The sequence below is a fragment of the Atractosteus spatula genome, chromosome 7 (genome assembly GCF_055471065.1).
Source record: "Atractosteus spatula isolate fAtrSpa1 chromosome 7, fAtrSpa1.hap1, whole genome shotgun sequence".
NCBI lineage: Eukaryota > Metazoa > Chordata > Actinopteri > Semionotiformes > Lepisosteidae > Atractosteus > Atractosteus spatula.
In genome coordinates this window covers 21,761,731-21,905,909 of record NC_142712.1, presented here as the reverse complement: position 1 = coordinate 21,905,909, position 144,179 = coordinate 21,761,731, and the positions used below count along the sequence as shown (strand labels likewise).

General features: G+C 37.8%; 2 protein-coding genes across 3 annotated transcripts; both read right to left on the bottom strand.

Moving 5' to 3' along the window:
- Positions 1–41,831: 41,831 nt before the first annotated feature.
- lipib (lipase, member Ib) lies at positions 41,832–68,423 on the bottom strand. 2 transcript variants are annotated; one of them, XM_088921089.1, is made up of 11 exons: positions 68,141–68,423; positions 58,724–58,794; positions 54,319–54,695; positions 52,027–52,135; positions 50,416–50,517; positions 48,553–48,642; positions 47,563–47,730; positions 45,988–46,077; positions 45,215–45,323; positions 44,547–44,720; positions 41,832–42,662 (listed from the first exon to the last, which is right to left on the bottom strand). In XM_088921089.1, the coding sequence occupies exons 2-11, from the start codon at positions 58,773–58,775 to the stop codon at positions 42,575–42,577; spliced, it is 1,359 nt and encodes a 452-aa protein (XP_088777215.1). In that variant the 5' UTR covers positions 58,776–58,794; positions 68,141–68,423; the 3' UTR covers positions 41,832–42,574. The 2 variants fall into 2 exon arrangements, with proteins under 2 accessions (XP_088777215.1, XP_088777216.1); XM_088921090.1 differs by lacking the exon at positions 45,988–46,077 and having other exon boundaries at positions 68,141–68,212.
- A 225-nt stretch (positions 68,424–68,648) lies between these two features.
- On the bottom strand, positions 68,649–87,861 carry LOC148830731 (stomatin-like). Its single transcript, XM_088920719.1, has 7 exons — positions 87,595–87,861; positions 86,182–86,285; positions 84,711–84,783; positions 82,692–82,774; positions 74,328–74,531; positions 71,172–71,306; positions 68,649–69,747 (listed from the first exon to the last, which is right to left on the bottom strand). The coding sequence occupies exons 1-7, from the start codon at positions 87,689–87,691 to the stop codon at positions 69,556–69,558; spliced, it is 888 nt and encodes a 295-aa protein (XP_088776845.1). The 5' UTR covers positions 87,692–87,861; the 3' UTR covers positions 68,649–69,555.
- Positions 87,862–144,179: the final 56,318 nt, after the last annotated feature.

Sequence of the window (144,179 nt, the reverse complement as noted above, 5' to 3'; positions counted from 1 at the left end):
AAGAATATTCAATCTAGTTACCAAGAATACTCCAGAAGCTTCTGTGTTGCAGGAGGACCCTTCTCTTGGATATGATGTCAAACTATTCACATTGTGGACTTTTAAGTCCTCATGGCTAGAGCTGAGGTGTGAATCACTTTGGAATTTCCACAGCCACTCCAAGCCAACAAACCTATCCTGCTTAATTTTGGTTCTATCTTTCTAACCTCCTCATTCTATGTACAGTATACACACTGTCATTGACAGTAAAGCAAATACAAACCTGTAAGATTGTCTCTATATCTTCTTCTTGTCAGTAAAGATGCAGTGAGTGCAAGTCTGTCACTTGGAATTAAATAATATGACCTTGTACTCTACACAAAAGCTGTTTCACTACATTAATACATATTTTACTGTCTGTGACACTCATTACCACAATTACCACAATTCTTATGATGATTTTCATGACTTAGGATCTTTTTATGAAATGTCTTTAGCAATAAAATCATTAAATATTGTTAAATGTGTTTTTCATTGGTGACTTCATGTATCTTTTAAAAGTCTCTTTTCTATCAATCTCTATTAATCTAAATTATGACCACCACTGGGGAAGTGTGTGTATGTTCACAGGTCTGTATATAGATTTAAATATTCTTTTTAGTACTACAACAGTTAAAAAACATTTAAGGATAAAGAAAATATATTTGGGACAATACTTGAAGCTTCTAACTTATGAAAGGAAGTGGTTGACTTGCTAAATAAATATTTTACTAAGGAAGAACAGAAAAAAATAAAGTGTATCAAATAATATTAGCAAAGAAAATGTACTGTACAGTGCTTCCAGTACAGAAAGCACTCAAGTTACATAAATCCCCAGAGCCTGAAGATATTTTGACAATTATTAAAATGATCCTAAGGACATGTCCTAAGGACCAGTTAATGTGCTTTTGTAAAAAGCAGTTTTCACCTGAAAAACTTAGTGTTCCTCAAACAAGCAACAAAAAAAAATAATGCACATGTAGCCCCTTACGAGGTAGGGGGTTCAGATGTCGGGAATAGCTCCTCACGCAAGGCAGGTACTGTAGTTAGATCCTTGCTACCAGCTTGCTGTCCTCCCATCTTCTAAATATCTCTAGAAACCCTCCTATGGGTTTTTTTTTAATTTTTAGGTAAAACCTGTAAACCTGAAGCAATAAGGTTTTTAATGGTCCGTAGTTTTATTTGTAGTGATGCCACTGTTTTGTTGTTTAAAGTTCAAGTGTTTATATTTGTTTTAAAAGGTATAAAAAATGTACTTGGGGCTGCAGGATGTCAGAGACAACTATGGGACTTTAATATCTGAATATGTTTAGTCACTTCAGTAGGTGAAATGTGTCCCTGTGTTAAGTGTATTGTGATAATAATGTTAGAAATTATAGTGTTATGTCATGTTTAAATGTGTTGTAGCATATTAAAAGTTTCAAACAGGGGAAATAACATGTACTGTATGAGGTGGGTAATTAGATACTCGCTACCAGCTTTTTGCATTCCCAGTTTGTAAATGCAGTATCTCTGGAAACTCTCCCATGTTTTTTTTTTTTTAGAAATTTAACTTTTAAAATGGAATCCTGTGTGAATTCCTTCTGCATTTACCAGTGACAAGAGATGATCAACCATGAAGATGCCAGAACCGGAAGTGACCTGCAAGACATCACCACATCCAGACAGAACAGGAACTGTGAAGTAGATACAGTACCATCAGGAAGTTGCTCAGTGCGTTTGTGGGAGTTGTAGTTCGTAAGCCAACGCTACGTCTGTGAGCAACTATTGCCAGTTTTACTGACCTGCAGCCTTTAACATAGGGCTACACATACAGAACATATGAAATGCTTTGTTTAGGTTCTCTGAAGGCTTTACATAAATTTCCCCATTAAAGATAAATTCTCACATGAATATGTATGTTAGGATAAATACTGTAGTAAAAAAACGTAACAAGAAAACATGAACCAGAACCAGATAGAAACTACTGTACTGAGAACAGTTTGTAGTATTTTATCAAAAGATCTGTGAGAATCTGGAACCAGCCCTGTTCACGAAGCTACAGTAATGCTCAGTTCCTTTGGGAAACAGCGGCAGGAGACCCGTGGTTCAATTAGCTACTTACTACCAAATTGGCTTCATGGTCCGAATGACCTCCTCTCATTTTTAACTTTTCAATGGCTAGTAAGCAAAAGTGCTGATTGATTTAGTCTAATCCCCATTGGCTAATTTAAGTGTTACTCCAGTAAACCACAGTCAATCAATTATGATCATTCAAATAAAACTACTTCCACATCCATCCATTTTCTAACCACTTCTTCAGTGTTTACACAGTTTACCATTACACAGTTCAGTGTAATGGGGGAGCTGAAGCCTGTCCTGGCACACAACAGGTGCAAGGCAGGATGCCAGTCCACCGGAAGACAGACACAAACATGCACACACTCACACCATGGCCAATTTTCCCAGAAACCAATTAACCCACGTCTTTGTATGTCTCTGGACTGTGGGAGAAAATCAAAGCACTTCAAAATGTTTAAAATCCAAAATTCATACAGTATGTCACATATAGTACAGGAGAAAAAAATAACAGAGCAATTATTTATTAAAAATTATTAAAGATTCAGCTGTGCAAAGGTACAATTCAAAAAAATCCAGGACAAAAAGTCTTGAGAGCTGACTACCTGTCAGACATGTACTATATTTTTCTAAAAACATAGAGCGATACATTTTTTTATGTTCAGTATATTTTTTTCAATGTCAATTATGACTTTCAATGAGATTTAACTTGAGGAACTTGTGAGACTGGTTACAAATAGGAGTTGTGTAATGAGGGAATGACATTTTGAAAGGTACTGTATATTCAAGAATTTTGAATACTTTGTTCAAGTCCCTTTGTCTTTGTCTGAGCTAAGGATGAGCTAGCTTTGACGCAGCAACTGGTTACATCATCAGTCAACCTTGTCTCCTGTACTTTCCCTTAGTGCATTAGACTCTGTTAAAGTTGCGTTCTCTTGCTTTGACCCGTGTCCATGATCTTGGACTGTGGACCCTGGTTTCCTAACCTGCCACAACACTCCACCTTAGCATAGCTCCCTGAACAGTTTCCCTCAGGGAACACAATCTGCTCAGCCCAGACTTCCTTTGACTCAGCTGTTTTTTTTTCCCAAATTTTGAGTTTTCCCTAAGCTTCAAGATCAGATGCTAGCCCCACCTAAGCACATCATAACAATTATGCATTATTCATTATAGTTAACATGCATTATAGTTTAAAGAACATTTCAAAACACCCCTTTGTACTTCTAAGGTCTATTACTGACTGTATGTGCAGTTGGAAAAACATGCAATTGAAAGCATCTGCATTTTCCTGGTGACTATGCACCCACTTGCAAATGTCCAGTATTGTGTTTTGCAATACTTGTGTCTATAGTTCATCATATACACCTTTTTCCAGAAAGGAAATAGTGAATTATACAGTGAATAGGAGGGGATATGTAGTTAGAATTCTGTTAATGATTTAATCTTCTTGTAGTGTACTGTGCTGTGCAGATACTGTACTTAACCACTATGGCACAATCTCAGATTACACTGTCACGGGTACTGAAGTACGGTCAAGCTATGGCTGATGTCAGTGGTTCTTTCTGACAACCACTTGTTAAGCAAATGGAATACAGTACATGCAATGGCAGACCTGAAAAAAAACAGTGGAATCCATTTACTGATTATTTCATGTTGGTGTCTGCCACTTCCACTTTAAAGCATTTTGTATCAGGTGCTACTGTTGTACTCCTTTCGTTCATGGTTTTCCTTATTTACGCAGAAACAGAACAGTTAACCATGTTGGTTAAAGTTAACACTAAACTCTGATTGATATATATATATTGTAGTACAAACCTAAAATTATTTTAACATTATTGATATGTTAAAGAAAAAAAAATATTCCTTATGAGGAATGCAATCAATGACTTGATTGGAAATTGTGTTGAATTATCTACTTCACTGATACACATTCACTGTCCTTCACTGTAAAATTTTCCCTGAGTTATTGTGATCAACTTTTTGAAGATTATAATCAATGTAAATCAAAGATTATTAAATGAGAAGCTTGATTTCTTCTTACCTAACCTAAACTATATTAATAACAAAGTTGTTATAATAGTAAAATTAGAATAGTAGAAATTGCCAATACTGTATGAGTATATTATTGGAATAATATTTATAAGACACAAATATTGTATCTCTATAATGTGTCTATGAAGTCACAGTCACACTTCACTATGACTATGACTATGAAGTCACACTTGTACACAGTATTGTACTGTATTTAATTGCTTTTGCACAGTACATTGAGCATGGTTGTTCTGTTATGCTGCTCCCCTGTCTCAATACAAGTATTTAAAATTTCTGCTCTCTTGTTATACAGTGACTGTGAAATTCTGTCTCAGTCCCCTATATCTACAACTGTGGAAAAATGCATTTACAGGAAATGTATGTATCTACAGAGAAATCTAATGGTTAAAAACCTGAAATGTTAGTGGTGAAAATGAGAAATTTACTACATTTTTACAGAGAAGGTCACAAACACATTCTTTTTAATCATTTCAATTCAATATACTGTACCAGGGTCATGGACGATCTATTTGGGATCTATTTCCAGAACTCTATCAGTTAAATCCTAGAGAAACCTAGATGTGAATGACAAAACAATGTAGATTATCCTCCTAATCTGTTTGTAAAACAGAAGTTGCAGAACCCTCTTAGGATTCAGTTTACTGCTGATCCAAGCATATCCACAGTAAACTGCAGTTCACTAAGTGCCATTATTCACACATGGGTTTCACAAGGTTGTACAGGAAAATCAATAGCCTTTACTTACAAATCTCCCATTTGCTTCCCTTTTTAAAACACCTTCAGCTGGGATATAAAAGAGCAGAAAATTAAGTGTTGCTATTGGATTTTGGTAATAAATGAAACAAAGACATGATTACATGTCTCAGTAAGCAGAAAAGATTTGAAAAAATCTTAGATTCTGTTTGTGGGAATAAACATACAGGTAACACAGCTATCTTATCGATTTATGTTTCTTCTGTTTTATTACATGATAAAACTTTTTGTTACCTTTTAAGGGTTAATGGCCACTAATGTCTTTAAAGGTACAATGTACTGTATAGTATATGGTGGCAAGCTGAAAAATCCTTAAATATGCACTTGAGAAGATAGGGTAAGTGTCAGATAAGTGAACTATCTAGCACAAGAAAAGAAACAAAACCTAATAATTAAGAATGTGTATTTCCCAACAAGCTGATGTTTTTCATCAAGTAGATAAGGCTGCTATCAGCAAAAAATAGGAATATGATTCAGAAAAGACATACAGTACAGAATATAATACACAAACTATATACAGAACCAAAACTAAGGCAGATAGAATAAACAGAGAAAGAAGGTCGCATGGTGGTTATCACCACTATCTCACAGCTCTGGGTCCTGGGTTGGATTCCAGCTAAGGACACCTGTCTATTTTTTTTTCATTTTTTGGGGAAGGCATTATTTCTAGTCCAACCAGTACTGCTTATTGACTAAAGAGGTCGTTCTGATAAGATGAAAAATACTCCCACACACTACAACATTCAAAACTCCCATTCAACACAAAAAAATAAGATGCCAACACAACATAGATATCATTCTCCTATACATTCTCCTATGCCATGCTCCTATGTGTCTGCAGAGACAGTTGAAATGTGCAGACCTTGTTTTGCCTTTTTGATCAAACAATTCTGATAAGTGCAAAGGCATGCAGCTCATTCTTCAAACCAAGGTATATTATTTCCTAACAGGCCTTCAACTTCAGTTCCACAGTGTTTGTCCTTCTATCAAAAAAAAGAGAAATATCTTTGAAAGCTTTGTTATGCCATAAAGTTCAGGATGGTAAATGTCTCCGTCCATCCATCAAAACAACATTTCAATTTGATTGAATTGTGGTACATTGTTTACATACTGTAGTTAAATAATGTTATTTCTCTAATGCCCATGGAACCACTGATATCATTGTTATTGAGGCATGTAAACAATTGTTGCACAGATTAAAATCTGAACTAGCAGTAATTGTGGCACATTAAAAAGGTGAGATTAAATGAAATCTGATATTGAAGGACATCTCTAAATGGTCAGCATGTCTACTGTTATAAATTATTTTAGCAACACAACATTAATTTCCTGAAATACACCTACGGTATATTTTATCGATCATTAGCCAAGCTTTAACAGATCATTACAAAGATGCACATATGAGTGTATTAATTTCTTCCCATTTTCAAAGAATGCTAGCTCAGATTTCCAACAAGGAATATGCATTGTTGGAAAAAATACATATTTACCTCAGTGCTGGGGCCCTGGTTTCAGTTCTATCTGTATGTAGTTTTTATGTTCTTCTCATGTCCATGTGAGTTTCCTCAGGGTACTCAGGTATCCTCCCACACTCCAAAGACATACTGGTAGGTTATTTGGCTTCTGAGAGAATTGGCCCTGGTGTGAGTGTGTGTGTTTTAGGTGTGTGAACTCTGAAATGAACTGGTGGCCCATCCCAAAAAAAGCATAAGCAAGTATGCAAGAAACATAAGGAAAAAGTAATGCTTTATTCCATGCTGAAAACAGAAGAAAAAAAAACAATGTTTTGGCTTTGGAGCCTTCTTCAGGTGTGAGAAAGAGAGGAAAGGCATCACCTGTAAATATATATCCAATACCCCACATATTCAAGGCTCCTCTGGACAATTCCGAATCACTCAGATGACATCTTGTACCTTCAGCAACCTTATTTACTGCATCTCTTGCAGAAAATACCCAGCTATCTACATTGGGGAAACAGGAAAAAGACTGGGAGACCGCTTCAGGGAACATGTCAGGGCTATGAGGATCAAAGATCTCTCTAAGCCCATAGTTTCTCATTTCACCTCTAATGGCCATGATCACACTGATCTCTGTCTGTGTTCTCTGTGTCTGAGAGGGGTTTCTCAACTCCTATTGCAGAAAGACATCCGAAACCAAAATTATCCTGAAACTAGGATCACACCTTCCCCCTTTTCTCAATGACAGACTCGTTTTCTTCTAATCCTCTCTGTTCATTTGCTGGTTTTGACTTCACACCTCTCTTCCCCTCTCTCGACTTTGCACCACTGAGTGCCCACTCTTCCTCTCCCCTGCTCCCACCTCCTCTCCACTCTCAGCTTTTGTTCTCCCATGCTATATCAGCTACTGACTTTTCTCTATTTCTCACACCTGAAGGAGGCTCCACAGCCGAAGTGTGTGTTTCTTTTCTTCTTTTTTCAGCATGGAATAAACCTTACTTGTTCCTTTGCAGCCTACGCATGCTGATGCAGCTACCTACTTGAACTGCAAGAAACATAATATTTATAGATATAGATAGGAGAAAGCGGATAAGGTGAGGATTTGACTACCTGTTGAACATTTGTTTTTTTATCATATTAATACTCCTAAATTGTTAGGTACTGTAATCCTGTGATTCTACAGTATAATAATTTCACAGATACAATGATGTCCCACTTCCAAATACATTTAGCTGGTGATTAAGTGTATAAAGTAATAGCACTTTAAAACAGCCCCTTAAATCTGCATTGCTAACCTCTGTGCTTGGTTTTCCAAAGCCTTCTGTTCTGGTAGTACTCTTTGTGTTACTTACTGTATGCTTGTTCTCTTTGAACATTAAAATAAAAGTTGGCTCTGTGGCCGCATTTCCTGTTTGGGAAATTATTATCAGAGGTGTAAAAGTCAATTGTGTCAGCATTAACTTTAAACATAGCAGAATGTTCCTTCATCAGCACGTTGTGAGAATAAGCAACATCTTGGAAGATTAATTGCCTACGTGCTAAGCTGGTGCATAAACATTAATTAGCCAGCACTGGCAAAGTACAGCTCAGTATTTATTGTGGTGTGTTGCCACAGAAGTTGCAAGTCTGCTGGGAGGTACTCATGGGGTTTCTCTGCCCCCTAACTACAAGTGGAAACCATCTAACAGTTTAGAGTACATCTTATTGGCATGTGGAAATGTCTTCTGTTACAGGCAGAAAACAAGTTGTGTGAATTTAGTTGTATGACTGCATCTATTCTCCAAGTTTCAGGTTATGAGTTAGGAGTTCAGCTTCCTCAAGAATGTCCTCTCTACAACCACAGTTTACATTTATTATGCTAGCATGAACAGTGATTTAGGAAATTCATTGTATTACAAAACTTCAGCATAAAAAAATATTTGTAGATGCTTAAGATGAAGACCTGCAGGACAGTGTACAGTATATTCATTTTAAATATCCACAGTTAATCGTGCTGCCATGTTATTTTGACAAATTACTTCCAATTTTTATGGATTGTAATTTACCTCTGAGTCATGCTGAATTTTGTAGTGCCATCCAGGATTATATAAAACAGCAATAACTGAAATGTTAAACTTAATAAACACATTATGATGTTTTGCTTTACAAGCTGTTTTTTAAATGATCAGTAAAAAGAGTGCAAATCTTAAGTGCTCAGTAGCTGAATGCCTAAGTGAGATACCAGATTAATGTGTAATGTGCAATACAATATTCAAAATTTCATAAACAAAATACTAATTGATGTAAAAATAATTATATATATAAAATATATAATTCAGAAAGAAGTTATCTATTCAATCAACATTCTTAAAAATTCAGATATTTCATTATGTATGTTTTTAAAAATGTCAAATTCTAGTATGTCAAGTACTGTATGTTCTATTTCTACCCAATTGATCCCAGTTCAGTTCTACCCAACTGAACTGTTCCCTTTTGTAACCACCTTCAATCAGTGACAAAAATATGGTTATAGATTATAGATTTATTGTAATGTAATGCTTAGAATTATATGTGGCTAAAACATTTGTTTCATTTTCTTTCCGTATGCACATAACTGTAGATGTTACAAGATGAAACTTAAATCATGTTGTGCAAATGGAAACAAAAGGACTTCAGATGTACTGTATGTTCATCTGTTAAACCAATGAACTAAATTCTTTTGCAAGAAAATAATGCTCAGAAAATATACTGTACATTACCTTACAAAACTATTTATACCCTTCCTATAATGTCCTATTTTGTGAAATTATAAAAAAGATTCATAAACTTCTTAAAAATAAAAATTTAATCTTAGCCCAAATGCTCAAATTGAAGACTTCTAAGAATAAGATATTGTAAGCTACAATAAATGTCAGCAAAACCTAAAGGAAAAAAATGAAATATCTGGGTTTCATGAATATTCAGATCAGTAAACTCAATATTAAATGGAGGCACATTTGGAAGCAATTACAGTCACAAGGTTTTTGGGGTTAATCTCTACAGACTTTAAATGCTGGCTTACTGCAGTTTTGTCTATTCTTCTGGGCAGGGTTGGTCAAACTCTCTCACTTTGCGTAGGCATCTCTTATGGACAACAGTTTTCAAGTATTTTCAGAGATTCTAAATTGGATATAAGTCAGAAATTTGACTGGGCCACTGAAGCACATCCACTTTTTTATTCTTAAAACACTCCAACATTGTTTTTGCCTTGTACTTTACATCATTGTCCTGCTATAAGGTGATGTTTGTCCCAGACTTTGGTCTGAAGCATGTTTCCCTCTAATATTACCCAGTACTTTCTCCTTCTATGTTCCTATCAGTCTTGACAAGTTCCAATTTTGTTGTGTCTGACCACAAAACATTTTTCCACTTTTAGGTATCCATATTAAGTACCACTTTAAAGGTTTGCAGGATTTTAGATGTATTTTTTTCATTTCCATACCATACAAACATTCTTTATGGATCTGGGATATTGCCCGCCCACGGACATTTTTTCCTATCTCGGGAAAGAAAGTGATGTCACTCTTTCAAAGTTTCAAATTTTTGGTCTCACAGTTGCATCTCTAAAAGTTTTTTTTTTCTTTTTTGCCTAGCTTCTCTGTTTGGAGAGACAGCCTGATCTAAGCAATGTCTGTCTGTCTCCTACATCTCAATGATTAATTTAATCATGCTCAATGGATATTAAGGGGATACAGTATGTTGAAATGTGTTATAACTTTCCTCTGGACTGTGCCTTTACACAACTTTATCCCTGAGTTGTTTTCAAATATGCTTTGTCTCCATGGTTAAATCTTACTTTGAAATTCAATACTTGACTAAGGGTTTTAAAGAGGTACTGTACGTGTATTTATTAATACATGTACAGTAGTGGTAAGAACCACAATTTTGCACACAGAGTAATAAGCTAATTGTGTGGCTCATTAAAGTAATTTTGTGCAACTAATTTAATTGAGGTTTGCCAAAGAAAAAGGCTTGAATATTTATTTAATGATGACCTTTTCATTTTTTTATATTGATCTTCCTTTTTTTCTTCCTTTTTAACTTGACCACTTCAGAGTGTCATGAATGCAAGCTTTCAAGCATCAAATTGTGAAGACAGTGCAGGATCTGAATATTTTGAAAGGCACTGCATTATTATTTTAATAACAAGCTTTACAATAACATACTCATTGTATCACACAGTGCAAGTGAGATCATTTTCTACATCTGATATGAAACTCTAACTAAAAAACATAAATTGACAATAGAGGCCAGCACACAAGGGATGGGAGAAACGCTGTTATTGCCAGGAACACTGCCATGGGCATTACATGTGGTTTAATGCAACTGACATCCCATTAAAGAAAATCACGACATGGAACAGTAGTAAAAAACACTGTTGAATAAAACCTGGAACTAAAGTTTGGCTTGTCTGTGAATAACACTGCAAGTTCAGTCAGAAGTAAAATAGAAATTTCATATCCATCAAGGTTATAACCATTCTTTTAACTTGATATTTACATTCACTACTCACAATACTAGTAACTACTAAATAAATGTGTTTAAATAACAGGAAAAGTTTCAGAAAGTGATGACCAATTTGATTCAATTTTTCCATCACATCTATATTTAGTTGAGGGTAATTATTTTGATGCAAGTTCAAGATGCAATAGTGGAATAAAACTTGGGACTAAAGTGTGACTTGTCTGCACATGACATTGAACGTTCAATCAGAAATAAAATAGTAATTTGGCTCGGATTAAACTAGGAAGCAAAAACTCATTAGGCAAAGCAAATCTGTTTGTAACTAATCAGTGCCAATAAAATGAACAGCAACTGTTAGAAAAAAGAGGATATAACATAGAGCTAAATTCTTCATTTTATTCTTTTGTTTCTTTCAATATCATACAGGCGTGAAGGTAACACTTGTGAATTCATTAATATTTCAGAAAATACAAAAAAAAATAAATGAATTATTGGAGTGTTTGAGCAGATGTGAGTCTTCTAAACTTTCCAGTTAAAGGAATGAACCTGTGGCGAACACAGTGCATCCGTTCGGTACTGATGCCATTCCCACTGCCTTGTTGGCAGTCTTTGCACTAACAAACCCTTCAGCAGAGACAGATAGGAAGCTTCAAAAGTGCCAGGCTATTGCATTCCTGTCTGGTTCAGCACCTTGACAGAGTGAGTTGCATCTGCTGAGACAGGAGACTCTGATAAATGGAAGTCCAGTGGCCTGTACCTTTTGATCACATTGGCCTTTTGGAAATTTATATTTTTGTCATTTTGCTGCAAAGGCATTCTCCATTAAAAGTAATTAATAATACAAGGAAGAACAGGACAGTCAGTGCTTTAGTTCTCTTTTCCTGCTACACCATTGGTCATTTTATTGGCAGGTAGCCCAGAAAAGACTGACTGGAAAGAGTGTGCTGTAATATTCACTTATTACTCAGAATTCCTGCCCTTATCAGACCAATACAGTATTGGTACACACAAATACTCATCCTACAGTATGTCCAGTAAACACATTCTACAAACATAAATGTACAAGCATTGCAATATTTTCACAATAAGCTTAAAAAAATTACATTAGAAAGTTAATCAGACACTTTGTTCCATCAACAAGTAACTGGACAAAAGACTGAACAAAATCCAATTTAATTATCAAACAATGTTTCTTTCACAGTCCTTTACAAGATCTATGTCTTTGCAATGCACAAATAAAGTGACAAGATGTTATGTAGGAAAATTGCTTTAGAACAGCTGACGTACAGTAGCGATTGATTTGTAAAACATCTTGCATGTTACTTGCAGAAAACATTTGCTTGCATGCCTTATTCAAAACAGACTGAATACTTGATTTTCTGAGTGTTTAATGAAGTAGTGAGTACCATTTATGATACTAGATTTTTTAGTGGAATTAACAGGTGCTAGAAAACCCAAAACAGAACTTTTAGTGCAAATGTAATATCCTTGAATATGGTTAATGTGCTTAAATTCTGCAAACAAACCCACGACTAGAGCAAGAAACACTTTAAAAAGGTACATCTTATCTCTTAAACTACACCAAAGTGTTACATTACAGGCAGCTTCACTTTCAACAACAGATGTGTCATCAACAGGAGATCCCAATTCCAGTTGTCATGCCTCATGCTGTTTGATTGCTGTTCTAATTTATTTTCACTACATGGTCACAAAAAGTTTAAGGGAAGATACAAATGTCATTCTGAGCTGCTACATTATAAAAGTTACCTGCTGATAAAGCCCTTTCTGTCCTCTACAACACTGACAGGGACATGACTACTTGATGGCTTTTTGAATTATAGGATAAGGCAGGAATGCTGCTTAAACCTACCTGCTATAAATCTCTCTTCTAAGCTTTATCTTTTTAAGGAATCAAAACATCCTTCTGTTTTACCTCTACCTAAGTGCTTGAAAAGAGATGTGTCAGGGCACTAAACAGTTTTAGCACAAAGGGCAAGCACCCCTAAAAACTGTCTATTACTGGTAGCACTTAATGATGGAGATTAATGTCAAAAGGCTGTATCAGTATACAAGCTGTCTTTTTCCTCATTGAATAGTCTACTTTACCTCACACTTAATGAAAATCAAAGAAGGTCCCTCACTCACCTCTGTCTCACCCCCTCATAAAGCCAGATGAGATTTATCTGCCTGTGCACTCCTAGCGTAATCCAAGTGAAGAGAGAGTAGAGTCCTGTTTCAATTGATCGTACTGGGAGCTGCTCTTCAGCCACAACTGGCAGTTCACTCTTTCCCGGCGAGTAAAAGCACAGCCCCTCAGCTCACACAGCGAGAGATTGCCTGGATAATGGAGATTGTCATAGGTTGCATTTGAGGTAATCCAATACATATAACAGACTGCAAGCACTCTGCTTCAGAGTAAAAGCCTCTGTCATTTCAACAGACTCAATTAAACTGGTTTTACTCATTTGAAGTGATGCTTAATTTTTTTCATACTCTTGCAAAGTACTGTAACTGCTTCTCTGTTCTTGTCAGTAGTCCAAACAGCACATTTTAGCATAATTGTTTCAACGATAGCTTTTTAATTAAACAAATGGATTGAACAGCCTACAAGAGACTAATATTTCATGATAAAAGTCTTTTGGATTTGTCAGAGAGGGCATATTAGGAGATAATAAGAAATTAAAAGTAGCTCCACAACAGTAAAAGATAAATAAAAGAGCATTCCAGATCTGTGTTTTGTAGCACTGTATTCTCAATGAAGTGGACTATTTTTATGAAGCAGTCTTTCTTGAGGTGGCTTACTGTTCCCGATTCCTGATTCCTGTGATCTTCACATTCATCGCATTACAATGTATAGGAAATGATACCAATTAATTATAAGCAGTGTATGATTCTGCAGTTTGAACCAGGTGAAGTTTAAGTTGAGTTGCTAAGAAGTTTCCTGATGTTTTCTGTCCCCAGAGAGGCTGTATAAAGACTTAAAATATCAGCAGACATATTTCTGCTGCTGGTCTACAGATGTGGTAAATTTCCTGGATTTAATACAAGAAAACTCTAAAACTCGTTAGCAATTTCTGAGTACAATACCAAAAGAAATGAACTGCTATATATGAGTTTTGAATCAAATTTGATAGTTACTGTGCCAAATCTAATTCACTTTACTTGCTAAAGACCAATAAGTAAATAATAATTATAAACAGGAATAAGGAAGGTACATTCTAAAAAAATCAGTTTAAATAATGTATTGCCTTCACAAAAAAGAGGATTTAATAACTTGTATTGATGTCTCTTGCTTTGTGCACATCAGCAACTTGCTTACACAATACTGATATGATCAGTCTGGGAGATTCATTAGCAGAAGGAAAGCTGGACTGTGTGACTGGTCTACAGGACTGCATCATTCCTGGCCTAGATTCTTAATGGAACACTTTGTAGATTTTGGATGTTAATAGCAAATACACATTCAAAGGGGCTGATGGTTAGGGATGTTTTAACAATGACTGAATTGCAGTGCCTTTACATTCATCAAATTACATCTATGCACTGAACAGATGGTGTGAGCTGGGGAACAAGTTTCTCTAAGAATACTAACTTCTTTAGACAGACCATTACTAGCATAAACGCGTCAAAATGTTTCCCAGAGAATTTCGTAGCACATGTTGAATCTGTTCTTACTGATAAGAACCATGTACTTATCTAATGATTGTAACAAAAACTCAACACAAATTTAAAAATCCTTTAAACCTATTGGTTAAAACTCATCATTGAAACATCAGAGCAAAATCTCAAACTTATATTATAAGAAAGTGGGCTTGCACTCACATTAGTAACCTCTTCATTTCTTATTTATATTTTTGCCCAGGGATTCCACAGTGAGTGAGAATCACAAGCAGAACAAATACATATCTGTGCCTCTGTTTTCCCTTCATAAAAAAGTGAACCTGCATATTTATCTGTCCTCATTTACTATTATATTCATGCTAATAAACCTGCCCATTTTCTGTCACTTTCACTAGCTTCCATCTTTTTGTCAGGTTAGTGAATGTGTTGCCATACAGTATAAAGTAGAAAGCTGTTTTTCTTGTACAATGAATGTTAATCATTTTTGTAAACTTTACTCATGCAAATGAAAATATGGAAAGCAAGCACCTTACCAGAATTTGAAACAAGTGTGCATTTCTTTATTAAATTACAGTGATTTGTTATAAATTATTTAAACATACATCAAACAACTGATAAAGGTTTGAGGAGTACATAATGACTATTTCAGACACTGACAGACTATTAGAGTAATACTCATTAACATGCAGCAGGGACTTGGAATAGAAGTTGCCTCAGTTCTGGTGGCTAGGTGTCACGGAAGCCAGGTAGGTCTCCCGTGAAGGGTGGAGTTTAGACCCTATGCAAGGCGGTGATTCAGAAAAAAGGACCATAGACTGGGTTCAGGGAAGACACACGGGGTTTATTGGTGCTCACAGTGAAGTAGGGAGGTTCATGCAGACATGTGGGTAAAATCTGTAGGCAAACATATCCAGGGAAGTCAGGAAGCAGTCCATAAGTCCATCAGGAGACGCAGAAAAACAGGAATGATGAGACAACAAGAATCCAGGAAATACGGGGCTCTCTTCCAAGGCTCAGTGGGTCAGGGAGCAGTAACAGGCCTGTGCCCTCAGGCACAGACGTGGGGCGACCTGGTACTAGGTGGGCCATCAAGCTACCATGTACCAAAGCTGAGCCCCAAAGGCAGGAAGGAGTAAACTAAAATAGGGAAACTTAAACAAGGCACACCAGGAAATAATGCAAGAAATTAAAAGAACTAACGTGAGGAGGTTGGAGCGCTCTCTGGAGGAGAGGATGGTGACCGTGATACTAGGATTCAGTGACTTTTAACTGCATACAGTAGGTCAGTCAAGGTAAGCATATTCTGTTAGTAAGTCATTTTGAATAACTAGCACTAGATAACATAGAAAGGAACCTTTGATTTTATAAAATGATGTACAGTATGCTATGCTTCCTTCAGTTACATCAAGAAGTGACATTGTTGATGAAAGAGTCTCTGTGTTTAGATTTTAATAGGCCACAGCCAAACCAAAGTAATGTCATTTTTCTCTCTCTTTTGTGATGTTTCCCTGCACTGTGGTCATTCCTGAGTTATGGTTTCTTCACTAAAAGAAATACTTCAGTATCAACCATTTCATATTAACTATATTGCAGCTTGAAGAAGTGACTTCATTAGAGCTTTTATTTTAAGAAACACCAGGATAGAACATCTGCTTGAACATTATATTGTTAAAAAAACACAAAAATGTTTTAAACTTTTTTCTTAATTTGAAATCATCAGCTACTAACTTTTTATACCTTTTCATTTATATTATTAAAAGCAGACTTGATTGTAATTGTTGATCTTAATTTTCTGATACAACCCTGATATTAATTTGGGAAAACTGATGGTGCTCCAAAACATTCACCTCTTCACACTGTTAGAGCTTCACTGGACGTTGATTAAAATAACACATCTCTCACTGACTGCACTTAAAAAGCTCAGGAACCCCTTAAGTCACACACGTACTGTATCATTCACAATTAACTGATGACATGGCCTGCACTTCAAGTGCACTATTCTGGTTGATCTAAACAAAAGGAAACTGGTTTAACTAAACAATGTTTCATATCATTGACCCAGGACTTCATCACTGTAGCACCATGCAGCCAGCCTGTCATCAATCTTTACAAGTGTCTTGTAGTGACTAGACACTCCTTCCCTGACCTTCTGACTTGGTAATCCCCATTGACTGGTCTGTTGTTCGCAACAATTTGATGTCATTCTGCACTTCTGCACTACACTCTGATGCATCACTAAAGAGAACGTCTGCTGGAGAGTCCACCTGAGGTGACTTAATCTGGCCTCCAAAATACTAATGGCAGAAAGTTATTGCTCATTTGACAAGTGGGGCATATTGTTTGCTTTCTGTGTTTTGTTTTATTGATCTTCATCAGGCTTGACATTCCTCAGGTTAAGACACTTCATCATATGTGATTTTAAAGATGCTTTTATGTTTATGCAGCAGCAGCAAATCTGGGGCATTCGCAGATGGTCATGGTATTGGCTTGTTTGCACTTTTTTCCCACAGAAACAATTCATGCATTAGTCTAGTGTAATGGTGGGGATCAGTGAATTCTACTCTCTTGAGTAATTGCCTGAAAAACAGTTTGTAGGAAATGTCTCTGCTAATGCACTTAAAATAGACACTGTAACACCTAATATCTGTTCCTGGAATGAAGTATGAGGTTATATCCCACATAAAAATGAGATACTTCCAAATGGTTTTCTTTTCATGGACTATTTGTCTGCAAGCTTTTGAAGGTGTGACAGGAGAGTTACTATATTATATCTGGGTCCTCCGCATCACCCTATCCTGCATGATTCATGATAAGTCTGGTCTATTTCACTTAGTTCATAAAAAACATGTATTGTATGTCACAGCCATGGCATGATTTAATAGATACTGTAAATGACCACATGGCAAGAGTTCACTATATTTCTCTATGTATCCTGTAATAGTCCATCAGTGTATGCTCAAAGTCACATATTTTAGTGCATTTTACTGCCAGTTTTAATACATGTTAAAACTACACCAAATGCTAAACCTCTGCTTATTTCATTAAGCTATGTATCATTAGCAATAATTCTACTTACAGCTAACTATTATTAGTATGTGCATTAATAATAAGATAAACAGTGATGTCAGTGGAGTATCTGTGAAATCTATCTGTTTAAAGTTTCAAGCATTATTGAGATGCACAGTAATCAAACTAGCATGTAAAACTAATAATAAATGTGTTCAAATAATGTGAACTGTGTACTAGGTCATTTGACTTCATTATGGTGTGTTAAACATCTGTGAAAACTGTACAGATTGTTGAATCACAAAGATTAGATCTAATTAATACTTTCTAGCAGCTTTATATTTTCAAAGGTCCTGTACATTTTGATGGTCCCTCCCAATATCCAAAAAACACAGGCAAGATGCAAAGCTGAGATATTTTAATAAAATTAGCATCTATTTTTTTAATTAGAGAATAATTCATTACTTGAACACTGGTACTATAAGCAATGCAACAGATCTTAAAGTTATTGCTTATATAACCTTTAATAGAAACACTAATCCATTGATATGCTGTGGGGTACCTTAGGAGCATGACCATACATAATATTTGAGAAACTTATAAAAATCTCCAGACAGTTCTACACCAGCATACAAAGCACCCCAATGTCAAATCCTAAATCTGGTTTCTGTCAGATTTATAGTTATTTTATTTTATCACCATAAATGTATTGATCTGTATTGACAGCAGATTTGTGACACTGTCTGAGGATTTCAAGGTCAGACTAACTACAGAATCAGTCTGGTAGCACAACTAAATAAAACAAATATTCAGTCAGGTTTTACCTATCAAATCTTAGATTTACAGCACCAGCATTCAGGATTCACCAGTTAATTTTTCAAAGGAAAAGTCTTTGGACTGAGAGACTGTTTATGATCCAGGAAACCTAGCTCTGTGAACTGTCTGTAAATTAAAAGTAACAGCATAATCTAAAAACACTATGGCATGCATTCAACTGTATTGGTGTGAATTAACAGGTCAGTACAATCAACAAAGTTGCTGGTGGAACAATGGTTTGTTGCAAATGTAAAAAGGTCATAATAACATATACTGATGGAAAAAAGAAGCACAACATTTTCTGGAATGGCAATACTATAGTTATAGCTTATTTACTTTCAGAAAAGGTTGTCAATCTGTTTTAAGCCCTCTGACCAGCTATACAGCTTGCACAGTAAGGCATTGCAACTTGCCAATTACACCTTGTCAGGTGCACTTTTACCCAACGAGGTCCAGGTGTAACAATACCTGATCAGGTCACCTTTAAAAAGGCCTTAATTCCAAGCTTAGGTCACTGCAAGAAAAATGCCACATTTAGTCAGTTTTCTGTGCATTCCATAATGCCTCAAATGTAACCAGAAGCAAGGGAGAGTGCCATTGGTATGTTGCTGGCAGGCATGTCATGTGCCAGTGTTGCCAGACACTATGGAGTAAGTTGCTCCACTGTTTCCCAACTGCAGAGAAGGTTTCAGCACACTGGCAGGACAGACGGCCATCCAAGAATCGGTCACCCCCGAGTGACCACACCAGAGCAGGACTGACACATCAGACTGGTCCATCTGAGATATTGTTTCAGATTTTTCACCCGTACTGCTGCTCAAACTGCCGGCTGGACAGGACAGTGAGGCTCCGTACTGCTGGCCTTAGAGAAGAGCGACCTGTCAGAGGCCCTCTGCTCACACCTCCTAGACATCACACCCAACTGGCCTGGGCCAGACAGAGGCTGCGATGGACTCGTCAGCAGTGGCATCAGGTCCTCTTCAAGGACAAGTCACTCTTCAGCCTGTTCGACGAAGATGAGAGGGCCAAAGCATGGAGGAGGAGATGTTGCGTTTCTTTTTTCCATCAGTATATTTTACATTGTAGAGTCCACTTCATCTAACAAACATCTACATTTAAAAAGTTTAGAAACTGTACTAGAGATTAATTCCTATAAATACAAAAGCACTCACCTCATTCCAGTCTCTCCCTTGCCATTAATGCCTGCCTTCTTGTCTGAGAGCAGCTACAGCCAAAAACATATCTGGGGAGCTAGTACAAATTTTCTCTAGAGTGGGAATTCCTAAGGAGATCTAAACCAATCAAGGAACTCCTTTTATGTCAAAAGTCATGAGGGACTTAAGTAAGCTTTGGGGTATTCATCAGATCAGAACCTCGGTATATCACCCACAAACAGACGGACTAGTGGAGCACTTTAATAAGACCCTGAAAAGCATGCTGAGGAAGGCCATGCAAAAGGACGGCAAAAATTGGGATCAACTGCTCCCTTATCTAATGTTTGCTATTGGAGAAAACCGCAGGCCTCACGCAAGAAAACACAACGTTTCGGCCGTGGAGCCTTCTTTACCTCACACCTGAAGAAGGCTCCACGGCCTAAACTTTGTTTTCTTTCTTCTTTTTTTCAGCATGGAATGAACCTATTACTTGTTCCTTTAAATTATTTATTGACAGGATGAAAGCTCTTCCCAGATAGATACACTGGAATTCAATATATTGTAACGTAAAGTTTCAAAATGCAGTTCTGTTTCTTTTACTCTTTCATGGACTCCGGACAACGATTCATTCAGTTCAATTCGAAAAACTTGTCAGTGCTTCCTGTCTATCCAACACTTAACCTTCAGGTCTCTTGAGGTGTGTCACTTCCTCTGGTTTATTGTGTTTCTTATATGTCTTTGCTTGTCTGTTAAATTTTGTAACAATATTTTGATTTTATTTGTGGTAACTTATTTACATAGGAATAGCTAGCTATATTTATCTATTTATAATTTAATTATTCATTAATTTATACTGTGACAGGCTGTGAAGGAGTCTTCATTCCTGAGTATATCATGCAGCTGAGATGTCCCTTGGAGGGTTCTGTAGGAAGTAGCCATTTTGGCACATCTGGGAAACAAGGGCAGTTACTGAGCTAAATGGTGACCAACAGTGCAGTAACTGCATACTGTCCACCTGCAGGCAGGTATAATGAGGCCTAGTTGCTTTATAAACCCAGTGAAACAGAACAGGACTGTCTTTCTTGGGAAAAGGCAAAGGGGGAAAACAAAAGCTACAGTATGCAAGTACAAAAGTTAGATGAACAGAACCTACTAAAAAAGTGTTTGTAAATGTGTTTTGTAGCAGTTCTGTTACATTTCTGGATTTCAGGACTGTGCTGAGGAGTTAGGTTTTTGCTTTGATTTTAGTATTTGATTTTTCTATTAGTATTTGATTTTAGTATTTTAGTTTTGTTTTGAGTTTAGTATAAACAATCTGAATATGAAACTATCTCGAATATACTGTAGATGCATTTTTTGTCCAAGAAGAGAAATTTGCTTTTACAGACAGGTAAAAGACATAAAAGAATACACAGTACATTTAACACAACCCATTTACAAATACGATACATACTGTACATGTAGGATGAGAAAGAAAATAAATACACACTATATAAATATACTGTAGTAAGATATATGTCAATTACCCAAGTTAATCAGGTTAATAGATGTGGGAATAAAGGGTAACTTGGTTCTATTGCATTTGAAACTAGGTAGTCTAAATCAACACCCAAATTGAAAAAGCTCAAAGGGGTGGTCATGAAAGTCACTGATTATATTGGCAATACCTTGCATTCCTTAATATTATTCAGCCATCTCACACAGACCTTAAGCTGAGGCTTAATTGTAGCCTTTTTGTACAAGACAAAGATCTTCACTAAAAAATACAGTACCTCTATGCCTTTGCACGTCATTTATATACCAAACACATTTGAATTAATACCCATGTGAGCATACATTTCCAGAACCAATACCAATAATTAAATAATTGACACCCAGTGTGGCTATTTACAATAACGAGTTGGTATGGGGATGGCATGGTGGAATAGTTGTTAGCATTGTTGCCTCATAGTGGTGGGGCACTGGTTTCCATTCTGGACGTTGGGTGCTATCTACATGGACTTTGTATGTTTTTCCTTGTTTGTTCGGGTGTCTTCCGGGTACTCTGGTTTCTTCCCACAGTACAAAGATATACTAGCAGGTAGTTGCCTTCTGGGAACATTGGCTCTGGTGTGAGTGTGTGCATGTTTGCATCTGTGTGTCCTGTTCAGGGTATACCCTGCCTTGTGCCCACTGCTTTCCGGGACAAACTCTTCCCCACACCCCCGATTTGGAAGCAGTTATAAAATGGATACATGGAGGTTGTATGGTGGCCCCTAGTGGCAGATTATTGGTGACCGCGGCCCCATCTTAAGCCTAATCATATTTCCATCCTGGCAACAGCACAGAAACAGTATATTTTTCAATTAATAAGACACATTTATTGAAATATTTTAGGAATCTAACTAGGATAGTAAGACGTTCTGTAGAATATTTGTATTAAATTTCAATCATATTTCCAAACTTCAACAGCACTACAAATCTCTTATGTCAGACCTTCTTAGAAACTTAATAGGCATATCCAGCCATTTTATCTAATCATCTAATTTATATTGGTATGTCCAGATTGATAATGCTTCTTCATACTTTTCCACTGTAAAATTGGAGTGGATCAACTTTCATTCTTGGCCCTGTACTGATTGTGCTCTACTTGCTCACTTTAGGCATCAATATTCATAAACATAATGTGGACCTCCACTGCAATGCTCATATCTCTGAAACCTAGTGCCACTGCATCAATGACTTTCCCATCTTGGTGATGTCAAAAAATTTCTTAAAATCTTCAAGGCTTCAAGTCCATCAAAACTACTCATTACAAAAAGGGAGTACAGTACATGTTCATTATCAGATGGCATTTTTCACTGTTAGTCTGCCTGACTACATCATTATTTCATTAACGTTCATTAGGTTCATTAGTTTCATTAGGTACTCAGTACATCACTAATAAAAAAAACATCAGTCTAAAATATAGATATAATCTTCATCCTGATCTGACATTTGAAAATTACATAAAACATTTTTCCATTCTTTCACCTTACTGACATTGCCAAATTAAAACATTTCATTTTAATGTAAGATGCAGAAGAAAATTATACAGTATCTGCAATACATCCAGTCTAGCCTTTTTTACCACTACTGTTATGAAGCCCAAACTGAACCCTGTACAAACATCACTTAATAGAAAACACTACAGCTGCAGTACTTATCAGGCCTAAGATACATGAACACAACTGTAGTATTGGCTTTTCCCCATTGGGAATACCTAAAGTATACCTAAAGTATCAAGTCCGAGAAGGGCTTGCATTTTCCTGCCTGAGTGGGTTTCAAAATCTGCATATTCTAGCAAAACAACTCTGCCAGTTGTCAAATCCTTATTTTCACTGGCTTACAATTCAGGCTAAAACTTCACTTCTTTGGAATTGCATAAACTTAGATACCCATACTTCTCTTGCTGCCAGTGTACAGTATAAATTGCTATACATATAAATATATATTCATATTTATACTGTATAAATACAGTATATATTAAATTGCTATGCAAAATATATATAGTATAAATTGCTATGCAAATACTGTAGATTGCAGCTCTCTGTCTTTTCTACATTATCTCACACAATCCAGAAACAAATTAGCCTATTTTTATCTTGTAAGGCCTTCAATATCTCAACTTGATAGAAACCCTGCACCAAATATAAACCAAGCCTTACCTGATAAGGAGCAGGCCTGACACTGTGGACCTGAAACCCTTAAACCCCAGCCTGCCCCTTCTTCAGCAGCCCCAGACACAGATTCTGTCTTTCCAATGGGGACATAAGTTCTCAGTTCTAAGAACCAGGGAACCATACTTAGAATTCAGACTGACTACTAAAAACTTACTGAGCTTTCTTCACCAACTCATCAGCCTACAGTTAGCACAGTGAATTTTTGTGAATTGTTATGAGCAAGGTGTTGATGGGCTTGTATTTTCACATTCTACATCATTATTGTATTCTGCAGGTTGCTTTGTATTTAGTTAGAAGGCAGCTCATCTCTTGTATGACACCTGAAGAAGGCTCCACGCCTGAAACGTTGTGTTTTCTTTCTTCTTTTTTTTCAGCATGGAATAAACCTATTACTTGTTCCTATACAATAACATTGTATATATGTAATGTTATTGTATATCTACTGAGAATACAACATTTGTATTGATGTTCAAAAGCCCGCAATGGTTACAAGTCAGTTACACAATACATCCTAAGCATCTCAAGGTGCTGTATCTAATAGCATTATTAAATGACAGATTTCTAGACCTTTTATTTTTATTAAATTATAAAGAAGATTGTCACAAAATATTAGAAAGCATTGACAGGTATCACATTAGTCATTAGTGTCAAGAAGATTAACAATTTAAAAAAATAATATTCAATCTTCCCTAAATTTTATTTTAATTTTGTGTTATTCAAATGGTTCAATGGTTCACCCTGCAGTATTTATTATTTAACAAATAACATGTGCAGCTGAAGTCTTCCATTAAACAGTGTGTTGTTCTGAAATCTATGACAAAACATTGAAATATAGTTATTGTCACACACAGTTAACTGAAGGATTTGCAGACTGTCTTTTATTATTTCTGTCTAGATTTCAGTGTGATTGACAGTGCATGCAAACTTGAAGCTGCAGTAAGTCAAACAGGAGCTGTGGCTGTAAAATTTGCAGATGGAACTGATCACAAAGGTATTAAAGACACTGTTCCAGAACAGTGCATACATACAGCAACTGCTTCATGTTTGTTAAAACTGAACATAAAGATGATGCCTCAAAATTATTATTGGCTTACGAAGACATATATAGTATATGAAGTTTACTTTCAAGTACAAGTACATATACTGTAAGCAACAATCATGAAAGCACAACAAGAATAAATTAATAAAATGGTAATGAGGTTAGGAAAGCTGTACAGTATGTGCAATACAATGCTGCTTTAAGTAAGATGAAATAGCAAGAATACATTAAATAGTGTGGATGAAAAACAATAGTCAAAACAAGCTATTATTACATATTCTTACAGTGGATAAATACGGTATACCACATTGCCAGTTTAAAAGTATAGAGACCTTTCAGTCTGAGAAGACAGAAGAATAGCTGACAAGGACAGTTGGTAGAAGACTGGATGCTATTGAAAACAGGCATGCCCGGTACAGGTGTTAAAGGTGCTAAAGAGAAGATTGAGAGTGGGGGAGGACAGAGATCCAAGGCTGAGAAAGATTTAGGTTTTCTCAATTTCCTTTCTTCTGTATCTTGGTGCTAACAGAGTGGAACATAGACCCAGAGATGGACAGGGGACAAACTAGCAGATTGAAACAGGAATGGACATACAGTACTGAGCCCAGGAATGAAATAAGAGCACAGAGGAGAGTGGAAGCAGCAGAGTCCACAATAAGTTTTGGAAAGTAGTTAAGAGGTAGAAGCAAGGTGTAGGAATACAGTGAGTGAAAGCTATAATGGAAAATAGCATAGGGCATTAGTTGAAGATGGAGAAATGGGCATGATTGAGAGTAAAAGATGAAGCAGCGATTTGAGTAGTCAAAGGGTGACTGAGGTCCTGGAGAAGATACGTCTGACAGCCAGCTTAAGTGAGTGAGGGGAAATGAAGAGGGAGGAAATGAAAGAATGCAGTAGAGAAAGTGGTTGTCCAACTGAATCAGTTGTGATTGGAGAGAGTATTGTAGAATTCACCTATCAAGAACAATGAGGCAGAGATAGATAGAATTCTTGAAAGGAAGAAATTGTGTTCATGAAGACATTGCTAAGAGGGACAGGGTAACTACAGAGAACAATAATAAGAAATAAAGTAATGGAATTCACTTCAACCGTGAAGGTTACAAACAAAAAGAGGCTGTTTGGCCAATCCACCACATTTGCTATTTAATAAACAGTTCATCCAAGGATCTCGTCAAGACATTTCTTGAAAGAAACCAAGGTATCAGCTTCAGAAACATGGCTTTGTACGTATCTTGTTCCATACTCCTGCGACTCTTTCAATAAAGAAGTATCTCCTGTTCTTGAGGCCTGGAGAAGGCACCACAGCCAAAACGTTATGTCTCTTTGCTTTTCAGCATAGAATAAACCTTTACTTGTTCCTTTGCAGTCTACGCATGCTAATGCAGCTACATACGTGAACATCTCCTGTTCTTGGTTTTAAATCCAGTTTCTTGTAGATTACACTTGTGACCTCTCATTTGTGTTTTACTGTTTATTCTGAAGAATTGCACTGGGTGACTGGGTCAAGTGTCCTGTAGTGGGGCAGCATGGTTGTCACGATCGCTAACCCCTCCTCTTAAGGGCGCTCCAGCCCTTCCTTGTTCCCTCCCATTGTCTGCACCTGTTCCCTATTCCCGCTCCCCCTTAAAAGCCAGACGCGGACCTCACTCCTGGTTCCTCATTGATTTCCGCATCGTGAGAGCCCGGGGTCCTGCTACGTCTGGCTCCATTATGGTTTTAACTTTCTGTTCCTGATCCCCTGACCCGGCTCATGGTTTTAACCCCTGGATGGATCTCCTGGCTTTGGACTCTTCTCTCCCATTTGGATTCCCCGTTTGGACTTTGGCTTTGTTTGTTCGCCCGGACTCACTTCCCCAGGACACCAGCTCACCTTGGACACGCCCCCCTGTATCCTGACCCTTTCCTGCATGACTTTCTCACTCGTGTATCTTCACTATTCTGGATCGCGTCGTCCGCATAGGGCCCGGAAGGAACTGCTGCGTGACAATGGTGTTACAGTGGTTAGCATTGCTGACACATAGTGTTAGGATTCTAGGTTCAGTTTCTGGGGTGCTATCTGTGTGGAATTCTCCCCACGTTTGCATGAGTTTACTCCCAAAGTCCAATGACATGCTGGTATTTTAAATGGCTGTGTTTAACCTTGGCCCTGGTATGAGTGTCTGCGTGTTTGTGTCTTTACATATAAAGACATAAAGCCATAGCCTGTGATGGACTGGCGTTCTGTCCATGATGGATTCTGCCTTGCACCCACATCTTCCCGGGATAGGCTCTGTGTCACCATGACCTCGAATTGGATAAGCTGTTATTGAAAATTATGTTATGAAAACAATGTGTATGAAATTCATGTCATGGATGGATGTATCTGGTTTATTCTTTTCTGGACTTATTCCATAACAACAATATTTTTTTTTCCTGTAATGTGGTGACCACATACAGAATTTAGATAATTGATATACATTAGGAAGAAGCAATGGTCAGAGTCCTAGAATCCTATTGTACTCCACTAATAACACATGGCTCAAATTTAGGTGTTCACCCTTTATTTATACTGATTTCCATTTGCCAAATCTCCATAGAAACATATGAGAAACAAAAGAAAATTATTCCGTGTCTTTTACTGCTATAAAGTCATTTAGGCAAGACCTACATTTTCTAAATTAATTTGGACTTTCCCCTAGAATAACATTTGCATATAGGTAATCATCTGATTTAGGTCTAATTGTTCTCATGGTCTTACATGTAATTTATTCTATTATTGTCTCTTATCTATAATGATGGTTCATTTTTTTTCAAACTGTTTATGGACAGATTAGTATACAAATCTATACTGACATACAGTAAGTACAGTAAGTGTCTGTTGAAAGTTGTCAATGGCCTTGGCATAGCATCTTTCTTTTCCTTAAGTACAATTGGTAGAATTCATTGGCATCCTGATTAATTGAGAGATTCTAGTATCATTTTGTGTCACATCTATGCTAATAGAATCTGATAATTACATGCTTAAAAGCTATTAAATATAAAAGAGGAAAGAAAAGACAAGACAGAGACCACAGAACAAGAGAGCAGCAATCTAATATCAAAATCTTGTCCAGAAAAAAATTCATGACGTTGTGAATTTGTCTGGAGGCATGCACGTCTTTGTAACAGCAAGGACATCCAGAGAAAGAAGGGAAGAAAAAGCAGAGATTAAATCTATTTTATTTAAAGCTACCTGGGAGGCCCAATGAGAACCTCAAAAGATACAATGGATGGGGGAAGGGAGAAATGTAAACTGCCTGGCACTGGTTCTTGCTATTGGTGCTGCACACAGTTCCAGTAAAAATAACTGGACAGGTTAAACCACCTTTGTGAGGCTGAAATGGGCAGGGATATACCTATGAGCAATTGCTACCTTCTTACAACAAGAAGCTCTCAGAGCAACCAATTCACTAAAGAAGCAAGGCTACAAGCCACTGAATACAGGATTCATTAGAAATGGGTCATACAGTAGGTGAAAAAGCAGGCCAGATTTCAAAGTAATATCTCATTTTAATGAAATCTGTGGTTTTACTTTTTGACACTTTAATTTCAGTGTTTTAAAATGTTTTGCTAATCTAGATAAACCACAGTTTAAGATCTCCAGTTTTCCCAATAAGAAAATGAGTTTATTACAATCCAAGATACAGTAGAAGTGTTAAAACACACAGGTGCTGGTATATGTAAAACAGAAATGAAGACCAAAACCATTAGTGTAGCACAGACCATTTTTACAACTATTATCTCTATCTTTCAATTTAAAATCATAAGAGAATACTGCAATTACAGGCTTGTGCTGCAGCAGCTGCAATTCCACTGGCTAGTTCATTCTTTCTATTTAGGGGTATATTGAAATAAGACCCACTTCAAAACATCATGCTCCTAAATTATTGAAATTGTAAGAACATTCAAATGAGGCTAACTTAGCCTGAACCCTAAGTGTAGACATTATTCACACCACTTAAGACAAACAACCACAATGTTTTCCCAGAGAGTTTCAACTTAATTAACCTTTATTAGAAATAGGATAGAAATCCACATCCTTATTAGGGCAGAATTAAGGCTTAAGGCTCTGCAAGTACCATTAGTGGGTACATTAGTGGTGTAGTTGTTAGCATTGCTGCTTCAAACTACTAGGCCCTGGGTTCAATTCTGGACCTACAACACTACCTGCGTGGCTTTTCTTTGTCCCCATGGGCTTCTTCCAGGTGCTTCCTCCCACAGAACAAAGACATACTGGTTGGTTAATTGGCCTCTGGGAAAATTGGCCCTGATGTGATTGTGTTCTTTTCTGTCTGTGTGTGCTCTGCAATGACGTGGCATCCCAACTAGGTTGTATCATGCTTTCTGCCCATTGCTTGCTGGAATAGGCTCTGGCTCCCCCACAACCCTGTATTGGGTTAAGTTGTTACAAAATGGATAAATGGAAGTACCAGTAGTGAGGTAACAAGATGAGGAAATTGAGTTTAATGGTACAGCAGGTTTTGTTTAGTACTGTACATATATTACTGTATATTTAACATATAACAGCCTATACAAACTAAGTTTTGTTTATAGACTCCCATTAAGAAATAAGAAGGCTGTGAAACCATATATTTTATGTAGCACTTTAAACTCACCTTCAGCTTTGAAAGGTACAGCTCTGTAAGCAAATGCAAAAGATTGAAAGTAAGATTTGCTTTTGGACATCTCTAGACTTCATTAGCAGATAAAAAAACACCCTAAATCACTACGCTCAGAGCAGTAGCTCCATATCCCACAGTACACAAAGGAGATCGTTACTAACTGTGCACACACAGCCATACTGTAGGCTTGCATTATGTCCTGCAATTCTCTGGAGTCAAGGTTACAGAGCTGTGTGACTGTGCAGAAGGACCTGCTGAATCCAATCAACTTGGTGCCACAAGCAAATTAACATGCTTCACCTGATTAATTAAAACTACCTGCTTGTGAATGTCGCCAGATGTGTCACGCCTGGCTGAAACCCACCTGGTGTGCACTGATAAGCAGTTTCATCCGCACAGTCACAAAGCTCATCCACTCAGTCTCTTCTGCTGGGAAGGCGAGAGCAGCCCATGGGTAAGAGGCTTAATGTGCAGTGCACATCATCTGAGAAATTGTTACAAATTCCTAATTTCTTCTCTCCACTCCCTTGTGAAGACAACTCTTCATTCCTGACTTTCGTTCAGGAAAAAAAAAACATGCCCTTGCCCTGCCCTTGGTTTCTATCCTTCTGGACACAAATTAACTTGCTAATTCTTCTACTAGACTATATAGAGAGTAAATAATAATATATTGCATCTGAGAAATCAGATCAGTGAAGTCTCCACATTTCAAAAGTCTGCTATCTGATTTGAGTTTGCTGAAGAGCTTTTTATTTCATTTGGAAGAGATATGTTGTCATTCAAAGGCTGGCCATAAAATCTACTTTAACTGTATTTTTCCTTAAACCTAGAGAAATGTTTCAAAAACCTCTGAACCACAAAAAGCATATGTAGTTTTATACTTAATTTAGTATGTAATGCACATTGTAAAATTCAGTAACAAACTGACACCTTTGTTTATTTATTGTGTCACATCTAAAGGATTGCATTACAATGACAAATTCCCCTGGGGTGTTGTACAGCAACAATTTTACTGCCAAATGGGCTAGATGTGCTATGTTCACACCAAATGCTTAAGCACACAGCTCATCAGATAGAGAAAATATGAATGAAATAAACTACAGAGGATTTTGGTAATGTACAGTAAGTAAGAGCATTGAAATAGGATACTGAATAGCAATTCAAATGAAATATTAAGTTACAAAATTGGGAGTTTTTCCCCACATGCAGCAGTGAATTCACAAAATACATTAAACTTGAATGTACCTTAACTAATGAACAGGAGAATTAAGACTTACTTTTCTCCTAAATCAGAGTTGCGCATTGTGGCATTAAGCAGGGGTGTGTTCAGTATAAAGGAGGAGCCCTGGATGAAGGGCGATGAATTACTTTAGTAGCCACAGCTGTACTGGCTGCTTGAGGAAGAGTCACAGCTGAGAAAGTGCTTTAAAAACTGAACACCCCCCGAAGGGATGAGCAGGGCAAACACCCAGAAGGGGTGGAACTTCCACCGGCAGTCCTGGAGGGGATTGTACCCGGGCGTATTCTTTTTTTATTTTGTTTTGGCTTTGTGCTCCCTGCTCTTCCAGACTGGACCCTATTAAATAGGATAAGTCCAGTCTGGTTACCGCTGTGCTAAACTGTTCTATTTTCCCAAGCTGGGCCCCTTTAAATAGGGTAAGCCTATCCTGGATGTCTCAGTTCACATTTTTCTTTTCCCTTTTTGTTCTTGTTTTTTTCCCTTTCTTGTGTTATTTTTGGTTCTCTCTAACCTCACACCCTCAGTCGGGGCGTCGGCTCCTCCCACTCCCACATTCTTATGGCATCTATTCAATCTTAAACCTACTTTGAACCAAACACACTCATTTATTCACAAGTCCTGTGTGAGAATGCAAATATTCTAAACAGATTTACGATACAAAATGGTGACTTATTTCACAGCAATAAGCTGGAGGTCTCTAGTGGCATTGTGTGGTATAAAGACACTATAGTCCTTTCTGCCACTAGCCTTACACACTGCTTACTGACGTTTTAAATTGGTCAGTTAAGCAAATAGTGATTTGATAATGGTCATTAAGATCCCTGTATCACCAAACGCATGTAGACACACTAGTCATCAAGACCTGAATTATGTAGATCATCCGAATAGCACAGATCATCTTTCCATATTTTCATTTGGTTTCAGCATAAGTATACATACAGTAGGAACAGGTAAAGGTTTATTTTATGCTGAAAGGAAAAGAAAAAAGACACAACGTTTTGGCTGTGGAGCCTTCTTCAGATGTGTGACGTACAGTATCTACCTACTTAAACTTCTTCAACCCTTAAATATACAGTACATATATGAATTGTTCTTTTTATACTACCTACTGTAGCATATACATTGCTGTGCAAGTGTACTGCACACGATTGACTGAGGAGCAACTATTAAAGCTTTTTAAACACATACAGTATATTAATTAGTGGTTCCATTCCTCACCCCAGCCATTGCTGTAGCTGTAGCTGTATGCCCAGAATAAAGGGGTAAGTAGATATTTGCACAACCAAAGTGGTAAAGTCCTAGAAATCATCCATATCTGAGTACAGACCAGATAGTTGGACTGGTCACCAAGTTAGCATGAGGTATACAAAAGAGACAGAAAAGAGCAGGTGGTACTTACAGAAGAAGGCGAGAAGTGACAGGAAAAGAGAGTAAGTACTGTATGCTACAACCTGCAATGCCCCTGATTTCTGCGTTGTTTCATGCAAGGAAGTTCCTTCCATTATATCTAGTCTATATCCCTGGGACAGACTTTATTTAGAGAAAGGACTACATTATCATAATAATAGAACAATACAAGTATTTTAAATACACCAAGTTACTCATGTTTATTTGGATGCATTTTTATTTGGGGGAGAAAAGGGGTAATTGAACACTTTTTACTTTTGCACTACTGGAAAAATGTGTTGTATTACTTTATCTCAAATGCATTATTCTTTTCAATTTCCAAAATATTAATTCTATTTTTTTTAGCTGCAGTTGAACCTTTGTGTATCTTATCTTTGAATCTTGGGCCTTTTACATAGCATGAAGAGTGCTTATTTCTTGTGATTTTTCTTTTCTGTTTCTCAATTAAACCATTTAGGTACTGTAATATTTGCCTCGTCTTGGATTTAATTGTGGGATGAATTTGTTTTGAGGCCTCTAGTATTTGTGAAGTACAGTATTACATATATTCTTCTTACTGTATATTCATTTTGTATACAATCACTTTGTATACTATTACAAGTTTAGTACTGTACCTGTAAGTTTTGACCCATATTCTTTTTTATGAAATTATAAACACTAATTATTGTCATATTTAAGGGAGAGCATATTTACATAAAAAGACCATTATGGTCACTATTCCCAAGTGGATCCATCATGATTTTTCTTTTAATTACAGACTGGTTGCTTGAAAACATCTTGTAAACCTAATCTGTCCTAGGTATTTTTACAAACTGGATTAGGAAGCAAACATTAAATACAGTATATCCATTTCAGTTTCTATTCCCTTTCAGTTTCCCAATTCATATTCATTAAGCCGAAATCCCCTGGTGATAAAAACATCACCATAGCTACAAACCTCACTAAACATTATATAGAGAGCTACTTGTGTATATATAGACGGACAGGTACATACTGTATATACAGAGTATTGTGTGTAGATTTTTGCAGAGACAAATGTATATTTTGTAAGACATATTGCAGCTTGTGCATGTCCAGGTCAGAATGTTTAGAATTCAGAAGTGAGAGATGCTGGGGTTGGCATGTTGTATGAGTCTCAACTTTCGTAGGATGCCACAGGAGGCAGTGCCTTAAGGAAACAGGCTTGGTCTCAGGCGGAAGGAGTCTTAGCAACTGTCTCCTGCCAGTAAGGCCCCTCCCACAGGGTCTGCAAATGAGGGTGTCCCTCTATGTCTTGTGTTTTAAGATAAATTTAGTATTTTAAGATACTATGGGATTGATTTACCGATTTATGCTCACTCAAGAGGCTGTGGGCTAGACCTTTACTGCTTTACAGGCAATCATACAGGAGAATGTCAATTTATCCTGAATTGTATCTTTAATGAGCTTATAGTGAATGAAATTGACAAATAGTGTGACATGACAGTTTCTATATACCTGTATATTATCAGTTGTATACCATTGAAGTATTTATCTCCTCAGTGATGCAGGGATAAAAATCTAGGGATTACAGTGAAGAAGGAACAATATAGTTCTCTCCCTCAGCCTGTCTGTACATGGCATATTCTCATCATCCTTTGTAGAACAGCCCATAATAAGTCATAGCTAACACATTGCCATACCCATTGCTATGTACATTTATTCTGGTGCAATAATGCTTAATTTAATACAGCCAGAATACAAATACGAATACTTATGATGGAACCCCTGCTGTCTGAGATTTTTATATCAATAGCCTCATGAGTGACTGCACTTGGAGGAATGGACAAGTCATATTTACCTGCTGCTGATATATTGTAGATACTGTAACCTTGGTTTGCTTAGCCCAACACAAAAAGCCTTAAAAATCCTACTAAAATTTGTCCTTCAGGTGTGCCACTGAATATGATTCATACAGTATGTTATCTTGAAAAAGGCTGTACTTTGTATAACCACCAGATGGAAGCATTACACAAATTTACACTTGGTCATGTACAATAAGGGTTGTTATGCTCTAATTCTGTTTGTTTGGTCGATTGTATGTGAATATTGTTTTTGTCTAGTAATATTCCTTAATAATAGTTACAGCAAAACATCCTAGAAAAAAATAATCTTTTGTAATTATCCCAAAATATATTCAGGATTTTATATTTAATTCAAACTCTCTGGGTTAACTGGCTAAATGCCCTTCCCATAGAATGCTCATTTAAAAAGGAAATGGCAGGTGAGTTATAAATGATAATAATTCACACAATTATACTGTAACTGATTATTTTCTTGTCTTCAAAAACATATCCTTATGTTTTCTGTGAAAACATATTCAAGCATATTTCTAGTGCTTTTGACTTATACTGTTTATTTTTTGTGTAAATATTTCAGAGAAAAAAGTACATTTTGTAAGACATATTGCAGTGGTTGCATGTCCAAGTCAGATTGTTCAGAAGTCGGAGATGCTGGGATTGGGCAGGTTGCATGACTTGTGCAGGATGCCACAATACCTTAAGGAAAAAAATGCTTGGTTTTCCGGTGCCAGGAGTCTTAGTAGCTGTCTCTGCCAGTAAGCCCCTCCCTCAAAAGGTCTATAAATGAGTGTATCCCCGAATCGGCTGGTTGTTGGAATAGGGGGACTGCCTGCTGGGGTGACCTCCGTAACAGTCATTAAGTATTAGTTGCAATGCCAGTGTAGCGGCAGGGCTTATTAAAGTACAGGAACTAAGTTTGCTGCTCCCTTGCCAGTCTTTCTCTCCTTCATCTCAGTGGTGCTTGATACAGAGAGGCCATTCCATTTGGTTCACACTTAAGGTGTTTTTCTAGCTGATAGAGTGTCCTGATAAGGAACAACTCCCAATGCTGAGATTCCCCAGCAACTCTAACAAATGGTCATCTCTGGCGCCTCAAAGTCTGGGAGATTCTGGGAGAGTCTCATCCCAAGTTGTTTACAACTTTAAGGTCAGAGTGCATTGTTACTCATCATCAGCCAATCGGGAACTGGTAGGGCAGGTTAACCCCACGTGGGTCTCGAATGCCGATGGAACTTTCAACCAATGAACGATCGCAGTTCCTCCAGGTAAAACTCAGCGCGCCTCCTGGACATTCTCAGACTCAGAGCTCCTCCTGAACATCCTCAGACTCAGCCCAGACCACCACATAACGGCCAGTGTGTCCGAATGCAGGACTTTCCTTTGTTCTAAGAGTCGAGAAAGGAGGTAGCCAGTGCGTAACTAGAGGATCCACCTGAGGTTAGCCCTTGTGAACCCACTGGGAACGCTCACCTGATCAACGAGTAAACTACGGTCGGAACTGTGGACAGCTGAATACAAGTGTTCAGAACTAGCGCTTCATCAGGAACGAACCAGTTTTCTTCATGCCTAAAGAGCGTGACCTGCTGGGACCCACAGTCACTTTTCTCCTGTGCACAAACTCTGCCAGTTTCAGCCAACACTAACTAGCCGGTCTTCAGAGAGCATCAGCAGTGCATCGCAGCAGAAATCTCTCCCTCCTTCTCCCACGTTGCAAGCCGCAACAGCACTGCCTGGCACAGAGCCAGAAAGTGGCGATTGGACATAGCAACAAGCTTGCCACTGCTTCTTTGTGTCAGCGGGAGATCTGAATCCACACAGATCAGATGAGTATTCAACATTCTGCATTACAGCTCGAGAATTCAATTGTTACCTCAACCTGAGTTGATATAAATTTAATTCCCATGAGTGATACACTTGCTTTTGAGTATCTAGTGTAGAAGTTGTAATCCAAGTTCATTTACGAAACGGTCTAAATGAATGATATACCAAATGTATGTCCCTCTTGGTATTTGTAACTCTTCATTATTGAATATATGCCTTTTGTATTCTGCTAACCCTCACAATAAGATCTGTTATGTTTATATGCACATTTGATGTATTAATAAATGTATTCTCGTGTATTAGTATCCGTGTGTGTGCATTGTTTGAGTTATCCCGCAAGGTTGATTCTAATAGCCATTAGAAGAATAATTTTGTGACTTACTGCTACAATTAATAATTGTCCCAGTTAAGCACAAACCCCTACATTTACTGGTGTCTCGTGAGAGGATGCCTACACCAGTCTTAGTTGCTGTATAAAAAATCTGGTTAAGGACTTAAACATTCATCAGAATAATTTTTATAGAACTATCTAGTGTAATATTTGGTGTAATATTTCTGTATAGCATTGTGGTGCAGTGGTTAGCATCACTACCTTGCAGCACTGAGGCCCTGGTTCATCCCCAGACCTGCAGTGCTATTTGTGGAGTTTGTGTGGTTTTCTTCTGGGCACTCCTTCCATACTCCAAAGACATACTGGTATGTTATTTGACTTCTAAGAAATTTGGCCCTAGTGTGGGTTTTTGTGTGTTTGTGTCTGTGTGCCCTGCTATTGACTGGTGTCTTGTCCAGAGTATACCCTGCCTTGTGCCTATTGCTTTCCAGGATACGCTCTGGCTCCCACGCAATCCTCAATCGGAACAGTTAGAAAATGGATGGATATTAATATTTCTTATTAATACATTAGTGCATGATAGAGAAATCTATTGTACAATGTAAATATTATTCTGTACTCCAAAAAACCTAGGGGTTTTTAACGAAGCATTCAGACGTAGCTAACAGAGTGTACACTTGTTTCAGCTTATCATATTTAATAAATGTACCTGTATTTTATTTAGCAACATGACTGTTACTGCTAAAGAAAATGTGCCTAAAGTTCCCACTGTCATTTAGACCACATGTTAGAAATCATATGTTAGAAATCCTACAAAAGTCTTGGCAAGGGTGTCTGCTTTAAATACATTTTTCAATCTAGGCTAAGAAAAACCCATTGGCACTTGTTGGCTTTGATACCAGTACTATCCTTTAGTATTCACGTGTCCAGCATTAGATTATTAATGGGCCCCTAATAGCCTCAACACCATGCAATCTTTTATTTGATGGCCTGTTCTGCAGCAATATAATTTAATAGGGTTTTCTCAAGGTGGAATAATATACAATATATACTGTACTGAATATGTTAGTGGGAAGCAATAGGAACTACTGTGAATTGCTCAATTGATTATTTTACTATCAGCTGTCTAAATCTTTTGTACCCAAAGCAGTGTTTAATATTTATTAGTAAGGCACTGCTTTTTCATTTCTTCCCACTCACCTTTCCTGGCTTCATGACTGCAACTTAAATACATGCCATTACTCAGAAAAGGCATCTCAGGATTTTTGGCAATTCTTGGGAAAACTGTGCCGCTTTTTCTGATTGAGGCAGTGTTTTCCATATGCCTCCCATACAATGCTTTAAAAACAAATTTATCTCTTCCTTCCTGAACAATGGCTTACCAACATGTGGTGCAAAATACATAGAAATTAGCCTTGAACCTGGAATGTGAAGTATTACTAAAAAATGCTGAATCAGATCAAACTATTGATTTGACTTAAATGCATTATCAATACCAAAAGAAAATATAACAGGAATGTTTTGCTGTAATTTTTTAAAAAATTATTATTACTAAACATGAACCCATAATTGCTTGTTTCCTTGTATCCTTTTCCAGCACAAATACCTGGTCTCACAAAGGACAGTTCACTCCACTCTGCCACACCCTTATATACCCTGAGCACATGAATTTATCTTAATTAACTAAATTATCTAAATTAAATTTTTCTTTTTCACCACAAAATGGGAAAAAGGGGTTATAGACTATGCATTTATTAGACTTACAGTAGAATTACTTCATATCAATGGTTTTTAAATCAGGGCAGATGGGAAAGTAGATCACTTTTTGAGAATGTTGTGTTATTTTTACTGGCCTCCAGTTCCAAATTTCTGGGTTTCTGGTTTTAAGAGAAATTCCTCCTTATGTTTTCTCACTTCTAGTGCCTCTATAGTTACATTAAACTATGCAACAATCAAAATAACACTCATGCCAATGCCTCTACGTAAGTAGGTACTGTAGGTTCCTTTTCAGGCCATAAAAGCCCATCAGGAATGGGTGGCAAGGGCCATGCTCCAGCCAGCCTATTACCCCCCAGACGGATTAACCCCCAATACTCACTTGGAAAGCAGGCTGAGTGGACCTGGGAGCAATCTGAAAGGAATTAGAGCAAACTAAATCACTTGCCCCTACCTGGGATTAAACCCAGGACCTTCTGGTCAGGAGCTAGACACCCTTGCCATCTGAACTACCATGGCTCCGGAATGCCTCTACCTGTATGTACATTGTCAAAAATCAGCTTTTTCAAGGAAAAAAGGAAGTATATTTAATTCATTTGTAAATAAATAAGTCCAGTTTTCTACCTTAAGAAACACAGTAAGAAAAGGATAATTTAACCAATGATATCCCTACACGGCCATGAAGTATGCATGTCATTTTCATGCAATTAGCCAGTTTCATTCTGCTGATGTGTAATCATGCTGGAGTCACTGCAGTCTGAAAACTATGCTGAAAGATCAAACAGATCTGGTCCAGGGCCAGCGTAGTGATCTGGCTTGTCCTCACAGAACTACAGATTGCTGGAGCTGATTATCTCATTTTCTGGGCATTTTCTTTCACAGACAGGTCATCACAAATCATACTGAAAAGACCAGGCCTTCAGTCATGCTATTGGCATCCATGTCATCTTCAGTGTTTAAGCAGGACTCAAGCTCTTATCCAAGCTGTTCTTGTCTAAATGAAAACAAAGTCTCTTGAAAGGCTTTTTATACAGATTCTCAAATATTTTTTGTACATAGCATTTCTATAAAATTGTATGACTTGATATCCTAGTGAGCAAAACCATTCAGTCAACAAACCTCTAATGTAAATGACTATGTGCCTACTACCTTAGACTGCTTTGATATGCATCAGTACATTTGTTTACAGATTCTAAATCAATATCTTTCAAGAAAATAAGGAATAAGATAGAAAACAGTTTTTGATTATCTAATACAGTATATACATAAAATTAATAAATGTTGTGTTTTCTGCAATGCTAAAGAGTTTACTTCTCTGAATGTAAGAAGCCAATCTGATTGTACACGGTGTTCACACTAAGGGCAGCAACAGCACATACAGTATGTCCAGTAACTCACAACTAACAACCCTCTGAAGCTACTGTAAGTTGGTGTGAGCCTGGTCAGTACCTTGGTGGGAGACCTCCTGGGAAAGCTAAGGTTGATGCTGGAAATGGTGTTAATAGGGCCATTAGGTACAGTAGGTCTCGGATGAGACCTATAACTGAGGTCCTGACTCTCTGTGGTCATTAAAAATCCCAGGGCGTTTCTTGAATAGAGTAGGGGGTGTTACCCTGGCATCCTGGCCAAATTTCCCATTGGCCTTTACAATCATGGCCTCTTAATAATCCCCATCTATTCTCCTCCTCAAAGATAGCTCTGAAACTCTTATTTCCGTTGTAGTTTTCTCACTCTAATGAGGCTTGAGTTGAGGCCTAAAATAGAAGGATCTCATCTGCACCACTACTTGCACACCTAGAAATAAAGGAAATGAAAAACGTAACAAAAAGTACTGTATATCAGAAAGCTTTTATAAGAGGAAGACCACTAAGAAAACTATGCAAGCAGGCAGACACTGAGAAGGAGGATGGATAATAAATCCTGATTAATTGAACATCCAGAGAATTAAAACAGAAAAGACAGAGAGGCCATAGAACAGAGCATTTAAATTAAAAAAAGTATTGCAGACTAGCAGGATGGTTGCTGAAAAAGTGACATAGCATGAAAATTAAAGTTGTAGAGTCTTGTATTAGTTGTACTGTATGTACAGTATTAGCTACTCACCATTTGTGAGACTTTGGTGTTTGCAGTTAAAAGAACTGAAGAATAGTTTGGCTGCTGTAAGAAAGTGGCTGCGAGTATCACAGTGTTTGTCAAAGGCACTGTAGAAAAGATGACTAAGTCACTTGCAAGACAGGGTAAAATAGCAACTGCTAAGTATGTTAAGATCTGAGCGAAAGAGGAAGTCAGTAGGGTGGTTGGTTCAATTCCCAGGGTGCTATCTACATGGATTTTCAGTTCTGTCCCCTTATAATAATAATAAGCTTGAAATGATTTGAACCACCAAGATATCTTGATTCACAGTGTCGAAAGCAACACTGAGATCAAGAAGAATGAGGATAGAAAGAGAACCAGAATCATAAGTTATTAGAAGTTCTTGTTCCCTTGTTCTTGTGGGTTTCCTCTGGGTGCTCCAGTTTCCTCCCACAGTCCAAAGACAATGTTAAATGGCTTCTGAGAATTTTGGCCCTGGTGTGAGTGTGTCTGTGTCTGCCTTGCAATGTACTGGCATTCTGGCCAGGCTATATCCTGTCTTGTGCCAATTGCTTGCTGGGATAAACCATTAATTTTTTTCCCCACATTGTAACAACTGAAAATCAGCTTTAATATTAAAAAAATACTTTGCCGCAAAAATCATTCTGATAGTTTTATTTAGACAAACATTTTAAAACAAATCATCGAAAAGGTCTATATGTCTATATAGGTCTATATGTCCAAGAGGGATCAAACATTTATTATTTCCCTTATTTCACTGTCTAAATAATTTACTAACATCATTTACTAACTATCCTGCTAGAATAATGGAAAATTACTAACTGCAACTTAAGTGTGAGCTGGCTACGCGCCTGGGATGTGACGGCAGAGCCAGCTTCGGGCAGCCTGACCAGAACTGAGAGTGCCTGATATCTGCTTAAGCCATGATTAACAAAATCAAGTAGTACATAATGTCTGCTTAAACGATAATTAAAGCAACCCAGGAATATTCTTACAATTCTTACAGTTTATCACGTACCAAGGTTAGCAGCCTTGGCTTTACGCCATATATGGCACGGAATTGTGCTGAAACTGTTCTGGGTGGGTTTTCTGTTTGTGATTTTATATAAAAAGCGTCCTTTTGTATCAATGAGTCGAGTCAGTGCTTCATCGGCTTTGGCTCTTGTATACGGGATACGTAATAAAGGAAACGCCTGCTTCATACACACAAGGATTGCATCCTCTTCAGAAGGTGACTTTCTGATATCCTTTGGGAGAGAGCTCCAGAGCTTTGAGGCATAACAGGAGATGGCCCTGTCCCCCATAGAGTGTAGAAGGGCATGGGGGACAGTTACGAGACCAGAATTAGAAGAGCAAAGGTTGCGAGATGGGGAGTAGGGCGATAATAGCTGACAGGTACTGAGGTGTCAAGCCATGCAGAGCCTTATAGGTGAGCATGAGGATTTTGAAGTCGACACAAAACGTGACAGGAAGCCAGTGCAAGGACTCCAGGATAGGAGTAATGTGATCACTTACACTAGACCTGGTCAGGATTCTGGCTGCTGAATTCTGGACATACTGCAGTTTGTTCAATGTGGATTTAGATACCCCAGCAAGTTGTGCATTACAGCAGTCAATTCGGGAGAACAAAAATGTGTTGATCAGCTTTTTAGCCACAGTTAGTGATAATATAGGGCGTAGTCTAGCGATATTTCTGAGGTGAAAGAAAGATGTTTTGACAATATTCTTTACATGTGGGTTGAATGTCAAGCCTGAATCAAATATCTCCTCAAGGTTTTTCAATTTAGACTGAAGCTCAAGTACAGTCCCATCCACAGATAGGATTACAGCATTGGCTTTACAGTTGATGGGGGGTGCCAATAAGCATGACTTCAGTCTTGTCACTGTTAAGACGAAGGACATTTTGAATCATCCAAGTTTTTACAGAATGTCAGAGATGCAATTACTGTAAATAGAATAGAGACAGCCAAATTAGTATCAGGTTTGGTATAGATGTATATTTGAGTATCATCAGCATAGAAATGATAGTTCATGGCCATGTGATCTTAAAAGCTGACCAAGTGGAAACATGTAAATGCTGAAAAGTAAGGGGCCCAGTATTGAGCCCTGAGGAACACCAGACATAGCAAGACCAATTTCAGACCTAAATCCACCAAGAGCAACAAAGTGACAGCAATTGGTGAGGTACTGTAAGACTTGAACCATTTTAGAGCAGTGTCCGAAACTCCAAACACAGTCTCAAGACAAGAAAGTAAGATGTCATGGTTAACAGTGTCGAAAGCAGCACTGAGATCAAGAAGAATGAGGATAATAGAGAACCAGAATCATAAGCTATTAGAAGTTCTTGTTCCCTTGTTCTAGTGGGTTTCCTCTGGGTGCTCCAGTTTCCTCCCACAGTCCAAAGACAATGTTAATTGGCTTCAGAGAAATTTGACCCCGGTGTGAGTGTGTCTGTGTTTGCCCTGCAATGTACTGGCATTCTGTCCAGGGTATATCCTGTCTTGTGCCAGTCGCTTGCTGGGATAAACCATTAATTTTTTTCCCCACATTGTAACAACTGCAAATCTGCTTTAATATAAAAAAAATACTTTACCTGCAAAAATCATTCTGATAGTTTTATTTAGACAAACATTTTAAAACAAATCACAGAAAAGGTCTATATGTCCAGGCACAAATGGAGAGCAAATGTTCAGAGGAGTCCTGGAGAACAAAATAAATTAAAGCTGTTATTTCAACATTTTCATGCCAAATATAACCAGAGAAACTTCATTTTGTAAAAACGGACTTTCATACTTTGCAGTTGGTAATATGATCAAACTGTTGCTTAATCAAGTTTTCAGGACATATTCATTTTATCACATCAGTTTTGGAATTAAGGTTATGTACTGTAGGTATTAGCTTTTTCTATTGCAACAGCTCAATGATGTTTCTACTGTACATTACATTTTTGCCAAAGTATTATCACGAAAATAAAATACGTCTTAAGGATTTTTTAAAACAACATGAAAATGTATTTGCATTTATAAATATTAAGAAAATAAGTTCTTTTTTAAATTTTACAACTAATTTGTTACTTTCACTATTTCGTCTTTCAACAAAAATACATCACTTTGAGAACTGAAATAAATATCATTGCATGAACTGTGAGTTTTAAAATCATATTTTGACACAATAAATTTATATTGTTTAGAATTTTTTTCATTACAAAAATAAAATCATATTTCAAATAAAAAAACAAAACAAAAGCTACAATACAGTATATACAGTTTGAAGTATTCCCCGGAATATATGTTTCCTCTTAAATACATCTATCATGTTCAAGGCTATGCAGCAAGATTTTCCCGATCTTTAAAACTGCATGTCCTGACAAGGAATGGGTCTGAATGACACTTCAGAGTTTTCCTCCAGAATAAGATCATATCTGCACAGGGGCATGCTGAAATGAAAAGAAAACACAATTAGATAGTAAATGTAGTCTATTTACACTGACTGTAATAAACCCATAGATACAAAACTTTAATATGTCCATATATAATTGATGTTCACTATAATAGTAGGGCGAGAAAAAAAATACCTTTTTGGAATGACAGATAACCAAAAACTCCAAATGACACAAAGGAAACACACATTAACAAAAGTAAGAAAAGAAATGTGATGCACACTAAAGTGAGAACAGGAAAGTAAGCACTCTATTTTCCTTCTCCAGGAGCACTGTGTATTGCCCTCCGTACTCACAAAAATCAGATTAGTTTTCCCAACAGAGTGCTCTGTTGTGGTCCCTTTAGTTTGTTTCACACACCTTTTGCTTTGACGTGAATCAAAGATTAACACCATGTCCAATGAACAGAATTGTCCAAGACAAGAAGATGGTGGCACAAGACAATGTTATTTTCAAGAACATGATGTAGTATAGTTTATTTTTAACTAATTTGTCCTTGCTCATGGAGACAACCTTGGTTAGATTTGCCTTTGTATGCAGAACAAAATCTACCTTTAATTTATTTTTCTTTTCTATCAGATATCATGACCTAACATATAGTGCAGAAATGGGAGCAACTGAATCTTAAACAATAGTTAACAAAAACCAGTAATGATTGGACTTCTGTTTGGAGAAATGTCCAAAATGATTATATGTTTCAATTTATTCTCATAATCGCTGAATGCGTGGAGTGGGAGATTTATATTTATATTTATACTGAAAGACACAAATAAGTGTCTGTCACAGTTTTATTGTAAATTCCAGCAACATAACAGGGTTACTAACAACATGTTAGCATTTACTCCATCTATCCCATTTGATTTCTAGTAGCTGATTAATTTGAGGATCTCATTCAAACATTTGTTGCCAGATCAATTTTAACAATATATTGTAGCTCGGTAGCTTGTTTCATAAAACTAACACTTTGAGCTTTCTCTTTTAAAGCTTGTGCCCTTTGATTTGTGTTTCAGTGTTAATTTTGAAGATAGCTGGGTTGCTTTATCAGTACCAGAATCAGATTCAAAACAGAGAGACATTACAAAGCAGTGTGATACACCACATACCATTCTACTGTAATAAGACTGACCTGTAATGAATAATAAATATAATAGTTTTGCTTTAAAGCTTGTGGCAGGAATAAAGACTTCAGTTTCATTTTAGGTGTAATTGTGGTCATTCAAATGTAGAGTCTAAAATACAATTCTCTATATTTTTAGGGAAGTGAAAATATCAGACTTTAGGGCTGAACGTCTTGTTTCCTGAGATGTTAAGTAATGCGGGGGCTTGCAAGGAATGTCTTTTTTAGAGAACATACTGCCATTTAATTATCTGTTATCGCCTATGTTTGTGAAAACAGTTTGAAGTTGTAGCTGTTTCTGCTTTTCTGGATTGGCATCTATGACCACAGAATTTTGAAAAGAAAGAAAAGAAACTTGTTCTAATAAGACAGAGTTCTGCCAAAGTTCTTTCCAGGCAGGTACTGTATACAGTACTGTATATGCATTTCTACAAACAAAAATGATACAAGTAATGGCTAATAAATTATTTAAAGATTGATAAAATAAATATGCTCTACTCTAAAGCTGTACAAAATTAAATATACTAGGAAAACTCCTCTGCTAGTGTATAAGGGGACATATACTGTAGAACCAATCAGAGAAATATTAGGAGCTGAAGAGCCACTAAAAAAGTTCTGTTTTATGGCAACAGTCATGAGTGTGGTGGTTAAACAGGCAGCTGATTCTAACCAGTGACTCAATTCAGAAGTCCATTTTGCCATCCCATTATAAGAATGTGTATCATTATGAGCATGACAATATTATCAATTAAATAATTAATTACCGGTTACTCTTTTCCAAACGTCTGAGTTTGAACCTGATGACTCTTAGCTTGTATCTTGGTCCAATCATGTTTCCAGTGGAGAACTTCAAAGAGATCTTTTGAATATTCTCGTAGTCTTCATCAAACTGTGCTAGCAGGCGTGTCTCTGTGTACTGCTCAAACTTTGCTGCTTTACTGAAAGACAAATTAAAATATTTCCACATGATCAAAACAAACTGCCCCCCACTGTTTTCATTAGAAAGTGTAATAAAAATTATTTCTTGAAATAAAATTATAAGTTTATTAAACATTAAGATGTACTGTAAAGATTGCTTAAAATCACCTGGTTAGTTCTTAGTTCCTCTCTACAGTATATATTAAAATATACAGAATTTAAATAAATGTGTATTAATCTTAAATGTTTGATTTATTATTAAGATAAGTGAAAACTACAAGAAATTGTGTTAAAACTGTGAAAAGGGGACACTTTTTTTAAACAAAAGAGTTTTAGAGTCTGGATAAATCAATCGTTTTGTATATGCTGACACCCAGGCTTCATTCAAGGAATAGTCATCTGAGATCCTCAGTTCAACATGGACGGATGAAACTTGACTGGTATAGTGATAATAGGGCCACCAAAAATGGCTTCACACGTTAACCTGATACTCAACTGCAGTACTGGAACTTACTGGTCTATTTTGGCCTCTGTGACATTTCTGCCGCTGAATAATTTTATTGTGACGAATCCCCACCGTGTGTTTTGGTTCCATGTAACAATATCCACAAGGTAATTATGCTCTTGAAATAGAAAACATAATTTTCAGTCAATTGTAAGATATAGAGTATGATGCAACATGAACACCTAGAGAGACAATACAAGGGAATTTCCCTCAGAGTAGATTTTTTTTTTAATTTGCTGAAAGATTTTGTAAAAGTACAAATCTGCTGGAGAATACTGTAAATGAGTGTTAAAAACAAATGCAAATCTAACATATTTTCACATCAAACAAAGTATATATTTATAATACAAGACATAAGGGATATTAGGTAACATCAATTTAGTAAAGGGAACTGATTACAAATTTCGCACTGGAGCAAAATGCCTTGAAAGTTCTGCCATTTATTAGCAGTATTAGCAGTTTAGTCAGAAATTAGGCTGTAAACTTGTATTAAAAAACTTTAGAAGAGACAGCTTATGATATATAATATATCATATAATATATAAAGCTTCATATGTGGAATTGTTGGAAAATGTCCACATGAAGTAGAAACTTTTTTAGACATAAAGTCTAAACAAGTGAGCAGATCAATTAAAAGCATCAATCAACACTGGTGATTAAGAGATCATCTGGAATGTAAACCAGCAAAGATAGCAATCCTACAGGAGCTGGGGTGGGAACATACTACAGGGAAGGGAAGTTGAAAAAATCAATGTAAAAATAGTCAAAATGATTTCACTTACTACAAAATGGATCTTTTGCCGTTGTAGAAAAATATGTTTTTGTTTGGCCAAGTTTTAAAAGAACATCTTTCCACTTATTTACATAATAGCCTGAAAAAGGAACAAACCACAAGTATATGAATATGTTTACACACCTACCTTCAGCATTCTAGAACTGATGTATACTACTAGCCTATCATTTAATGCAGAAATATAAAACAAAACAAAGTAGCAATGTAGTATTATAAAAATGCTCTATTATAATTGGTGTAGTTGTCTTCATTACCAGGTTTAAAATAACTACAGACATTTATTCTCTTAGTATCCTGATCCATCAATTTTTAGTAAGAGCTTCATCATTGGTGGGTCCAAGTGAACCAGAGTCCTAGCCAGAGGGTAAAAGGTGGGACTATAGCCGGGTGGGACATGCAGACTCCACACAGAAGGTGCCCTAGCCTACAATTGAACCCAGGGATAGGCAGAGCTAACCACCATGTCCATCTATCTCTTTTTAGTATCTATATTGTTCTTAAAAATAGAAGACACAGTTAAACAATTTAATTATATGTGTTTTTAACACTGAAAATAAAAGATTTGGAATAAACATTATAGAGTGAAAAATTGCTAGACATTTTAGGAATAATCATTATTCTAATATTAACCTGCTTATAACTTGCTTATAACTTGTATCCTTTGCAGTTTCCAATTCAAGGAATGATTTGAGAGATAATTTGATCATTAATTACCCAAATATCACTGTTAAATTACAGTTTAAAATACAAATACTTATACAGAATCACCAGGTTTTCTGAGGAACAGGAGCATATTCAACCAGTTTGTTTTGTTCCCTACACATTAACTGGAGCTTTGTGATCCTAGATGGTAGAAAACAACCTACAGGTATATGACAAGAGAGCAGAACCTTCATGGTGTCTTTTGAAACAATTAGACTGAATGTTACTGAATGGGATGGTAAAGTAGCATCCCACGGAACTCCATACAGTAGCCGCGAAGGGAGAAGCAGAGTCTGAGACAGGACTAAGTAAAATAGGAAACCCTGGGCAAGTAAGTTTCCCTCAAGATCCTGAAACATGTATGGACCTGTACGATGTCACCAAGAGTGCAAGCATTTCTTAGTAACTAAGGTTGGCAGTTAAAGGGATGGGATTTCGTCATCATGAAGAAATGAATCCAATTTGTGAAAGCTTATTGATTCCTGGGTGGGACTGTCAAGAAAACCAATGTTTTTCCTCCAAATCTCCAGAAGTATTTGCAAAGATTGGCCTTATTTGAAGGGAATTGCTTTGCTCTTAGCAACACTTTAATTAAGGAGTAACTTTAGTTAAGTTACTTTAACTAAAGAGCAAGGCATGTTTGCACTGAGGTATAAGCAGCAGCACATGGTGTGTATCTAATGTGAATCTAGTTATTTTAGCAGTAGTGCACACAGGTACTTACTGTGGAAACAGAAGAATAATTGTAAGTATGTTTGTGGTGTCTATATATTGTACCTCTACCACTACTGTATACAATACTGTGAAAAATCTGAAAAAAATGTGTTTATTAGGAGGTATTCAGTTACAGAATACATCTTACCAAAGAGTGGACAGGGTGCAGGATGAAAATCCTTACAATCCAAACATTTTCCGTCAAGAAAATCCGAATATGATGAACAGGGGTAAGCAGTTATATCACATGTCTTATTTAGTGAGCTCATAAATAGGAAGACTGATCTCTGATGGTCACACACAAAGTATTTTTTACCTGAAACAAAAAAAATATCAAAAGTAGAACATTTGAATATAATTTTTATTAAATATTCCCTCCCTGTGGGTGAACAACCCAATGATACATTAGGAACTAACGTGTTGTCGCTTGACTGGCAATAATGAACTGACAAAAAGGTAGTAGGATTGCTTACAGTTTGTGTGTGGGTTCTGAAGTGCCTTATAAGTAGAAGAAGAAAAAAAGATTTACAGAGCTGCTAAGGAAATTAATTAAATTTAAGAGAAAAACAAAATTGCAAACTTCGTTGTTCTAAATAACCTGGCTTGTCAACTATATTCTAGCTCAAATATTTTGCAGTGCTCTGCTGACACAGTTTGCTGAATTCCACCTGATTCCATAGGCATGTATTTCCTGAGGATCACATACAATGAGTCATACAATGCAAGCATGCTTCTGTCAAAACAAAGTAAGACGCATGACAGGTCACTTGATATTGAGGAATATTATCACAGAGCTTCTAACATTTTGGAGTCACTTTAAACATTATCTTTAAATGGTTATATCAGAGCAGCCTTTAGTTTTCTCGAATGTATGATCTTAATATAATTGATAGATGATTTTTTTTGCTTTTTCAAAGGATCAATTTTGTTTAAATAGACTCATTTTTAAATGGATAAATTATCGCCAATTCAGACGGGATTCTTTTATTCTGTTGGGAATTTTGCAAGGTCTTATGAATGTGAAATTGTTCCTTTACAAGCTGTAACAGGAAAGGCCACAAGTTCAGAATCCTCAAATCACACACTTGTCTTTACGGGAATAAAGTACAATAACCAGTTCTCCAGAAAAAAAGCTCACCAGAAAAAATAGTTTTGGGGCAGCCAGGCTGGTCTGCTCCTCCGTTGGCATAGAAGTCGATATGACCCAAAGGAAGTCTGAATCCTAGAGCTGAAGGTTAGAAACAAAATTGTGTTAAGATTCCCTGGAAAAGCAAAAGGTAAACAAAAACATAATGGAAAGAGTAATAGATTGGATGTGTCTTGCTTGAAAATAGACTGTAGATAGTATATGATTTGATATTGATATTGTATTCAGCACATGTACAGTAGTTCTTTTGGTTGATGGTAGCTAATTAGTGCAGCAGTTTCATAAAAGAAGTCAAGGTATTGGCCTCCACATTTGTTCCATATTTCCACAACACTGCTGTTTTTTTTTTATTTGGCACTTCAGTGTACAGTACCTTCAGCTTTTGTGTTACACTGCTGATTCAGAAAATGTCCTCTGGGTTGATGAGCGCACAGAGGATAACACTATTAATGTATGCCTACCTCCTTTCATCTCCTTTGTATCTCCATTGTATAATTTTATTTACTTTTTTTCTACTGTATTTATATGTCTTTTGTTTTTATTTTATGTATAAATAGGGTGGCGCGATGGTGCAGTGGTTGGCATATCTCACAGCTCTCGGGCTAAGGTTTCAATTCCAGATCTTGGTAATGTCTGTGTGGAGTTTGTACTGTAAGTTCATGTTTGAGTGGGTTTCCTCCGGATGCTCCATTTTCCTCCCACAATCCGAAAACATACTGGTAGGTTAATTGTCTAATTAGGAGTACATATGTGCGTGTCTGTGTTTGTGCCTGTGTGTCTGCTTTGTATGTCTGTTTGTGCCTTCCAGGGTATATCCTGCTTTGCACTCCATGCTTGCCAGGATAGACAATGGCTTCCCTGTGACCCTCAATTGGAACAAGTAGTTAGAAAATGAAAGAATGGATTATGTACAAATATGTTGTTGAAGGTGAAACCCCACCGTTCTCACTTTTGTAGCCTTGTTTTAACTCTGTGTTTATGATAATACAGTAGGTCATAATACGTTGGTCATGATATCAAGTGAATCTAAGGCAGGCATGAGTTTACTTGGAAAGGATGTTTTTCAAGAGAGAATCTTAAAATTTGTTGCAGTGATGCAAAGAGAAAAGTACAGTGAAGTTTGTTTTTCAAATCATTGTGGCTTCCTCCCACAGACACTATAAAACAGGGTTAGCTCATGTCCTGCATGACTTAGTGCAAATGGGGAAAGAATGACTATATAAAAATATAATAAAAATATATTTTATTTCTCTTAGCAACTATTTTGTGCTTGCATTTACACTGTTCAATACATTGTTTTAATAAATCCAGCCTGTTTTTACAGCAAAGGTGAATGATTATAGAGTGGTTGACCAAAATTATTAAAAAGCAAGGAAGAACTCAAAATACAACAAAATACACCATAGCTGCTAGCAATCTATCCCTAAAAGAGATCAAGAGATCAAGATCCAAACAAGATTAGAGTTGTTTAATCACATATGGGCATTTTAATCGATAAGGAAAAGGTTCATAGCAATGTAATTAGTAAGTCAAAGATAAAATAAAAAGAGAGTAATGTAAAATGAGATCTGTCATGGTAAAGTTACAATGGTGAAGGTGCCTATTCTATCACTGCAGATGGATGTTCGCAAATATGAGCAGCTGCTGGATGTGTGGTGCACAGCTACAGAAATGTGTAGTAACACAGTGCTCACACAACCCAGCATTACAGTGTTTTCAGACCAGCCTAAGGTTGTATTAACACAGTGCTTATACAACCTAGTGTTACATTCTTTTTAAAGAAACAGCAGGATGTATTAATATGTCCCTAATACAACTATTATTACACCCTATCTTGTATAACCAGATCCATACCATCCATGTCGGTGTGTAAGACATCAACAAACTCTGCGTCACTGCTGTCCAGTCTCTCCTCTGGGGGCTTCCCAGTGAATAATGGGCCGGCAGGGTCAAGCCCTGAGGAAGGACAAAAAGGAACATTATAAAGGAATGGCATTTACAGCATGAAGGATGATAATGTAACAAATAGAGGTTATGAAAGTAGTGAATATAAAAAAATGACCAAGGGGGTTAATAAATAAAATAATCATAATCATTGTAAATAATATGCCAAAAATAACCCATTAGTATAATTAGAGGCACCTGAGTTCTTGTTCTCTGGGTCTCACCTGCACAGCTTTGGTGAAAAAATAAGAAGTCAGGCAAACTAGGCTAAACAAATGTTTATTAACAATTTGTAGTGCACACAACAATGACAACACACAACATAAACACGCAACATACAAGTTACACTATATACAAATAAGACATTCCAGCAGCCTACATCCCACAAAAAACCAGACTGCTTCTGGATATTCAAATCCTAAAAAACACCTACACAGGCCAACAACTTGAATAAATAAGCCTTCTAAACTACAGTAAACAGTATCCGACCTACAATTAAATCTCTCTCTAGATAAATCTGAATGCTACAAAGTGAATGAGAAACATATCTCCCTATTCTAAAAATGCATCGGCAACCAGGAGAGGCCATTTTTCAAATAATTGAATGGGTCTTTATGGATGATCTGGATGTGGCATGCACTTTCTTCTCTCTCCTTGTGTCTTTCTGTCTCTTCCTGTGACCTTCATCTATCTGCTCCTTCTTTCCCCATGTCCCACCTCTGTGTTCTTCTCTCTCTCTCTATCTGCTTGTTTTGTCCTCTCTCCTTCTACTGTTGATGACTCTTAATCATTTACCCATGACTTTGGTCAAGATAAAACAGACATTTCCTTTGAATGTGTCTCATACGCAGGACAACTAAATTAACACTTTAATTCCTTTCTTGCTTCTTGGCAGCTTCCAAGAACTTCAGATGTTGACCCTAGACAGGTGTTAACCAGTTTTATCTAGATTCATAAGATTCCTCAACAACCACTTCCAAATACTGTACATACTGTAGAGTACACTATTGATCAAAAATGTGAACTGGTTAAAAATCATTTTAAATTACCATACCATCAGAATTTATTTGCTCTTTCTTGCCACTGAGGTAAAATTATTTCATTGTGAAATAATGAAAGTAATACAATGGAATTCAAATATCATTTCATTAATTGAACAGTTTTAGTTTTCATTTAATTTTGTCAGTAAATGTGCTATAGTGTTAACAACAAAGAAGGAAATGGTGAAGAGGGTGAGAAGCTTTTTAGGCAGCTGAACAAGTTACATGTTTACCTCCTCACTGACACTACATTGAGAGATGAGACTGTTTTCGTTAGTACCAGTTGCACTGTGATGTGTGAAAATATTAATTTAATACAAAGACATTTTGCAGCAAGCATCAATCTTTCATGCTTAGGAAATGTGTTTTCACTTGCCTGCACCACTACTTATTCCCTTGCTAAGAGCTCTTTCAGGAGTTCTCTCTTGTTCAGTAGGTTTTGGAAAAGGAAATGAAGCTATCCACCCCTTGTGAATCTTACCAGTGATTCTTCCAATTTTTCCATTCAACATGCTCCCCACAAATCCAGACAGATGAGCTCCCAGACTGACTCCAATCATGTGAATGGAGCTCAGCGATGCTCCATTCTCCTAAATCAACAGGACAATAGACACACAAGGGAAAGGCTGTGTCAATCATTGTCAATTCAGTCTTTGACCACAAAGATGCATGGTTCTGCTGGAAAAGGGACAGTTCTCAGAGAGCCTTTAATGTTCTACATTTTGCACTTATGCAGCACACTGGGTGAGAAACATACCAGTTTCCAAGAATTTGAAATAAATGAGTAACTTGTGTCAAATATGTACAGTAACTTTACCATCCTTGCATCCATAATTAGTGTTAGTAGCTGGAAACTAAATTGTAAAAGTTACTTAAAGTAAGTTCTTATGTAATTAGGTCTAATCTACACTAGCCATAGTTTTGACATGTTTTTTTCCACACATCTGATGTGCCCATTGTAGTCTATGCTGCAATATACACTGGCAGCATGCACAGTGCATCTCAGCACATAAGCCCCTGAATCTTGATCTGTATGCTTCAAATCTATTTTCATGCTTTTATGCTTGTAAAGAGGAGCATAAAAAGGCATAAATCAGATGCAGTGTAAAGATCTTCATCATATCAACTCAATTGGAAGTGCTAATGCCTCACTAACATCATCACCCCACACTGTAGGCAAATACTGTACATACAGTATTAGGCAGCTTGCAGGAGTGCTGCCCATCCCAATTGCCCAATTTCCATAGAGCTGTCATTTGCAAGCCTGTGGCTGAAACGAATGACCAGCTCATGAGGTCATGCACCAAGTTAACAATGAGGTATCAAACCACATCTGGGATCTTGTTTTTTTTCCAGTGAAAAGTTATTGTAAAACTTATTGTTGAGGACAAAGAGCTCTACACCCCCACCAGTCCTTCATACAGTGACAACAGAAAACAGCGATATGGAATACATTGCTGATGCACAGGCTGAGTACTGTGTCCAAATACGATTCCGTTAATAGAACTGTATCATCAGTTGTATAGAAATTGCATAAATGTTGTCAAAAATGTGGTTTTGTCAATATCCGTGCTATCATGTTGACAAGAAAGAAAAGAAGAAGTACTAAGGGAGCTTGTGTTACTCTGCATGACAGGCTTAGGAGCAGGCAACACTTCAGACACAGAACTAGTGTAGATCAGCAGCTGCAAGCAGAATGGACACAATGGAAACCAAGTCATGTTCTTTAGAGAAGAATATACCATTAACAGCTTGGGTGATACAGTATGTGCATCATTTGTTTTCTCTTGCATATAGTACTCCTAAATCCTTAATACAGTATATACTGTAGAACTTGTGAAAAAGGTCATATGAAACAGATATTGTATAATCAGTATAAAAAATGTGGATATAATACAGAGAAGTATCACTGGGAGTGTAGAGTATAATCTGACATGTAAGTCTTCCTCAGTGATTCATTACTCTTCATGCCCTTGTCATACATCACAAATCAGTGAATCTTCCTATACTTTTAATGTCCAATTTTTTAGAAACTGGAATATGGCTGGGCTGAGAATGTTAAGATTCAGAAGTGTCATTGATAAACATACATTTATCCATCCATCCATTTTCTAACCGCTTCTTCCAATTCAGGGACGCAGGGGAGCCAGAGCTCAACCCGGCAAGCAACAGGTGCTAGATAGGGTAGACCCTGGACAGGATGCCAGTCTGTCGCAGGTCAGACAGACACAAACAGACACTCACCAGTATGTTTTGGACTATGGGAGGAAACCAGAGAATCTGGAGGAAACCCATGTGAACATTGGAAGAACATACAAACTCTATGCAGATAGCACCCCAGGTCCAAAATCGATCCCAGGATCCCAGCACTGCAAAGCAGTAATGCTAACCACTGCACCACAGTGCTGCCCTTATATACTGTAGTTATATTAAATATAATTATTCTTCATGTTCTGTATTTAATTGAATGCAGATTACACTTTACGAAACCATAGAGGTTAATATGGCACAATTGCATCATGTTTTGTTAATATTAAGAATTATTCAATGAAAGTTTTAATCATTGAGAATGACTTGATACTTAATTTAAAAGCCACAGTTATCTTTGAGATTGACAATACATCCACATGGCCTGATTCCAAACAACTTCAGAAATCAGTGACAAGAGGAATACAGGTTGTAGTCCAATAATGGTACTGTATGTAATAAGACAAGAATTAAATTTCACACTTTTAGAAGCAGATACAAAATAGAAGCATAGATTTGCCCTTACCTTCATCAGCCTAACAAATTCTGTCAGATTCTCTGCAGCTTTCTTTGTGTTGGTCACAGCTGTAAAGTAGTTGAGATTTGCAGCCCCTCTATTCCAGTCCACTACAATCACGTTCATGTTATCTGAGTTCAGTAGCAATTCGATTGTTTTATTTACCCAGACTGGAGGGGCACCAGTGGGCCTGTATCCATGGATCACAAAAGTGGTATTTCTTGACAAATCAAAGGATTTAGAGTGGGAAATGTTTGTATGACTAAGTTCCTCTCCACAAAGCTGTGTTTCTTTGGTGTACAGCAAGAGTCTCACGTGCAGTTTGGTCCCTATAAAAGAGTCGTGGAAATCCAAGTCTGTGATGGTGTCACACTGCATGTCCTTGTCTACAAATGGAAAAAATACAATGGCAATATTAATCAATGAACGGTAATCATTGTTATTTTATCATTACAGTATGTACTTCATCATATCAATCAATAACAAAAGAGTACACTATGAGGCTACTGTATATACTGTACACTAGGGTGAGCACATATCCTTTGAAGTAGTGCAGTCCTCATTCTTTTAAAAAGAAATTCACAGACACAACCCTTCAAAGTCAACAAAAACATTGCATGTCATTTAGAACTATGAATGGCATTTCTAGGTGTAAAACAAACTATTAACACAACTCTAATTTCATTTACCCTGTAATACAATGGTGTAAATTAATATTAAGCAAGTTTTTTTTTAAATTTATATAACCATTGAGTGGACTGTATTGTTGAAATACTGTCCACTTATATTTTATCTGGTTTTCTTTTTTTCCTAAATGCAACATGGTGCAGGAAGAGATTATCTAGTTTCACATTTATGAAAACAGTTTCTCACCCATGTGTCATGTGTTACATTCACAGAGCTGACAGTTTAGGTTCCAGTTTTAGGTTTTGGGTAAAGGAAATGTTTTTTTTCACACCTCATTCTGGTGAAGTCTCAAAACATCAAAACACCTTGGCTAGATATATTTATGAGTAGATTAACAGAAACCCTTCATTATGAATGAGCAGTAAACTTGCTTAGCATTTATTTATGTTTTCCACGATTGTACCATATTTTTCTCTGCATTTAACTTACTTTTTCCATTTTCTTATTTTACAAAATAATTTTAATGATTCACTGTGATTTCATACACTTTATGTACTCTTACATTGGCATACACCAGTAAATGTATGTAAAAATATGTAAAGTGACATAATTTGTAAAGTAAAACATCTCCTATCTGTCATGGTGAGTCCCTGGTTTAAAATTTTCATCTCAAAGAACTGGATATTTTAGAGGAATCATCATGCAGGTTCAGTATGTATAACCCTAGATGATAACCACTACTCATGAAAGATGCTGACATATCTTAAACACACATTCTTTAAAATAAATTTGCTGTGCTGAAGGTATGTGCAGGATGCTTTAGGTCATTTGTGTTAAAAACACCCTACTTCAAGGGTTCTGTTTCCAACACACAGCCTCTCCTCAACTTCCTTGCCCTTATTTCTGACTTAATCAATTGATGATGAACAGACACAACTGGGAATGGGAATGACACAGTATGAGTGAGTGTGTCCTTCCTCCAATTGATTACATTTCAGTCAAGACACCTGAATGAGGACAGTTCTGAAGTCTCATAAATTGGTACAGTGCTTTTACCCATTACACATTTCCTTTTACCTCTTATGAGTTGAAAACAAATTTACAAATATACAACAAATAGAAAACTGAAGTCAATTAGCCTGTGTTTAAGAATCAACTTGAGCAAAATCCAGAAGACACAGTACATCCCCAGGACTGAGTTTGGGAAGCACTGTTTCAGGTGTTCCACTGCAAAGTACAGTACATACCTATTCACAAGGATCCACAGTGGAATCAGAGGTTCATCCTTAAGGGGCTTATTGTTCTGCAGCTCATGTCATTGCATAATAGGTCTTAGCAGTAGGCTTAGTTGTTTGCTTAAGGCTAATAGCAGGTAATTGTAGTGATAATCTTGCTGCTGGCTAGTATCAAATACCCTTCACACAAGAATACCAATGATGTAATACAAATGAGTGCCATTGGAATATAAACCCAAAACATTCTGAACTCCAAACAGTTAAGGTTTTCTTTAATACTCATAATCTGCGTGAAACGTTTTTAGACGTTGATGATTTATGATACAGTATGTGCATATTGTGCAAATTGTGTAAATGCAACAAATACATCAAGGATGTAACAAAATTATCAAGCAATTTTAGAATATAAAGATGTTAATGTTCTAAAAACCAGCCATCAAATCCCATGAAACTCCAGTCTTGATGGGGTGTAGGTACTCTGTGAGTGTTAGGATTATAGTCCCATGTGAAATAAATATTTTAATTTAATATAATCTATTAATCTACGTAGGTCTTGATAAACACAAACATTGATAATAATGAATGTCCTGACAGCCGTAGTGTTAGTAAGCAAACACTAATTTGTCTCATTAGAATCAATTATACATCCACCCATGTTCTAACTTCTTTATCAATAGGGGGTACATGGGAGCCATATCCTATCCTGGCAAGCAACAGATGCAAGAAATAATACACCCTGGCCTGTCCATCACAGAGCAGACATAGGCACAACGCTACCAGTATGTCTTTGGACTATGAGCAGATAGTACCCAAGATCCAGAATTGGCCCAGGGCTCCAACACTGTGAGACAGCAATGCTAACCACTGTACCACTATGCCACCAATAAAGTTGTGTGATGGAAAGTGAATCCAGAGAATAGCTTTGTGTAATTAAGACATGGTAAATTACATCTGTGTTTTAATTTGGATGTTTTTGTTCCTGGGATATTTTTATATCTGATATTATTTATTTTTGTTTACATTGTGAATGAACAAACAACAACAAAATATACAGTACAAAACAAAATACAGAAGGAAATATGCTGTTACTTTTTCTACCCTCATATAAACCGTGGCTTGAATAAAAAAAGAACATTTTCTTCCAGATACAACTTCAGCATTTCAACTCTGAAACAATTAATTAATTATATAACAAAGTTATGAACTTTAAAAAGTACATTCTAGATTTGTAGAAAATAGGATCCGTAGTTTAGAATGATTACATAGATAGAAAAGAATGACTACTGATAAATAGAATGATTTTGGTTTTGCCTATAACATACATTTGTAACATTCATATATTTTTCCCTAACCAAGGATTTACTTATTGGACCACAATAACATGGATTTATTAGAGATGGATAATGCAGAAGTAGAAGTCCTTCAATTTTAATTTTATATTTTTTTAGAAAGCACATTTCTGTTGGAATATCATTTTCATAAAATATTTATAAAAAAACAATATAAATATATATGATATATATATATATGATATGATATATGAAGACAAGTTAATAGTGAAACTAAATGTCCATATCCCTTTTCTTTGTTTTTCTTAACTTATATTTAGAAGCTGTAAGGTTATTATGCTTTCCAATGCGCATTGCTCCTTATAGTCTCTATTCTTGGAATTCCCCTTGTTCCTTTTAAACAGATTCCAGACACAATAATCCGTGATTTGCATCCTAGTTCCTGTGTCAACATCTAACATTTGTTCCCTTCCTCGATACACTTACTAGTGCAGTGGAAGGAATGCTGTGTGCACAATTTAGAGCACATATTTTTTTCTTTGATATCAAACCTTCAAGGCTGTTCTGTTAAGATCAGCTTGTTGATGTTATGAGAAAAGGATGACATTTAAACAAAACAGTCATGAGCTCTAAAGGTATTTTGTGTGCCTTAATTGGTCCACACATTCAAAATTGGATCATGCTTCTAAATTAAGAAGTTGTGTTGATCCACACTGCATATAGCAGTTCTCTCAATGATGTGAAATTTGATGTGATTAAATTGTGTTATACTTCAGGATTGCATTAAATTAACTCTTTTCTAAACCAACTCAAGACTAATTTTTTTAGTTTTGTCTCAGCCTGGTCTAGGTTGTTACACATTCTGGATGTTTCACTGTTATTATCCTTTTTCATTCACTCATACATTCTTAACCTCTGATCCCTTTATATAAGAAAGAGGCTACTACATGGAAAACCACTGAAAGTTTGCAGTGAAAATTGGATTTAACATTTTAGCTTCTGTATTATGTTTTCTTCAAAAATCAGTAGCAGCCATAACACATGGGAAAAAAGATCAAACATATTTTTATAGAACTAGAAAATATACAGAACAACAAAAACAATTCGAATACCTACTGTATCTATTCTCTTCTAAATTACTTTTTTTGTTGTTTTTTACTTGTGTTGCTCTTTTTGTAGAACTTCGAAAATATCCAAATTCGACACACTTTGTTAAACACAAAACTCAAACATAAAATAAGTTACAAAATAAATGAGATTTACCTTCACAGAAGACAAAAGTGCCGCAGAACACCAATATCCACCACTGGAACATCTTGCCTTGTGGTGGAAACCTAAACAAACAGAGAGGCTTTCAGCACTAAAGCACAGCCTGCAAGCACGCAGTGACCCAGTGAACACTCATCAATGTGTAGTTAAGTGCCAAGCAGAACCTGAGGTCTCAGAAAGCTGTTCAGGACAAGCTGCTTCTGAGGATGAGGGTAAAAGGATTATTGCAAGTTAATTCGAGTTGAAAGTATCTCCAGAATGTGATTCCTCCAGCTTGAAAAAATGGAACAATAAACACAGACCTACAGTATGTGAATGCTTTACATTTATGATAATGTGTAAGAAGTTGTACTTTGCTTTTGGTAATGTATTAAAGCTATTATAAGGATCCAGTGGTAGGGCTAGTCTGGAGTTCTGGGTGTTATTTTTACTTTGACACTTTAATGAAGTTGTACAGAACAAGCATTAGGGTGTAACCTGATTGGCCTTACACAGCAGTATCGACCACTTTTATGTGTGAGCAGCCAATACATTCAAAGCTTTTGAATTTGAAATAATAATACATAATTTAAATCACAACATGACTGTTGTATAATTTCCAGACTGTGCTTGAAATCTCCTGAACCTACAAAAAGCCCAGGAAAATACAAATAAAGAAACAATACCTATAGCAATATTTTTTTTTCTCCACTATATATTTTCAGAATTATCCATCAGCAAAGTGTCCCAGCAAAGCATTGTCCATATTACAAAAATAATGATTATTTACTATTAGCCAAAGTTTAGAGTGTGTCACCATCTGCATACTTTGTTTAATGTATCTTTATTATACAAATGTGTCAAATCTTTGTATTATTTTTATAAATGTTTAAATTGTCTGGAACTCTTCTAATCAAAATAGCATCTCAAAAACCTAATGCCTGAGGGAAGAATGCAGTATTACTGTATGTAGTCAGACTTTGGCTGATTGCTGTAAAATAATTACTCAAAAAACTTGTTTTGCAGCATTATTATTTTCTGGTTTTAAATTATTTTTATATATTATTTTGAATGTTCTACTCTGTTTGGTGGCCTAAATGTCTGCTGCATGGCATATTTCACTGAATAATTTCAAACTCAGATTTTGCGGTTTTGGATCTTGGTTATTTTTCAAGGAGTGTCCCAAAAGTCAGTCTTCCTTCCCACATCAATGCCATGTAAAAGAGTTTAAAATATCCATTACAATTCAGCGAGTTTGGCATACGTTCTGCTAATGCAGGGGCCGGGAACCTCATAAAATATAGGTCTTCTGCTTCAACTGAACTATTAATAGCACTTGGGAATTGTCTGTGGCTTTCTAAAATATATGTCATTTCAGTGAATTGCATATTATTTTCACAGGATAATTCTAAACAGAAAAATAAGAAAAACGCCAAGATAGATGCTGCTTCTATTCATGAAAGCAGTAAGATTCTGACAGAAATTAAACAAAAAAATCAATACAGTATATGAATACACGAATACTGTACATGCATCATTGTGTTAACAGGATTCTTGCACCATTTAAAGTTTTATCTCAGTAAAGTAATGCACAACCAAGTAATGTGAGATGTATTGACAGGACCTTTTACATATTGAATTTCATGAACTTGTGAGCTCTGCACACAAGGAAAAAGGGCAATAATACAGTATTTTGTAACATTGTGTGTTTGAAGTTGTGGGAGCTGCAGTAGGATATGTAGTGTTTGGTCTAAAACAAAGCACACAGTTGTTCAGGAAGTAAGGAAAACGCAAGGAAAAAGTAAGTACCTGTGTCAAACAGAACATAATCCATCCATCCATTTTGTTAGTGCTATATCGATTAAAGGGGAACTGCAACACTATTTTTATATTTTGGGGTTAGACAGAATGTGCATTGATGAGTGCATTTCACAATGAAAGTAACATGTAAAACCTCAAATTTACTTCACAAAAAAAGACTAAATTTCCAGGTATTACATAGTAAACAAGCAAGGTTGTGAATACATCTTTTTAAATATAATAATAAAAATTCCTTACACTTACACTTTTCTGGTCTATCTACTCAAAGCACTTTACAGGTAATGGGGACTCCCCTCCACCACCAGTGTGCAGCATCCACCTTGATGATGCAACGGCTGCCAATATGAGCACACCGCACATCAGCTATCACTGGAGAAGAGAACAGAGTGATGAGGCCAATTCATAGATGGGGATAATTAGGAGGCCATGATTGGTAAGGGCCAATGGGAAATTTGGCCAGGACTCCAGGGTTACACTCCTACTCTTTTCGAGAAATGCTCTGTGATTTTTAATAACCACAGAGAGTCAGGACCTCAGTTTTACGTTTCATCCAAAGGAGGGCGCCTTTTTACAGTATAGTGTCCCTGTCACTATACTGAGGCATTAGGACCACACACTGACTGCTAGGTGAGCGCCCCCTGCTGGCCCCACTAACACCTCTTCCAGCAACAACCTTAGTTTTTCCCAGGAGGTCTCCCATCCAGATACTGACAAGGCTCACACCTACTTAGTTTCAGTGGGTTGCCAGTTGTGAGATGTACTGTAGGGTGATATGGCTACTGGCCAAATATTGCTATTGACACAAGACGGTTTTGCTGAAAATACTATTTACTTGTTTCTCACTCTGCATGATCTGAGAAATTGGAACAGCAGTTCTCCTTTACAGATATGAGGAAAGATACACCATGACAGGATTACAGTCCTTTGCAGGGTACATGCTGACACAAACGTGCATACACTCACACCAGGACCAATTCCTGGCTGTGGAGCCTTCTACCATTCAGATCCATGGTGCTGGGAACAGGATGTGGAGGCTTGGAGTGTTGCTGCACTTTTAGCACAGATTTGTTTTTATTTTAGGGGTTCTATTGAACTTAGAGAGGGGAACTCGTGGTGACCTTTTTTTTAAGGTGGTATTTTAAAAACACATATGTGCTCGGCACATTGGTTCAATGGTTAACATTGCTAACTAGAAATGCTATGGCCCTGGGTTCAGTTCTGCACCTGTGATGCTATCTGTGTGGAGTTTGTTTGCAGTGTCTCCACATATTCACGTGAGTTCCCTCCAGAGGTTCCAGCTTCCTCCCACAGTCTAAAAAAATATGGTAGGTTAATTGCCTTCTGGGAAAACTGGCCCTGGTGTGAATGTGTGCATGTTTGTGTCTATGTCTATGTCCAGCTATGGGCTGGCATCCCATCCAGGGTGTACCCAGCCTTGCTCTGGTTGGGTAAACTACAGTATGTTGTCATTGGCAGCAACCATATCATCCTGCAACTCACAACTGACAACCCACTGAAGTTAAGCAGGTGTGACCCTGGATGGGAAACCTGGGAAAAATGTAGGTTGACGCTGGAAGAGATATTAAAGGGGCCAGTACGGAGTGCTCACCCCTCTGTGTGGGTCCTAATGCCCCAGTATAGTGACAGGGAAACTATACTGTAAAAAGGTGCCGTCCTTCGGATGAGACGTAAAACTGAAGTCCTGACTCTCTGTGGTCAATAAAAATTCCACAGTGTTTCTCGAATAGAGTAGGAGTGTTACCCCAGCATCCTGGCCAAATTTGCCACTGGTTTTTACCAATCATAGCCTCCTAATAATCCCCATCTATGAACTGACTTCATCACTCTGTTCTCCCCTCCACTGGTAGCTGATGTGTGGTGAGCTTTCTGGCGCACTATAGCTGCCATCGCATCATTTAGGTGGATGCTGCACAGGAGGGGAGTCTCCATTACCTGTAAAGCATTTTGAGTGGAGTGTCCAGATAAGCACTATAAGTGTAAAGAATTATTATTAGTAGCAGAGCACCTAACCCTCCAGATAGGATGCCAGTCCATCACAGGGATTACTGCCAGTAATTTACACAGTACACCTAAATTAATTTATAATTGAGCAAACCATCTGGAGGGACTTGAACCCAAAACCCACTTATTCAGAATCTAGAGATTAGACCACTGTGCTACACCACCACCACTATAAATGCAAGGGTTTATTTATGATTACTATTAAAACGTAAAGTGTTCTGTTTTTAGAAAATCTAAGATTGGTTCACAAAATACAAGGCTTTCCATATGAAGTCTCACATTAAGAGCCGCTGCTGTCAAAAGTAGTTTTTTGAAGTGGTGGGTGGTTTTCTGCATGACTTACTAATGTGAGAGCATCTGTTACAAATCATCATGAATGCCATTAAAGTAGTGAGGCGTAAATAACATTACACAGAAAAAGATTGTATTTAGAGGAAAAATAACAATTTTTTAATTTTTTAAAATTACAGTTTAAATTTTTCTTTATAATGTTACAATTATGTTTTTGGGGGTGGTAAATAGAGTATGGGAAAGAAAATAATCAAAATTAATTATTAAAAATCCCAAATGCCAAAGATATATCTGAGCAGTAGGTATAATTTGAGGCATCCAAGTTTCTTATTCGCTGACACATCTCTGGCAAAAGAGTGATAAATCAGAGGCACATTACGACAAACAACTATTTATTAACAAATGACACAAAACTAAACAACACACAATGTAACACAGATAAAACATAAAAACTATTACACTATTTACAAAACAAAGTGTCTCATAGACCTACTGTATACAGGTACCTTTCCATAAATCCCAGAATTCTAGCCCTGTAACCTCAAATATCCGGTTCCCTAAATGAAAAAAAACAGAATATAATCTAGCGCTAAATTTCACTTTCTATAAACTGGATGTCCAAAAGTGAATGGAAATCTCTCTTCCTCTTCTAAAATTGTTAGCTAGGAGATAATCTTTTTAGCATTTCACAATAAATGAAATCTGATTTTCCAAAAATAAAGGACAGCAAGCTCTCTATAACAAGATTCAAATTACTTAATCAAAATCACAATTTTGCTGCTTTCCAAGACTCCAAAACAGAATAAAGTACCCTCATCTGGTACACTTCTCCTCTCTTCTATTCCTTCCCTGTCTCTCTCTCCTATCTCTTTATGATTAACCAGAATAATTCCCCAGAAGACCCCCTTTGATCATCTGTGTTTACTGTAAGCCTAGCTGCAACAGAGTAAAGTTCAGTAAAAAGCTCAACTCTACAGCTTGAACAATAACATTTAACACATTTTAGGTGTCACATAATTGATCATTTAAAGCTTAGTTTAAAATCTTATAGACTGGTTGTCTAAAATGAGACCCCCATTGTACAAAACACTTGTTGTATTGGATATGTATTTCTCTTTCCTTAACAATTCAATTGGTTTCATTGTTAAATTGTCACACTTCACTTGAATTATCTTTGATTCGTACCTGTTTATAAAAGGTCCCTGTATTAAGGAAGCCTGTGTTTTTATACTGAGCACTAAGGCAGAAGACTAATTTTTTCATTTGATAGTGTACTGTATTAGGAATGTATTCACTTTGGTATGCCTGGAATAATAAAGGTACTACTGTATATGGGCAACAATATATAATGCTATATATATAAATAATATGCTATATTTCAAGCATACACTTCTGTGAAATAAATCATGAGACATATTTTTTCTACTTCCTCATCTGCTATCTGATTAAAAGAAAAGTTGTTCCTACTTTAGAATTAATAAAGTACTAAAATAGTTTTATTGATCTATCTCTGATTTTTTTAATATAACTGTGGTAACAGGGTTGTTTTGTGTAGGGAACTTCCCTTACACCTGTCTGTGGTATCTAGATTTATTGGTTGATAAAAGTTATTACAGACATCGAACGTGAAAAGTGGGTAACGTACACATTTGCAGATCTGAGCTGAGCAAAGACAGCTGCTCTGTTACAATAAACCGTGTTCTTCTTGTTTCATGATCAAGACATCTACCAAGTAACAGAAGATAAAGTAAGCACCATATTCTGCAAAGAATCAAGACAAAAAAATGGCTGTATTGTACTTCAAATATAACAGAACTTCACTATTACAGTAGAAAAGATAAAAAAACAAAAGAAAGGTAGTGACACTCGGAAATGTGTCAGATTTTAAGACTCTTATACAGTATTTGTGTAATGGAAAAGCATGGACAGTGCAAGCTTGCATCTGACATTACAAAACAAATTACAATTAATCTTAATAACAGCACTTTCTCAGGGAAAACAAAAAAAGAGCAGATGAGTGTGTTTGTTTGATCATAGCAAAGTAAGACTTTATGTTTGAAGTCTGAAACGAAAGCAAACTAGTTTGTCACAGGTAACACTAAACACATTTATCTTAGTGAGACAACTTTCTCTGAATATAGGTTTCAATAATGTTAATATACCTACTATTGTGAAGTGGAGTTACAATAGACAATGTAAACATAAAGTAAACCATAAATTGAAGGAGGGTATACTGTTACTGTTGCTTTATTACAAAGGAATGAAGTCAAATGCACAATATATCGTAACCTAAAGCCTTTACTGGAATCTGAGGACATTTTTCTGTAGTGTTTATTTGTTTTTTTTCTGTAGATTTTATTTTATTTTTTTTGTTTTGTTGTCAGAAGAAGAGCAGGAAAAGATAATGCATTACCTCTCAAAATAGCACAGTGGGAAAAATACAGCCAATACAAATACATTTTGGTAATACTGCATTCCCTATCTTCAGAATCAACACCTTCATGTATGCAGAATTCAAAGTGGATATTTACATTTTTTTTAATTTAGATTTCTTTGCCTGCCACCCAGAATTTCACAACTTGTCAGCATTCTCACATACTTCTCAGTTTAACAATCAGTTGCTGAAAGAATTTGCCTGAGGTCAGTTGTGCATGGGAGTATCTTGGTATCCAGGTGATATACAACATAATAAGTAGTCAGACTAGATTTTCAATACAATGTATGAAGTCATGTAAGTCCTTAAAATGCAGACCTGAACTAACAATACAAACCTGTTTAAGGCTGGCTGGTGTACAGTATATGAAGTCACATGATAATGTCTCTGAATCCAGCAGTTCTTTTCAAAGATTCTTTTCAAAGACAACAACACTTTTGTTGCCTTTTTTCTTATTTTTCACAGCTGTGGATTCATATTTCTCTCTAGACACTACCAAAATTATTAGCACTACAGGCAAAATAAAAACAGCTGTTTATAACTCTATTAATAACTCATTAATGTAATGGAATACCCTGCGGGTGCATTCTTAACAGCTGCTTCCATCTGTAAAGGGAAACTTAGGTTTGCACAGGAATGCTTTCATTTCAGAGCACAGCTTCTAGTGGAGTAAGAGAATAGAAGAGTGCAAAGTCTTCTCTGCACTTTCATCCCTGCAGTGATTTCCAGTGCTACTGCTTTTGAGCTACTTAACTACACTTAACTGTCCATACTGACAGGAACTAGCCACAACAGGACACAGATTGTCTTTATATTGTACTATGCAACTACATGTACACACTTGTTTCACAGAATGTGGCCTCAGGTACAATCCCTCACTAGCACAAGGATAAAAATGGATTTATATGTTGGAATTATAAACTCCTGGATTGTAAAAAAAAACTTTGGCTCACCATTGGCTTATGAAAATTTAAATTTATTTGAAAATTAAATTTAATAATAATAACTACCAGCCTGTCAGAACTTGAGCTAGCTGAAACAAAAGAGAAAAGTGACAAACTGGGTTAGTTGAATAGTTTGAGACATGATCACTCTCAGATGTGTGTCCCTGACACTGGTGTCCCTAATCTCCTTACCACAGTCTACTGAAATATCACAATAGAGTATTTCCCCTTACCAGCTGCCATATCACCCTGCAGCTCTCAACTGGCTACCTACTGAAGCTAAGCAGGGTGGAACCTGGTCAGCACCTGGATGTAGAGACCTCCTTGGAAGCTATGGTTGCAGCCAGAAGTGGTGTTAGGGGGACTAGCAGGGGGTGCCCACCCTTCAGTCTCTGTGGGTCCTAATGTCCTGGTATAGTGGCAGGGATGCTATACTGTAGTGGGTGCTGACTTTCAGATGAGATGTTAAACTGAGGTCCTGACTCTAAGTGGCCATTAAAGATCCCCAGGCATTTCTTGAGACAAGTAGGGTGTTATCCTGGTGTTCAGGCCAAATTTTATTTTACTGTGGCCTCCAAATTGTCCCCATGTATGATTGGCTTGCACTTGGCCTGCGGTAGACTTGCACCCTGTCCAGGATGTACCCTGCCTTGCGCTCGTTGCTTGCCGGGTAGGCTCCGGCTTCCCGCGACACCATATGGTACATTATAAAGCAGTTTGGCAAATGACATGACAGTATTTCTCCTCCAACAGCTACAGTGACTTGCTATACCTTCAAGTACTATAAATGCACTGCAGTGCAGGATTATTTACATGACTTTTAATGCAGGCTCATACTGCTAATTATGCGGTCAACTGCAATTTTAAAAACAAAAAAACAGTAAAAAAAATAATACCTACAGTACACCAGAAGTCAATGATCACTACATTTTAATGTAGTTCAGTAAGTGTATCTTGTCTCCTTAGCATACTTCACATGGCAGGTCTGATCGGCTTTGTGAAAATACACTTCATCTAGATACATATTTTCAACAGACATGCTACTTTGTGTTTAGCAGCTAGAGCAACACAGAGGAACTGATGGAATTAAAATGGGACAGTGGCCTCTTTAAATTATCTAACAAACGTTTCTTTAAATGCCCCAAACCACAGATGAATGATTAACTAAACAATTCTAATGAAGTAATATTAGTTTATTAAGCAATTCTGAAATTCTGGGCAAAGCAGTAGGTTTACAGTAGCTGGCCTTGCCTTGGTTACAAACATAACTTAAATATAACTATAATACTAGAATTTAAACTACTACTACTGGTAAGTATTGTGTTCTGGTATAACATGAGGCCAAATGATAAATAACCTTAAAGCCTTGATAAAGTAAGCTCAAATTTGCTTAAGGTAACACAAAAATCACATTTTGTATTCTGCAGTTTCTATACAGTTTGGCATCATTAGCAACTGAATGACAGAAACTATTTACACATGATTGTAGTGCATTGACAGATTGAACAAAGAAACATCTCACTATGTCTGACAGTTATTAATTCTGTCATACTGTACATCCCCCATCATGAATCCATAATTCTACCAGGACCAAAATGTATTATATTAAATTTATTTAAAGTATTTTAATATATGCTATAAAGTATATTAGCAGCTTTATTAAAACATTTTTGTAATCATTAACACATTTTCATAAAGCACTGAAAAAAAATCATTTGGTCATGATTAAAAATTCATAACTGGTCATTACAGCTACTGCCTTTCGTTGTTAGTGTTGTGCAGATCTTCTTGTGTATGCTATTTATTTGAGTAAGCATGGATTAAAAAGGAAGAAGCAAAAAAACAGCAAAGTTCTTTTTCTCTTGCATCATTGAAGTGAAGTTTTGTGTTTCACACAGCACAGAATTAAGCAAGCCTTACCTGTCAACATAGAACACCCAGGAAACTCCAGCCAGGAAAGTGTTCCCCAAAACATGTGTTCCAGGCAAACAACTAAACTGTACAAAGGTACTGTGAAGTAACTCTCACGATTCCAGTGCTTTCAGAGGACTTTTCTTGTCTTTGCGAGGAGCATGTTAAGATCCCACTGATTCTCAGTTTGAAAATAAGGAAGTGGGTGAAACTGAAACTACTGACTCCTCCCCTGTGCATACCTACACACACAAACACCCCTGCGTCCTCCCCAGCACCAACACTGAGGCAGAATGAGCTGAACTGCACCCACACTCAATGTTTGTTTAGAACACGGTCAGGTTAAACTTTTCTTGCTGGTGTAGAAGCTCCAGACACACCTCTTAAGTTCCTGCATGAATCTTCTATAGAATAATGGGAACAGCTTTATACATAAAACAGGTTTTTACAAAACTATAAAAATCTTATATACTGTACATGTATTGATAGTTTGTCAAATAACTTCTATTACACACAATTAAATGAATGTCTTTATTGAGTTTCTGTTCATCTGTATGTACAGTAACATGATATTATTTTCTACTGCTATACACAAGCACATATTTTCTCTTTCTTTCGCTTCTCAATAAGTATGGTTCACATCCTTTTACTCTGAGGTAGTTTCAGAGATACAGTAGACTCTTAAATACAATTTACAGAAATGTTTCTTTTGTGGGTCTTCAGTGACAGACATGAATAATTATTAATCTTCCCCAACAACAAAAATTAACTCATAGTTTAATATCAATATTTCTTTAACAAATAGCAAAAAAGCTATACTTTTTCTAAAAATACACTGTACTAACATGTTTAAAAAATACCAGTACTTTATAGTAAATAGTTATGTTCCCAAGTGATAAAAACACTTATTATATTGTATTATATATTTCTCCTCATAAAAATCAAATCAATGTATGTTAAAGTTTCACAGTGTCAACCCAAACCATCACTTCCAGCTCAGGAGCAAATGTAGGAGCCGAGGACCCTTAGAATGGTTATAAACAAGAGGAGCCCAATATATCCATAATGCTCAGTTGGTTGCTTGTCACTTATTGATTCCAATATTTCATACAGTTCTCTCTTGAAAGATTTTAGGAAATCAGCTTATTCTAGAGACCCATCAGCCTCTCCGTAGAGACTATTTCATCAGTGGTGAAATTTAAGTGGAGAGAATTGAAGACGGACAGAAGGATTTTTTTGCAAAAGAGTCCTGGGATTCTGGGATGAACTGTCAAAGTGCAGAAGTTGGATAGCAGAGATTTTTCAATCAATAAGATAAGCATGGTCAAAGTGCTCTTTTTTATCTGAAAACATAGTACAATTAACCCCTTTACTCTTATCAGAGTTGCATGAGAGCCAGGCCAGGCTGTCTTGGGGGGTGATGCTCATTTCTGCTTCATAAATGAGGACATGAAGTCAATGGGAATAGGAAACAGGATGGTGGAGTTCCTCTCTGAGGCGATCTCTGACAGAGTCTGCAGGTAGCGAAGCTGCAGGGCAGAAGGAGCCTCAGACATGACTAAGGCAGCTTCCTTCAGTGCACGAGATGCATTCATCTCCCCTTCTGCAGCGATGACCTGCAAGGAGGATCTTTTTAGTTTTTCCCCAGGCCCAATACAGGATGTTGTTTCTATCAGTTTAGTGCCTTTTCAGCAATATCATTTTAAGGACCTTGACATGAAATAATATCTTGTTTTTGTTTAATTATGGCACTAAAGTAAAGTGGTTTAAGCAATTCAATTCAGTCCCACTCTCTGCGTTTAATGTCAAGTTGATACACAATTCCAGTCACTCGTTTAAATTGGGTTTCCTGACTATTGTTGGCTAAAATCTGTATTTTCATAGCAGCAGAAGCCAGCATCTGTTTTTCATCACATAATTCATCAAGTCTTTCTGAAGAAACAGCATGCCACAGGCATTAGCCCAGAACCTTGAGTGTCATATTCGACACCTCAATAACAATATTTGAGTACACTGACGTACAAAGACACTGGTACAGTACTTAACATTAATTATGTTTTGTTTTTATCATTTCTGCCACATCTGCAAATGTTTGAACAAGTAACACTAGTCATTTCTAGTAGTTTTTTCCTAAATATCACCCATGGTAGAGTCAAAACAATAATAAAACTGCAAATTATGAATGCAAATTTTCCTGTGAATTTCATGAGCACAAAACAATAGAACCTGTTTCCTCATATTTTTATTTATACCAATGTTATAACTGTCATAAATAAATTATTAACATGCTATTAAGGATTTTAAAAACATCATTAGAAAAGTATTACATATCTCAAAAGCCTACCGTAGTAATAGGTTCTGGATTCAGAGTATGATTAATTTTGTGGTAGGAAGTAGGGTTTTTTAACTTACAACTCCATACTTATATTGGTTATTATCACTTTTATGTAATTGTATTAATACTTGCTCTATTTGTCCAGCTTCTAACCCCTTTATCCAGGGTCATGGGGGAGCCGGAGCCTATCCTAGCAAGGAATAGACACAAGGCAGAATACACCTTGGACAGGATGCTAGTCCATCACAGGGCAAACACAGATACAAACACACACCAGGTCCAATTTTCTAGATGCCAAATAACCTACCAATATGCCTTTGGACTTGTGGGAGGACACCAGAGCACCTGGGGGAAGCCCATGCAAACATGGAAAGTATATAGAAAATCCACGCAGACTGGAATTGAACGCAGGGCCCCAGCACTGTGATGCTAACCTCTGCGCCACAGTTCTGTCTTCTATTAATACTATTAATAGAAGACAGAATCTATTAATACTGTAGATCTATTAATACATCAATGCATTTTACATCTAGTAATCGAATACCTTACAAAGACACGTTGAGGGGGGTTTGATTACATTAATTGACTTTCCATCCTGATTGGGATGCCAGGCCAAAATGTATTTCTCTAAAGTAATATGTTTTCTGCTTATTATATACTACTCACTCTGTAGCATATTGAAAAAAAGGAAGTGGAATACATTACTTTTGCACGGGCCTCCCGAGAAGCCTCTGCTTCAGCAGCCATAGCTCTCTGCAGTGACGTTGGGAGTTTGACATCCTTGAGCTCCACTCTTTCCACCTTGATGCCCCAGTCCTTTGATGCATCATACAGCACATGCTGCAAAAGAAAGGACAGGAAAATGGAAGTGACAGCTGTTAGGTCTGCTGAAGGCTTGGTTTCTGTTCATTCCAGAACCGATGTGGCCTGTGTGGATGTCCACACATCATCCTTAGGATATTAGGGACACGACACATTGTTTAGCTCAAGAGGTGAAACTGTCCGGATGCAAAGAACCAAAAACAGAAGTGTTTCCCCCACTCTGCATCAGTGCTCTGCAGGAGAGAGGTGAGAAAATGAAAATCTGACTCTCTTAGAGGCTGTTAGTGCTTTACCTCTTATGTTACTCAAAAGATCTCTTAGATTCCCTATGCACCTTTGTTAATTGTTGAAAAGAATTAAATGATAAGAGGACAATTAGAAGACATAGTGCGTTTGTTTATATATACTTTTCGCAATTTCCCACGGACCAGCGCCCACTCTGAGCTACTGCACATTCCTAAACACTGAGTCAAAAAACTCAGAAACATCTCCTTCCCATTGACCTCGGGGAACTGTATGGACTATATTGAGGTAAAAACCAAAAACATATCTATATAGAGAGAACCTACAGAGAGAAATCTTTCGAAAGCTTAGCCAAGCTTCTCTGGTTTATTGATAGACAACAGTTTTCTCAAAGAAAACAGGAAATCCACTCATTCATTCTGTTGAGGGACCTGTACTGCTTTTTTACATGGATTATAACACCAAGAATGGATATACATTTTAAGAGTGGAGACACCACAGAGAGAGGCTGCCACACATTCCTCTTTATTTAATCCCTTAATGGTCAAATGCTCATGGACAGCATACTTCCAAAGAGTTTTAATGGGATCAAACATTGAAAGTAGACCTTATATATTATATTATATAATATATTAATATTCTCTACCATCTTCCTTCGTTATCACTGAGTTTTAGTTCCATGGAGTAGAACTCTTATTTTTGGTAATGTGTGTGTCAAGATTTCTCTCTTTCTACCAGGCAAGCACTGATTTCTAAATGTTCTTTTAAAGTTGCCCTTTTGTGGCTTGTAGAACAAGTCTAAAAGTTATTGTCTGAAATTCTACTGTAAAAATGTTAAAGGAAAAAATATTTTTCACTGTGCTATTTCAAGCCACTGCTATTAGAAAACGAAGTAATATATTCACTGTGCTATTATAAAATACCATTATTAGGAGAGAGGTCACCACCTACTCTTCACCGTTGAGTCTAAAATAAACAGCCCCTTCTCAGGAAGATAGCTACACTTCTGTGTTGGTCCATTAGATCCATGACAACTGTGTTTTATTGCAATTCCCACATGGGTCATCTCATTTCCCTAATTCATTATGTGAAGATCCCTGGGGAACAACAACATAAAAACATAAATAAGGATACAAATAAAACAAGGCCATTAGGCCTGTCTGGACTGTTAGATATTATTTGATACTGGGGTACAGTATCATATTGATCCAAGGAACTCATCCTTCTTGAAGAAGCATAAAGGCATGGGCTTCAACAACATGGCTGGGTAGCTTGTTTTGTATTCCACAGCTTACTATGTAAAGAATTGCCACCAGTTCTTGGTTGTAAATGTTCCACATTGGTTCCATGTTTTTCTCTGGTTCGTGTTTCACTTCATTTTTCATTTGCAAGAAATCAGCTGGGTTTACTTTGTTAATGCCTTTTAAGATTTTGAATACTGTATTTGAATTAGACCCCTCCTAGTCCTCTCTGTCCAAGCCTAAAAAAGTTCAGCTCTTTCAACCTGTCAGACATTCCGACAAAATTATTTTGTTAACTTGTTTACTAGATATGGCTTTGTGGCCCTCTGGTGACTACACATGGAATTACAGTGTTCATTTCTAAAGACCTTTTCACATAAGGTAATTGCAATTGGAAACTGACTTCTCACTGAAAGTATCATAATAAAAAATCTTTAATCCAATAAAAAAAGACCCCTTGTATTTCTTCTGATAATGATTAAATGTTTTTTACAAGCAAGTTCTTAATTTTGTTTATGTATCCAGAATATTTTTAGGAGTCTGGAAAAGTGAGATTCATTTTTCTTCTTTTATTTTCCTGATGGCTGTTGACTGAAAGGATTAGCAGTTTATTTGACTATATGTGACTTTATTGTTCTCTGTCGTTCTGTCTTACATTTTGCTCTGCTGTTTTTGCATGTATTGTATGGAGGGGACATTAGAGTTTTAATTGTGTTGTGGGGTTAGAAATGTTGCTTGTTCTGGGATTATTCTCCCTCTTCCTGTAGTTCTCAGGGATGCTGCAGAGCCGAGTGTGAAGGTGTTCACAGTTAAAGAGCAAATTTAAGGTATATTTCTATCACTGTCATTTTATATAGTTATAGGTGATGACCTGGGGAAAACCTTACAGACAAAAATACTCCATTTCAGTTTATACCCCTTCACATTTTCCATATGTTCATAAGAAATTTTATGTCTAATATACAGTAGGACTGATAGAAAATATGGTGTTTATAACCATTTAGCCACAGTTTCACCTGATGTAAACCATACTACAGAAATGTTTTTTCTCCAGCTGTTTTTTCTGTGGTGCGAAGTAAAGAAACAGTACCTATGTTGCAATCAGATCACCATTCTTACGTCTACAGATCTGTACTTACAGTATACATCATTATGTAAAAAGCTTTATGAAAGATAGTTCTATTATATTTGCCTCAGAGGTGAACAAAACAGATTTTAGTAAAATTACTGAATTCCAACATATATTGTCTGATGCCACAACATTGAAAACAACCCTATTAAAAATGAAAAAAGTTGCTCTTTAATAAATTATAAAATTATATAAATAATACATGTTATTTATATACACCCTGCTAGCCAGATTCATGGCATCTTTGTAATGGTTTGGGTCAGTGATGCTGATGCACTGAATTTCGTATTACACAGTATATCTATCAAAACTGTGTGTGTGTGGTTGGGGGGGGTTGTTTGTTTTATTGTTCTGGTTCAGAAAAGTTTTAATAAATAAAAAAATGGTTTGTGAAGAAAAGATTGGTTTGTGTGGAAAAGTCCTCACCTCCATCTGATCTGCCATCTCCTCCCGGTCAGTCAGTATCTCAGAAAGGTTCTTTGTCCCCAGCATGTTCCTCAGTGTTGTCTGAGCAAGCATCTTGGTAGCCTGGTCTGCATTCTCTACCTTCGTGATGGCAACGGAGGGGTTGAAGATACGATAGTACACAACAGCATCCACCATGATTGTCACAGAGTCTCTCGTTAAAACCTGTGAATAAATAAAAAAACAGGGGAAGGATTAAATTATATTTTAGTTTTGTTGTAGCACTACATTCCTCACTAAAGGACCACCCCAGCTGTGTAATATTTCTAATGATACAAAATATTATCATTATGTTATAATGTTGCATGTCCCTATATGGTACATATTCTACAATTTATTAATTACAAAGCTCCAGAATTACTTTGTGAAATAAACTTAACAATTATGTGCCTTAAACTGGTTTAACAATAATGATAGTTGAAGCAACATTAGAAGAGTGAAGCGATGAGAAAAAAGCATTTTAACTGATTATCTTTACAGGATTATAGATTCTAAAATTTTTAGAAAACTACTTAAATCTTGTAATGAAAGACAAAAATTAAGACCAGATCAGCAGTAGGCAGACACACATCGGATGAAATATCACATGAACAAGTTATGTTTAAGTTTTACTATGCACTTGTAAGACCTTTCTTAGAGTACTGTGTTTAGATTTGGTCTCTCTACCGAAAAAGTATATTACAGCTTTAGAAAGAGCTCAAAGAAAACCAAAATGAAATATTTCTAATTGCAGGGGATTGTCATGCACAAACAGGTTTAGGGACCTAAATCAAAAAAGATCTATGTGATATGAGAGGAGTATAACATCTCTCCCGAATCAGACTTGTTCACACTAGTTTGCAACATCTACTATTTTTTTTACAAAAGGTAATACTCTAATAACGTCTGATGTCCCATTTCCAGAATTACAAATAATGCATACACATTTTTTAAACAATTTTAATCAAAGCTTGAATTCTCAAACTGAAGTCTTTTATGGGTAATAAAAGTTAAATATCAACAATGAGACGTCATTGGAAGGGGTGAATACTGTACTTTTGCAAGGCACTTTATATATATATACAGACATATGATACTGTACTTCTCACTGGCTCAGGGTGGCCAACTAGAGATTTATACATTATACAAAGGGCACAAGCTCATATGGCTCACTTTTTTATTTTTGAGTGGAAACACCTGGGCTAACATTTTAATTTCATCCACAATAACAACAGAAAACTTCTGTCTTTAGTACAGTAGGTTTTAGAACTGTAATGTTGTAATATTGAGTTCAAGCTTTGTTAAAGTTATTCCAAGTTAGGTTTTCAACTGGGTCAACAACTCCACCTGCACTTACTTACAGATGCAGCCATTCAAACTTCACAGTACAAACCCGTACCGTGTGCAACTACCCACAAGCCACCGCGGCATACCACGGTATGTGATTGGCTGGCAAAAATGACCGACAGGGACACTCGTGGTGCATTGGTCGGTAGTGAAAAGATTTAATAATTTAATCTCTTTACTATGCACATTTTAATCCGCTTAGTATTGAATATTTATATGGAATTTTACAACTAAAGGGAAATTTTAGTAGCTGAGCATAAAAAGAAGAGCAGCATAACACGTTTGATGATCATAAATGATATTAATTTAGGAACATAAACATATTATGTAAACTTAATTTGTTTTTGCTGTTATTTTGCTGGTATTGGTAGTTTAAAGAAAAAATCCACACCAGTATTCCATTTCTCCCTAAACATTTTAAGCATCAAAGTCTTACCTGTGGTTATTTCTGAAACGTTTTTACGTGCTCCTTCTGACCATATTACTTTACGTTTATATACTTTGTGAAAAGTGATCATTTTAACCTTTTCTGCGAATACGCTCGTTATCGGAGTAAACAAAAGCATACTTTTAGAATTTGATTAATAGGAAATATAATATGGAATCGCGTATCTAAAGAAATTAATAACAATATAATTATATTCATGTACTGTTGCACAAACAGTAGTATAAAACTTTCCATTGATATATGTACTTCTGTTTCACTGTTTTAGTGCATGACTGCTTCTGTGGTGTGATGGCTTAATCGACTGACTTATAAGGCTGAGATAGGGTGTTCAAATCCAGCTATTGCCATGAGTTTTATTTTAACAAATAAACATTTATTTGAAAAACTAAAATAGCAAATATTATGGGCACTATATTGACCTTTTTTATATTTCTAAATATCACAAGATGTTCATACTGTATGTACATAGCAGTACCGCAGGGTGTAGGGCGCAAATCCACGTGAGCCCAAAAGCCCTACATTAATGTAGTGCATTCGCCAGCACTGCGGCCGAAGAGAGCCCGGCTGGGGGGCGTGGCAAGGGGCAGGACAGGAGTGGTAGTGGTCAGGGTGGGGATTAGGAAAGCAGCTGACCAGTGCAGCTGACCCACTGTGAAACGGCATACAGTCTGGGGAGATCGCCCGTTTTCATGTAAATAGTTCATGGGTGTTGTTTTTAATAAGCTGCTGAGTAAAGAATAGGAATTTTCCTGCTGTCAGCAGTAATGTGTATATAGTTTTATATACAGGCTGTGAAAAGTTTCACAAGTAGAGGTCTTTAAAATTAGGCTGAGCAAATGATTTTTTAAATTTTTTAAAAATAAATACAAAAAATGAGATATAATGATGTGTTCCTGCTTAGACATTGCACGACTTTAAGAGCTATAAAAACAGGCTTCGATAGTTAATAACCACTTTTTATGCACGAAAAAACTTTTCTTCCTCGTGATCAGCTTAGAATCTCTGTGTATGCTGTAAGGTTTTTACTTCTTAATTAAACGTTTAAAATACACAAATTTCATAAAGACAACACACGTTTCGAATAGAAAAAATCATATTCTGTTGTCTTCCTGGTATGTAGAACAGATCAGCAGGTCTTTTGTTCCCAATCAGAGGCTCTGAAAATAGCGTGCCGCCCACTGCGCTGCATCAGAGGGGGAGGCAGCACCAAGAGAGGGAGGAAGCGCGGAGCTCAGTATTGCACAATGGCCATTCTATAGCCATTGTGTCTGCATTCATAACTTAGTTTTTAAAATTAAACAACGTTAATCATTTTCTTTGACTTCTAAGTCCCTTAATTATCATTAAGCACAGGTTTCTCACCACTTAGACTACTTTTAGATACCATCGTTAGACAAAGCAGGAACTTATTGTACTTTCTAATGACATTACACGTGGAAAGATTACAGATTTTAATTGTATAATTTTGTTATACATTTTAGAAAAGTTTCATCTATACATCACAAAACTATTCTCGATTGTATTTCTGAATGCTATGTTACACTTAGTTCATTGTTTTAAATACATCTAATTAAGAAAGTTAGGTGTTAGCATAAACTATAAGTAATCAATAATATTAAATTTAGCACTGTAATAAATTGTTGCACTTTTCCCCGCATTTTGTAAAAATATATTTTCATTGTTCAAATATACATTAAATCTGACTATCAGAAAATAAGTTAAATACACAATTAAAGAAAAAAACAATTAATAATAATAATTATTTAATAATTTAATAATTCAAAATATTTTGCTAACAATGTTAACTGTTTATAAAAATAAAATGTATTAACTAAGGAATAGGATGGCACAGTTGTTAGTATGCTTTTTGTATGTTTTTTTTTTCATAATTACAACAGTAGTACCAGATGTCTCAGTGGCTCTCAAAATTAAATTATGCACGCAAACCGCTGAACTAGAAAGATAAGATACCCATCCATTTTTAATGGTGGCGAAGTGGTTAGCATTACTTTCTTGCAGCACTAGGGCTCTAGGTTCAATTCCTGCCATCCTGTGTGTGTGGAGTTTGCATGTTCTCTCTTGGTTCCGTGGTTTTTCTCCTTATGTGTGATATGATTCTCTCTTGCACTCCAAAAAATACTGGTAGGTTAATTGGCTTACGGGAAAACTGGCCCTGGTGTGTGTGTGTTTGTGTCTGTTTGCCCAGCCTAATTTTAAAGACCTCTACTTGTGAAACTTTTCACAGCCTGTACATAAAACTATATACACAATACTGCTGACAGCAGGAAAATTCCTATTCTTTACTCAACAGTTTATTAAAAACAACACCCATGATATTCAAACTGATTTTTTTACACAGAAGACTGACACAGCTTCGCGTTGTGAATCTCCTTTTCTAAGAAAACATTTGTCAGTCTGTCCATGGGGGGAAGGGGGACTGTCTTTCATTCGAAGGCTTGCCTATTCTATTTTGTAAATGTAGAGGGTGAGAAAAGACTTGTGAAACCGGTTTGTTTACAAACAATGTAGGCACAGAGACTCAGACTTTGTGGAGTGAAATTCAGCACAACCAGCCAGCCAGCCGAGAGAGAGAGAGCACACGGGTGCGAAACCAGGGAACTATTTACATTAAAATGGGTGATCTCCCCAGATTGTACACCCGTTTCACAGTGGGTCAGCTGCACTGGTCAACGGCTTTCCTAATCCCCACCCTGACCTTTTGTCCAACTGAGCAATCTTGCTTTAATAAAATATACCAACTTTTTAATGTATAATGATTAACATGCTGTAATACACAGTTTAAATGTAAAAGTCTAAAGAGTATACAACTTAAATTCTTAATTGAATAAAAATTGTCCCTCAGCAGTGATCAGGATTCGAAACCAGGTGTTTTCTGGTGACAGTTCAAATGCTGTACATGAGAGGGTTAAGCTTTATTAGCTCCACTTGGCGGTTTTACAAGGTGTTTGGATGCAACACACCCACCGCATTGTACTGAAGCATACCCCACTCCTTTTGAATGGCTGCATCTGTATACCTAACTATAATTTGTTTACATAATAGTTAATCATTCTCTCATTTTAAATAAAATAAACCACCACCTATCTGTTGAACTCAATTCTTCTGTGTCTAGTTTCAGTTACATTTTTTCAGGGGCTCAGTAAATGTTATTTCTATGAGGGTTTATCACTGAAGTACAGTTGTTCCATGTTAGGACCAAAAACTCAGGGCTTGAATACTAAACCTCCCTTTACGCTGTGTTGAACCTCAAGATTTGGGAACATTGGTAAAATGAAAGAAATAGCTATTGCTACAGTACATCTTCAGTACCTACTTTATAGAAAATGAAGTCCAAATCTAGGGACATACTGTATGGCCTAAATTGTTTACTAAGTATGAGAGCTTTACAGGCTACATAAAAGACCCCAAGATTCAAAACAGAAAACACAAGGTGATTTACTGAGCTGGAAAAACATATTAGAATTGCTATGAGGGAGACAAAAAAGAGTATTGTATATTGTTATTTCAGAAATAAAAAATAATGTATTTTTTCAGTGTTACAACAGTAAAACATTGTTATTGTAGAGAGTAAATTATTTTAATCAAAAGGTGTTAAAATAGAAAATGATAAAGATAGATTAACAGACTAAATTAATATTTCATAAAGGTTTTTACAATAGAAGATGATATATCTGACACTGAGGTTCTACAGGGGATGGGGCAGCTAAAACATTAAATCACTGGATCGAAATGGTTTTATCCCATTAAGCTCAAGAAAACTAGGGATGTTACTCATACACCCATATCTAGGATATTTCACGTACATGTACAATTGGAGCAGTACCCACCACAGCTTGGGGAATTGCAGATGTATCACAAATTTATAAAAAAGCAGGAACAAACTGAACCAGAACAACTATAGAACAATTAGTCTTAATTAATTTACAGGTAATGGTATTGGAAATGACATTTAGAGCTAAATTATTAGATGTTTAAAACAATAAGATTAAAACAATGTTTTTTAAGAGCCAGTCAACATGGATTAAGAAGAGGGAGGTTTTGTTAAACCATCATGCTAGGACTTATAAAGCAAGTAGCAAGGATAGTAAAAAAAGCATAAATTAGATTTCTAAAAAGCTATTGATAAAGTCTTTCATTTAAGGAAGATTCTCAAGCTAAACGTGTAGTGAATGTAGCACATGGATCAAGAACTGGCTAATGAACAGGAAACTGTGTCACTTTAAGGGGCAAAACTTCTAATTGGGCAGATATAAGGAGTGATGTGGTGCTATGTTTTAAATGTGTTTTAAACTTGTTACACTTTCTGATGAGAAATTACAAATGAATTACAGATAGGGTGTGGGAGCTACATCTCTTCACAAAAAAGGAGATTAATTTCACTCCGGTACTATATAGAGGGACGAGCTGTCATGATGGAGAGGGGGGAGGAGAGATAAATGTGAGATGAAGTGTGAAAAATAGGGATTTGTGTATTATACTGTATACAGTATATACATCTATCCCTTGATTTATGAGACCTCAGTTATACGAGCAATTACAATTAATACCCAAATTTCAAATAACAGACATACAACTCGATATTACGGGCAAGGCTACAAGCTTCGAGAATATATATGTTATTTATGCTTGTATGTTGTTTATTTTATAGATTATGACACAATACTGTACATGGGATATTACAGTTTAACATTGATTTAAGTTATTGTTTCTAAAAGTGGTATTTATGATAATTAGCAGTTTGTCCTTGTTTATGTGAGTGTTGTTATTTACAAAACACCTACCATTCATCGCATAACTGTTAATAAAAAATGTTCAAATAGGACTTAATAATGAATTTGTGCTTGTAAATGTTGTGGGGTGTATTTGGAGCATTTACAGGTGAAAATGGGTGGAGGTTATGGGGTCAGGAATGCATTACAATTTTCCCCATGTTAATTAATGGTAATTAAGTCTTCAATTTATGAGTTTTCTTTATATGAGGATTTTATTTTCAGAAATGCATTAAGCTCATAAATCAAGGGATAGGTGATTATATACAGTATCTTTCAAGAAATGACATAAGCTATGGTTATTACAGCTAAGGCAAAAGTGGTTTTGTTGTTAATCCTTCTGAACCATCAGTTAAGAAATTCCATACTGTATATAAGATGCTATACAAACATAGGGCTAACCCAGGGGTGTATGCAGTCAGTATACACTCAATACTGAAAGGTAAGCATTGCAAGGTCACAGTAACTAAGGAAAGGGTCACAGCTGGAATCTAAATAGAAATATTTAGGATGGAGAAGAGGAAACACTATGTGCACAAAGAGCTGTGGGTAACCACCTAGTCAGGTGGTGAAAGCTAAATATCTTTAAGAAACAGCTGAATGAAATTTTAGTTTCCCTTTCAACTTGTTCAATCAAGCAATCGCCCCCCTCCTGTTTGCAACCTTTGTTATGCTCTGACTGACACACTGTGATGACCTGGCTGTGTGTCTGCGTCAGGCAGCTGGGATGAATGATAGGCAATTGAAGAGTAAGTTGTAAATAAAGCAGACAGGGCAGCCTGCAGTAGCTAGAACAGGCCGAGCTCAGCGTGCGCAGAGCCCTAGCAGACAGGGCTGGAGCTGCAAGCGCATCACACTGATTAAGGGATTAAACAGGCTCCTGGTCAAAGTGCAAAGTGCAAAATGCAAAGTGCAGAGTTTGGTAACAGATAATCAGAACATAATATCAGGCCAAAGGGATAATCCAAAATCTAGGTCAAGAATGCAGGCGGAAAGTCAAGAAAACAGGAAGAACTGAAAAGAAAGACTGAAGCGCTGAAAGCTGGTGAACAGACTCAATGTCAGAGAGCCAAACGCAAACGGATAAGATTTGAGTAAACCTGTTGGCGAGATTAACCGGGGGCTAATGAGGAAGGGCAGCAGCTGGCTGGAATTCAGCAGGCAATGGGCCGATGAGCCCCAGTGTGGACTGACCCCAGTGTGACACACACTGTAAACCGGAACACACTAAAATAACAATGGGTCAGATATGGCAGGAAAACAAGACCAAAATATTATTATTGTTTGACTTTTACTGCAAGAACTACTCGACTCAATCCTAAGAGACCACAAACACCTCCGATAAGAAAACAAAATGCAATTTGTATGTTTGCATGTTTAAAGCTGAATAAAGATAGTTCAAAGCCAAAATTCATAGATTATTAGTAAGATGATCATCCAGGAGAGTACAAAAGCTGAGGATATTGCTGAGGTACACATGCAGTATCATCATTATCAGCTCCTTTCAAGGCCATCCCAAGGTCTCCCCTCAACTCTCCATCATTACAATCTGCTATTGTTATCTTCTTTATTTTCCCATCTGTAAGGTGTCACTGTTGGACTCTGCTTGTTCTCTGAGGTCAAGTTCAGAATCTCTTGGTCTGAGATTGTATCTAGACAACTGTCATTTTAATTCCTTCTTTCTAACAACAATTATAAACCCTTGGTTGCTCCTATATAAAATATCTTATTCTACAGCTTCTGAATATTGGTTATGCTTACTTCCTGAGGAGGAATATTGAATGATACTGTCCTCAAATCAACTCGACGGAATGTGTCCACACAGGGGATGATCCAGAACATTCCTGCCAAAAAAAAAATTTCAATGAAATTAAATCTACCTTGTAAAATATTTTTTTTATTTCATTTATATTTATTTTATGCCAGGAAACTGCTTTAGTGTAGTGTAAAGAACTGCAGATTACCTTTTAGAAACACAGAATTAATTTATACCCTCCCAGCACTGAATTTCTAATAGTTGGTTAGCTTGGCCTGTCCATTTTAATTGCAGCAACATAGATGGGGCAGGAGGATAACAGTATTCTGCAAGATGCCCCTGCTACACAAGGAACACGGTGATGCATCCTAAACTAGCAACACTGCAGATTCACAGGTACCCAGCAAGTCTCTGGGGTAGCTGCTGCATCAAAAACCCAGGATATCCCAGCAACACAAAACAAAAATATGCATCACCACTTTGGGATTCCTGGATTCATTAGCTGACTAATGATGCAACAAAGGCCCACAATAGAAACACTTGAGCTCTGGAGCTCAACCTACACTTTTATTATTATTTTTAGAGCTTATTATTATAGATCTCCGTGTTTCAGTCGCGTCTTACTTCCTGGTGATCCTAGGCGATCCTACTTCTGTTCTCAGTCCAGTCCTGCTTTACTGATGGTCTGTGCAGTCCTGTTCCTGTTTTCCAGTTCAGTCCTCCTTCCTGGTTTTCTAGTCCAGACTGCACAGAGATACAGGACACCTGCCTACATCATTCCAGCTGCTCCTGTCTGTTCTTCCAGATCTGCCTACAGTCTTCCATCAACCCTTGCCTGGGAGGTTTTGGATGTTTCCGTCAGACCTCATCCTTTCGGCTACATCAACCCTTTGATTCTTGTATTATTGCCTCTTTTCAGTAGACCAGCCTATACCATGCACATGGATACCTTCATTTCTCAAAACACCGCGGGCTAACTTACACCAGGCTAAGGCCTAACATTCTAATTGTATGTTAGCAAAATGGTTAAGGGCTGTGGAAGGTTCAAGAAATAAAATGTCCTAAAACAAAAGGTCCCATTTACACTGAGTGAGAGCATCAGATTTCAGCCAATGTAGTGTTATCATTTTTTGGCAGTTGTAGTACCTGTGAACCATATGTATTTTTGCAAGATAGACAATTTCAAAGCTGAATTGTCATTCATTAAAAGTAACAGTGGTGAACAGGGGATATCTTCCTGTAGTATTTTAATTAAAGAAGAACATATTTGTATTAAAAATGCAGTATGTGGTACTACAGTATATATTCCCAAACCTGGTGAAAGAAGTTTCCCACTATGTCCCGGATACACAACATACAATGCAAGGAATGACAGTAGGTACTCTAGATACATTAAAAATGTTTTGTGGGATTACAGTAAATTCATCATATAAATAAATAACATAAAAATGTTATTTGATGATTAGCAGTTTTTCAGGTACTGTATGTGTGGTGTTTGGTATACTTAATTATATTATGAAGAATTTGAAATGCATCAAAATTCCTTTTAAGTTAAAAAAATCAAAGCTTTTTATCTGGATGCAAATTAGCTTGTTTAAGTGAATAATATTCTGTAGTAAATACACTTTGCAGAACTGTTGTGATAATCCTATTAAAAATAGTACTGCTCATCACAGTGCCCTTCATGTTATCTGGAAGAAAATGTGTCATCTCAAGCGTGTATTAAATCAAAACCCAGGCAGACGAAAGTATTAATCCATAGTAACCAGTGATATTGCCTGTATCTTTATGAAGTCACATCTTCCACACAGTAAATCTGGCGGTGAATAAAAGTCCCTGATTGAAATCCTCATACAGTTACAACACGTGGCTCCTCCACCTCAGAGTTGACAGCACTTTGGCTAATCTACTGAAAGTTGAACCTGCTTTACTGAGGAGTCAAAATGACTCCCAATACAGTCCACATAGAAAAAAAAATTGGTGTTCTTCAGAAAGGAAGAGATTATAAATTATGCTGTATATACCAGGTCCTTTGGCTCCTCCTTTGCTTATCCTCCCAAGTCGAAAGATGACAGCTCTCTCATACTCTGACACAATCTGGCCAGAAAGAAAAATGTTGTCAATATTTTCTCATCTTCAAGCTTCCCTTTAAAGGCTTGAACATCCTATGAACATACTCCTAACCCACAGCCCAACCTCAGAGGAAGGAATTAAGTACAGTCACATTTGTCTTTGCCATCCATGCATAATCCAGGTTTTAGCTTTTATTCATCAAACCAAATGAGCAGATTTAATTCTTAAACATGAACATGATTAATCGCTGGCATTAGACCCATTCATTTGCAAGGATGTAGATTTGTCATTGGAGGACTTCTGTTGGAACATTAAGAAGTGTTTAAATTGATTGAGCAAAGCATTTGTTTTTCATGTTTAATGTCACAATGTCATTTAATGTCATTAGACATGAAAGGTGGCATTGGAGGCCCCTCTGCTTCATTTGGCTTCCAGTTTAACACCACGTGGTTTGATAATTATATCAAAAGCCCATACTTCTTTGTGTAAAGAAACCCCTCCTAAGTACACTGTAAAATTCTTTTCACTGAGCAAGCTTAATCAATTTCCTTTCACCAGCCAGACTATGGTAGTCACTCACAGCCGCAAGTCTATATTTCAGGCTAAAAGGTTTCTTTAGGTTGAATTGTCAAGTGTCCTTCCCACATGAAGAATTATTCTGGTTAACCATCTTTCACTCTTTTTAATATCACTACAATGTTCAAACCTGGATTCAGTGCTCTACCAAGAATCAACTAGTTTTAACATCTCATCTTTTCCTTGAACATGATGAACAGTTTCTCAAAAAGCTGTCTAAAAGAAATCACTGCTGGGTCAACAAATAAAAATAGCATTACATATTATTTAATTAGACTGTAATTATTAATTTACAGTGTTTTAAGTAATTTAAAATAAGGAATTTAAGTTGAAGTAATTTTAAAATACACTAATAAATTCTGGGTGTTTTAATACTTTAATAAGATTATCTACATCTATCTTTATTCACAACCAGATAAGGGTTGTTTAAATAAGGGAACAATAATGTTAATTAAGAAGACTGGACAAAACATAGTACATTAAAACAACAAAACATACTTCCATAACAACAGTGTTGTGAGGTACTGTAGTCCTGGGAACTGTGGCAGATGTTCTCATTTTGTAATGGTGTCATCCTATACTAATTATTCTATTTACAGTCTCTACAAAATGAACCTGTGAATGCTGAAATGACTACAGTATATCTAGCAATTTTTCCATACTACGTATAACAATAACCTATCTGAAAAGTGTAATAAGAACAAACTGCAAACTGCATTCCTCATAATATTCAGAATAAGAACATCAATGGTAAAACTGTATTTTCTCATAATCTTTGCAAGGCACTACGGTATTGATTTTGTTCCTGGGCATTGCAAGGTTTTGACATGATTAGGCTGCACTTACCTTTATGCAAAGCCAGATCGATATTGGAAAAGTCAGGATAATTAAAAGAAAAGAACAGGCTATCAGGATTATTCCACAGCAACCAACACCACCTGCTCCGCCATCTGCATACAGTAAAATAATGTTAAGACAAATATTATAGCACAGTTCTTCTACACTTCATTTATCTATGTTCTTCAAGCTTAGATCACTAAGCAACACATTTGAATTGCAGTTTTCAACACATTGAAAATGTGGAATGGAATTTCCTTTACTCAATTTCCCATATACAATGCCTTAATCACTGGCTTATTTATTGACTCACAGACAGATTTCTTTCTTTCTTTTAAAATGTGCAGTCTTTCAATCTTGATCGTCCCTTGTGTCTCCAATCAATAGACAAAAGTAGTCAGTTTTTCTTTGACTTCAGTACTTTTATTGTTGTTCACTGCACCTGATGCAGATGTTAGATGTACATTTTTATAATGTACAATTAATAATTATGTGCAACCAATGATTATCTACAGTATGAAGTTCAAGTAGGTCAGCATGTGTAGGTTGCAAAGGAACAGGTAAAGGTTTATTCCATGCTGAAAGAAAAAGAAAAGACAACAATTTCGTTGTGGAGCCTTCTTCAGGTGTCAAGCTGTGAAACGCTGTGTCTCTTTTCTTTTCCTTTCAGGGTGGAATAAACCTGTACTTGTTCCAATCATTATCTATGCCTATTGTTATAATGTTAATGCTGTTATGTACAACCAAACTTTCAATTTTTACACCATAGTTTATCCTCTCATCCTGGCCACTAGCCCTTTGACGGAAAATTTCTCTAATGTTGAAATATCCTTCATGAATGTCTGGCTTTGATGAGATCATTTCGCAGCTGAGCTCAAAGAAGTGACTGAAAAAAAGCATTGTTTTTTGGTTCAAAAGCTCTCTTCTGATTCCAAATTACATGTGCAGTACTGTAAGATTATTTTAATGTGTTGCTAACAAATTTGAACATACTGTACAGTACAATGCATTATAAGGTACATTCATTAAGTTTTGTTTAATGTGTGATGTGCGCTATGGTTGATTATTCTAGGAGCTGCTATTAATAGATCAAAATCACGTAGGATTTAACATTTAAGGCTGAAATCAAGACTTAAATTACTTTTTCAAACCATCCTGAACTGTACGGTAACATTGTCGGATTTACAACGTAAAGCAGAAATGTTGTTTCTTAACAAATAAATCAATTTAAAATTGTGGTTATGAGTTGCAGACACTGGGTGCAGTGAGAACACCTCAGGTAAGGCAGGAAGGTCTGCACCCACCTGGGATTCAGTCAGAGGTGTTTACTTTGTCATGAAACAAACAAGGTTCTCTTGCTTTTGCTCCATGAGTCCTCAATAGCATTAATATATGTGTTCACATTTTTATGGAAGAAATTACCTTCATAATTTTCCACCCTTGCTCTCCCGTTGTCTGCAGCTTCTATGTTTCTTGAGTGTTGCTTTTCCATTTCAGGTTCCACTTTATTGACTGACATGAACAAATATATCTTTCTACTAAAATAATGGGTTACCTTTCTGTTACCTTGACTCTGACTGTTCTCCAAAGAAGTGTAATGTGTTCTAGGAAAGGAATGGGCCAGGTGTCCGTAGCTACCCTGTCTGTGGCAGCCACGCCTCAGAGAGCACAAGCTGCAAAAGAAAACAAAGGTATGTTGCTGCCTAGTAACATGAGATCATTATGCGAGTCTCTGGCCGTGTCCCAGTTGTCACACTAACCCCTAAGGCCTTCCTCCAAGTCCTCACTTCTCTGACGTAACGCAAGTGTGGACTTGAAGAGGCCGAGGATTCGGGGGGGGGCGACATTATAAAAATGGTAATGGTACGCCCTCGCGTGACGTCACTCGTGGGTTTCTCGGCTCAGGGGCGAAACGCTTTCGGTTGTTGATGTTTCTTTTCTGATGGTACAGTATGTCAGCGGATAATTTTAAAAATATTTTTTCATTCTCCGCTCGCACTTTGATGAAATTGAATTTCATTTCGTTTATCCCTGCACAAAAGTAGTGACACATTGTGTTCATTCATGCTGAGCAGGTTCGACTCAAAATGGGCGAAGTAAGCTAAGGAAAACATGATAATACCGCTTTTATTTAAAGCCTTGTACTACCAAATACATTTCATATCGTCTATCCCAGTACAAAAATGACAGTACGAGGAACATAACGCGTTCAATCACGTTCATTCAGTAAACTAAGTAAAGTACACTTGGCAATACCTCAAAGCTTTGTACTATTAAGTACGTGTAGTAATTAATATTCCGTGTACAAAATACACTGCAATAATAATACTAATTCCTTACACTTACTGTATATAGCGCTTTTCCAGGTGGATGCTGCACATTGGTGGTGGTGGTGGAGGGGAGTCCCCATTACCTGTAAAGCGCTTTGTCCAGAAAAGCGCTATATAAGTGTAAGCTATTATTATTATTATTATTATTATTATTATTATTATTATTATTTTCTGGACACTCCTCTCAAAGTGCTTTACAGGTAATGGGGACTCCCCTCCACCAACAGCTATGTGCAGGATCCACCTGGATAATAATAATAATAAAAAACTTTATTTTATATAGCACCTTTAAAGGTGGCTTCTCAAAGCACTTTACAGGATGACAACAACAATAAATAAGAAGAATACACAAGATAAAACACAATTACAATATAAAGAGGAGACTGTGGATGGTGGTACTAAGAAAAGCAGAGGAATGAAGAATGAAACCAGTTAAGTAAAGGCTTTTCTGAAGAAGAGGGTTTTAAGTCTGGATTTGAAGGAGTTTAGAGAAGGTGACTCTCTGATATCCTTGGGGAGAGAGTTTCAGAGCTTGGGGGCATAACAGGAGAAGGCCCTGTCACCCATACAATGTAGATGGGCTTGGGGGACAGTAAGGAGAGCAGAATTAGAAGAGCGAAGGTTGCAAGGTGTGGAGTAGGGTGATAATAGTTCAGACAGGGACTGAGGTGCCAAGCCATGCAGAGCCTTATAGGTGAGCATGAGGATTTTCAAGTCTACACGGAATTTGACCAGAAGCCAGTGCAAGGACTCCAGGATAGGAGTAATGTGAACAATTTGCAATTTGTTCAATGTAGATTTAGATACCCCAGCGAGTAGAGCATTACAGTAGTCAATTCGAGAGAACACAAATGTGTTGATCAGCTTTTCAGCCACAGTTAGTAATAGCATAGGGCGTAGTCTAGCGATATTTCTGAGGTGAAAAAAAAATGTTTTGACAGTATGCTGCACATGTGGGTTGAATGTTAAGCCAGAATCGAATATAACCCCAAGGTTTTTCAATTTTGATTGAAGCTCAAGTACAGAACCATCTACAGATAGGGTAACAGGACTGGCTTTACGAGGTTGATGGGGGGTGCCAATAAGCAAGACTTCGGTCTTGTCGCAGTTAAGATGAAGGAATTTTTGAGTCATCCAAATTTTTATGTCAGAGATGCAATTAGATAGAATAGAGACAACCAAATCAGTGTCAGGCTTGGTATGGATGTATATTTGAGTATCGTCAGCATAAAAATGAAAGCTGAGGCCATGTGATCTTAAAGCTGACCAAGTGGAAACATGTAAATGCTGAAGAGCAAGGGGCCCAGTATTGAGCCCTAAGGAACACCAGACTTAACAAGACCAATTTCAGACCTGTACCCATTAAGAAAGACAAAGTGACAGCGATCAGTGAAGTAAGATTTGAACCATTTGAGAGCAGTGTCAGAAACTCCAAACACAGTCTCAAGACGAGAAAGTAAGATGTTATGGTCAACAGTGTCAAAAGCAGCACTGAGATCAAGAAGGATGAGTATAGAAAGAGAACCAGAATCAGAAGCTATTAGAAGATTGTTAGTGAATTTGACCAGGTCAGTTTCTGACCAGGATGATGCGACGGCAGCCATAATTTGCACAGTACATTCACCACACATCAGCTATCAACGACGAGGAGAACAGAGTGATGAGGCCAATAATAGATGGGGATTATTAGGAGGCGATGATTGGTAAAGGCCAATGGGAAATTTGGCCAGGACACCAGGATATATGTCAAAATGTTGTACCTAGAATACATACAATATTGTAACGAATTCAGGTTGCGGTACGGAATAGAGCAGGCATGGGACTCAGGGAATAGGATTGAACACATTTATTAACTTGAACTTGAACCGGGAAAGGTACACACACAAGGACAGGGGTTACAGCGCTGCACCTTCACTAACACACAGACACGAAGGAAGAGGCTGTCTCCCAGCCTCCGCCCTACTATAGTATAAACAGTCCCGTAGTCCCGCCCCGAGGCGCTGTTCTCAGCCTGCCTTGCGTGCGCATGCTAAAGCGCCCCGCGTGGCGCTACAGTATGAATCTAAAGTAACCTAATGAAATTTTGCAAAGGAACAAGTAATAGGTTAATTCCATGCTGAAAAGAGAAGAGAGACAACACAACATTTCGGCTGTGAAGCCTTCTTTGGCAGACTTCAGAGAAGGGAGCATTGGTGGAGCTTGTGAGCAACCTTGTGAAACACAAATTTAGAACCCTAAGCCTTTACAGACTTGAGTGGGAACGTGTATATGAAGGCCGCAAGATCACAAGTGTGTCACAAGTGAAACCTTGGACACTGCCAGTGTCTGTTCTCATTCTTGGTTTTCGCACAATCACAGCCATCCCTGCTACCAAGATGCAGCCTTTTGTGTGCCAGTTTGTCAATCATGAGGATATCAACTGTTGGTAACATCACAAAATCTCTACCAAGAGAGTAGCAGGTGATATCTTTAGTTTGACATTGGAGTTAACAGCCCTGACCTTCCTTTCAGTGTTTGTTCCTAGTAGAAGTGAACAGAAGTGGAAAAAATACTTTTTTTGCTGGAACTAAACTAATGGGGCACTTACAGTACCTTGAAAAATTATTCACACACTTTCAGTTATGCCCTGTTCTTCCGGATTTGAAATAATATTCTTATTAAAATGAATATTTTTAATCAGAAATTCAAGTAAGGAACACAGCACTTTTATGGTGAAAGCAGATAAACCTCTGTTAAAATAGCAAGAAAAATCCCCAAATCCCAAACTAAAGTATGGGCATTGCAAAGCAAGGAAGAAATCACAGACACTACTTACTACCCAGTGTATCTTGTACATGACTGTAAGCTCTCACACAGTTGTTTTTCCAAGCACACATTCCTCACACTACTGAAAATCACTCCCACATGTGTTTACACATTAGCTCACAGCACAGGACTAAATGATTTTCACAAGCAATTACCTAATTAGCAGATGTCTAAAGACTAGTTTGTCTTTTCACAAATATTATTATTATTATTATTATTATTATTATTATTTTGCAGTCATAACGTATGTCAGAGAATATTAGCTGAATCAAAGATGTCTGCAGTGGTAAGACACATAGGACCAATTGCAACAAACTGAAAGTAGCTTACTAACTGGAGTTCATCCCGTGGTTAGTACACAGCTAGTTCATTACCTTAAAGACCAAATACAACAAACTTGGCTGCTGAAATTAGTCTGCAGCTTCATACTAAACCTGTTTCTTAATTGCAGTGAACCAAAAGTGAAGCTGCTGCCCTCTAGAGTTTACTGAAGTAGGAGACTAACTAAAATCACCTCTTCATATGGTTAAACAACTTTGTCGAGTACTAAGCAGAACACTGAAACACTGGAACGTTCCCTGATATAGTGGACAAATACTGTCACTATGTCATGAATCTGTTATACCTCCATCACTTAGAAAATGTAAATATTGAACTGATAGCTTTCCAGTCACACCACATTTATTAATAATGATTTTTATTAGGTGTTTATTAATAAAAGTGTCATTTTAAAATTTTAATGTTTATATTTTACTATAATGTTTTATTAGTTGCTGTATTAAAGATAATGCATGTAGAGTCTTTAGTATATGACAGTGAATTTTCAGACATCCTGTGGCGTGAAGAGAACTAAAATTGTCCGCAATGAACTGTGTTCTGTCATATCTGGGTGTTGATTAAAAGATCTATTGTATTTTTTATTGTGATGGGACTTTACACTTGTAGTTCTCAGGGGATAGTAGGGATATTGACAAATTGGGGATACAGAGAATTAGTTGTGTAGGCAAATGTAAGGGTGCATTGAAGAACAAAAACTCTTAGATGAAGTGCAAGAAATGTAGCCCTGAAAATGCACAAGACTTAATTTTATAGTACTGCAGACACAAATGTAGCCTACTGTATACAGTACATAAAACCAAAATAGTGTTCATTTATTCATCTGAAGGATCTCCTCTTGAATCTACAGTATATCGTTTATCAGTGGAAATAAAAGCTGCTGCATTACATGTTCAAATTCAAACCTGCTGGTGTAGTTGTTTGTTAGACGACTAGTTGCAATTGAGTATTGCATTACTAGTTACTTACTTTCATCTGGTATATTTTGGTATAAATGCAGTTCTTAAAAACTAACATTAAACAAACAGCTGGAATGACTAATGAGAAGATTCCATCTGTACTGTATTGGTTTGCCCTGCAGAGTGATTTTACCATCACTCTCATCCTTTTTTATGGGCATGTTGCTCTCAAAGCGCCAGGAGGGCTCCTGCATCAGAGAATGGAGACTGACTTTTTTGGCAGTCAGACAACATTTCACCACTAAGGTAGGCAAAACCTTAGTGATCCTTTAAAAACAAAAGGCCTGAGGGTATAATCTTAACAGGTCCTTTCTATAATGTGTCTTTAAACAGGATCAGACTCAGGATCTCATACCCTTTTCAGGTATCACTGATTACACAGAGGCTCTGACACTTTCATACACTGTTTGTGCTAACTGGGTAATCAACTGTATCTTGTCACACAGTTGTTTCAACCCAGTGCTGCCTGATGTGCAGAATACCTTACTGCATATGTGTGCAAAGGCTGTGCTCACATTGTCTCCAGAGGATTCCAGTGTGCCTGAGCCCCAGGTAAGGAGTGATAGACTTGACTATTTGACACTAAGTAGGACACATGAGACAGTAAATGTATTAAGAATATTGTTTCTTTATGGAGTCTTTCAGGATTCACAGATTGGAAAGATTACTTGAACTATTTATTTCAAAGCATAACCTTTGACAAATGCACTATATACTGTATGAATCTTTCTGACATCATGTATTTTAATGTCTGTGTCTGTGCTATCGTGTGTGTACGGTAGGTGCTGTACAGTGACTTTGCTGAGTCTCTCCTGTACCTGCTGCTCCACACACTGCAGCAAAACATCAGCCCAGCTGGACTGCAGGGAGCACTTGAGGTCTGCACTTTATCCTACTGTGAGTTGAAAGCTTGGTATCAGAGTGTTTCAGACTTTCATTCTGTCTGCCAATTGCTGTAGATGTCTAAAAAAAATAAAAAGTTACAAGCTACAGTATATATTGTAAGAGTTCAAGAATATTGTAGCTCAATGGACAGAAGTAAATATATAATATTTTTGTAGTTCATGCTGGTAAATGTGTATGAATAAGGTGTCAAAACTCCCATATTTGTAAACAAGGTAAATATAGAAGGGGTGTGTGAGCATTTTATATTAGAACAATCCTAATTGTGTTGTTGGTTTTAACACTGTCATTTGCTCTATCACAACACTCTGTCTTTTCCTTGTTTTCCTCAATCTGTGCAAGCCTGGCTCACCTCTGCCCATACCTGGGAGAGAGTGAGAGCCATTGAAATCACAAAAACCCTTCTCCTGTTCTACCTTGAGAACTTTAATCCCATGGTGAGACAGGATGTGGTTCTTTCTGTATGACACAGCAGGAATATCATGAGGAATTGAAGGGAAACTATCAGTTCATGGTTGCCATAAATGTAATTCCGCAGCTGAATCAGACTCATCAGACTCATCTCTGGAATGTGTTCTCTGTCCCAGAATAACTTGATGTTCCCTGTTGGGGAGCTCCTAGGACTCCTCTTCCCCCGTTGCTGTGATACAGAGCCATCTGTCAGGGAGAAGGTAATGGAGTGTGTCATCACAGTACTGGACATCTGGATGAGCGGAGAAGGTAAAAATGAAGCAGCTCACAGTACAAACAAAAACAACTCAAAACTGACAACAGTGTGGATTGATGGTGTTTCTGTACTGTATATTCAGAGACTCTGTACTTCAAGACTATTTAAAGACGGTGACCTTCTATCTGATGTGGACTGCTCAGCACAATGAGATCTTTGTCTAGCAAAAATTAATATCTAAAATATCTGTGAATCTCTAAGAGTTTGTATCCTGTGTGTTAAATCCTTGCTGTTTCTCTGCAGGTCGAGCTCACAAAGTATCTCAAGGCTCTGAAAGAATCAGTTTTCATAGAGTTTGACCAGGGCACAGTCAGGGGCTCTTGCTCTGCTGTCACTCAGGTAAGGCCAGTGTCTAACACAGCCATGGCAAGGACCTTGGTGTGCAGTCTGAAAATTATAGTGCAAAGCAGTAAATATTGAAAACTGCTTTGCTTTGGTGTTTCTTAGTGTGTCTGTAATTACTTCATTATATTGTTTAATTATTAATTCGAATATGATTGAGATTTTCAGGTAGTTGGTTTAGTTCCATCACATTTGAGTTCTTTCAACATAGTGGGGTGGCAAAAGGTTCCTGCTTGTTAGTGTGTTGTTAGTCCCAAGACAATGATACCTCCTGCATTGTTTTGTCCTGAGGAGATGGAGTCTGATACTCTCTCTTTCTTTGTTTCCCAGCTGGTGAGTCGATTGCTCCCTCTTCCAGACTCACAACAAGGAGCTGGCCAGCATGGTGAGGACATAACAACATTGTCATCTTTCATGGACAACAGAACCTTATACTTTCAGCACTCTGATGTGGTCTGTTGGTGTACTAGAGAAAGAGCATGCTGGTAACTCCATGAGAGCTGCACTGACCACTTTTTGTTTTCTTAGAGTACCTTTGCCTTTTAGTAACTGAGAGACTCACTGTGCTGGATCTGTGAACAAGGACACAGCTGCTTAATCATAGGGTCTCCTTCAGAAATGCCCTTTAGCTCCTGAAAAGAAAAAGTGGTTTTGTAATTTAAGATACCAGGACCAGAACAAGGATATGCCAGCCAGAGAAATACTCAAAGTCTTGTGCCAGCTTCCATAGCAACAAAGTGATTGACCCCTGGTGTTTTTGTTACCTCTAGTTTCCTGACATCCTGCGAGTCTTTGTGTGAGTGTGAGGGAGTGTTTGAGGGATGGGACACAACCTCAGATATACCGCCAGCGTCCTGCTGACTTGCACATCTCTTCGTGAGAGGTAACGCACTGGGACACTGGAGTGCCAATACAATTCTTACTAATAACTGTGCTGAAATGTTCAGACCAGCTGAAACATTTGAACTGGATAACCCTACTAAGCTTCAGAATGTAGTTAGATGCTGGATCCTGTATTTAATTTTTGTAAAATAGTCACACTAAATTTCTCTTTGTAGTAACAAAAGCAAGCAAACACAAATATAAAGAGTGCTACAGTAAGTTGCCAGTTTTGCTGTGTGTTCAATTCCAGATATCATTTTAATTCATTGCCCTGCAGCAACAGCAGGAGAGTGAGACTGTCTCTTTGTGTGCCTTTCAGCTCACTCAAGGAGGTGTGGCAGGCCCTCAGTGCCAGCCAGGTGGCACCCAAGATTGTGAAGCTCCTGGCTGATTACCTCTGCCTGACCAAGGGAAAGAAGATGGGTGATCTGGCCCTGACTGTAAGTAAACATAGAGTCCATCACCTGCCATTTCAAACTGGCAGATTAAATAGCAATACTGTGCTCAGTATACAGTGTGGTAGTTCTCTATACTGTATATCTCTGTAACACTTGTCCCAGCTGTCAAATACATAAAATCGGCACAAATCTGTCCCTCCTTCCTCAGGCTCACACATACGGCAAAGACAAGCTGGCAGCACAGGATTCAAACCTGGCACAGCAAGAAACTCAAGTGGAGCCAGGTGTCCTGCGGGCTCTATCAGGGCTGATGACCATCATGTCCGACTGGGAGAAAAGTCAGGCCAAGTTGCTGCTGCCCTATGTGTACCAAAGGGCCAAGCTCTGCCTGGAAAATGTAGGTTTTGTGGGGTCCATTATTCAAATGTGTTTCTCCATAAATCCAAGGAGAACAATTGTTACATGTAATAATTCAAATTTATCAATCACAGTATTTGCACAGTGAGCAACAGTGACACTGAAGTTAACAGCAGGTATCTCTTGCATGTAAAAGTGAAGAGAAGTGGAAGATAATGGATTGTGTTTGTAAAATACCCCTCATCTCCTGCATCTTTCTTACAGGAGGGCCATGAAGTCCGCAGGGCCACTTTGCTTCTTCTGGGGCAGCTGGTCAGGCTGGGTTCAGAGGATGCTGACATGAAAAAAGACATCCACAGCTGCCTGGTGATCCTGCTGCTCAACCTCTCTGACCCCATTCCAGAGGTCACCCAGGTAAAGACACATACCTGTACCACAGAAGATGACTACAGTGGCGTCTCTGGTCTTTCTGCTGTGCAAGACACACCTTTGGGTTTAACAAAATTTCAGTACTTCTTACAGGTGATGCTAGAGCTAACAGTTTCCATAAATTGTCAGTCAGTTGTGTCAATATGCTCTTGACCAGTCTGAACCTGTAGAGATTTGTGCTTGTGAGAGATTACAGTATTCATTTTGAGAGGTAGAAAATACGTGTTGCCAAATACTGTAAAGATTTTGTGGCACCACGGAATAAACAGAAAATGTAATTTTTCTTTGCAGTGTGTTTTCAAAAGAATTCAAACAACAAAGTGATCTTATCTTATCTTACTGTAATGGTGGTACAGTATGTCATAAAAAGTAATTTTGGACTGTACACTTTTTTCTAATTTCTGAATACCATGTGGTAACTGTGAGAATCTTTGAATTATGTCCCTATGTTTGAAGTGAATTGTGTAAAGAAGTATTTAATTTTAGCTGTATTTAATGCTTTAGCTGTACAGACCATATACTAGCAATGAGTAAATTGAAATCACAGTCAGACATTTCTTTCATCAGGTCGGTGCATACGTCCCACATTTGTGAATCAAATAACCAAATGGCTTTTTTGAGCAGTTTAGGATATGAGCCATGTTTCACAAAGTACATGATTGCTTAAAGAGTGCTTAAAGGTGTTTCTGTGAATGTGACATTTACCAATTTTCAGTTCACCAGAAGTTTAGAAATCCAAATACTTCTTACAGGTACTATCATTGTTGTACAGAAATATTTGAGTGCTAGCTGATTTTTTTGATGAAGAACCAATCTTATTCTTTCAGTTTTTCTCCTGTGTGAAGATTAACCCTGGTTTTAAAAGGTCTGGATTTTTCTAGGCCTGCAGGACAGCTCTGAGGGCCTCTGTTCCATTGATGGGCTTCCCAGTTATCTCAGCATTTCTGGAGGAGAGCTTAAGCCAGGACAAGGAGCTAAATGTCACCCAGTTCATTAAGGACATGGATTCCTTCTTCTGGATTGATGGAATGTGAAGAGGGCACTCATGAGGCACTGACTGCTGTGTAGCATTTCTACCTTTGCATCTAGTATTCTGCCTGATTTTTACAGTTATTTAATAGTAACTAAGATAAAACAGAGTTATTTGGATCTTTGCATAAACAAAACAGTGTGTGTCCCAATTTAAAGCATACCGTGTGAAATGTCTGTAGATGACTTCACATATAACAATTTTCTAGTTGGGAGTTCAGACATTATGAAGTTCTGTTGATATTACCTGAAATTGCCATTATTGAGAAGATATTCCATTCCAGAGTTTTCCCCAAAACACTTTGGCACATTTCTGTCATATTATCTCATGCTGGTAAAAAAGACTCTTGCACAAAATTCTGAAGCAGAATTAGAAAAAAACACCAGTATAAGGCATGTTCCAAATCTCCGTACCAGATGCCTTCAGTGTCTTTACTGCAGCACCACTTTCTTCCTCTCCAGGCTTATGATTATCACCAGGAAACAAGCTGCCGTGATGTTTTGTACTTTCAGTGTCACTGTACCCAGTAGCTCTGATTGTTAAACCTCTGTGTTTCAGGCCTCCTAGTGCAACAGCAACAGAAGAGCCTCTGCTCATGCTTGGCCATCAGAAGAGCCCAACAAGGTGAAGAAACCTTCCTGTTTCTCTTTAAATAAGGTCCAATAGTTGAGCTGAAATACATTTTTAGGATATTATATTACAAACCAGGTACCCAGAGTGAAAAGATGTGAGGGTCTCACAGCATCAATGTGCAATTGTTTGTATACTGTCTGAGATGTACAGTTGATCGGTTGAGGATGTTTTTCTTTAAGTAAATTATTCTACACACAAATGGGGGAACCCCAGTGTAGCATTTTAGCCATTTCTCTGTTTTGTTTTATTTCAGATGTATTAAAAAAAACAAAATGCACAATTGTTATAATAAAAAGGTAATAAGAAAGTAATAAGAATTATTTCCAAAGAATGGTTTTATTTTAGTTTTTAAACCAATCCAATTGCCAAATTGTAATGCACTTGATGGAGTTCCTTCATATTTATGTCCTATGAGCCTTTTATATCAATATTTTTATGAAACAGTTGTTCTTCAGCAATGAAAATTAAAATAATTGTTTCTTTCACAGTTAAATTTCAGAGAAATCAGATCTTAAAGGTTTTCAAGAGTAAGAGGGTTGTTTAATTTCTTCCACAGGGCTGAGGGTTCTCTTGCAGGACCAAGAGACCCGGGTGCAGGAGAGGGCTGCTGAATCCATGCGGTTCTTCAGCCAGACCTGAGCAGTTATGAGCTGTGGGGTTCTGGAGGCTGCAGCCAGAGACTCCCGAGTGCCCCCTGTTTTGGAGAAGAGGACAGTATGGACTTTGTGTACTGATTTTAAGAGGCTTGCAGAGTCCATCAATTTTTGTATACAGGTACTGTATATATGTAGTACATTTAATATGTTGTGTAATAAAAGTATACAGATCGTCTTTATTATTCAAAATGCTGTGACTGATAAACCTGGCTGGAGGTAAAGTAACAATGTCCTGTCCTTCTGTTTTGATTAATTTGAAATTATGTATATGCACTTTATTAAAGTTTCTCTCTGCTGAACCAACTTGGCTCACTGACAATACAACCATGTGTCTGGCAAACTTTGGGACTTTTTCACAAAATGTTCAGTTAGGGAGTGAGCCCATACATAACAACAGAATTCTGCCCGAGGTCTAGCCTGCAGCACCAGCTAGCTACTGTACCACCATGTGCTGCTTGATCACCGGAGCAATTTGAAACACCTGATTATAGCATTATTCAGCAGTAGCTGCTGCGCTGGGAGCAAACTAAGTATCTCCCCTTTATGTGTGATTCCTATTTAGGATCCATGTTTGAGACTGTAAATTACTATGTTTCATTGATTCTTAACAGTCATCAAGAACTTTTGCAATTTACGGTTCGAATTTCTAATTGTTGCTGTAAATTTAAACCCTCATATCACTACACTGTGCACGATAAGAAAACTCTAAATGTAGCTTTTGTGTCTGGGTAGGACAGATATTGTTGAATTCTGTCAAAACTCTTTTGAATCTATTTTCAGAAATAGGCATTGGGGTACCCCTGTATGTGAAGGTGTGGCAGGATTGTCTAACTGTGTATCTGAGTGTCACAGATGTAGTATCAATTACCAACATGTGGCATTCAAAATACCTCATGCCCATAGACAACATTCAAACTCCTTAATAAATAGAAAAGGCATCTGTTCTGCAAAAGTACAGTTAACTGGTAAAGCATGATATATTATCTGCTAGGTGCAGAATTTTCTGGCTGATCCTGATTCTATATTTGACACAATTTGTAATCAATTGTTGTCAGAGGCCAAATATTCTGAAAAATGTGATCCTTATTACTGTAACCTGCTCCGAGGTTAGTTAGATGATCATGGTGCCTTGTGGACACCTCTCAGGTACAGGTACGTGCTGAGATCCAAGTCTCTCCAGAAGCTGAACTACTTCCTGGGTCCTACTTCTTCGGGATTCTTCGGGATTCAAGATCAAACAAAGCATCAGCATCTGACCCAGGTGCAACATGAGCCAGAGGAAGCAGAGACCCATGTCTGCAGGTACAGTATGCTCTGTTGCCTTTCTGTTATCTTATGAGGTAAAACAGTGAAAAAAGGTTATTTATAAAGGTGTACAGTATATGACCTTTACACATACGCTTTATTTGACTGTACTTAATAGCTAACCAAGAAATCAGCATGTATTTTGTTTGAAACTGGATTTGGATTTGACCAACTTTACACACCAGATTGGTGCATACTCAAGCTTCCTCATGTGGCTTGAAGATCACTTATGGACAGCAGTTCTCAAGTTTGACACCCGAAGAAGGCTCCACAGCTGCAATGTTGTGTTTTTTTTTCTTCTCTTTTCAGCCTGGAATAAACCTTTACATATTCCGTGGCATCCTACGTATGCTGACGCAGATACCTCCTTAAACTAGTGTTGAGAGATGGTGACTCTTCACCTCACTGACTCAGAGACTATGTACTTCATTGTATTTATAGACAGTGACCTTCTATCTGATCTTGTGGATTGCTCAGTACAACAAGATCATTCTCTAAATAAAATTAATATCAAACATATATGAGAATCACTAAAAGACAGTTTGTTTCTGTGACTTACATCCTGTGACCCACAGGGCTTGTGGAGGAGAACTTCAGCCAAGACAAGGAGCTGAATGTCCCCCAGTTCATTAAAGACATAGCCAGCATCCTGGTGAGTGAGGATCACCTGGGATTGTCTTCTGTATTGACAGAGGGAGAAGAGGCCAGTCCTAAACTGCTGACTGCTGTCTAGCAGCAAACACACTAGGATTTCTACCTTTGCAACGAGTATTCTATCTGATTCAGGCAATTAATGAATACTTGGATAAAGCGAGGTAATTTGGATCTTTACATAAGCACAAATTTGTAGTCTGTGATCCAACCGAAAGTGTATGTCTGATTGTCTGCAGGGGACTTCACATACATCACAAATGTCAGCCTCAGTTCACACTAGATGGTGCCAAACCTCTTCAGTAGATTAAGGTAATCCTGAGATGGCTGTATGCTCCAGCCTGCTGCCCTGTAATGGAGTGCTGTCTGTCACAGGGGGGCTTTTTGCACATAGTGGAGTGGAACTACACACACCTTTAAATATTCTCTATATAAAGATACAGAGATTCCCTGGCCATGTCAGCCTTTACCAGAACTGTGTCCACAAGTTTGCAAGGATCAGATGGGCATGCGTTCAAGAGTGCTGTCATCTTTCTTGACTGGTAAAAGAGTAGACATTAAAGGGTAGACATGAGTTTAGACATTATAAAGTTCCTCTGGTTTTACCTGAAATCGCTTTGATTCAGCAGGTATTCCATTATAATAATTTCTCCTAGGTACTTTGGCACATTTCTGTCATACTATCTCATGCTGGTAAAAAGGGCTATTGTACAAAATTGGTCTTTCTCTGCATCTCACATGATGTAGAATAGCTGAATTAATGTAATTTTAGTTAGGCAGCCTGTATGAGACATCTTTTTAGTACTGCAGCAAACTACTCAGGGCACCAGTTTCTTCCTCGCCAGACTTATGAAAGTCACCAGGAAACAAGTTGTCATGATGTTGTGTCCTTTCAGAGTCTTCTGACTGTTGTGTATCCAGTAGCTCTGATGTTTAAACCACTGTGTTTCCCTCTCTCAGGCCTCCTAGTGCAGCTGTGGCAAAGAGCCTCTGCTCATGTTTGGTCATCAGAAAAGCCCGTCAAGGTGAATAATCTTCCCTCTTTCTCTTAAAAGAAGGTCCAATATGTTGAGCAGTTGTTCTGGCTGAAAATCAACCAAAATCTACCAGGAATTTTGTCTGTAACCTTAAGCATAGCAAACAAGGTACCCCAAGAGGAACAATCTGAGTGTCTCACAGTATCGATTTGCAATTGTCAACACTAGACAGTAGATATATTAAGAAAATTCTATTTAAAGTTATTTTTACCCGCAACAGAAAAAAAAGCCCTGTACACCATTTTAACCGTTCTCAATTTTGATTTATTTCAATTTTTTTAAAACCTAAGTACTCAACTGCTGTAGTAAGAAGACGGTTCCATAAGTATTGTTTTTATTTAATTTTTTAAAGCAATTCAAGAAAACTGAATTGTAATCTTTTTTATCTTTCCATTTCAGTAGTATAACCCTTTTAGCAATGGTACATTACGTGACAGAAGTAAAAGGTTGAAACATGTTTGGGGGTTTTTGAGCTTACTGAGATCTTTTTAAAGGTATATACATGTATAGCCAAATCAAGTGGGATGCATTGGCCCTGTATGCTAGACAGAGTTGATATGATTTCAGTGCATTTCCAGAAGGCATGTAGATGATAGTTAGGTACTTTATCATTGCAAGGATGACATAATTTAGTGTCAGCAAGTCCCATAAGAAAAAGCTTTCCTTTAGTAAAATGTACATAATATAAAACTTGATTATGAAATCAGGATTATGCCAAATGGGAGTTAAAAGAGAAAATTATATTTTCTGTATGTAGATTTGATTAATCTCAAATCATTCTTCAATTGTGGATGAAATACATGGATTAAAAAAAAAACATTTTGTAGCCACATTACCAAGCAAAGGGAGGTGTTCTAAAAGCACCAGGCTACAAAACTCTTGCTGTAATTCCAACCAAGAATACATATCTAAATGACTCTGTTTGACTCTGTTTTTTCTTTTTTTCCTTTTATTATAAGCAGATGAGATAATTTTACCGCTTAACACAGCTTTGCTGGTTTCTTAAAGTAGCAACAATCATCAGAAAATCATCATTATTAACTTAAAACATATGCCATTCTCACTGGATAAAGGAACAAAATGAATTATATTAATTCATAATTAATAAGTAAACACCATCTTATGTCTTATAATTTTTCTCATATGGACCTCCTAGAATTATTTTATGAAGCAGTTTTTCTTCAATTTAGTGTTAACAACATTGAAAGTTAAAGAAATGATGTGTTTTCACAATTAAATTTCATTCAGAGAAAAGAATCTCTGAATTCTCTCACACAAAATATACTCTCAAGCTCTTTCTTTAATCTCACTGCATGGTCTTTACAGTCTATGGTTTGATCACCAGTTCTTGTCTGAGAGTCTGGAGGAGCCCTGCAGTTTGTGCTTGCCACTGTGCACAATGAACAGGTTTTCAAGAGTAAAAGGTTCATTTCATTTCTTCCCCAGTTAATGAACAACTTTGTATTATAATTAACTAAATATTAATAGAAGTGTACAGTTATCTGTATTATGCAAAATGCTGTGACTGATGAAGGTAAAGTAACACTGTATTGTATGGAACACTAACAGTAGCTTGGAAAATCATTCACCAACTTTCAGTGATGTCATGTCCTTCCGTTTTGATTGATTTAAAATGATGTATACATTTTTTATTAAAGTGAATATTGTTAATCAAAAAATGAGTGCTGCATTAGACAATATTGATAAGGGAAACCAAATTAATTTCTGGTTAGAAGATAGGAATAGCAAACAGCTAAAAGGATATTAGGAAACCCTGAAAAGAATCTGGAAATGGAACATGGCAGACAAATAACATAAAAACGAAGATGTTCGCAATCTACTGTAATCAACCATTATGATATGTTTCTGGAAGAACCATCTCATAAAATAAAAAAGAATCATTTACACATCTTCTGAAGAATTAAGACAAAAACTACAATTTTTGAAAAAAGGCCCCTCTCAAGGAAGAAAAGAAAAATCACTTTTAATGTTTTAATCCCTTAATCATAAATCATCAACGATGCGCATATTTATCATTTAATGGTCATGTTACACATTCACATTATTTTTTTATGTTTTGAAGTATATATAAAAGGCTTGGTTTGAAATACAAACATAACTTACACCTAAAACAGCTATATTGATGATTCAATACAAAATGATTATTAAAAAGATAGTACAAAATGTAACTTCCCATTCCGTCCGAAGGAAGTTATTGTATTTAATTCATGAATTTCAAACCCATCCTCTTTTAAAATTTAAATTTGGCAGTGCAGTAGTTAGCGTGGCTGCCTTGCAGCACCAGAGCCTTGGGTTAAATTACCTGGGGTGCAATCTGTGTGGAGTTTGTATGTTCTCATGGTGCTTGTGTGGGTTTCCTCTGGGAACTTTAGTTTTCAAAACACATTTTAGATTAACTGGCTTCTGGGAAAATTGTCCCTGGTATCTGAGTGTCTACGTGTTGACTGTATGGACTCACGCCTGTTGCTTGCCAAGAGGCCCCGGCGCACCAGCAACTCTAAATTGGATGAAGCGATTAGAAAATGGATGTACAGTATAGATAGATTAACAATCTTGTTCTTCTTGCTTAGAAGTACAGCAGAAAAATGTTATATAACACAATTTTTTAATCCTAAGTAACTTTAAGGGAATAAGTGTGATAAAGATATTTATCTTCTTAAGGAGAGTGACTAGTAATTTATTACTAGTCTAACACAGTATTAATATCTAATATTAAGCTGTGTTAGCTTAATATCTAACACAGTAGTACCAGAAAGACTATTATATCCTCCCTGGGTCTGTTCCACATCTAGGATATTTGAGAATTTCACATGAGCATCCTCCTGTGTTCATTCTCCTGCAGAATTCTCTCCACTAAGAGAATTAAGCATTTTGTTGCAGAGGGAATCGGTGCCCTCCAGTGGCTTACTCCAAAAGTCATTTTGAGGAGCCCACATCAGCTCCTTTTTACAATAATTGGACTCATTTAACTTCTCCCAGGTGCAGAAGCATTAAGGTTTTTTCTAGGCCTGTGGTTCCCAATTCTAGTCCACCTGAACACTCAATCAAATCATTGAAGTCTTAATAGAATTAATAATATGTTTATATTGAATTCTTTCATTCCTTAAAATTTGAGTAGGAAAAGTTACAAAAAGGGTCAATCCAAGAAACCCTTTGTACATTGGTGAAATTAAGCATCATTTAAATAAAGAGCTCAACTACAATGAAAACCAGCAGTCATGTGGGTCCCCTCAACCAGGATTGGGACCCCATTTCTAGGTCACATTAAAGAAACAACACCTGCAAAGCTGGAAAATGCTGTTAAATTGGTCCATTTAAGAAGCTACAGTAACTATCTGAAGTGCTTGAGGCCCAGGATTGGGCAGCCCTGACTTCCACTGTTTTGGTAACTAAGTACAGGTCTGCTCTAGATATCAGAAAAATAGATACAGTATAGAAGTGTTAGGGCATTGACTAGGATACTGTTGAAACTAAGGGCTGAGTAAAGAAAAAAGCTAAACAATCCCTGGATTAAAGTACTTATAGTAAAGTGACTGTGATGGCCTGAACTATCTTTTCTCATCACAGTTTGTCTTCCTATATTAGATATATATTCAAACAATATCAGTATAAACTAGGGGCCTGCACTCCTGGTCCTGGAGGGCTGGTGTTTCTATTTGGCTTCACTCTTTCTTAATAACCTACTTCAGCTCCTTTTTGGCATAATTGGATCAATTTAACTTCTTTATCTTCCAGTCATGCCTTTCTGCTTTGAAAATCCAGAGCACCAGCAGTTTAATGATACAGCCCAGATACTGCACTCAGGTGCAGCTGCTTTAAAGAGACTTAAAAAAGCTGAAGGCACCGTAGTTGTCCAGCCCCAGGACTGGAGACTCCTGTTGTAAATGCAAGAGGGTCTCACTAAGGAGCCATGAACAACAGGTCTGCAAGGATCTGCAAACCACAGACCTTCATGTGAAGAGTGATTATTGGAAGAATGACACAGAAGTTGGTGTTATTATATTCTATTTATTATTTCCTTAAGGAAATCAAATGCTGTGTTAATGAAAAATAACTTTGGAACTTTACATTACCAGTTCAAACAACTCTGAAATAACTTGTCTGTCATGCTTGTCCTAGGTTTATGCATGATTTTCTATTCCCAGTCCTAACATGCAAAACAGCATGCAGCATTTTGTTCATGGCCTTAAATGCAGAAGGCTGACTCTCAGACATACCGTTAACTCATTTGGTTGTGAGATGGTTCCTAGATGTTAATTGTCCTCATGTCAGGTTGAAAGGTATCCCACCGAGAATATTTTCTTAACCTTAATGAAGTATTATGTTTTATTTAAATCAATTTTTTTTTGTTTTAAAGATATGTGCTCCTCCTAAGTCTCCAAATTAACTTTTGTAACACATCTTTAATCAGGAGGAGTAAGAGACAGACAGGGACATGTGGTTCACAATGTGTACTCCTAAGCCATCACACTCTCCATGCTGGAAGCTGACAGCATCAAGAGCAGACCTAAGACATTGCATTGAGGACTATCAGCACTGGGGAAAACTAAATATTTTCTTGTATCATTCCAGTCATGCCTTGCTGCTTTGGAAATCCAGAGCAGCATCAGTTTAAAGATACAGCCCAGATGCTAAACCTTCATCTCTGGACAATTTTGTATAACTATGCACTACAGGCAGGCACAGAGCTTTATTAGTTACTCAGACATAAAGCACAAAACCAACAAACTCCAATTGTATCCAGAGTTGAAATCATGGATTTCACCATGAGAAAATGAAAAAATGAGAAAAAAGTGGACAAACAGAAACAGAAAATCAGGAAACAGAAATAAATAATTTTGTAGTACTTGCAAATAGGATTTTGTAATTCTGAAATCTCATTTGTTAAAGATTTTTATCAATCAAGATGTCCCCTAATTCTGGGGAAAGCTGATGCACTTACTGTATACAGTAAATATATTTTTGAATAGCCAGAAGCACAGATTCTATGGACACCACAAAAATATCTATAATCCAACTCTTCCATATCGCATTAACGTTATTAAGCTCATTAAAAGTATCAAATCCTCAATAAAAAGCCCAACTATAAACAACAATTATTTTCTGTAGAGAGCTGCTCTCTGTGCTAAAGCTAGCGAACCCCCCAAGAATACACCTTAAGAGCTCTTAACCCTTTCCTTCTAGGTTCGAAATAGTGTCGCTAAAACTGCTCCTTCCGTCCTGCCAACAAAAACATTCGAGGAAGACCAACGTTTCACTTCGTTCGGGGCTCGGCTATTCCATGCCACTAAGAATGGCCGATTCTTCCTTTCAGTGGAAAGATTGAAAAAAGACTAATTATTTCTCAGTAGAAATCAGCGATTTCTCCGCTAAGACTACCACGCTAAACTCTAAAAAATTACCAACATCGCGTCTGTAGGCAAATAATTGTTACGTCACAGCCATTATGCCATTTCGCAACGCACCTGATAAATTATTATTATTATTATTATTATTATTAATTGCATGTTATTAGTACCTTAACTCACTAATAGCAGCAGTGATTTTCTGCAGAATGTATGAGCAACAGTTTTCGGAAGACGAAACGCAATGGGATTTAGAGCATGTCGTAATTTCTCCGAAATGTACAGTATACCACTATTCTTTTTTTTATAATAAGCAAAATACACCTCTTCACGCGACAAAAAACATCAGAGCTATATCTTGTATCGCTTAATAATAGTTTTATACAAAACTATCTATCTTCATTATTTACAGCAATTGCTATTTCTTCAATATTGTGATGGACACACAAAGCTCTATTTTTAAATTGTACAGCGTTTTTGAGTTCGCACAGACCAAAGAACAAATAAAAACAAAACAAAGAAACAAGCAACTGCTTTTTCTTTTCTTTTACAGACATCACCAAGTACTTTTCCCACACACAAGCTAGGGGACCGACGGAACACGTACACAGGGTTAGGGTGGTAACTCGTTAACAGAAGACTACGCACTTACTAAGCTACACAGGACACTTAAACTAACATAACCATTTACATAAGCAGGGTCAGCTGCTGGTCATCGTGCTGACCCTCAGACTCCCCCCGTTTACAACTCTCAGCCTGCTTCGCGGTACCCTGAATGCCTAGGTGCGCTTCCTCCTCACCACCGGGCGAGGGCGCTACACCTGCGTATCTTTCCCAAAGGTAAAATTTGCTTTTATACTTCGTTTTAAAACACCACATCACGATAGACGTGTTTACTAATTAAGCAATAAGGCACGAGAGGCAGCGCAGAGATTATAGCATAGCTTCGAACGCGTGTCAGGGAATCAAGTTTCAATACTGGAATTATCCGTTTTATGAACATCGTTACAGTACTGGGCTGTTTTAATATACTTCTCTAACTCGGGTATGAACACTTCATTGTAGGTACTAAACTATAGCCGTGTTTTGTAGAGTATAACAGCCAGAGTAAAACATTATACAACAGATAGTGTATTTATTCACAAAAATCAGAAATTGTTTACATGCATATTCATGGGATTATGATACTTATGAGTTCATGCAGAAGAAAGAACAAACAGAAACAAAGTAGGCACACCAGCAACAACTTTTATTCTTTTTACAACGCCAACCGCAGGAGTTACACACACAGATTAGGGGACCTAGGGAACAGGTACACAGGTTTAGGGTGGTAACTCTTTAACAGACTCTACACACTAAGTTTCAGAGAACACTTAAACTAACACAGGTCTATTTACATGAGCAGGGTCAGCTGCTGGTCCTCTTACGGACCCTCTGACTCCCCCTGGCTACAACTCCCAGCCTGCTTTGCAATACCCTCAGTGCCAACTTGCACTTCCACCTCACCACCGGGCAAGACCCCTACACTGCCCCCACCTGCAGTGTCTGGTGTCCCAACGACATCGAACACCCCCCTCAGGCTCTACTCAAAGTCAGCTAATGGCTGTGGAACCCTACGTGAGCAGCCACTGCTCCACGGTGGCAGCTGGCAACCTGTGACCACCCCCTTATTGGCTCTGGCCTTAGCTGCTCTTCTAGAGCTTCTACATGGGGTTTCTTCTACAGGACCCAGTAGGGTACCAGGTGGTTTAGGTGTAAGACTACCACTCTACCTTGCTTTTGTAACTGGATACAGTAGCAGACTATGCCCACCACCCATAGTATCTCAGCAGGCCTCTCCCACCACGGCACCAGCTTAGAGCTAAGGACCTTGCAGTAGCGTGGGCTGTACACCCAAACTAAGTCCCCGAAATGAAAGGCAGGCCCCTTGCACTGCAGATTGTAGTGCCACTTCTGCCAGACTCCCGCCTGAGTCAGGTGAGTTCGGGCAAAGCTATGCACTCACCACATTCGCTACCACAGGTCCGACTCGTCTCTTGGAGGCAGCCCAAAGACCAGGTCCACCAGGATTCGCATCTTCCAGCCCAGCGTGAGCAAGGCCAGGGTGCACCCAGTAGATTCCTGGAACGTGGTCTGATACACCCAGAGTGCAAGGGGGAGGTGGCGGTTCCAGTCTTGCTGGTGCCGGGACACCAGCGTGGTGAGCGTCCAGTTGAACCGCTCTACCAGCTCATTGGGAGCCCCCACCTGCCATTGTTGGAGAGGAGCCCAAGAGCGCTCGGGGGGGTCCTTCAGTGCTACGCACACCGTGCACATACGGCAGTACTGCTCTACATCCCGGTAGCAGAGACCCCAATAAAAGTGCCCTCATAGACACTGCAGGGTTTTCTTAGAGCCAAAATGCCCCATGCCCAGCTGGCCATGCACCGGTCCGAGCGCCACCAGATCTCGCCACCGGGGGTACCTGCCCCCACTGCCACAGCACCCCATCCCTTGCCTCCAAAGCCTACCACAGGGAGCAGAGGGCCTTGATGGACTTTGGGTACAGGGCGAGCTCCTCCTGTGCAGGGAACGCTTCTGCTGTTTTACAGCAGAGCACCGGCCCCACGTCAGGATCAGCTACCTGTTGCTGCACCAGGTCCGACAGGGCTACCCCCAGTGGCCCCTCCAGGGCTGTAGAAGCAGCACTTGCCTCCACGCCAGTGCAGACGGCCCCCCTCACGCTGCTCCCACCAGGTGCAATAGTGCCAGTCTGCTGCCTCACAGAAGCAGTATGAGAGAGCGCTGGCATTGTGATGGCGAGATCCCACACAGTGCATGACAGTATTAGCGCAAGTCATAATCCTGAAGGATCTCTATCCATCATGCCATTTGCCCCTCTAGCACATTAAAGTGGAGCAATCAAGTGAGGGATGCATGGTTTGTCTGAAACCAGAACCAGTTCCTGAACGGCTACAGCCTGAAGTGGCAGACTACTGCTGCTGCCACCACTGCCAGTAACTCATAACAGGTCATACAGCAATTCTGGTCAGCCTTCCTCAAAACCCTGCCTTGCATTGGTTTCCAGAATGTAAGGTAACCGTGGGTCGGGGTAGGCCAGCACGGGGAGCCCCCACCAGAACATCGCGTAACCACAGCCTGAATCCCAGTCAAAACGGCGGCCCTTTTCGGCAGTACAGTGGGGGAGGCGATGCTGGTGAAGTCCCGGACGAACCTCCGGTAATATGAGGCCAACTCCAGAAAGCTGCTCATCTCCGCAACAGTGCAGGGTGTCAGCCAGCCCCTCATGGCAGCAACCTGGGTCTGTAGCCACCCCTTGCAGTCCAACAACGTGCCCCAGAAAGGTCACCTGCTGCAGGAGCTCACACTTGCAGGGGTTTCAGTTTCAGACCAGCACGGTGGATGTAGGCCAGCGCTGTCTGGAGGTTCACCAAGGCCTGGTCGAAGGCCAAAGGGCATGACAGTGAACTGTCAGAGGCCCTGGCCAATGGAAAAGGCCATCTTTGGGCAACCATCGGGAGCAAGCGGTACCAGCAGCGGAGGTTGAGGGAGCTGAACCAGGCTGACCCGGTGATGTAATCTAAGGTGTTGTCTATCCTCGGCAGGGGGTAAGAGTCTTTCCAGGTGACCTCATTCAGCTTGCGGTAGTTGACACAGAAACTCCACGAGCCGTCTTGTTTTAAGGACCAGTACAGCTGGTGCCGACCACAGGCTCGCAGAGGGCTCAATCACCCCTGCTGCAGCCATCTCCCTGATCTTTTCCTTGGCGGCGGTCCGCTTGGCGTGAGCCATGTGGGATGCGGATGGGCCGAGCATCACCAGTGTTGATGTTGTGCTGGACAAGAGTAATGCGGGTGCAGGAATTTGCCAAGCATTTGACCAGAATTGTCTAAATTCTGGATATGGCACACATGACACCAAAATAGATGCACTGAAAAAATGATAAATCTCAGCAACTGTAGTGTTGAGATATGTGCCAGTGGTAGCCAGTGACATAGCATTTGTACAATCAGAAATGAGTTTCATTAAATCTAAATCAGTGTACTGTTTAACATAGTCCAACAGATCAACAGAGGTATCATCTCCAGCCTGGAACTGAACTAAGTCAGGAGTGAATGCACCACATACCTAACGCTAAACACGCTGACGGGCATGCCCACTGGGTCCCGGCTCATCGTCACTGTCGTCAATGTTTCTGATGTTCTGGTTCTGGTGAATCTGGTGGAAAGTAATCATCAGTTGAATTGTCATAATCACCTGGCTCAACATCTTCACCATCTGACAAATCCTCCAAGTCTGAGTTATCGCCTACGATTGCATTCAGCAACTTTTTGGCTAATGACTGATCAAGCTGAGACCCTGAAAACATGCTAAAATCAGTGTAAACTAATTTTATCACATACAATATAATATAAAATAAAAATAAACACATTCTGGACAGTGAGTGTTGAGAGCGGTATGGCACTCCCACTTCATGCATGAACTTCATAGGAATGTTATCCCACTGTCCTCATACGAGTATTGCGTGATTGATCACTAAAACACATCAAATTACAATGCCAGACCAAACAACAAATATTGTTAATTGTAAATAAACATATTTCAACATCAAAACTTGATGTAGTTTCTTACCATGTCTACATTTGCTTGCACTTCTCCTGTAAAATTATTTCACCGAAATCAATGCCATTTTGTTTACATACCATATCGCAGATAGTACTAATGATGCCACTAGATGGCAGCAGAATGTGTTCTTATTTGAGCAGGTTTTAAGTTAAGAGAAATAACGTACAGGGCACAGTGAAGCCAAAATCTAATGTCCTCATATGAGGACGTGGGGGTCGCACAAGGCTAGAAAAGTCTGACATATAAATTTTCCTTCTTTCTCTTGTAATGAATAATAATACGAGAATGAATATGATAGGCTGGAGGCTTTTCTGGTCTCTAGCTTAGTGATGTGTTGAGCACTCTCTTCTTTAATTTCTGTCTTCTACTTTGGTAAAGGCTTTCATTCCTAAACTGGTACGTATAAATAGTGATGCAGCTTAATGTCTATTTTTATTTGCTTACTTAATGCTTGTGGTGTACCTACCCTTTCCTTTAATGTAGTTGGAGCCTTGATAAATATTATTTACCAAGTTTTTTTGGCTGCTGACTGTAACTTCCAACTTCCAGGACCAGGGTCTGAAACCTATCAGTTTTATAAGTTCTTTATTTCCTCTCTAATTCCTGATTTCAATTTGTCCACAGAACAAATTCCAGTCTTTATCTTCCTGAACATGCCCTGATTGTCCATTGACTAATGTGAACCAATACTATTGCACACAGAGGCCATCCAACTACTTGTGTGACTTGCCACGGTATTTTATACACCAGAATTAATTTTCAAGGCACATTGTCAGGACAGCCCAAATGAACCAGATGGAAACAGCAGTGAGATTAATTTTCTTCTTTTATTCACAATGTGCACACAATGGACGTCCCACAATACAAGTAAAACTCAAAGATAAAACTTAAGGAAATTAAACCCAAATAAGAAAGTTCTCCATAGCAACCCCTGGACACGGGGATGTTGAACTTGGTGTCCCCTTCTTGAATCTGCAGGGGTAGTACATTTCCCCCCCCTAATGTCCCCTGAAAACACACTCATGGCTACTCTTATCAGGATGTCGTAGTACCACGATCCACTAGTTCTCTCCATCAAGGTTGTGTTACTTGTATGTCACCCTTGAGAGTTCAATAAACTATAAATAAATAAAATATTCTCAAGATATTCTGTGGGATGCTAAGCAGGTGGTTCAACGGTGTCAGCCATATGAATATTCGGCTTTTCATATAGTTTTAACCAGAGGTTCAAGCTAGGGTGATTCAAAATGATTCTAATACTAATGTGTAGTTACATACAGTATGTATTAGCAATAATATGTAGGGTGTGTGAACACAACCAAAGAAGGTTCCACAGCTGAAACCAAGAGCCAAGAGACCGAAAAAAGTGAAAAGTGAAGGGTGATAATGAAATAATTGATTACTGGCCGGCGGGGCTTGATCAGCCCAGGGCCATCAGTAGGACCCATGGGGAGGAATGACTATCCAGGGAGAACCCAGACTAACTGCATCCCTGGCGAAAAGAGGCTGCTAAACTTGGGCTGTCGGTTGGAAAAAGGGTGTCTCAGGTATGAAAAGAAACCAAATAGTGAAACCCTGAAAAGGGATCCACACAGGCTTAAAAGGGCAGCCCTCGGGAGTGCCAGGATTGTAGGTTGGCAAACCCAAGGCTCGATGCAGTGACCAGTGAAAGAAAAATGTGGACTGGAGTGCAGGCTAGATTCTGAGACCGCTGCGTCAGGTGGCGCGAAGAGCAGGGTAGGAGCTGCAGCTGGTTTGCCAGGCGATGCAGAGAACAGGCTTGGAGCTGAAGCTAATGCACTGGACGACTCTGAAAGCTGAGGCTGCTGCACAATGCGATGCGCAGTCTTGAAACCGAAACTGCTGCCAAAAACAGTCCACTGGACGGGTATGGGAGAAACCGAATGGTGAGCCTCTTGGGAATGGAAACAGACAGATTTGAAGGGCAGATTTGAGGCTGCTGTAACTGATGCACAGCGCGAAGCGAAGCTTTCTGCTGCTTTGAAACAGGGAGCCTCAGATATGTAGTAACCAAATAGAGAAACTCCTGAAAATAAGAGAAAAAAGGGAGTCTTTTTCTTTTGACAACCTGTTAATTCTGCTCAACAACAAACAAAAACTACAGGGCTCCTCCAGGCTCTCAGACAATAGCTGATGGTCAGACAAAAGACTGGCTGCAGCTTAGAATTACATGGGCTGAACCAAGTGAAGTGAAGATGCATTAAAGAAAGAAAATGAGATTTATTGTGCGAGGTCGGATTTCTCTGAATTTCTCTTTTCTAAGAAAAAGACGGTATTTCATTAACTTTCATTATTATTAACATTAATTTGAAGACGAACTGTTTCATAAAAAAATATTAACCTATAAAAGGCACAAAATACAAAAAATAGAAAGAACCTCTCAAAGCATTTACAAATCACAGTTTTCTTTCTTTAAAAACTAAACCAATAAACCAATGCAATTCTAACTGCAAATATTATATTGTTTATGTTTTAAATAAATTTTAAATGAAGCATAATTAATATTTGGACAAAATGGTACACAGCAGTTTCTTCAATTGTGGGTGAGAATAATTTACTTGAAGAAGAATTTGCTGAACAGAATGACTGTGATTGACAATAGATTGACAGTTGTACAGTACATCAATACTGAGACCAATAGATCTTTCCTTTCCTTTCTGGTTTTGGTTCCTTTTTTGTGTTGTTAAAGGTTACAGCCATATTTACTGGTAGATTTGGAAATGTATTTTTAGCAAGAACAACTGCTCAACATATTGAATCTTCTTCAAAGAGAAACAGGAAAGTTTCTTCACCTTGACTGGCCCTTCTGATGACCAAGCAAGCATGAGCAGAGGCTCTTCTGCTGCTGCTGCACTCAGAGGCCTGAAACCCAGAGGTTTAACAATCAGAGATACTGGACACACAACAGTCAGGAGACTCTGAAAGGACACAACATCGGCTTGTTACCTGGTGACATTCATAAGCCCGGCAAGGAAGAAACTAGTGCCCAAAATAGTCTGCTGCAGGACACAGGAGGCAGTCAGTACGGAAATATTTGCAACATGGAACACGTTTCATAGAGACATGTCTCATAGAGATACAAGGACGCCTCCATGTATTACATGAACTCAGAAATGCTGCATAATATGAAATGCAGTGAAAGCTTGATTTTGTACGAGAGCCTTTTTACCTGCATGAGATAGGTAAAGATAGATACCTGCATGAGATGTGACAGAACGTAAATTGTGGTGAAATCTTAGTGATGAAGAACCTTCTTTTGCTCCAAGCAAATGGGAATGCACAATTTGGGTAGAGACTAATCTTTATCTGTTTACAGAAAATATTGAAGGGTCATGTGAAACAGCACTATACTAAAAACTAAAAATCCCCTCTGTGAGAAACAACACTCCATTACTGGGTAGGAGGTAAAAATAGGTAAACTCCCTTCTAGTCTACCAGCGAATACTGAGGTTTGGCTCCACCTAGTGAGGACTGAGGCTGACATCTGTGATGTTGTACTATACTGTGTGTGAGCTAATCTGCAGACAATTCACTTACACTTCTGGCAGGGACACACAATGTAGTATTTTTATAGTTTACAGGTATTTAAAAATAAAAATGGCGCTGATGTATCCCAGTTGCTATTAATTTATTTCCCAATTCAAACAGAATACTTATTGCAAAGGAAGAAATACTAGTATGTTTACTGCTAGACAGGAGTCAGTGCTTTATGACTGCCCTCTTCTCCCTCCATCAACCCAGAAGACAACCCCAGGAGATCCTCCTTCTTTAGGATACAGCCCATGTCCTTAATGATCTGGAGGATATTCAGTTCCTTGTCTCGACTGAAGTGTTCATGCAGAAATCCTGAGATAACCGGGGATGGCAGTGATAGAACAGACACACACAGAGCTGACCTGTAGGTCTAGAGAAATCAGATATAAATGAAGAAATGACTAAAGACAAACATTATTCTAATGTTTGGTTTCTTTACACCTTATATACATTCTGCAATGCCCTAATTGCTATATTGCTTTATTGAAATATTTAATAAGAGTAGAATTTTCTTGGTTGTCTTTGTTGCTTATTTAGTAAAAAAAAACATACTTCTTTAACATTGTATTTTGAAAATAAAATTGATTCCACAGAAAAAATAATGCCATGTAATGCCACATTTTAATTATTTTTTAAAGCCATAAAAAGGGATCTGGGCTGGGGTATGTATGATTGAGCAGCAGACAATCCATTTTACTGTATAATGTATATTGAATTTATAAACAATATATCAAAGACGGGGCAACCCTATGCATGAACTGTCAATGAGACTGAATAAAGATCTTAATCATTAATCTGGGGCAGAGTGGTGGCTCTGTGGCTAAGGATCTGTGCCTGTGGCTGGCAGGTTACTGTTTCAAATCCTGCAGCTGCCAGAGGAATACTGTTCTATTGGGCCCCTGAGCAAGGCCCTTAACCCCAACTGCTCCAGGGGTGCCATACAATGGCAGACCCTGTGCTCTGACCCCAGGCTCTCTCCCTGTGTGTCTCATGGAGACAAAGCTGGGGTATGTGAAAAGATCATTCCTAATGCAAGAAATTGTAAAGGGTTAATAAAGTGATGTTGTTATTATTATTATTTTTATTCATTTCCTGAAAATGTCCATGGTTGCTCTTTAAATGTTAGCACATCTGTGTAGCTCCAGATGGGTCTGCTTATCAGATACACCTATACCTGTACATTTTTTTCAAAAATTCTCTGAAACTGTGAATTGTATTAACTTTACTGAACAGAATGTGATCTTCTCTCCAAAATCTATTGATAATAGTAAATATTGGCTTCATACTATTAAAGCACCCACAGTTTTAAATTAATTTTCCATTATGTTTTGTAAATGTAATGGGTGTTGTCTGATGGAAAAAGTGCCTTTTCATTTTATTTTATCGTGAACTGGTAGTACCCATTGAATAGTTTTTTTCTTAATTGCACTTGTCTCCACCCTGCAATGGTCTGCTGCCCTCTCCAGGGTGTACCCTGCTTTGTGCCAGTTGGTTTCCAGGATAGGCTCCAGCTCCCTCACGTCCCTGAATTGCAAGAAGCATTTAGAAAATAGATGGATGGGTAGTTTGGCCAAATCATTCTAGGAATTTAAGAAGATAACAGGGAGCAACAACTTCTCTTTCATTGACTTGTTTGTGTACAATAGTGAGTTGTTCTGTATCTCCTCTCTCTTGTCTCTTCCTACCTGTCTGTCTGTCTATCTGCTTGTCTGCCTATTTGCCTGTGTGTCTACCTGTCTGCCTGTCTTCACTCAGCAGCTCTTGGGCTCTCATGCAGCACCAAGGTGTGTGGTATCAACAGCCCAGTTTGCTAAATCACCTGCTGTTTAAATAAAGGCTTATCTGCTAAAGCAAATACCACAGTAATGGCATAGAGCACATTTCATATATCCAATGAAGGGGAGAGTTACAGTACATTCCAACTTCAAAAAGAAGATTAGATTAGAATTGTTTTGATTTACCTTTACAAAAATGCCAGAAATGTAAAAGGTAAAAGACATATCTCGCCTTTTTTTACAGTAGCACGGATTTTATTTTTTGTAGTGATTTTTTTGCCATCACATAAACATCGTGATCAATATTTGTTCTCAATTATTATAAGTAGTTTTCTGATAATGCAATATACTGTATATAGTCCCATGCAAAATTATTCAGATCTTTCATATTGTGTCCCATTTTATGAATTTACAAAATGATACATTCTTGTGAACTTGATGTTGTATTTGCATTCTGAATGCTCAAACTTCAGAGTTCTAAAGGTAAGATTAGTCACAGTAAATTTCAGGAAACACTTAGGAGAAAATAATGTAATTTGCGAGAGCAAATTATCTCGTAATTACGAGTAAGCAGAATGTCTCAGGATAATGAGATTGTAACGATCATTTGAGTGTATGAACAACCTTTTACATTGTGCAATGACAGGACCTGCAAGCTACTGGTAGCTTTGCTGAAACTAAGCATTTAGTGTTCCTGACAATTTCCAACACTGCAAAATACACACTGACTTAATTTCCCCTGGTATGTTGGTACAACCCAGCAAGCTCGCCCTATTCATCGGCAGTGCTTTTCATGCTATTGGGTCTGGCAAACAAACAACCACACGTCTGCCCAGAAACTGTGATGTCCATTATTACAGCCCAGGCTGCTTCCCTACCTTTCTGAGTCCCACAGTGTAATAAGCCAGTCCTGTAACAAGCCGCGTTGTTGTTCGAGTGAGGAACCCTATGCAGAGCAGGGGAGCCGAGTCAGGAGAGATTTCTGACTGATCCAAAACGTTGGGTAGAGATATAGATGAGGGTGAATTCCAGGATCGATACCCAAGGTTATTCAAATGGAGAAAGGCAAACAAATCCAAAGTGCTGGACGAGATCGAAGTCAAAAGGTAAGATCCAAGTTGAAGTATCCAAAAGGGCAAAAAGAAGTAAATAATGCAAGGCAAGGAGTTCCGAAGAAGCTATCAATACCAAGCAGTGTTCAGTGAAAAGAAAAGGCTTAAGTAAGTCTGGAAGTAGAGAGTGTATTAACTAGTGAGGTGCTCAGATTAGATGAAGGGATAGATCATTTGTGAGGAGGGTTCCGATTAGCAGCGGATGTGATAGTACCCCCCCCCCCTTCATGGGTGGCACCCGACGCCCTAGATGGTCGATCTAGATAGGTCTGATGGAGGTCAAGAGTCAGCGTTTGATCCAGAATGTCCTTCTCAGGAACCCATAGCTTTCCCAGTCAACCAGGTGCTGTAGTGATCCACGGTGCTGCCGGGAGTCTTGGATCTTATTTACCATCTCTGCCGGAAGTCCACCTACCAGACAGGGAGGAGGAGGTCGAGGTTGGGGCTTCGAAAGGGGGGAACGATAATGAGATTATCGTTGGTGACAGATGACAGGTTTTAAGACATGGAATGTGGAATGAATCCTGAGTGATGGAGGAAGTTAAGAGTTAAGGGAGGAAGATAAGATACAGGAGTGACTTGAGAGAGAATTCAGAATGGACCTACGAATCGAGGGCCAAGCTTCCTAGAGAGCTGGTGTAGAGGTAAGTTCTTGGTGGAAAACCATAGAAATTCGCGCCTTCTTAATCAGGGAGCTGGGTGCCAGTAACAGTTAGCGGAGTGGATCAAAGTTGTGATGTTTTCTTGAGCGCTGATTTGGCTATTTTCCATATGCTACCATACATAGTCTTGAACTAAAGGTGTGTCAGAGACTGGAAGGTGTTAAGGGATGGAAGTCGGTTGATACCCTAAAGAGCAGTAAAAAGGCGACATACCTGTAGTAGATGTGACCAATGAGTTGTGGGCATACTCTGCCCAAGGGAGATGCGCCACCCAATCGTCCTAGGCAGAGGAAGAGTAGGCTCTCAGGTAAGTCAAAAGGCTTTGATTAGTCCTTTTGGCCTGACTGCTGGCCTCCGGATGGTAACCAGAGTTAAGGGAGGTGGAGGTACCAAGGGATGTACAGAAAACCTTCCAGAATCTGGAAATGAATTGTGGACCTCTCTCCAAGACCACATCCTTAGGGATTCCATGAATTCTCAAGACATACAGAATGAATAACTCTGCCATTTCCTGAGCAGTAGGGATTGCAGGTAGAGGAATAAAATGGACCGCTTCCGAGAAGCGGTCTGTAACAGTCATAATGGTGTTTCTCTTGGCTGCTGGGAAGGTCTGTAATAAAATCCACCGAGATGTGGGACCAAGGGCGGTTTTGTATGGAGAAGTCCTGCCATCTTACAGCAAGGAGTCTTAGTTCTAGCACACACAGGGCAGGCACAAATATAGTCCACGACATCTTTCTTAATAGTAGGCCGCCAGAATTCCCTAGAAATGAGATCAAGGGTGCATCTGACACCTGGATGTCTAGCCGAGCAGGAATCGTGACCCCACTCTAAGATTGCAGAATGCAGCTTACTGGGGGGGATACTGTGAGGGGACTGCAGTTGTGGCAAGGGTGCGATCAAACAGCAGCGATGATTTTGCTGGACGGAATAATAGGCTCCGGAGGCTTATCCTGGTCTGGAGGGTCATGTAGGCGAGAGAGGGCGTCTGCTTTGATATTCTTGGAGCCGGGTGTGTAAGTAATGATGAAGTTGAATCTAGAAAAAAACCAAGACCACCTTGCCTGACGTGAGTTGAGTCTTTTGGCGGACTGGATATATGACAAGTTCTTATGATCAGTGATGATCAGGAAAGGGTGTTGAGCTCCCTCTAGCCAGTGTCTTCATTCCTCTAAGGCCAGTTTTATGGCTAGTAGTTCCTGATTACTAACGTCATAGTTGATCTCACCAGGGGACAATTTCTTTGAAAAAAACAGACAGGGGTGTAGAATGTTCTTTTCGTCACGATGCTGGGAGAGTACTGCTCCAACTCCATATGCAGTTGCATCAATTTCAACTACAAAAGGAAGGGAAGGGTCTGGATGCCAGAGCAAAGGGGCGGTGGTGAAATGTCCCTTTAGACGGAGGAAGGAATGGTCAGCCTCACGGGTCCATTTACCAAATGCCAGTCCCTGGCATGTGAGTTCAGTTATAGGTGCCACTACCGAGCTGAAATTTCTGATGAAGCATCTATAAAAATTAGTGAACCCAAGAAAATGCTGGATTTGCTTTAAATTACGTGGGGAGGTTAATCTTTAATCGCAGAAAGCTTGGGGTGTCACGACCGCCAGCCAGTGGAGATCTACTCAAAAGAGAACTAATTAGCACCAGCAGTGGGTTAATAATAACAAGCGCGTGTTAATCCACCAGCACACGCTTCCTGCTACTCGGTATTGAATCTTCTCATAGAGAGCTCTACTTTGTGTTTTCTGAACCTCGCTTCCTCTGGATACTGAACTCCCCTTTGCCTCTCGACCTTGGACCTTGCCTTTCGATTCGGATTGTTCACCTCAGTTAGTATTTCCTGGATTTAGAACCACCTTTCACCTTTCGACCACGATCTTGTACGTTTCGGATTGTACGCCTGTCTCGACATCTACTTACTCCTGCGTCTGCACAGGATCCACTCATCTCTTCATTGGGGATTCCATACAGAAGTAATCCATCTCTACACCAGGGAGGGAGATAACATATCCAAGAAAATGAATATTCGTTACATGAAAAGTACACTTTTCAAGCTTAGCATAAAGCTTATTAGGAAATGAGATGGGATAGAACGCCTCGGACATGTTTAACGTGCTCCTGAGGGTTAGTGGAAAAAATAAGGATATTGTCAAGGTAAACTAATACGTACTTCTGAATAATATCCCTAAAGATGTCATTTATGAATGCTTGAAAAACGGAGGGGACGTTGACAAGACCAAATGGTATAACAAGGTACTCATAGTGACCATGAGTGGTCATGAAAGCCGTCCTCCATTCATCCCCATCCCTTAGTCGAAGAAGGTTATAAGCGCCCCTGAGGTCCAATTTAGTAAAGATTGTTGTGCCACGCACAGATTCCAGAGCTGCCGGTGGCAAGAGATATCGGTTCTAAACTGTAATCTCATTCAAGCCTATGTAATCGATGCAAGGTCTCAGGGAGCCATCTTTCTTCTGTACAAAAACAAATCCAGCGCAAGCAGGTGACGTGGATGGGCAGATGAAGCTGGCTTTCAGGCAGTCTTAAATGTACTCTTCAAGGGCCCCCGACTCCGCCCTAGTGAGGGAATAGACACGCCCATTGGGTGGCAACGTTCTAGGAAGCAAGCTAATGACACAGTCATAGGGGCGGTGAGGTGGGAGCGACAATGCTTCCTGTTTACTGAATTCTTGTAGCAGATCGGTTTACTCTGGAGGAATCCTGGCAGGGGTGTCGGAGGAGACAGAGGCTGTAGAAATGGAGACTGGGAGACGGCAACACACAGAGTGGCACTGAGGTCCCCAAGCCAGGATCTCATTGCAGGTCCAGGAAAAATAAGGGTCATGTTTAAAAAGCCAGGAGTGACCCAGGAGAAGGGGGTGAGATGGAGAGTCCAGGAGCAGCAATGGGAAGCGTTCCTCATGGGTGACCCCAATAGAAAGGGAGAGGGACAGTTTTCCAGCAGATCGGTCCAGGGGAGAGTGGTGAGCTGTCAAGGGAGGTGACTTGCAGAGGGGGGTGACAGAGGTACACATGGGATCCCCTGATCCTTGATTAAAGAGGCATCTATGAAGACTCATCACCTGAGTCAAGAAAAGCCGAAAGTTCGAGTTGGCATTCAGCCCAGGAAAGACAAACTGAGAGAGAAGGGCCGGAAGTACGATGGGAGGCGGAAACGATACTAACTGTGGGAGATGTACCATGTTACACAAAAGATGTTGTTATGATAGAATCAATCCAGTGAAGAGTGATCAAGTACATTCAGGAGCTCAAAGGATCCTCCTATTTTGATATGTTAAAAACTAACCTTTTTAGTCTTGGATAAAGACAACTACAAGAGGACTCGTTACAAGTATTCAAAATTTTCAAAGGCCTAAGGAAGTCAACCCAGACAAACTCTTTAGAAAACATCAGTGAAACATGGAGTAGGACATACAAGCAGAAACTGTGTGTGGACTCTGATTCATGTCTCAGTCTCCTGTAGAAGGGTTATCCTTACCTATCTGCCTTCAGTTTGATCCTGAAATATCTGCAAACACAACAGGGCAGTTCTCTGATATCCTCAGTTAATAAAGCAGCGAAAGAGTTGTCCATTCAATAAACAACTGTCAAATCTTCAGTACTACTGTATTGTATCTGTATTCAATACTTCTGTATTGAATATTTAGTAGTTTTAATTTTCACCAACTTTTAAATGGTTTAATTTTTACCATAATAAACTAGTGCAGTCACACTAAAATTACACCTGGTTGTCATTGGGTGTGAAATATGTTTACAGTACATTTGTGAAATTATTTTTTTTGCAGTGTTCGTTACTGGAACATATCTTGTGAACCTTTTTAGTCCTGAATAAAGACAACTACAAGAGAACTTATTACAAGTATTCAAAATCTTCAAAGGCCTTAAGGAAATTAACCCAGACGACCTCTTTAAAAACATTAGTGAAACTTGAAGCAGGAGACATGAGGGGAAATTGAGAACAGAAGGCACTTTTTTACAGTTTTAAAAGGCGCAAGCTAACCTGCCATATTTTTTGATCTGGTACAGTACTCTGGGTTTCTTTAAAGAGCTATCTGTATGAGATTTACTTAGCTACTAGTACCCTCACAAGCTAGATAAGCCAAATGTCCTACTGTACTCTTTTTTGTACGTTTCTTAAATTCTGTGATTCTTCAAGAAATGGCAGCATGAGACTATTGCAACAATGGAATACCAGAAACCAAGCAAAATAAATCCAAAGGTCTGTTCTTTAACCAATAGTACTGATGGCCAGAGCATATTGAGTATGAAATGTGAGGGACATGTGTATCCTGTATGTCACTGTGAAGTTTGCAGCATGTCAAACAAAGTGTGTGTCTGATGTCTGGGCAATGTATGTCAGATGACAGCGTGCAGATTCTACATTCTCACCACATGCTACAGTCTTTGTGCATGACTAGTCGTTATTGGATGTGACACTGCACTTCTGTAAGCTGTCAGGGAGTATTTTACTGAAGTTGAGTCAAAACTGGATTTGATCCATAATTTGTTGTAGTTAAAGTTTCAGAAACTACAAAATATAACTGAGGAAATATTACAGCTATTACTTCAGTTAATCATACAAAAAGTAAGACATTTGGATTAGAAGTATGTCAGATAAAATAAACAAAACCGCTCACCAAGTGCACCCCATAGAAAAATGATACTTTTTCTGTTACACCAGTCTGTGCCTGATACCATGAGACTCTGCGTTCTCTGGCTCATATTCCACCTCGGTGAGCTCCTGAAGCTTTGCTTTGAAGGATTGTTTTCTATATATCTTTTATATAACCCCACGATAATCTCAAAACAATTATAACCTAATTCCTGTACTTTCTGTGTAACTCATTGGTTACTCAGAGTACTGATCACCATGCATGTGTAAAAAGTTGTTTATGTTTAAAATGTCCTTGTAATTCTGACATTATACGTAGACTGCAGGTATTGTAGTTAAAAATTAAGTTTTTAAGGCAAGAATGGAAGGTCATCTACCGTAGCTGCTGGAAGAGAGGGCTGAGTGGAATGAGAATTGTAAATTCTTATATTTGCTATAAAAAGAGCTCTGCCTGGGAAAATGGGCAGAGAAAGAAAAAAAAGAAAAATGTTTTCTTCCTCTCGTGCTGCTGTATGGTGCCTTAACATCAGCTGAAATAAAGGCCTGATGATTACTTCAACTCTGTAGCCTGGACTCTGATTATTTCTCGGTCTCCTGAAGAGGGGCTACCCTCACCCATCTGCCTTCAGTTTGATCCTGAAATATCTGTAACCAGTGAAAGAGTTGTGCATTCAATAAACAACTGTCAAATCTTCAGTACTACAGTGATCTTGAGTAGCTTTAATTTTCACAAACTTTTAAATGGTTTAGTTTTAGCATAATAAACTTGTGTAGTCACACTAAAATTACACCTGTTTGTCATGGGGTGTGAAATATGTTTAAATGTTTGAAATTATTTTCTTGCAGTGTTGGTTACTGGAACATACTGTATCTTGTGAAAGAAGGGAAACAAAAAGTACAACTGTTTTGTACAATATGTGTACTGTATGTTATCACAGTATGTCTTGGGGAAATATTTAATTGGAAGACATTTGGGTGGACTATACTGTATGTAACTTCATTTTAAAGAATGCACACACAATTAAATTGAGAGCAAAGTTTTGTAATCAGATCTGTATGAATGTGATTAACTATGATTATTTTCTGTTCAGTTTAAATTTTTCTGAAATTTGTGTATCTGACTACCTTAATAATACAATCAGTCACTAAAGATAAGAGTGTCATTGATGTCGGAAAGGACAAACTGTGGAATGGCAGGAGAGCGTAAAAGACCCTATGCGTAGCGGCAAGACGGGGGTTAGCCCAGGCTCAGCTGTTCAGGAAATGCCGTAAAGAAATCTATGCCCTCAGGTAGCGGATGTGGGGTGACCTGGTGCTAGGTGGGTCTCAGGACATCCAAACTTCAATGCAAAGCGAAGGCAAATGAAGGACCTGGAAATATATAGCCCCATAGAGAGAGAGACACTGGAAGGACAGCAAAGCACCGGAAACAAGAGACACGACAGAGAAGGAGCGCCCTCTGGCTGCAGAGGGCGTGACAAAGTGAGGTAATTGTCTTCATAAAGAGTTGTGACATTACAGTATGATCACTAACTTGTGTTATAACCCACATGTAGGGAAAAAGTTCAATGTGTAAGCTTAGTTCTTTATAAATATAAGGCTTCTATTCTTTTAGACCTCTGATCCTTTTTCCTTTTTATGAGGGTCAGTACCTCCAACTCTGAGGGCATTATTCTGTCCTGGAAAAGAGTGGCTTGCTCTCTCTAGGTGAGGTAATACAGTACAGTATATACAGTATGTATTAATTGTCAGAAGGTCTACCAGTGTGTTCATTATCAACCAAATTAAAGTCCCCTGCAAAGGTAAGAGAAATTGAGGACCATTAAGTAATATTGTAAGAACAGAATTTAAGGTGCTCTGACCACTATTAGGGAATAACCATTAATTATACCTAATCCCATGTTATGTGCTTTTACTCGTATTCATATTAATCAGCCTTCTGAAATTTATCTTTTAACTAAAAAATAACTTTTTTTTCCATGAAGATAAGATGTTCTCTGAAGATGAAAATATGTCCCACCCAGAATCATTTAAGTTTACAGTATTTGCTTCAAAGTAATCTAAGTGTGATTCCTGAATTAAAGCAATTTAATTCTATAGAATTAATCAAACTTTTCACATTCTATAAGACAATCCTTAAACCTATAGAAGCACAGGATTTTAGTATGCATAAGAGGATTTATTTTCTCATACACTTCATATAAAAAAATGCCAAGTTAAATTATTTGAGGCATCATTTTGTAATCCTAATAATCATAGATAGTTAAAGTAGTTTAAGTCAAATTTCAACTGAATACCCTTATTTCAGATTCAGATTTTTAAAATAATTCTCTTAAAAAAACTCTATAAAAACATGTACACTGCTCAAAGTTTCCCCAAACAATGTAAGAATTTTTAAAAGATTAAAATTACCCCATATTTCTGAACAACAGCACTTATTGTTGGATACCCCAGTTTTGGATCAAGAAATCTGCAATCACTTCCCTCCCTCTCCTGATAATCTCCAGACAACTATGGCCCACTGTCTGGATTCACAGATTATTTTGATTGAATAGAATTGCCTTTTCTTTTTAATTCACTACAAAGAATGTGGATTGATAATACATACCTTGACTTAGTTAAATATTGTACCATTCACGCAGTGTTTCTGTCTCTACTGCATTATGTAATGGATGTAGTGGTACAAAACAAGGGTGTGCTCTGTCCCAACTGCTTTTAATCTCAGTTGGGAACTTTTAGATGAAAAATTTAGAACTTGATCCAGGGAGTTGGTCCTAATTGCATATAGAAAATAATATTATACTGTATATAGATTTCATTTTACTGACAAATACCAAAACCCTATTGCCGGAATGAGTCACATTATTGAAAGTTATGGTAAATTGTCAGGTTAGTGTAATAGTTAGAATAAATCAGTAGCTATACCTCTAAGTAAAAAACAGTTTTCCTTCATAATATACAATTTTCCCTTTTCTATGGAAAAAACAGGACTAAAAACTAAAAAGTCCAAAACAAGAGTCAGATATGGTGGAGTAATTATTCCAAAATGTGCTGAAAATGAATACTTTAAATTTTTACTGGTCTACATAATATCAAAGATAAATTAGACCTTTAGAGTAAACTACCCTTATCTTTTTATGGGAGGTTGGAGAACAAATGAGAATTTTGTCTCAGTTTTGACACCTGTTGAGTATGCTACCCCTCCACATTCCCTACATGTATTTACTTAAACTTTGTAACTTCTTCAACTCATTTATTTCAAAGGTAAAAACCTAGAATTAGTATTACTAAACTTTGCTTCAGTATTGAAGAGGGTGGCCTGGGTTTACCTAACCATAGTAGAAAATTAGCTTTTCAGTTTTAACAATTCTTCAACTGACTCCAGCAGTTATATCACTCTACAGCTCAACTGGCTGCCCATTGAAACTAAGCTTGGTCTGTACCTGGATGGGAGACCTCCTGGGAAGCTATAGTTGCTGCTGGAATTGGTGTTAGTGGGACAAGCGGTGGGTGCCACCCTGCGGTCTGTGTGGGTCCTAATGTCCCAGTATAGTGGACGGGACACTATATTGTAGTCTTTTGGATGAGACGTTAAACCGAGGTCCTGATTCTCAGTGGTCACTAAAGATCCTCAGGCATTTTTCAATAAGAGTAGGGAATTATCCTGGTGTCCGGGCTAAATTTCCCCCCTCAGCCTTAACTGTGGCCTCCAAATTGTCCTCATATATGACTGATTTGCACTTGCCCTGCGATGTACTGGTGCCCCATCCAGGGTGTACCCTTGCCTTGAGCTCATTGCTTGCCATGTAGGCTCTGGCTTCCTGCGACACCGTATGGTATTAAGTGGTTTGGCAAATGACATGACAATTCTTCTTTTGGCTGTGGAGCCTTCTCTGGGTGTCACCACCTCCTATTCCTTTATAGCTGTTGTATTATAATATAATTCCTAAAGGATTTCAACTGAAATGTAATACCTTTTCCTTTGACACCCAAAGAAGGCTCCACGGCCGAAACATTGTGCCTCTATTCTCTTTTCAGCATGGAACAAAACTTTACTTTTGCCTTTGCAGCCTAGGCATGCAGACGCAGCTACCTACTTGAACTACAATATCTACTGTACAGTATGTATGTAGATCAATGATTCAGAAGAAATGTTGGAAGAGTTTGCAGTACCTGGCCTCATGCTACATGACACAGAGATCAAGATCTTACTCTACACTGATGGTATGGTCCTGCTGTCATCCACAAAACATGGAATGCGGCACAGCCTGGCACTGCTGTAGCAGTACTATCAGAACTGGGTACTGACAGTCAGTCTAAACAAGCCCTGAGTCATGGGTTTCCAGCAGAAAGCCAGATTTCAGAGGAATAGGTACCACTTCACACTGAACAGCAACACATTGGGACACACAACTATTCTATAGTTACTTCAGACTGACAATCACAGATATTCACGGACTGGGAGTTTGGACCTGATAGTGAGGGCACTGAAAGAGAAGACAGGCAGCACTTTCTTTGCTATTATAAGAAGAATCTACTACTGTACATCAACAGCCTATAAAAATCTGGCTACGAATACTTGAAAGTGTATTCCAACCCATTGACTCAGAATCAACGTTGAAACACGAAGCAGGGCACATGTGTGGAAACTGAGAACAGGAGGCACTTTTTTACACTTTTAACAGGAGCAGGCTAACCCACCATATGATTGAAACTGATGCTTTGGCTTCCTTCAAAGAACTGGCTGTATGGAAGTTAATTAACTACTAGCAAGTTACAGTAGATGTGCCAAATGGGCTCCTCTTTTTTGTACATTTCTTATGTTTTACGATTCTTCAAGAAAGGGGACCATGAAAATCTTGCAACAATCAAATACCAGAAACCAAAAATTCAATCCAATGGTCTGTTTTATGAGCATTAATACAGATGGTCAAGCATATTGATAGTGACAGGTGAGGGACATGGAGACCATTATTCTACTAGTGGTGGCTTTGGCAGGTTTTAGACAGTCTGAGATAGCCGAGATAGGCTGAAGCCTGACAGAGTTTTCTGTGGTTTGGATCTGTAGGCTGGAAGTGAGTATAGCCATCAAGAAGGAAGACAAGGGGGCTGTGCTGCTGTGTGGGGCACTCTGAGAAAGTTCAGAGCCACTACTGTAGTGCAGGGCAGAAAACTGGTTGATAACAGACAGATCAGGAAAGCAGGGAGTCTTTCAGGCAGAGAGGCAGAGTTTCCTATGGTGACACAATTTCTTATTGTAGGTACTGTAAGTGAATGTCAAAGCACCAGATCAGTGACAGCACAAGGTTTAAGTACTGTGGTCTTGATGGTTGAAACACTCATTAATTAGATGAAGGTGGCTAGTATAATCAGACTGAATGAGTCCAGATAGCTTTAGGTAGAATGTGCCCAGTGGGCAAAAGACGTATAATATACGTCTATTAAACGCATACCTTAGACGTCTAACTGTGGTCCGCAATTCGTCTAGAATGAAATTCTAATATACGTCTATGATTAGATGTTCATTATACGTAAATGGTTGGAGTTCTATTATACGGATAAATTTAGAGGACTATTATACATATATGGTTGGAGTTCCGGATAACTTTAGAGGTCTATTATACGTATATGGTTAGAGGTCTATTATACGGATAACTTTAGAGGACTATTATACGTATATGGTTAGAGGTCTATTATACGGATAACTTTAGAGGACTATTATACGTATATGGGTAGAGATAGGTTTTACAGGTGTAGAAACTAGTAAATCAAGCCAATGATTTGGTTTAGAAATTTATTCTGAAAATACACATTTACACCTGAAAAATATGTATTTCAAATTATACATTGTATACAATCAATCAACAATCAACATATGGGCAATAATCATAAAAAACACAACTAGTCTTAAACTTCAGCTACAAATTCTGGTAACATGGCAATATACAGTATAGTAATGACAAACACAAACTAATTACATTAACACACTAACTCAAAACCACATTTTGATTCAAATATAAATTTTTAAAACAACTTCTATATTTCCAAGAAAAAAATATTACAGTGGAAGTTAAGACGATTTTTGTCCACCATTTGCAAACCCTGTCTAATTGTCCTAACAGTTAGAACCAGAAACCTATTATTTTCAGTGTCCAGATCTCCTGGCCCCCTGCCTTGTATATGCATTCTTCAAGTAACGCATTGCGTGCTCTTTTATTTCTTTTTCTGTTGATGTAGGGTAGGACTTTAGCACCGCAGCTAGGAGAAAATTATATCATATTACTTCCCAAATAAATGATGATTAATATCTTCTTTAGTATAATCTAAAAAATGAACGGTTTACTAAGCTCAAAGCTGAAATAAATGTATAAAATTTGGCTTGCATCATAGCAGTTGAGCAATAAAGTCTGTCCTAATTAAAGAGTACCCAAAGTTTGAAAGTACAACTTAGAATAAGAATAATCAGAGAAACGGCAAAACGATTTTGTGTCATCTTCCCCATTCACACTATTTTTATGTGCCATTTTTTGCTTATTCACGTACTATTTTAATCAAAATAATATTAAGAAAGATCTGTATGTATTCAGATAGTATTATTATTATTCATACTTACTCGTCAAAAGAGGATTGCTGAGATATTTGCGGATAAATACTTCAATCTTCTACGTTTGAAAAACGTGTCCAAAATGGTGACCAACGAATACTAGCAATGCATTGTAGTATATAACCGGAAAATATGCTGGGTTAGATATTGTAACGCAACGGGGGCCCAGGCGGGCGCCCTTGCCGCATTAGGTCGCCCCCCCACCGTCGGGGGCTCGAACCCGGGACTCCCGCGTCACTCAGCAAGGACCCAGCCCGGTGAACTAAAGAGAGATCTCTCCACAGCCCAGTAGCTGTAGTCCTGCTATCACAGGGAAGGGCCGTGACATCAGCTGCTCTTGAAGCCGGCTCTTACACAGTACCTGTCGGCCGTAAGCGTTAGAATATCTTCTCAACGTATGCGTTTATTAATGTTGTCAATATTATGGTTGAAATTTAACATTGATAATACATCGCGGCTATGTGCCCCCTGCTATGTGCTGATGTGCAATTTAAACGCATGCGGTTAGTAAGGATCGGTCACTGTTGTATGGTATTATATATAATGACATTATGGAATAGGATGGGGACAGGCCTGGCATCAAGGGGGGAGGGAGAAGTGTCGCCCCTTCAGTTTTGGGCAAAAAGATTTACCTAACTTAATTTGCGCCCTAAAAAAATAGTTGTACTTTGTCAATGGTCAGACAACACTAAATGACACTAACAGTCACTCGGACTGTTTGATGTGCAGGAGGGCTATCCGTCCAGGAACTGCACATATCAGTGTCGTTATTGAGTGTCAACATTACGATCCTGTTTGCTCAGGTGGACCGATTCCTTGCAGTAGTTTATCATTATACTTAAAATCGTTATATAAATAGGACTAGTTATAGCATTCTGTGCTTTCTGTTGGTTTTACAACAATTTTTTCTTAACGATTCAGAACCTCCATCGATGTAGCTGCAAAAATGAACGCTTATGGTACTTTTCGCTCCAGGCAATACAAACCACGAGAGTGACGAAAAATGTGAAACTGAACTTCATCGCAAATACCAGATTGCTAGTCGTTATCTTCTATCATGAAGCACTAATCAATGGCATAGCTGCGAGATTTCATTTGGGTAGCTGCACCGTACAGCTCCGTTTCAACCGAAATATCACCCCCCTCAGAATTTCAGACACCCCCCTACAGATTTTTCCCCGGGCACCGCGCACTGATGGGGGACGGGGTGTCCAGGAAATGGTATCAACTTTTCTCAAGAAAATAAAAATAGAAACTCTATAGGCACTCAAACATTTTACTGTTTTTTTCAGACAGGTGGCAAGACCCCCTCCTCAAAACCCTTGTATGCCAAGCTGTGGGCAGTGATTCGTCGAATATACGTATATTCACGGCGAAAATACGGCTATACGTATATATACGTCGCCGCGACGTATAATCAACGTCGAATTGCAACCGTAAAATCGACATTAATAAACGCATATATAACATCGAAAACACATCTAGCACAGTGCCTGAGGCTTTTTACTGTATATATCGTGTGTGCCGCAACTAGGAGTATACGGCACTCTGCACAGCGTACGAAGTAAATTATTTTCGCAGTAATTAATTAATTTATTATATTTATTACTATATTTATTATACACGTGTAAATAAATTAATTAACCTGGGTTCTGAGTGAGGGTGAACTGCCCCAAGTGGAACAATTTAAGTACCTCGGGGTCTTCTTCATGAGTGAGGGTAGAGAGGATCTGGTGCATTTGTGCAGTGGCTGCAGTAATGCGGATGCTGAACTGAATCATAGTGTCAAAGCAGGAGCGGAGTTTAAGGACACAGTTCTTGGTTTTCTAGTTAATCTACATCTCCATCCTCACCTATGGTCACAACCTTTAGTTCGTGACCAAAGGCATGACATTGCAAGTGGTAGTGGTGGAAATGAGATGTCTCTGTAGGGCTGCTCAATTTACTCTCCATGACAAGGAGAGGAGATCAATTAAATAAAATAGTTAATGTTATGCATACACCCATGCAATTCTTCTATACATTTAGTATGATACTCTGTAGGTATGGTATGATTTATTTAAAATGTCCTTTAAGCTACAATCAAGGCACTCATCAAGCCTCACTTTTGAAATTCTTGATTACAAAAATTTGAGCTAATTTGGAAAAGACTTTTGAAGTTTATACTACTATTTTATTTGGAACAGAATTGCATTATTATATTAGTTTATTATATACATTAAAATTGAATAATTAATTTGTGACTGAGTTTAATAAATCTCTCGCAAAATTCTGGCAGGACTAAATGCAGACCATTGCCATGACAGCTGAGCAATCAAGATAGTATATGCTTCTATATTTGGAATTATCTGACAATTTCGTCCTGACAGACCTCCAATGTCACCAAAGAAACTTTTTTCCAAGCACTTTTCTGTGCATTTGGGTTTGATAATCTGTAAAATATGTGGACATACCCTGTTGCAGCCATTGCGAAATTATTAATAAAGTAACTATTGGGAAGTCATTATCACTGTTTTCTATCAGTTCCTTTAAGAAGTCCAACATTTGGTGGTTTTATTAAATTTGGACCAGTAGTTGTTTTTGTATTTGCACAGTATTTGTATTTGTTAAATTGAAGAATTGCTCAGTGTTTCCTTTGAAACAAGTAATAAGCTGCCATCAGTTCATTTGTGCATTGTGAGTCCAGATAAAATGATTAAGAATCCATTCATGAGTATGAAGAGAAGCAAGAAGTCACAGCACAGTTCTGTGAAGGTTTGAAATGAGTTTAACTTATGACAAAAAATGGCCATTTTCTTAGAGCACCAAAGTAGACAAACACAAGGTGTATCCCCCATGATGTTCTGAATCGTAGTAGTTTTACAGTTAGTTTTATAGTCCTACTACAGCTCTGCTAATCCTCTGTTATTATCATGAATGTGTGCTTAGAAGTGACCATTGCATATGCATTAGAATTACACAGTATACAGTAATTCCACACATGGCACAATGGCTGTTCCTGAAAGGTCACATACAACAAGTGTCTGTTTAAAATGCACTCAAGTCCATTCAGGAATGAACCCATGTCAGGTCAGGTATCTACAGATGTTACAGATTCCTATTAAATCATACCTTGTGTCACCTGGCTTCAACTAAAACTTGTTTACAGATATACAGATATTCCAGGTTTCTTTAATATTTGATACATTAAGTCATTTTCACATAAAGAAAAACCTGTTTTATTTTACATTGTTAATGGTGATACTCATCTGGTACCTATAGATCTAATTGTCTAGTTCTGTCCAGACACATTTCAAGTATGCAAAATGTACACATTATACTTTAATATAAACATGTACTGTGTTGCCACCTGCAGAAAGGTGGTCAGGGACAAACCTTACCACCAGAGGGAATGACCAGACATCAATGATGGCTTTTAAGTATTCACATATCTCAGAAGCAATGCCATGGAGCAGTTCTCCAAGTATATGGAATGCCACATGTCAGTAATTGATGTCTCTCTCTCCTCTTACAATCAGACAGTCAGAAGCAAAATACAGTAAAAGAATACTGGCAATACTAACACTTTCACATCTGAAGGTACACTGAAGCCCATTTCTAAATACAGATTCAACAGAGATTTGACAGAAAGTTAAATATAAGAGCTTCTTGTTACTTCACAGATTAAATTTAAGCAATGTTCAGTGATAAATTAGAATACCCTTATTAACCCATACCCATATTGGATTCTGCATTAGGTCATGACTGGAATATTTTTGGTGAAACCAAATGAGTAAAAAAGGATTCCTGTAGCCAGTGCTTTGAGTATCTTGCAGACTGAACACACTGAATGCAACATGTGTTAGTATTGTCCTATCCTGTGCTCCTAACTAGCCTGTCTTGTGCTCTTGTTGAAGGGTATCTATCTCCAGGGTTCCTTTCTCTTCTCATGTTTGAAAGCAGTGCTGTGTTATCAGCCTCTACTTCTGTACCCTTTAGATTGAATACTATGTAAATTTTGGTTTACAGTTTCAAATTATAGTTTGAAATGCATTTTTATAGAACAAAACAAGGAAAACACAAGAACTGCTTCCAGCTTACTTTCAGTTGCTTTTCAAACAGGTATTATCACTGTGGGTGGCAATGATCCTGGGAAAGAATGTATCTTCCCCTTCAAGTATGAGGATCAGATGTACAGATGAAGCCATTCAAAATGCACAGTACAGCCCCGTACCGCATGCAATTACTCACAGTGTACCACAGTGTATCACCGTATGTGATTCGGCTGGCCAAAATGATCGACAGGGGCACTCGTGGTGCTTTGGTTGTTAGTGAAACAATTCAATCATTTAATCACTTTACTGTGCATATTTTAATCCACTTAGTTTTGAATATTTACATGGAATTTTACAGCTAAAGGGAAATTTTAGTAGCTGTGCATAAAACGAAGAGGAGCATAACGCATCTGAAGGTCATAAATGATATTAAATTAGGAACATAAACATATTATGTAAACTGAATATGGCTGGTATTGCTAGTTGAAATAAAAAATGCACACCGGTATTCCACTTTCTTCCCAAACATTTTAAGCATCAAAGTCTTGCATTCGGTTACATACTGTGGTTATTTTGGAAAAGTTTTTACGTGCTCCTTCTGACTATATTAAGTTTATATATTTTGTAAAAAGTTATAATGTTTTAACATTTTCTGGGAATATGCTCGTTATCGCAGTAAACAAAAGCATACTTTTTAGAATTTGATTAATAGGGAATATAATATGGAATTGCGTATCTAAAGAAATTAATAACAATATAATTATATTCATATACTGTAGCTTAAATTATCATAGTAGTACACCTTTTTTGGAAATCTCTGCTTCAGTTTCACTCCTTCCCCCGTCCTTACGTCTGTGGCGTAATGGGTTAGGCATGTGCTTTCTGAGTTGTAAGTTGGATATTCAAACCCAGCTGTCATCATGAGTTTTCATTAACAAATAAAAATTTATTAGAAAAACTAAAATAGCAAATATTATGGACACTATATTGACATTTTTAGAATTTGATTAATATGGAATATAATATGGAATTGCATATCTAAAGAAATTAATAACAATATAATTATATTCATATACTGTAGCTCAAATCCTGCTAAACTAAAAATTAGACACAAGAAGAGTATTATTGGACAATGCTGTGAGGCTCTATCAGAATTTCTCTAAAAACTGAAGAGTTATAGAGGAGACACATTGTGTATCCCCTCTTTTTACACTGTTAAAAAAGAACATTCCAATGTTAATGCAACACGGAATATATTATTAATAATGTAGCGCTTTCAGGCTCATGTGGGTATGTGACCTACCAGCTGGGGTATCAGCTGGGAAAAAAGTGGAATACTGGTGTGTATTTTTTATTGAATCTTCCAATACCAGCCATATACAGTTTACATAATATGTTTATGTTCCTAAATTAATATAGTTTATGAGCATGTGAAAGGCATGGTGAATCAGAGATTCTCAAAATTTACTTTGTATGATTGGAAACGAATACGTGATCGGATCAGCGAAATGCGGTGGTGTTACTTTTTGTCAATGGAAAAATAAAGTCTTTTCGTGTTGCAACAGTTAAACAGATGCAGACGGTTACAAAGAATATGGTAATACTTTGAGCTTACAGCCTGTCCAAGGTCATTCATTATTAATACTATTAGTAATATCTTCCATAAAGACTTTGATGCATAAAATATTTCTGCATAATTAAAATATCTGTGATGAAGGTGGAAGGTTGTGTACTTTTGTCCAAGTTTTGTACCGACTTTTTAATATTTAATGATTAACATGCTGTTATACACAGTTTAAAATGATTAAAAATCTAAAGAGTATAGAACTTAAATTCTTAATTGGAAAAAGATTGTCCTTCAGCAGTGTTTTCTGGCGACAGCTCAAATGCTGTACGAGACGTTAAGCTTTATTAGCTCCACCTGGCGGTTTTACAAGGTCTTACAAGGTCTTACAAGGTGCTTCCGGATACTATTATCATAATCTAATTTGCATATGGTATAATGCGGTATATTGCGCCATGCCCACCGTGTTTTACTGCAGCGTACCTCACTCATTTTGAATGGCTGCATCTGTATTTCAAATGCATAATCAAGAACAATTACAACATTCCCTGGTGTGCAACGACCAGTGATTATGCCAAAAATACCAAAAGTGAGGAAACTGTGCTTTCACTGGTAGGTAATTAGCTTAGAATCTGTAAAACCTGTATTAAGTCAACTAGATCCTTTTTATATTTGTATAAAAGGCCAGTTGATGATGCATTTATAAAGTATTACAAATAATATAACTTGTGCAAGTAACCCTATGGTTAGGTTCAGATTAGTTGCTGCTTTAACAGAGGAGATAATTACAGTGTCATCATATTCATTTAAACTATTTATTAAAATATTTAACTAATGGATTGCTTTTACAACCCATTACGCTGGACTGAAACTTTTATTCACAAGTTAAAACTTGTTTTCCAATGTGCAAGAAACCTGTCATTTAGAAACTTCTGTCATATACTTGGTTTCAAATCTACAACTGGGTCTACATCCTGGAGTCACTCTAGGTTCAAATTAATTTTTTATCTTGTGTTTTCTCTTACCTTTTGTGAAATTCAAAGGTGTCTTGAAAAAGTGGTTTCTTATGGAATTTTTGATAAAACTAAATTACATGTATCTTTTTCCTATAATGAAACAAAGTGCTAAATTAAAGGGCTCATATGAAATATTTCAGTTTTCATCTTGAGGTTTTATCTTCTCCACCCAGGACCTCCTACTACTGGTGGAAACGGCGATGGAGCTCCATGCCAATTCCCCTTTATCTACCAGAATAAAGAGTACAACTGCTGCACTACACATAATGAAGGATCAAGACTTCCCTGGTGTGCTACTGTCTCCAATTATGATAACGATCCAAAGTGGGGATATTGCCCTACATCAGGTAAACTAGAGCTATGTTATTTAATGGACCTAATAGACCCAAAAGTCCATTGTGTTTTATTTTCTTTTAAATGTAAACGGTTTCACAGTATGTTTAGAGATGCTAGCTCACAGTTTTTGTGTCCTGGTTTATGACTGGATTATTTTTGTCCAGGTGCTCCAGTTTTCTCTTACCTCCCAGAGATGTGCTGGATAAGTTCATCTCTGTGTTTAAATTGTCCCTGAGTGCCTATGGGCTGAGTGAGCCCAGCCATGGACTACAGTCCCATCCAGGGTGTAGTCCTGCCACGTGCCCCGTTCATCTGGGATACTGTCTGCATTGCCGCAACACTAACCAATAATAAGTAGCTCTCTGGTAATGAATGGCTGATCCCTTGGGAGTCACATATCATTCTCTAATGATGTCTTTGAGATTTGCCTTAGCAGTCTGTAATCTTCTGTGAATCCCCTAAAGTAAATCCTATTTAAGTAGGCTATGTTAGATATAAAATTGAACTTCAGATATCATAAATTAATCACAAAAACTGTATCCAAATGACACTGAAAAGCCAATCAGACTTGTGTACGTGGAGCAATAAATTACTCATAATGTAAGATGATTCTAAAAAATATAAGAACCTATGGTCTTGTTTCTAAGATTAGAAACAAAGTTTCAAACGTTCAGAAATAAGAAGCCATTCAGATCATCTGGCCCATTTGGTAGTTAGTAGCTTATTGATCCAAAGATCTCATCCAGCAGTTTCTTGAAAGAGACCAAAGTATCAACTTCAACTATATGGTTAAGAATCTTGTTCCATTTTCCCACAATTGTTTGGGTAAAGAAGTACCTCCCATTCTAATTTTTAAATGCACTTCCATGTAATCTCAATTTAATCTAATATAACCTCAGCTTGTGTCCTCTTTTACTCTTTATTCTGAAGAGGTCCACTGTGTTGACATTGTCAGTGCCTTTGTTGATTTTGAATATGTGTATCAGATCCTCTTGTAGTCTTCTCAGATCAAAACTAAAACATTTTTTTTTCGGACTCAATCTGCACAGTTTCAAAATGTATTTCAAAACACACCATATTGTGGTCTCAGTTTCCTAATGGTTCTACCATCTGCTTGCAATTCACTGTCTCTTTCCCATACAGGTATATTTATTCGACATTATTAAATCACAGCAAAGAGTAGTTTCTTTAGATATGAAGGACAAGAGTAGATAAAACCTGCTTTATTGACAGTGTTGCTTACAATACACTGTCTCTCTTTCTCATACAAGGGTGGTAAAGACCCTTCTACTATGAGGACCAGCTGTATTTCAAATGCACAACCAAGAATAATAACCACATACGCTGGTGTGCAACTACCAGTGATTTTGATGCTGACTCGAAGTGGGGAAACTGTCCTGACAGTGGTAAGTGGTCAGTGTATAATCAGTAGGAGAAACATATACTAAGTATCAAAAGAAACATTTCATTTGTAGCTTAACAAATTCAGCGATTTATTCTCATGTTTTTTTGCTGTTTTGTAGCAAGTCCACTGACATTTTTTTGATCATACATTAAATAAATTAATTATGCTGATTAGCATTTGTCATCAATAGGGTTGGCCAGCAGTGGGTCTACCAGAAGTTATAGGGTAGTAGTATTTGTGGGCTGTGCTGGAAGCAACACAAGCTGTAAATCTGGAATGCTTTCTTTGCACCAGGTTGATGATGCTGTCATTTGTGATTCTGTAACTCTCCTCTTGCAGAGATTGGACAAGCATGTTCTGTACATGTTCTGACACTTAGATGTCAAATTCTGGCTCATCCCATAAATGTTCAGTGGTTCTCAAGTCTATCACGTTCATATACAACATAACTATATAAGTATTACAAGAAAGCCATTGTTACTTAGAGAACATGTGTTGGCCTGATGCAATGAGCTCCAGGAAGGGCTTCCAGAGTGCCAATGCAGTACTGTGCAGTCAGCTTGGACGATCAGTCACTACAAATGGAGAAACCCCTACTGAAAACCATCACACTTGTATCTCTCCATCATGTCTTTTCACAGCAATTATTATATTGTTCTGTACATAAAACAGTAAGAAATGTTACAAACCAGATCTTTAGTCTATATTGGTGGTTTGGCATTGAATAGCTAACGAATCTAAGCAAGCATCGGCACTATAGCAGTGGTTAGTATTTCTCCCTTACAGTACTAGAGTCCTTTAATTCAAGGCCCAGGGTCCTATTTGCATGGAGTTTATATGTTCTCCTTATGTTCATGTGGGTTTTTTTTTTCTTGGCTTGAAAAGACTAACTAAATCCTCCAGATTTTTGCTTCCTATGGACATTGTACGGTTTTGTGTGTGCAGAAACTTGGGACTACCAAGCTTGAGAGTAGGGTATGTCTCAGTAATTTCAGTGCGCTTAAATGTGCTTCTTTTTTTTCTTTAAAATATTGAAATATAGCAGTTACGGCTAAAACACTGAAACGTTTAGATCATGTAAGTTGAAACGTGACATTCCCCACTTTTCCCCTTCAAGTTGGTTAAGGCAATATGCACCTTGTTCCAATAAATTTGATGTATACACAGAAAGCAAATTTTGACAATCACACTCCCCACAAGAAAGGCCCGAATTGTTCATGTTGGCTAAACGTGGCTTGTAACTGAGCTGATCACTGTAGTTGTACTGTGGCATAAGAAAATGAAACTCCTGTTTTAATACAGAGAGACACATTGTTTTTTTTTAGTGTAGCATATTTTGAAGAAAATACAGTCTATATACAATGATCAAAGACATTATGCAATGTATGCTTTTGGGTTGTCTTTAAGCAGTTTACAATTGATAGTAATACAGGTATAAGCATTATATTGCAGTTCACTGTGTCTCTTTCACATGCAGGTATTGTCATAGTAGATTATAATGATCCTGGAAAACACTGTCATCCCTTTCTACTATGAGGACCAGGTGTATTTCAAATGAACAACCAAAAACAATAACCACATTCCCTGGTGTGCAACTACCAGTGATTATGCCACAGACAAGAAGTGGGGAAACTGCCCTTACATTGGTAAGGGATCTGTTCAAATGTAGCAAATGCCCCATTCTGCCATTTATGTTTCCAAAAAAAACCTGTTGATTTCAAACCAAAGGGTAGGATTGAAAGCTTACTCACCCACCAATTACCAAAAGTGCATGAAACCTCTCAATTAGAAACCAGCCATCAAATACTGGGTTTGAAATCTGTACTGGGTCTAGTGCAGGATGTAGGGAGTTACTCTGGGTCAAAATTATTTTTCTCTTACCTTTAGTGAAATTCAAGTCTTTCAAAAGAAACTATGGGGTCAGTGCAACTATATGAAATAAATTAAATACTATATTTCATTGTTTTCATTAAAAATCCATCTTATTCTATTTCATATACTAGTACAAAGTGTTAAATTTGAGAGCTCATATGAATTATTTCAGTCTTCCATCTTGAGGTTTTATCTTCTTCACCCAGGAACTCCTACCACTGGTGGAAACAGCGATGGAGCTCCCTGCCAGTTTCCCTTTATCTACCAGAATAAACAGTATAACTACTGCACTACACATAACGAGAATTCAAGGCTTCCCTTGTGTGTGCTACTGTCTCCAATTATGACAAGGATCCAAAGTGGAGATATTGCCCAACCTCAGGTAAGTTACAGTTGTGTTCTTTAGTGCATAGGTCATTTTCCTCCGTTATGTGCTGAATAACCTAAATAAAAGGAAATGAATATTACAGATTGAAATAAAGGTATTTTATATGAGCGCATGGGTGGCCCAGTGGCATGGGTCTTGGCACTGTTGACATACAGTTCTGGGGTCCTTGTGGAATCACTGACCCATTCTCCAAAATCCTTACAGTGCAAACCTGCCACCTTTGTTTTTGTAGTTTGAATTGTTCTGTCACAGTCTTGCAAAGACTGAATGGACTCCTCCCATCTTCAGGTCTTCCTGGATCTCTTTTCATAACTCACATACTGTAACACACAACTCATACAGTACATAACCCCACACATCCTTCACACCACTGTTTATCACCAGGCACTGGAATATTCAAACCAATTAATTCGATGTTACATAATTCTCTGTCTTCTGGGCTAATTATGCTATATTTGCCCATACTCTACTAATCATACGCCACCTTCACTAAATTTTCTGGCTGATCTTGCTTGGCCAGGGATATGTTTCTATATCCAACACGTGTTAACCAAAACACAAAGCAGAAGCCGGGTTTGCTGTTTCCACTCTCCGAGACTGCCCATCTGTCTACCCATAGAAAGGCACAGGGAGTACTATCTAGAATTCTCTATTCTGTGCCCTGTTCACAAAAAATGGTCATCCAAAAACTTCCTAAAACTCAACTCTACAGTTGTACTCAGTCTAATCCTAAAATAAACATCCTCAGCCTTATAATTGCTTAGTCTATGGTCAGTCCTCCCCCCAGTGGTGAAGAGGGCTTGCCCTCTGGCCTCAGGCCCTTAGGGGTTAGGCACTCACCCCCAAGAAATGCTGTTTCCTGAATTTTAAACAGTCAACTGACTAATTGTTTTCCTGCTACTGGTGACTGAGAGCAGCAACTCATTCTCCCAGAGGATTCTGGGGAATGTGGTCCTGACAAGACTATACTCTCACACTTATTTTTATTGGTCTTGTCTTCTCTTGTGACTACAGTCACTGCTTCTCTTCTTTATATTTATTGTACATTATTAATTTGCGGCAAACTGCAGTTTCTTCAGACATGAAAGATAAAAGTAGATCAAACCTGTTTTTTTTGTCTTTTTCATACAGGTATTGTCACAGAGGGTGGCAATGATCCTGGGAAACAATGTGTCTTCCCCTTCTACTATGGTGAGGAGCTATATTTCCAGTGCACAACCAAGAACCATAATCGTCCCTGGTGCGCAACTACCAGTGATTTTGCTGCTGACTCGAAGTGGGGAAACTGTCCTGAAACTGGTAAGAGATCAGTGTAAAATCTGTTGGATTTTCTAACAGAAACATGTTGTTATGGGAGTAAAAGGGACAATAAATGGAATTTCTTTTAAATGAGCTTCAGTTTTCAGTTATGAGTTACCACTTGACCTATCAAAAACTTTTTCAGAAATAATTTCTGTTGTGAACTATACAACTGCATCTCTGTGGTTATGCAAAGAAGCAGCACAAGTTTTCTCAGTTGTGTTCTCAATTAGCCCAATCACATCTGCTAACCACAAAGCCCTGAACAACCTCTCCACGTCAGGAGAAACCTGCTTTCTTGAAGTGATGCTTGCAGTTCACTGTGTCTCTTATATACAGTAGTTATTGTTACAGTGGGTGGTAAAAACCCTTATACTATGAGGACCAGCTGTATTTCAAATGCACAACCAAGAATAATAACCACATATGCTGGTGTGCAAACACCAGTGATTTTGCTAAGGACCAGAACTGGGGAATAGCTCAGAATCAGCAAAAAACAAATTGATTAATTTAGACTCAATTAGAAGATGTGGGTTCCATGACAGAAAATGTTAGGGCTGGGTTGATTCAAAACACTGACCTGTTCAACAATAGCAAGTTATGAAACTAAACCCTGATGGTGGCTTTTCTGAGGGAGTCTGTGTCATAATGAAGATTATCTTAATTGGCCTAAGTAAACTTTATCTCTAAAGCTGATGTACAAAAATAAATGAAAGCTTATTGAATAAACCATTATACATGGAAATTTGAAGAACTGAAAGTTTAGTGTTCATGTGATGAAAACACATCAGTGAAGAAACTGTGCATACTAATTTTGATTTACAAAAAAATATTTGATTTAATTTTTCAAGGAAAAAAAGGTATCTAACATGAAACACTCAATTCTAGAACTTTCTATATACGGAGCAGTTTTTCACAGCAGGGGTTACTGGTAATAAAACTACATATTTTTTGCAAATACACAGAGTTTTACACATAAGCATCTTTAGTTGCAGCTCACCATAATGAACTGTGCATTTAAAATGGAAAAGTTAACATTTTTTTTTTGCATGTCCTGTTCTTCCCTTAATCTATCAACATCTTGGTTAGAAGCACCTTTTTGGAAAATAAACAGTAAAAAGACGCCTGTTACTCATGAGACTCAATCAAATTTTAAAATAAAATGTGGTCTGCTTTGTTGAAACAACAACAATATAGGTCTTATGCGTTAGAGATTAGCTTCACAAAATGGATAATATTCTAAAAGAAAATTTATGATGATGATTATTGTTTTTCTTTTTTCTTCACAGGTGAGGAAGATACTTTAGATAGATAAATCGAAAGATGATAAATGATACAGTAAACACTGAGTAACAACCAAAGTCTATCTTATTTTCTACTGTTCTTACTACCTGTGACAGAAACAAGATGAGCATGAGTCACTGTGAGTGTCAGATGAGACAAAGCAATTGGGTCTCCTCCTGTCTGTCCACCCAGACAGAGTGCCAGTGCCCTGGGCCAGGTATGACACCTTGTCTTCCACACAAACCATGCATTATTTGTACACAGTCACGTTTCATTACTTTGTTAAACCCTTAATTTAATACTTTCCAGCTCCTAAGAGTAAGAATATTTTAAGTTTTCTTTGATACTATAGAGAGAACTTAAAAAGCAGTGATGAAAATATTAAATCAATAAATAATAAAAACAAATTAAGAAATGATCATTTCAATGGCCTAAATAAAATGATGGTTAAATCAAAATCTAGGATACATGTCAGAGCAAATTTATATTATTCCATACTGTCAAAAGTTAGGTCTTAAACAGGTCCTGTTTTATTTGTGCTGTGCTTCAAATACAGTTTTAATCAGTTTAGGTTGTTATTAGAAAATGCTAGTTAATTGGTGCTCTTGTCCCTCAGACGGCAGTTTCTTTTCAGGGTTATCTGACTGGTAGCTTTAGGGGAGTCTGTGTTGAAGCAGCACCAGTGTCTTCCTGCT

Excerpts from the sequence above, each read along its gene's own strand:
- lipib (XM_088921089.1), bottom strand. The coding sequence starts at position 58,775 with ATGTTCCAGTGGTGGATATTGGTGTTCTGCGGCACTTTTGTCTTCTGT. Across the intron at positions 47,731-48,552 it reads CCCCAAAACTATTTTTTCTG|GTAAAAAATACTTTGTGTGT; the intron begins GTGAGCTTTTTT and ends TTTTTGTTTCAG. Across the intron at positions 42,663-44,546 it reads CGTTTGGAAAAGAGTAACCG|CATGCCCCTGTGCAGATATG; the intron begins GTAATTAATTAT and ends TTTTCATTTCAG.
- LOC148830731 (XM_088920719.1), bottom strand. The coding sequence starts at position 87,691 with ATGTCAGTCAATAAAGTGGAACCTGAAATGGAAAAGCAACACTCAAGA. Across the intron at positions 84,784-86,181 it reads CGATCTGGCTTTGCATAAAG|ATTGTGTCAGAGTATGAGAG; the intron begins GTAAGTGCAGCC and ends CTTTCTGGCCAG. Across the intron at positions 74,532-82,691 it reads TCAATATTCCTCCTCAGGAA|GTTTTAACGAGAGACTCTGT; the intron begins GTAAGCATAACC and ends ATTTATTCACAG.